Source organism: Arvicola amphibius, chromosome 12, assembly GCF_903992535.2.
Source record: "Arvicola amphibius chromosome 12, mArvAmp1.2, whole genome shotgun sequence".
Taxonomy (NCBI): domain Eukaryota; kingdom Metazoa; phylum Chordata; class Mammalia; order Rodentia; family Cricetidae; genus Arvicola; species Arvicola amphibius.
Window position 1 is genome coordinate 69,571,172 of NC_052058.2, and position 105,780 is coordinate 69,676,951.

Sequence of the window (105,780 nt, forward strand, 5' to 3'; positions counted from 1 at the left end):
AACACCACCACTGAGCTCTTTACAAACTTAGAAACCAAGAGGCAGGATTGCATTATCTGCTGCAGGGAACATCAAGAGGCAGGAATGCATTATTCACTGTAGGGAACATCAGGAGGCAGGAATGCATTATCCACTGCAGGAACATTCTGCTTGTGGCCTGTGGCCTACACACAGGACAGCTGTGAATGCAACCTAACACATCCATACAGTTGCCTATCATTATCATTTGCCTCTCTCTCTCTCTGCCTCTCTCTCGCTCTCTCCTCTCTCTCTTGCTCTCTCACTCTCTTGCTCTCTTGCTCTCTCTTGCTCTCTCTCGCTCTCCTCTGTGGCCCTCTTGTGTGAAACTAGTAGAGGACAGTCTGTGTCACAATGTCAAAAATTGGATGAAAGCCGGGCAGTGGTGGTGCACGCCTTTAATCCCAGTACTCAGGAGGCAGAGGCAGGCAGATCTCTGTGAGTTCGAGACCAGCCTGGTCTACCAGAGCTAGTTCCAGGACAGGCTCCAAAGCTATAGAGAAACCCTGTCTCGAAAAACCAAAAAAAAAGAAAAGTTGGATGACCCCTTCTTCCTCAGGTCCCACCCTACAGACATTTCATTGAAAACTGAAGACACCCTAACTGCCTAAATTCCAACCTAGTTCTTTCATGCATTGGGGGGAGAAGAATAAATAAATAAAAGCATTGAGTGTAGAAAAGGAACAGATAGCGTCTAAAAGGAGTGAATGTCTGCCCCTCCCAGGCCCTGATGCCAGTGTCTTCTCCTCCTTGTCTCTAAGATCATAATCCTCTCTGGGTCAGTACCTCACTTTTCTCATTTCCTGAGGCCCCACCAGCTCATCTCCTCCTCTGTCCCAAGCCATTTGTAACTGTCAGACTGTAAAGGATCTGTCCTGACGGAACAGTTAAATATTAATACCTAGATTGAAGAGTCTGTGTTCAAATCAATTAAAAATAGGACATGTGGGGGCTGAGGCACCTTTCATCTATTTTGTCTTTCTGTCAGAACAGCTCTTGCTTTTCTGGGGACAGGGACTGATTCTGGGGGGCACAGGGCCCAGCTCTTTGGCTGGTCACCATCCTTCTCAATGAAGACTGAGGCCATGTGCAGTGGCTGATGTGGCTGTTGTCCTACCAGGAGAATGGGAATGGACCCTGTGGGAGGAACTGCCACCACATTCTGGACAGTTTGCATCACGCATCTGTGATGGTTTTGCTTTTTTAAAATGTTTGCTGCATCACAGTGTGAGGGAACCCATTAAGGACAGGCTCTTTCTACACAGCTCTCGACCCTGTGCCCGGAATCTTCTGGGTATTTACCCGCTGACAAAGTTTGCCCTGGTGAATAGTGAAAACAGTACTCACAGGAATTGCAAGTGAACTGGAGATGGCATGGGAGAGAAAGCAAGCACTCGTGAGAAAGGTCTGTGGCAAACGGGAACGCACTCTTTGCCTGCCTTGTCTAGAAGCCAGGTGCAGCCTGTCCCAGCCCCTGGGATGAACTGGTGGCCTGTAGGAACCCACAGATGTGAGCCTGTCCCACCATGACTGCAGGTCAGAGAATCTGAGCTTATTTTTGCTCTCTCAAAGTTGTTGACAACAGATGTGGCTAACAAACAAGAGATTCTGACCGAGGGTGTGGTTAATTAGTATTTTGGGTAAAGAGGTGGGTTCGCTCCACCTGGACCAAAAGTCAGAGACTTCAAGTCCATTTCTTATATGTTAATGGAGTCTGTTGCATCCCCGCTCCCATTTTGGAGTGAAGTATAAGAGCGTGTGGAAGCCTGCCCAGCCAGCACTTTATCTGCTGAACCATCCCTGAAGCCCCAGGACAGGTTTTTTAATTGGACTTCCCACCCACACTCCTGCTCTTCCAGGTTACTCCTAGTGAGCGCCAGCCAGATGAAGAGAAACAGTGCCATTCACCCTCCCTGCTGTGCTTGTGAGCCACGGATGGGGATGGACGAACGACATAAACTGAGTACAAGAGGTGGGAATAACAACAGACAGAGCCTAGCGTCCAGTGGAGGAGAAATCGGGATACTGTTAAGAGCTTCCACAAAGCCGAGGACCAACGCTTCCAGGACCACGTGATGTATGGTACGGATTGCTATCTAGCAAGCAAGTCGCCGCCAACCCTTAGCAGTGTAGAATGATAATCATTCGCAATCATCGGCAAGCTTGACCAGGGCCGGGGGAATCCACACATCCGGCCACCAACAGTTTCTCACTGGCTGTCTGCAGAAGGCCTCGCCCCCAACACAAGCACGTCCCCTAGAGCCAGCGAGGGCCTTATAATGTGGCAGCTGGCCTCCCCACAGAGCATTGGAAAGAACGTTCCAGGAAGTCTCCATTCTTTGCTCTATGTTCTGTTTGCTGGAAGTGAATTGTTACATTCAGACCATCTTCCGGTCCAGAATTCAGCTCTCTCTCTTAAAGGAAAAGAAGCCAGAGGGTTTGTGGACATATTTTAAAGTCACCACAGCAGCTGGGATGGAGAAAGTGGCCTCCACGGCCACTTCCGTTTGGGAAGGGGCAGTCTTTATTGTTACCATCAAGAACATAATCCACTTCCGTTGAGACAGGATCTCTCATTGGCCTGGAGCGCACCAGTTAGGGGGACTGGCTAGCCAGGAGCGCCTCTCTGTCCCTGGGATCACGCTACTACAGATCCATCGTTTTTTCATGGATTCTGTGGATCTAGCTCAGGTCTCAGGCTCCCGAGGCAAGCACTTTATCTACCGTGCCGTCCTCCCAGCTCTACTTTGTGTTTAAAAGATCGAAAACCACTGAGCTGAAAGGAATTTGAGCAACCTTGTAGGCTAGGAGTTGCTTAGCTCTTCAGAATCTTAATGCATTTCAATAAAATGTTTGGAAACACCAGCTTAAAGGCCATTAAATGGATTTCTTGAGCACAGAATGCCCCCAGAGTCTTTATTATGCGAATACATCTTGGTTTCTTTTCTGATCTTTTTGGGCTATGGATCTCTTTTAGGGGATTATCAATCTCAGAACCATGCCCTTTTCACAGGTCATTGAGACTCCTCTGAAGAGCGCTGTGAATCTGTAGCTTAGCACCCCCATTAGCTACTGCAGCTATCCACTCAAGCCCAAAGAAACCTCAAAGTTTGACCCAAAGACATTTGAAACACCTGCCTAGAACTTGTCCCCATGGCCCTGTCTGGTCTTAATTCCATGGGGTAATGGCACATAGTTCCAGAAATAGAGCCAATCCTTTGATGTCTCTTTTCTTCTTTTGACCGACACTTTTAATGTCATTTCAGCTGAGCATTTGGGTTACAAAGGAAAATGGACAAACGGCTTGTCTGTGCCCGGTCTTCAATTTGGCCACTAGCGCTGCCTGAAAAGCTTCAGTTTGTTCAACCAAAGGGGCTGCTGCATAGAAGGGCAGACCGTTTGTTTATGGGAGGAGGAGAAACTCACTGGAGAGAGCTGAATTCTAAAACAGCAGTTCCCATGTAGACAGTCCCCCAACCACAGTTCTCTGCAAAAGAGGGATTTTCTTAAGCCATCCAAAGCGTCCGTCTTCCTTGCGGAATGTGTCTTTCTCACTGCTCATGCTGGTCGCTAGGAAGGCTGTCATTGTGGCCCCGACAACACATTCTTGTCTTCGACACATGATGAATAGATAATAGACATTAATGTCAGGAAAAATAACACTCTCCAAATTCCTCTACCCATTTGTTTACTTTCTTGTTCTTTACCCAAGGTGTGAGTCTCTCTGAGAAATGTATAGCTTAATAAAAAAATTGAAAAAAATCAAAAAAATTATACGTTACTTTAATTTTTTTAGCTTTTAAAGGCCGCCATACAGAATAAATATTGTAAAATTGTAAATTTTCAATTTTAAAAAATTGTATCTTGCCAGGCCTGGTGCTCATCTGTAATCCCAGCACTCAGGAGGCTGAGGCGAGAGGATCACAAGTCTGAGACTAGCCTGGGCTACATAGTGAGATCCTGTCTCTATGCAAATAAAAATAACAAAGGAATTGTCTCTTTCGATATAGCTGATATATGCTGAAGGGTCAGTACTGAATCTGCATGAAGCTTTCTAATGACTTTTCTAAAGAAAGAATGTTCCAGAATCTGACTTCCTCCAGAAAGTCATGCTCAGCAGTAGCCAGGATTCCTCAGAGTCGGTAGGACTGCTAGGAAGTGAAGTTATCCTTCCTGGGACAAGACGGTACAAAACCAAGGCCACGTGCATAGAGAGAGACTGCATTTCATTCTGTCTTGGTGAAAATGTCCAAGTATCGCATTTCGGAAATGTTCCAGCTGATTAAATTCCGCTCACATTTTTTTCTTTCAATTTAATGGAAATGTGGAGCATTGGCTCTGGGAGAAACCATATCCACTCTTCCCTTTCTTAAACCCAGAAGGCCGTAGAACCTGTTTGGGTGGGTTTGTACAAGCATCTCTAATAAGGAAAATCTTCATTTAGCTTTTCAGGGGTAGAGAGCACAGAATTGAGCCTCAAAAATGGCTGCACAGTTGTTCTGCTGGTCCGTCGCTGATTCATTTTCTCCTCATTGAATTCCATGCCCCATTTTCCAGCTCTCTTATCTTATGATAACAGAGTAACCCTTTGAAGATTACAAAGCATGCTTTGTTTGTTTATTTAAAACAGTTTTACTTAATTAGCATTAATTAGAAAAGAGTGCTGCTATGCATATTTTCACGTGCATAGCAATACACATATACATGTGAATATAAAATATAAGCTATGCACATGAGCATTGAATGTTATATGTGACAATGCGGAATTTATATGCTATACATGTAAATATGTAGGCATGTTAATATAATTAAGCCCAATACATATATACCCATGCATTCATCTTTTCTTAAACACATGTGTATGTATGTGTGTTCTGGGATTTATACTTTTTAAACTCTTTTTTAATGATTTATTTATCTTTACTCCATGTGTATTGGTGTTTTATCTGTGTGAGGGTGTTGGATCCCTTAAAACTGGGGTTACAAACAGATACGAGCTGCCATATGGGTGTTAGAATTGACCCCAGGTCCTCTTGAAGAGCTTAACCACTGGGCGAACTCTCCAGCCACTAAACTCTTTTTTATTTTAGATTTATATATATTTGTTTTATTTTATTTGACTGCATGTATGTCTTTGTCCTTGTATGTCTGATGCCCAGAAGAGGGCATCAGATCCCCTGGAAATGGAGTTACAAACAGTTGTGAGCCACTATGTGGGTGAGAGGAACCAAATCCAGGTCCTCTGCAAGAACAAGTGCTCTCAACTGCTAAGCCGACTTTCTGGGCCAATTTGTGTATATTTTCTAAGCAGTCTTTACAGCTCTGTGACTATGATAGTTCTCCATTTCTCAAGCAAGGAGCGCTCCAGCTCGAGGATGCGCCGCGATACCAAACTTGGTGTTCCGTCTCAGTGACGTCACCAAACTTGGTGTTCCGTCTCAGTGACGTCACCAAACTTGGTGTTTCGTCTCTGTGGCGTCACCAAACTTGGTGTTTCGTCTCTGTGGCATCACCAAGCTTGGTGTTTCGTCCCAGTGACGTCACCAAACTTGGTATTTCGTCTCAGTGATGTCTGACTCTGCAGTTTGTACCTTTCTTCTGGTGTATCATTTCGACTTTTCCCCAGGAACGATATAGAAGCATGGGTGCTAGAGCAGAAGGGAAACTCAGAGATCATCTACCTGACCCTCCCGTGTGGGAGGAACTGGAGCCGAGAACACCGAAATGACTGCTCAGAGTCACGTTGCTAGTTTAGTGACCATTACTTCTCGGCACCTCTTGACTTTAGCCCAGACCTTTTTTTAGCCCATGCAGAAAAGTCCTCAGTGTGAGGTTTTGTTGAGATTCCCCCCACAATGGAACTAGGTTTAGATTTGATGTATTTTGTCTATAAAAGAGCACATGATTTAAGAGACCAGCCTTCACTCCATCCACAGAAAGCTGTGAATAAGGAAATGCATGAAAGATAAATCTAAAACATTAGTGATGATTATTTCCAAGCAGTGGAACATCAGAGCGATGCATTTAATTTCCTATATTTCTTTGAATTTATTCCATGTATGCAAACATGACCTGAACACAAGATAGGTAGGAAATCAGCACCAGCCTCATACTTACCCTTTCTTGCATTCATGTACCCATTTAACAATATGCAACATATATACATGTGTTTCAGAGTTCTATCATATAAGTTATAATATATTCTATAGTATACCATGTTATATAACTGTGTATAAATCACGTATATTACTTATGTGATAAATTGTGTGATGTTATATATTATGTTATGTAAGTTATAATATGTTAAGGATATACATCCTCCCCCACTGCATCGGTTCCTTTTCTATTGCTATGAAGAGACACCATGATCAAGACAACTTGCAGAAGGAAGAGCTCATTCCAAGGATGAGTTCATGACCATCATGGCCAGAAGGGAGCATGGCAGGAGGTGGGCAGGCATGGCACTGGAGCAGGAGGTGAGAGCTTACATCCTGACCTACAAGCACAGGGCATGGGCTGGGGCAGGGGAGAGATGGAGATCTATTGGGAATGGTACAGGCTTTTGAAATCTGAAATCCCACCCATGGTGACGCCTCCTTCAACAAGACCCCACTTTCTCAAACAGTTCCACTGACAGAGGACCAAGCATACAAACACAGGGATGGAGCCTGTGGGAGTTATTCTCGTTCAAACCACCACACCCACGTTCTCTGGCATTTGTCTTTATCACTTAAAAACATACTGTAAATGAAATCTCTCAAGGAAACTGACAAAGCACTAGATAAAGATGGCATGATATTGTGATGAGAAATAAGAGGCCTTGATTTTGCTCCTTCCCCCTCCTACAGTTTTGTTTTGTTTCCTGTTGTTTGTCGTGAATAGCCTTGTGCTGGCGGCTGGCTTTATTCCTGCCCAGTGCACTCCTGAGTTAGTGGTGAGGCAAAGGATGCTAAGAGGTGCTGCCAGAAGCACGCTCAGAATGGTGGCGGCACTACGTCTCCACCCCTCTGCTATGAACCCCACCAGCAGTGTCTTCACTGGGTTTGCCAGCTCGGTGGGTAGGGTTCTCCTAACTTGCATTTTCCTGATTCATAGCTTCAATAAAATTTCTATCACGCTTTGCGATGCACCAGGCTTCTTCTGTGTGCAGGCTCCAGACAGCACACCTGACATATGTTGGCCTTCACCTTTTTGGCAGTCAAGGGTCCAGGTAGTATGATCATCTTCATCTAAGACCACGAAACCAAAGCTTGAGGACATTCCATAACTACCATGGTCACAGCACCAGTCTCTGTCTCTGCAGGGTAAATGGTCTACCCTTCTGTTTGTGGACGTTTGGGGATGGTTTCTATAAAGTACTTATTTGTTTATTTTACTCACACCTGTTTAGGATTGCCCTTTGAGTCTCAATTTGAAGACCTCTTTGATATGTAGATATTAACTGTAAAAATCCTTCGCCTAGGGCTGGAGAGGTGTCTCAGAGGTTAAGAGCATTGCCTGCTCTTCCAGAGGTCCTGAGTTCAATTCCCAGCAACCACATGGTGGCTCACAGCCATCTGTAGTGAGGTCTGGTGCCCTCTTCTGGCCTGCAGTCATACACACAGACAGAATATTGTATACATAATAAATAAATAAATATTTTTAAAAATCCTTCGCCTATATTTCTGTTGAAAATATGTTCTCAATTTATTATTTGTTTCTTTTGTTTGGTTGTTTTTTTTTTTTCAAGACAGGGTTTCTCTGTGTAACAGCCCTGGCTATCCTAGAACTCGCTTTGTAGACCAGGCTGGCCTCAAACTTTATTTGTTTCTTGTGGGATTTTTTTTTGAGATTTTAAAGAAAACTTTATGTGAATGAATGTTTTGCTTGTGTGTATGAATGTGTCCCACTTCATTCAATACTGAAGGAGGCCAGAAGATAGATAAACAGACAAACAGATGGACAGACAGATGATAGATAGATAGATGATAGATAGATAGATAGATATACATAGCTTCTGACTTTCCTGTATTAGTAAAAATGGTCTCTGCAATAAGACAATTGTCATTCATATGTATATATGTACGTGTGTATATACATGCATGTATCTAAGTATATATAATTATGTATATATCTATATATACAATTTTTTATAATTTTAAGGTTTTAATCAGTCAAAACTATCTTTACTATGATACAAGAGAGGGCTCAAACTCTTAATTTCTTCAGAAGGATTTCACATGGAGCCAGCATCATTTATTACAGTATAGAAATGGTCCTTTCTTATTAGATTTGATGTTGTTTTTCCTACAGTATATTACTATTGAGATTTATATTTAAGCTATCTATGCTGTTCTGGAAATTTTATGAAAAAAATGTAAAGCTCTCTACCACACTGTACTAAATATATTGCTATGACGCTAACGATTTATTTTCTGGTAGAAAGTCTTCCCCAATCTTCTTCATCATTGCAGGACTGTTCTTGGATATATAGCATTCCACATAGATCCTAGATCCTATGTCACATTTAGAGACTCTACTTAGATTCTAATTAGACTTCTGCTAATTGTACATATTATTGGGGAAATTGTGTGCTATGGCATGGAAGTTTATTTTCCAGTCTCCATGTTTTCACTGATTTTCTATTCTAGCCGTAGGTCCTTGGATAAAATAACATTCCATATGGCCCCTTGGCTATATTAATAATCCTAGAAAAGTTGTTTTCGTTCCAATATTGTTATATTTCTGGGATTCTCAAGGTATAAACATGCTTTGACCAAATTTCTAACGTGTCACATATTTCCCAATATGTGCAGACAATATTTCAATTCATTGTTTTCTTGCATTTAGTAGAACCTCTAAGTAAGCCTGGCAGTGGTGTCGCACGCCTTTAATCCCAGCACTTGGGAAGCAGAGGCAGGAGGATCTCAGAGTTCAAGGCCAACCTGGTCTACAGAACGAGTTCCAGGACAACCACATCTACACAGAGAAACCTTGTCTTGTAAAACAAAAAACAAAGCAAAACAAAAAAAGGACCTCTAAATAATATTAGTTTGTAAGGGTGATGGTAGGGGTGCTTTTTTCATTGTTGATTTTAATGGGAGTGACTTTCCCTGCCATCGCGTGCACTGATGCTTGCTGCTGCTACTCGTTCACGTGTACCACATACACATATGTTACTTACACTTTTATTTATACTCAAGGCTTTTAAAGAATAATAATGTGCTTTAATATACTAGTGTGATGAATTACAAAACCATTTTTACATGCCTAGAATAAAATCTCCCCAATCAAACATTTTTCTTATGATATAACTTTCTATTTGCTCATTTTAAATTCAATCTTTTCGCAACAGTATTTATTGGTCTGATTTAGACTATAGTTTTCTTCTGTTTTTAATTTGCAAGACTTTCTCACATAAACTAGTCTCAATTTATTCACTGGTTCATTTTTTCTCATTTTAAAAGTTATTTGTATCTCTGGCATCTGGTGGCTATAATTTGCTCCCTAATTTTTTTTTAATTGGCTGAGTAAAAGCTGGGGGTAAACAATGATTTCATCATTCGAAGGCACTATTTCTTGAAAAGATGGCAATTCAGACTCACTTCTGGTAGACTTCCCTTTTGTTCTGGGGGAACGTGAATAAGCCCTTTGTCCTCAAGAATTTCATTCAGAGAAAATCGTAAAAATCATCTCTAGTCCACAAAAGAATTATCTTGGCCTATGAAACAGTGGATGAGGCAGCGTGTGACAAACATCCCTTGTGTCAGCCTGTGCCAGAGGCTGATTCCTATAGGCTGGGTTAGGGTTCCTTTCTGCCTGGTATATATGTGGGAGCCTTTTGTTTTTGTTTTTTATGATGTGGAAGAAAAGAGAAAAAAGAAGAGACTGCTTCCCTTTTCTGAATGAGTCTGGAATGTGACAGACTGAAAAGGATTTCCTAAAGCGTTGTTTACAAGAATTAGAGAACAGGGAGGGAGAGGGGCGGGGGGGGGAACAAGTCTGGTGAAGTTAAAAAACAAAAACAAAAGAAGACCGACCCACAGCAGCTGAACCACGGTTGGCCAGTAAAGAGTGAACAGGCCAAAATCTTCTGAGAAACTGGAGGGAGATGGATGTCTCCCCCACGAGCGCCACCTTGTGCTGTAAAATGACATCTCTAGAAAAGAGTGATTATTCCACTTTGAATATCGCTGGCCAGGCTGCGCTCTTAGGACAAGAAACAAAGCCAGGGAAGGCCAGCCATGTGCTCTGCTGAGGCTGAGCCCTTTCTTCCATCCTAGCCTTGGGCAGTGGATGTGGAGTGAAGGAGTTGAGGAGATACGAGAGATGAGAAGGCCCAGGCCCACCTGTGGGAGCCGGGCCTGAAGCAAGACCTCTATGAGAGACCTCAGGGCCAAGTTCCTTCACCCTCGTTATTACGCGTTGTCAAGACCTCTATGAGAGACCTCAGGGCCAAGTTCCTTCACCCTCGTTATTACGCGTTATTACGCGTTGTTCGCCACGTTCTCCTTCCCTTTCGGTGTCCCAGCCCTTTAGAAAATTCTTCCTAAGAGCAGCAAAGTTGAAGGGAATTATTCGGAGGCGCTCCTTCCCGAAGGGGAAAAAAAGGAATACTGTGACCTCATTCCACCTCTTCCAAAGCAGCCAACTGTGGACACGCAGGTGGTTCTTCCAGGGCATTCCTCAGCGGCAGAGGGCCACTTTCCCTTCCTCAGCAAGCTCTCATGTGGAGACAAAGGGATGCTGATGCTGCTTCTAGAATCCTGGCCCAAGTGGCCTATGACACCTAAAAGGTAATACCACACACTCTGACTCCTCATCAGGTAGGTACCAACTCTTCTGAGACCTCATTGGAGTTCTTCACCCGCTTTCTTTCTTCGCCTGCCTTTCACAAGCATTTCTCTCCAGTAGCCCCCAGTCTTGCATTTGGAGTATCTGTCCTAACTGCAAGTACAGAGGGCACATTAGCGCAATAAGAAAGTGGGACCGGAAGAATGCGTAGCCTGGCCCTAGGCACCTAGAGCATGGAGAAACTCCAGAAGATGGAGTCAAGAGAAGGTAGACCTGAGGTCCTGTCCCTCTAATCCTGCCGCCACCTCTCTCGTTAGAGCACACTGGAAGAGACTCCTGTGTGTACAGCCATTGCTTCAAATCCTTCACTCAGCTTTCTCTCAATCAGAAATGACTCTCCAGCCCTGAACTTCCCATTCACTTACATCAATAGGGCCTCGTCAGACCAAGTAACAGGTGTGCCTGCCTCATGACGTCCCATCCTCTGATCTAAGTCTTTTTGCTTTAGGAGGCTCCCCAAACACCCAGGGCGTGACCTGTGGGTCTCCCAGAGCCCATGTTTTTCTATCCATGCTTTTAGTTACAGAGTGAGCCAGTAAGTCAAGACTTCAGCTCATCCGTGCACACCAGCTCAGGAAACTCTACTAATGCTGCTAGCTTTTGCAGGCTCCAGAGCTTTCTGAAGCAACACAAGCCTGTCTTTGGATCATTCCTTCCAGGGTGCCAGAAATCAACTCTCTGAAAAGTAAGAAAATAGGGGGAAAAATAGCTCTAATTGCGTAGCACCTGATGATGTCAAATTTCTTGGGTGTTAAGACTCCTAGCACGACAGTCTTCAAGCTGCAATAAACTTTGATACCATTTAGCAGCAAGCTTGCAAAGTTCCTGATTGTGGACTAATTAGCCCCTGGGCCTTAATAGGAGCTGGCTGCGGCACACAGCAGACAGAGCTGTCTTCCAAGTCTCCGTCAGCCAACATGCATCTTGTTCCCTCTTCATTGTCATTGTCTGCTACAGCTCCGCCATTCCTCATCATAGAAGACCCGCCCTGTCTTATAGACATGACACATATCCCATCTGATCCCCACAAAGCCAACTCTTCCTTCTTTGTTTTACGTGGCGTGACTCTTCCTGGACAGCCGTCTCCTACATAGCCTGAGCTGCACAGGAAACATTGTTAACCTGTCTACCCACTTGGCAAACAGGGTATCACGTTCTACGTTGTTTATGAGCATGGGTGCTTTGTCTGCACATATGTCTGCACATCTCTTGCATGTCTGCACATCTCTTGCATGTCTGGAGAGAGTACCAGATTTCCTGGAAGTGGAATTACAGTCAGTTGTGAACCACCGTTGGATGCTAGGATTCGAACCCCGGTCATCTGGAACAGCAGTCAGTACGCTTAACTACTGAGCCATCTCTCCAGCCCAGCAATGTAAAACTTTACAAATATCTTTTTAGCACAATGCAGTTCTTCTAGGCTTGATTTTTTTTTCATTCCAAAGGCAATAAACAACTTTGTAAAGAAAATTGGAAAGCAGCCATTCTTTCTGCATGTTTTAAGGCTATTTGCAGTCATGTTAGAATGATTATAATATACAGCTGGCTCTTGTTGGATTTCACATCCACAGATTCAATCAACCATGGATAGCAAATATTTTGTGTATGTGTATGTAGCATATGTGTATGTACAATTTTGTGTGCCTGGAAGCCTGAGGTCAACACCATTGTTGAGTCCATGGGGGTCATGCAAAGATGGGGACAGACCACTGAAGTCCAGTAAACCACAAGCAAACTTTATTCCAGGAAAAAAAATAAAAATTAAAAATATAAATCTCCATGGGGCACAAAAAGCTTATCAGCTAGCTGAGACCATAGTCAGAGATGGATTGGTAAGGCTGTGGCAAAGGCCGGGTTTTGAACCCCTCTTTTATAGCAAGCATTAGGCAATAACAAAAGAATTTTACAATCTCAAGGTAAAACTCAGATACAAATTACCCTTCTTTGCAGTTTCCATTAACCGAGTTTTTCAGTTAAACTAATGCTTGTATTTAGTCCATTGTTTTTCCTTGGCATTCCTTGATAGTGTTTACCAAGGTTCTGCACCTCCTCTGACACTGCCAGTTTTGCACAGGAGGGAAGGGTATGGGACAATGAAAAACCCAAAAAAGTCAAAAGTCATGTACATCCCACCATTTAAAAGTTAACTCAGCTCACATCAACTTGTGGTCCTGAGTGGCAGGGCGGGTATCTAAAAGCTGATCCTCAGTTTGCAGAGAGCCGCTTCAGCTTTGCAAATAGAGCTATGGGTTGTAAAGCGGAGTGACCCACTGCTAATAGTTGATCCTTAAACTGTTGAGAAAGCTGCTGACAGCCTGCTCTCATTCTCCTGCTTCCAACTTTGTATTTCTTTGATTTCTACATTCTTATTTCCGGAATCTACATTTTTATACTCTTATTCTTGGACTCTTCAATCATCAGATGTCTTTTTTATTTTGCCGATGTGTGAATGTGTGCCCTGTATGAGCCAGGTGCCCTCAGAGGTCAGAGGAAGGCATTGGATCCCCTGGAACTGGAGTTACAGACAGTTGTGAGCCACCATGTAGGTGCTGGGAAACAAACCCCAGTTTTCTGCACGAACATCCAGTACTCTTAACCACTGGGCCTTCTTCCCAGCTGCCTGGATGTCTTTCTTGTTTACTCTGTAGTTTATCCTGTAAGACTGCCTCTGTCACTGAATCCACCGATTGGCTAGACTGACTGGCTAGAGAATTCTAAGGGATTCACCTTTCTCTGTCCCATCCTAAGCTAGGGTTACAAATGCACACAAAAAGGCCTGACCTTTTCGTGTTGATGCTGAAGATTCAAACACAGGGCTTCATATTTTTTTTTTGTTTGTTTTTCGAGACAGGGTTTTCCTGTAGTTTCTAGAGCCTGTCCTGGAACTAGCTCTTATAGACCAGGCTGGCCTCGAACTCAGAGATTCGCCTGTCTCTGCCTCCCGAGTGCTGGGGCTTCATATTTTTTAAAGTGAAGGTACTTTACCCACCAAGCCATCTACCTAGCCCAGAAAATACTGTAAATATGTTTATTACATATATGTATTTATCCAGAGGTGCATGACATGACACAGCATGTATGGAAGTCAGAGGTCAACCTATGGGGTTGGTTGTCCCCTGTCATGTGGGTTCTGGGAATTTAACTCTGGTTATTGGGCTTTGTGCTAAGTCATCTCGCTAGCCCAGAAAGTACATTTAAAAAAAAAAAGTGTCTGTTTTAAAGATATATAGACTTTTAAAAGATATTTTTCATGCATTATTCACTGTGTAATATGGTACAATAGCTATTTATTTGCATTAAAATTGTACTGGGTATTAGAAGTAATCTAGAGACATTTTCAAGTATAAGTGAAGATGTGTGTATGTTGTATGCAAGTTTTCTAGAAAAGACTTAAATAGCCATACAGAGTGAAGTATTGCATTTTAAGGGCAGAACATGGGCTAGCAACCTACAGAGAAGAAGGCCAAGACTGCAAAATGGTAAATACACTAATGAATCACAGAAAGTAAATGGGGAAAAAAATCTAATAATACTTATCTCTGTACAGTGATAAATGGACATTTTTTTCCCAGTTCCTTTTTGACAGCGTCTTTATTTTTCACGGGTGATGCATCAATGTATATCACTGTTATACTAAGGAAACAGGTTTCATTTAGAAAGTATAAAATTGAAAACAAAACCCATACCCATTCAGATTCAACAGTCGTTACATTTTGGTTTTATGTATGTCTCTGAAGATTTAATTTAAAATAAATAGCAACTGTAGCATGGGCTCTGGACATCTCTTCCAGTCCTGGGTCACAACTACCCAAACACTCTGGGTGCCAAAGGCAGGGACGAGCGTCCCCACGCTTTTCTATGTACCGTTGTTGTGTACAGTACAGCCAGTCCTCACCAGAGTCCCTCCGCTGGCCCAGGACCGGCCCGGGTTTAGAGAGCTAAGAAGCTCATTGTAAGGACCAGTGGGGTCCACGCCCTAGGCATCTTTGCTTTTTTATCTAACGAATAAAACCTGGCCTTTCCTTAGAACCGAGAGGAGGGCCAAGGAGTGTGTCCAAAAGCAAGGAGTTGAACTAACTGTCCATTTCTTGCCAAATGAAGACGAATATTTTACAACATTTTCTTTAAAGGGTTGCTACAAGCGTTAAATGGCACAATAATGAAAAAAATCTTCGCATAATGCCGGGTACAAATCAACCATACTCAGGAACAGAGCTGAGACTTGAATATGAATTTGTTTGGATTCTCAAGTTCATGGGCTGCGCACAAATCTCCACTATGCCAGACTGCTCTGTGGGCTTTTCCAGAAGCCCTCTGCCTTCAGGTGTCCAGCACCTGTGCCTCATTTGGAGCACAGCGCCCCCATCTGGCAGGCTCCAGCATTCCCGAGGTGACCTGCTGGGCGTCAGCATCTTGTGTGGTAGGTCTGCCGGGCAGTTGACTGGAGAGTGAGCTCTGTTCCCGAGTCCCGGCCCTCTTCAAGAATCACGAGAGGCAGGGATTCAACTGAAGACTTTCCTGGGAATGGTCCCTGACAAACTTCTAGTCCCTGATTTTTCCTGTTGCCGCACAGGCCAGGTGGCTCACCCAGGATCCGGAAGATGCCGGCAGGCGGGCTGGAGACAATTGGCAGAAGCGCTCTTTGGAATGAGCCGCTCTGTGGTTACTCATGCCCGGGTCCGTGGGCTGGGGCACAGATAGACCCTGGAAGTGTGGGTGGCAGAGCCCCTGCTGTTCGCTCCAGCAAGACTGAACCTTATTTTGCAGTGGGGCTAGGAGGGTCCCGTTGTGCCTTTAGGGCACGGAGTTCTTCCTACACATTGCAGCTGGGCCACTAAATAGGCCCCCTACGGGAGGCAAGTGGCTCAGCTCGGTGCTGAAGCCTCTCCAGGCTCAGGGAGGACTGGTTTCTCTCCCCACTGTGTACCGTGTTTAGTAGCTTCATACTCTTAAGTAGTGGCCACCTGGAGTCCCCGAAGGATAAAGTTGGGGATGAAAATTTATGGAGGTAACCGGGCAGTGGTGGAGCACACCTTTAATCCTAGAACTGGGGAGGCAGAGGCAGGTGGATCTCTGTGAGTTCGAGGCCAGCCTAGTCTACAAGAGCTAGTTCCAGGACAGGCTCAAAAACTACGATAAACCCTGTCTCGAAAACATTAAAAAAAAAAAAAGAAAAGAAAAAAAAGAAAAAGAAAAAGGAAATTTATTCCATCTCCTTTGCTCATTCACCCAGTTGTAACCTCAGTTACCACACTTCTCAGTGACGGCTTCTTCGCCTGCACAGCAAGGGGAATAAAAATCTCTGCCTCATGAGGCTGAACAGAAATGAAATGTTCAATTTATGTAGTCTGCATTTATGGCGTCGCTGACTTCTAATGGAATGAAGAAAAATGGAGACACATAATGGCACTGTTTTATTTCTAAGGTTAACCAAAATGCCAGATGATGAATACGTCTCCATGGGCTCCCAGGTGTCAGGCACTGGGCTCGGTGTATTCTGGGTGTTAGCTTGGTTTATATGAGACTAGTCAGCCCAAAGGCGGGCAGCTCGCTGGCACATTAAAGCAAAAAGAAATGTTCAAGACTGGAACGCCTGCTGTGTGAAGACACCTAATTAGACAACAGCGTCACGGTGAATTAGTAAGGAAGCCTCCTGTTGCCCCGGAAGAGTGAAAATAAATGTGTCACCAGAGGAATCATGGGGCAAACAAAGCACGTTACCATCCCCACGTTGCAGCAGGCGGAATTCCGCCTGCCGGGAACTGGGCATGCGCTACACCTGCGTGCACTGCTCAAGAGTAAGCCTTCAAGTCGAACTTGCCAGATCAATGAGAGAATGCGTGGCTGTGTGAGACCTTCACTCTCTTGACTTGTCTACTTGTCATGAGGCAACACCCACCCAGCAAAGTGAAGCACTCTGACAACAACAAAATTTAGCAACTTTATTTTTTTCTAATTAAATTATTTAATTAATTACAACTGACAACGTTAATCAACAAAAAAGGTGAACATTCCTGCAAGAGGAGAAAGTTCTTTGGGGTGGGTGCCGTGAGACAAGATCCGACCATGTATATAATCCAGGCCAGTCTGGAATTTACAATCCTCCTGCCTCAGCTTCTCAAAAGCCTGTGTTATCCTGTGCAGCAAGAGAGGGTTCTTCTATAATCTCTTACGCAGCAGTTTCTTTAAACTTGTGAGAATTGTAGGCTAACATCAAGTTCCATTGAAGGGGACCTAGAAATCCGCTGTCGTGGAGATGGTCTGTGTTGATACCATGCATTCATCCCGTCTCCCACTTGTTGGGTGAGGAGAATGGCGATGTGAAATTCCAGATGAGAAATGAAGCATAGTTTGAGAGACAACATCTCCTAGGAGATAATCCAGTGGTAAAGACTGACCGTGATGGCCGTAACAACCCAGGTTTGGAGTAAAATGGTTTGTGAGTGGTAAGAAGTTTATCTTCTATTGTTAGGTGATGTTAGGGTTAACAAAAAATGTTGAGCCTCGGGGCAAGTCCAGGGGTGAGTGGTGTGTGTGATAGAGCAGAGACAAGATCACTAAGGGATGAGTGCAGGATCTTTTCATGGAGACTCTCGACTTCCCTTGTGATAGGGTAGAGAAAGAAGACCACTGAGGGTTGGGTGCAGGATCTTTCATGAAGACCCCCACTTCTCTCTCCACTTCACCATGCTCTTCCAGCCAGCCTTTCCCTTCGCATTTAGGCCGAAGTCATTCTTTCCTTTGCCACCAATGCATTAAAGGGGACGGAAACTCATTTTACCCTGTAAGACATCTCTAACCCACTTCTTTCTGAGACAATGTCTCACCATATTTGGCCTGGAACTTGCTATATAGACCAAGCTAGCCTGGAACTCACAGATAACCTCCTGCCTCTGCTCCCTCCACCCACATATGTGTTAGAATTAAAGGTGTTCTGCCGCTCCTGTCTGAAACACTGTCTCTAGTTTACCGCCACACCTAAGGCAGCTGTTCTGATTGGTCCATTGGCCAGTCAGTTATTGATGGTGGTACTGACACTCTTGCCTCCCCCACTTCTACTCTGAAATGCTCCCTGGGAAATGCCTTGTGTGTTTGTGAATTCCACAGCTAAAATCCCTCCTCTATAGCATATCCGTGGATAAACAGCACCTGAGCAGGACGACCATTGAGGGAGAGTTTTTATCACTACAGTCGCTGTCAGCAGTATGTTGTAATTATATCTTTGACATGAAGATGTGGAGACAGATAAATAAGTTCCCCTTTCCCTTAGTCGCATTACAGCGGTGTTGGGTGCTATTTGTGCCCACAATTGGATCAACCGGAGTGAGAGGTACAAAGACTGATTAATCTTCTCAGTGGCCTTTTGCTAAATGCGGTCTTGTAAATCACCCATATCTGGCCCATAAAGAGTTGGCTAGCTCTTCCATTTCGTACTCATCTCTATCAGTTAGTGTGAGATCTCCCTTTTGCTCGTGTCTGTTGGCCACCAGTCCGAGAGGACAGAGGGAGCAAGGGGTTGTGTGCTCGACTTTGTGAGTAAAATGGAAATAGCCTTCTGGAAGGTTGTTCCAATGTTACAGCTCAACATTTTCAGAGCAAGAGGAATATATAGGGAATATATAGGATGGGGACAATGGCTTGGGCATCACCTAATTGCATTTGGCAGCATGATCCTACTGCACAACCTAATTATCATACGGACAGCAAGGGTAGGGGGTATTTGCAGAGAACTATGTCAAAGGTCACACTTAAGGTAAGTCAGGTTTCCAGGCTCAGGGACAGCTTCCAAATAAGGTCAGGCATCCAGGTCTAGAGACACTATCCAAACAGGGTAGGAAAGGAGTCTTAGTCCTCCATATTACGCTGAGCTCAGAGAGCTGTCTGGACGTAGTGGGCTGCAGCCTTAAGCAGAGAGCCCTCCAAAAGTTAACTGTTAGAAATTGTGACTGGCATATTCTTCTCTGATAGGCTTTGGGTCACATTTTCACATAGTTTCATTTAAATCTCAAAAAGCCCAAGTCTCTAATAGAGATTCTCCCCTGAGGTGTGTCTGTAGTCTAATTGGTGGGGTCCAGTGTGGTATTTCAGCTTCAATCCATGGGGAAAGGCAGCGAGTGTGGGCCGCTTCTTTTGAACGACTGCCTGCTTCGTTTTACCAGACAAACTTACCTGCTCCCTTCTTGGTCAGGGCTGAAGTTTCCAGAGCTTCTCTGCCTGGGATCTCCAGTAGGAGTCCAGGCCCTACAGTGTCCCAGGGCCATTGATCCATTCATGCAGGAACCTATCAATGAGAGGCCAGATCACCTGTGTGTGTGCATGCTGCGCTTTCCCCAACGCCACATGGTGAGTATTGAAATGAATTTTGCATTCAGCTGCTTAGCCTCAATACCAGTCAATAAATGGGCAATGTAGCCAGCCAGCATCTGCCGCTAGCTTCGGAGTTGAAGTCAATTCTGTCGAGTTCTCTGAAACACACACATTTTCCCCCAGCGAGTAGCACCATCTGAGGGATGCCTCGCCCGACACTTAACACACACGCTAATGATTTCCAGCACTGTGGGGCGACCTTTGCAAAGGTCGCCTACTCAGGTCCACCCAACCCTTCCTGCTGTGAGAACAGAAAGGAGAGTGGGATCCCAAGCAAAGGGTCACACAGGTGAAAATCGGGGACCAAGAATGGAGCTTTGAGCTCTCTGCTGGCGGACACACTCACTTAGGACCAGTTACTGCTAGGTCAAAGTCATTTTTGATGGAGGTTCCTAAGGAGAATGTACGTGTTTATAACTAAGAGCATAGGTGAGCTCATTTCTTTCTGCGTCCTCTCATGGACAATTCCCACAGGAGGATTCAGGGAAACACACGTGTTTAATGTGAAGGGTGAGCGTTTAACACTTGTTCACTCTTATTCTCAGCTTTTCTTTACTGTATTTACTGGTGAGAAACAGGAAAACTTTTACGTGTAGGCCTAGTACATCACAAATTGAGAGTCGCTTTGGGAAAAAAACTATATCTTTTTCTTTTTTTCTTTTTTTTTTTTTTTTTTTTTGATTTTTCGAGACAGGGTTTCTCTGTGGCTTTGGAGCCTGTCCTCCTGGAACTAGCTCTTGTAGACCAGGCTGGCCTCGAACTCACAGAGATCCGCCTGCCTCTGCCTCCCGAGTGCTGGGATTAAAGGCGTGCGCCACCACCGCCCAGCTTGAAAAACTATATCTTGAGTTAGAATGCAGAGGCCACAAGAGAGAGCAGGCTTGCTCCTTTTCCAGCAACCCTCCAGGGTCTCATCTTTTAAAGAACCCACCACCTCCCAGAACTGCCACCCTACAGACCCAGCCTCAAACCACACAAAGTTTTAGGGAGGACACCACTAAATTCCATCCAAATCATAGCACCTCGTTACTTTTATGTCATGTTGAACCCCAGAACTTGTGTTTAGCTGCTTAGTTTGTATGTGATAATGCAAGCCTCATTCCTACTTGGTTGGTTTTTAGAATCACACATGCTTAGCTATTGGTGACAGACAACCTCCTGCTACAGAGCTCTGCTGTCCTAAAGGGACTGTAGAGCTAGCCTTCTGTCACTCACTCTTCTTCCCATTAGGGTCCCGGGTCCTATTGCTGCCTTCCAAACTTTTTAAAACAAAAGTCTTTTCTTCAAAGGGTGTTCAGCTTGGAAACAAAATACGTCAAAGAGGCTATTTGAAGCTACTCTATTTCTGTCGAAAATACAACAGAATGCTATTTCTTCTCCAGCTGTCTTCTTTTCTCCAGAACTCTGAGCAAACTCTGCTAAGTCTGCTGTGAAACCCACCACCCAATGATGGTGGGCATTTACACTGCAAATCGTTCTGCATCTCGGTCCCCTGCTTTGGTCTGACAACCCCAGGCTGAGTCGTCAGAAAGTTTGGTCCTCAAAATGATAATCTCTATTGTTTTGCTGTATATTTTTCAAGTGGGCTGCCTACCTTGCGCAGAGTGGACGGGTGACTCACACATCCTCATGTCTAGTAGGTCGCCACTCATGTCCCAGGTGACAGAAAGACAAGCAGGGTGCCACCATTGGATCTGTTGTTGTTGGCAGGTTTCTGAGTTTATTTTCTGCTGCGCATGAGCAGACCAGCCCACTTGCCAGTTCAGAAAACAACTAGACACGCAGGACAGGTCTCAGATGCGTGGGAAGAAGGCTGAGACACATTCTGCAGTGCGGGAAAGGCTGGCTAATCCAGTGTTGGGGCGGGGACAGGGTCTAAGTCAGACCTGCAGTGCAGTCTCATAGAAAGCATCACACACCACCTGTCCTGTGGTTTCCCTGCCTTCTTCCACCCACGCTGTTCCCTCCTTGTGGCTGGGAGAAGCTTCTGAGAACTGGAAAGTTTGAGCTGTTGTTGGTTTCAGCCAGCATAAACCCCCAACTCCTCCCCAACATCCAGAGGAAAGGATATAGCAAGACTTGTTTTTAGGAATACTCTCCTCTCCTTGGATCTAAAAGTGGCACATTTCTACAGAAGCAAATGCTGGAAGGCCATCTCATTTGCCATAACATAGGGTCTCGCAGGGGCTGCTGGTGAAATCATATATTGACTGATGCAACCATTTCAGAAAAATGATTTGAGACTATGAAGCATGATTAATTAAAAACTCAGAGAGAGAAATTGGGGTTTAGCCTGAAGGTCAGAAAGCAAAACAGCCAGACACTGGCTCTTACCTCTCCCTCAGTCCAAAATGGCAATCCTGCCTCCAGCAATCTCAGAATGAGACAGACTGAGAGCTGTCTCCTCCCATTTTACAATTCTCTCTAGTGCTGGGATTAAGGGTGTGCACCACTACTGCCTGGTTTCTATGGCAAGCTAGTGTGGCTACTGGGACTAAAGGTGTTTTCATTGTGGCTACTGGGACTAAAGTGTGTATCATTGCTGCCTGGCCTGTAAGGCTGGCCAGCGTGGCTGTTTTACTTTTCTGATCCTCAGGCAAGCTTTATTTATTAAAATACAAATGAGCCGGGCGGTGGTGGCGCATGCCTTTAATCCCAGCACTCGGGAGGCAGAGGTAGGTGGATCTCTGAGTTCGAGGCCAGCCTGGTCTACAAGAGCTAGTTCCAGGACAGGCTCTAGAAACTACAGGGAAACCCTGTCTCAAAAAAACCAAAAAAAAAAAAAAATACAAATGAAATACCACTACAACACTATCTTTTCAAGACATGTTAACTGATAAATTACAATTGTATACAGTTCTGGGGATACAATGTGATCTGTGTCATATCTGAATAAAAGGAAATTAAAATAAACAAATTAGCATACTCACAACTCAAATATTTATTTTTTATGGTAAGGATGGGTAAAATCTAATCCCTTAGCAATTCTGAAGTAGCAGCACATTGCTGTTCATTGTCACCAGCCCACTGTAATAGACCACAAAGACCTTACCCCTGCCTCACTGAAGCCTCCTCCACGCTACAATGTGTCCCTGTATCTCTGGAGCCCAGAGTCTGGTGGCTGCTGGTCTGCTCTTGGTCAGCTTCTACAGGTTGTTTTATTTTCCACAGGAGAGTGGGAACGGTCTGTATTTCTGAGTTACTTCCTTTAACACAATGTCCTCTCTGTTTACTTATGTTGTAACAAACAACAACTCCAAGCTGTTTTCCATAACGGCTGTACAAACTTACATTCCTATGAGCCCTTGTGATAATAGCCATCCTGACAGCAGAGTTAATACCGCACTCTGCTGTGAATTTTCAGTCTCGCTAGTGCTCGGTGATGCTGAGAGTCTCATGTGTTCGCTAGTGGGACTGCATCGAACCCATACACTTTTTACACCTGACAGAGAAAAGAGACAACCTATGGGTTGAAGAGATAGATTTGCAAGAGATAGATCTAGCACCGGCCATTATCAAAACCACACAAAGAATCTAAAATAACTTGATTTTAAGAACGCAAACAACCTAAATGAGAAATATGAAAAGGGTCTGAACAGATTGTGTGTGTGTGTGTGTGTATGTCTGTGTGTGTGTGTTGTGTGTGTGTTTGTGGTGTGTGCATATCCATATATATGTGTGTTGAGACCCAAGACTGACCGTTATGGTAACAAACCCCTTTCAGGTTGGATTTGAGACATACTCCATAGGCGCCCACTGCTGTGGGCCTGGGGGCTGACACTGTTGCTTTAAATATGTATGTTTGTACTCACACATCGACCCTGCCTTGTGAAGCATGATTAAATAAAAACTCAGAGAGAGAAATCGGGTTTCAACCTGAAGGTCAGAAAAGCAAAGCAGCCAGCCACTGGCTCTTACCTCTCCCTCAGTCTGAAGTGGTGATTCTGCCTCCAGGAATCTCAGAAGGAGACTGTGTCTGAGAGCTGTCTCCTCCCATCTGATATTCCTCTGTAGGACTGGGATTAAAAGCATGCATTGCCTGGTTTCTATGGCAACTAGTGTGGCACTGGGATTAAATATGTGTGTTGCCACTGCCTGGTCTGTAAGGCTGACCAGTAGGGCTGTTTTACTCTCTGATCTTCAGGCAAGTCTTGTTTATTAAAATACAGTTGGATGCCACTGCAGCCTTGGTCAGAGAAGGACTTTTTAAAGCACGAGACAGTTAATGCAGACACTCCCAACAAGCAGAGCTTTCTGTGACTCTGGGATATGGAAGGCCCACATGGCAGTGTTCCTCATCTGTCCAGCCTTGAAACTTAACCGTTTCAGTATTATCTCTTGGCTTTGAATGTGGAATAAGTGTTTACTATGGGTGTTATTCTTTGGGTTGTATTAATGTCAATAAAGTAAATTCCTATATCCAAAGTAGTACAAACAAGAAAGGAAATGTTTTAAATCATTAAATTCATATATAGGCTCATAAAATCTTTAAACATATTGAAGGTAGGAGCTACTGAAGAAATCAGGGAGTTAGTAAATAAACTGTAGAAGAATTTAACAAACACAGTATTTGTTCACTGAAAAAAAACTGCTAAGCCACTACTAGCTAAGAGCAATATTGCTAGTAATAAAAAAGAATCAATATTGAGAGAGAGGGAATACCACTATAAATTGTATTGGCAATAAGAGGAGTGTAAGGAATTAATTGTCAATAGTTTTACTGATATAAATTCTATAATTCAGTAACTGTGTCTATATAAATCCAACAATTCTACTTAATCCTATAAAAGTTTAACAATTCAAGTAAAAGCTATACACTATTTGAAAAGCACAACTTATCATCAAAGCCTAAAAAATGGGAAAATGGGAAATTTGAGTTAAGAGCTTATTTTTAGATTATTATATGTTTATTTTTTCTTTTTATATGTATGAAGGATTTGCTTACATGTATATATGTATACCATGTGCATGCCTGATGCCCACATAGGTTGAAAGAAGGCATCAGATCCTCTGAAACTAGAGCTACATTTGTGATCCACCAGCTGAGTGCTGGGAACTGAACGTGGGTCCTCCGGAAAAGCAACAAATACTCTCACCCACGAAGCCATTTCTCCAGCCCTGTGTCTACCTAGTTCTAATCTACTTTGTGATCAGCTCATCTCCATCACCAGAACAAAACAAAAACCACTCAGGTGATATGAACTTCACTTGCCAATTCTATCAAACATTTAAAAAAAGAAATGAGGCATGAAAAGGCCAATACTTCAGCCACTAGTTTGTGCCTACGGAGCCTAATTCCAGGTAATTCATATGACATAGCAGGTGTCTGGAATCCAGCCCCTAATGAACCACGGCCTCTTTCCACAAAAACAACTTGAACTTTGTAAAATTTGCTACTTTAAGGAGAGTGTGATACCTGCCTATCTCTCTGGGGTAGATGGACCCACATAAATGCTCCTTGAGAGAAGAGCAAATAATTCCCCTCTCATCTGGCAGAGCAGACCCCTCACTCCTCTAAGCTCCACAGACCTCTCTCCAGAAAACTGCCTGCCGGATCCTTGTATTGTGTCTTCATAAATTCTTTACTCTCTGTGTCCTGCTACATTCTTTTCCTGCCACATCAATGGCCTACTCTACTCTGTCTCACACAGAAGAAATAACACAATTTTTAAGTTCTTCCCCAAACTAGAAGAAAACATATTTCCCAGCTAATCTTGAGACCACCATAATTTTAATGACAAAGTTTGATAAAGATGCTAAAGAAATAAAATCAAACGTCTCTCCCTCATGAATACTAACACAAACTATTAATACAATTTGGTAACACATTTAAAAACAAATATGTCATTGTCAACCAAGATTGACCACAAAAATTCAAAGTTGATTTATTTGAATATCAACCAATGTAATTCATTGTATCAATGCTATAAAGAAGAAAATGTACACAATTTATGTTGTAGGTTCACTGTATAAAGTATTTTAGTAAATTCAATAGTCATTTATAAAACCTTCTCATTAAAGTAGGAATAGAGGGAAGTGATCCAACCTGGAAAGGGGCATTTCTGAAAAGCATACAGCAAACAACATATATAATAATTAATATTTGTAACAGGTCCTGAGAAACCATATCTGCTAAAACCCTCTGACTCCTCACCTGGTACCGCCACACGGTAACTCAAGGAGGAGGAATGGCGCATGCTTATAGTTCCAGCACTGGAGAGGAGGAAGTAAGCAGATCCCTGAGTTCAAGGCCAGCCTGGTCTGCAGAGTGGGAGGAAGTCAGGCATCCTTGTGTGTAGTCGTCCCCTTTAAGGATGCACGTGTTAGAACCTGGCCACATCTGACCTGTCAAATCCCTTTAAAGCTGAAGGCACACAGGCACACAGGCAGGCTGAGGCGTCTGTGCCTCTGTCAGTTTTCATGGTACCTTGTTCCAGACACTCTAAAAGACACTGGAGAATCTTCAGTCATTGTCCTGAGCCTGTAGTCACCTTGGATTCCAGGAATAGCAGACCCACAGAGACAGATGTCAAAATCTGTCACACCAAGTAGGAGTGATGATCTCACAGGAACCAGACTGTCCCCACCCAGCAAGCCATAATGACTTCCAGAGGTCTCCCTGAGAATCGAGTTGAAGTCATAACTAATCAGGTCACAGTTTGACCAAGACTGCATAAGACTGTATTTTTCTCTCACACACATGCCCAATTCCTCCTCTGAACCGAAAACTTGCGATCGTTTGAACGAAATGATTAGTTTCCATCTTCTCAAAGTAGCCCTTTTTATTAGAGCCCTTTGCCTTCCTTTTTATCATTACTCCTGCCTGCTTCTTCTAGGCAAGGACCTAACCTGACTGTCAGCGCTCCTGGAGAAGGGCTCCTGGCTGAGGGTGGCAGTTTTGTGTCACGTGGTTTCAGGGATAAGGCATGGATACCGAGGCTCATCTCCTTTGCGCTCTGCTGTACTAGTTTGCCAAGTCAGTTTTCAAAGGCCAAAAAGTGAAATAGTAACATCAATAAATATGGACAGAAAAGGTAAAATAGTCTGGGCTCTCTTCACAAGATAGCTTTGCTATGTACAAAGGAAACCACTGCACCCCAAGTCCCCTTGTTACCTTCACTGGGATTCTCCAAGAAACTTTGCTCTTTCTATGACCAGCCAGAGGGCTATGTCTCCTAACAAGCAAAGATCGTATGGCGTGTGTTAGTTCCAAATCTCTGCTCTGAGGATGATTTCATAAGCACATGGAGAAATATGTCTGGTTTTGAAAAGAATTGTGCATTTAAAGGTTATCCTACATGTAATGTTACTAAGACTCATTTTCTTTTACAGATGTTCCTATAGGGCTGGGGAGATTGCTCACCTGGTAAAGTGTTTGCTATACAAATACAGACCTGAATTTGCTTCTTAGAAACCATGCACAAGCCATGCACAATGGCACACACATTTGTGATCTCAGAGACAGGAGGATCCCTGCAGCTGGCTGGTGAGCCAGTCTAGCCAAATCAGTCAGCTTCCAGGTTCCGTGATAGATCCAATTTCACAGACCCCATGCCCGAGAGTAGCTGGCCACCACAAAACAAACTCAGTGGGATTCTTGTGAACTTTTTGTTTTATTTTTTCTTTGTTTTGACAACTTTTTGACTTATCGGTCTTTTGCTTCTTTCTTTTTTTGCTCTTTCTTTCTTCCTTTGTCTGTGTGTGTGTGTGTGTGTGTGTGTGTGTGTATGTGAGAGAGAGAGAGAGAGAGAGAGAGAGAGAGGGAGGGAGAGAGAGAGGGAGAGAGAGAGGAGAGTGAAAGAGAGAGAACATCAAGTTTGGTGAGTAGGGAGGTGGGGAGAATCTGAGAGGAATTGGAGGAGGGGAAACCATGATCAAAATATATTGTGTAAAAATTTTTTTTCAATAAAAAGATACAGAGGAGAAAAAAGAAACCAAACTCAGGTGGAGTAGTTCGCATAATCCCAGATATTAGTCTTCTATTTTTCTCATTGGCAAAATGAGAATAACAAAGGTATGTATCTTGTACTCACCCTATAAATGAGCATCATTATTACAAGAGATTATGGAGCTTCACAGAGATTTGTACATTGGGAGACTGGGATGCAGAGATGCAGGTCACTGAGTACAAGGAGCTGTATTCTACCTCCAATACACACACACACACACACACACACACACACACATACACACAAGCACACACACGCGCGCGTGCACAGGGCAGGGCCGTTATTACTATTCTTTCCTGCATCTGCTTTCTATGTTATCCATGGTTTCAGATTTAGAAATGCCACATTCAGTGATTTGAATCTAAAGAGAACTAGTTCTGCCATCACCACAAAGTCCCTGAATTTGAGATCCACCCAGCTAAGAATCTGAACCTCGCTCTTTCCTCTGAACTCTGCCCACGCCTGAGTTAACTGGGATGAATGACAGCACAAAAAAAAGCACAGAATGTATTCTTTCATGAATGGATTTATTCGTCAGGAAAAGAACAGATACTTCCAGTGAGGAGAGCCAGTTTCTAAGGAATTAAATGACATTTTTGTTCAAATGTGCTGCACGTTTAAATAGTGAGCAACGCTATCTACGTCGGTAGATGTTACAGCAAGGCGGTAGAGCCCGGCCTGGAAGGGCATCTCGGGCCAGCTTTGAAGTTGGTAATGATCTCACTAGCTGGATGGTAACTTGCGAAGGAGGGATGAGCAAGCAGTCTGCCAAGAGCAGCCATGACCCCAAGGCACATGCGCAGAGCCTTCTTGCACAGGAAGCTTAGAAGGGGTGGGTTCCAGATGGGTGTGTCGCTTCCCACATCTGGCCTTTGTTTTCAGCCAGTTGAAGGGATTGGATGATATGACATTCTCAAGAACCTTTTGGCTCTGACATCCTAAGGCTCCCATGTGAGCTATGTTCTCTTCCAAGTAAAAAACCCAAAGCTTCTTCAGTATTGTCTTGACACAAAGTTGTTGCGTCATTTCTTTGACATTTCCCAGGGATTTCAAACCCTGGCTCATTCAGGATAAATGTCTGGGGAGGTGTTGATTACTCCCACATTCCAGGCTAGGTACTCCCTTCAGCTCACCCAAAGCTAGTTAGTATCGCCCCTCCTGACTTCCCCAGACTGGCCCAGACCAGATGGAAGCCAATTGGTCACCTCTCCTTCGCCTCCACGGCTCCCAGTCTAGGGGCAAGTCGGCGAAACTGCCTGCCAGCAGGATTTGTTTATATTTTAAAGACGTCTCTTAGGTCTGGCGGTGTGGACTGCAGATGATGAAAGAGCCAAAGATCAGTGAGACTGGCAGTTTCCTTGGAAACAAGGAGAGCCAGCTCACTTGTTTACCATCTGAAGGATCTGATAGACATCCCCTGGCTGAGAAACCAGCGGCCCAAGTCTATGAGCAGTCTCTTTTCCATTCCCACCCCTTCAGTATAACTAGAACCTCCAGTTCCCAGGCTTCCCAGTGGCTGACTGGTTGGCCTTAGAGGTGCTTGTGAGCATTGCTGTAAACTACAGTTACAGTTACAGTTTGCCAAGCTACCACGTGAATAAAGAATCACACCTTCATGCTCAAACACCATGCAAAAACCTCAGCCCTTGGAGGATGCCGTCGGTGTACACAGTTGATCTTGAGCTGAAGGAGGGGGGTGGTCCTCTAACAACAATGAAGGGGAGGCTGTTCCACCCAAATGTGGAGTAACGAACGCTCTGACCAGCTACAGGCTGCAGACTGGAAACCTTTTCCCTCACACATATTGTTTGGTTTGAACACTGTTACAGTTTCTCTCCTATTATAGTTTGGATCGAAAATGCCCCTGCCCTAAAGGTTCGTGTGCTGAAGGCTAGGACCCCATTGTAGCAATGTGACTGAGCTGCAAGGGCTCTGGCTTCATGAATGGGCTGGTGAATTTGTAACTCGAGGCCATTGTTGAGAGGTGATGAAAACCACTGGGAAGCCGGACCTGACTGGAGGAAAGAGGTCCCTAGAGTTTACCATGGAAGAATGTACCTGTTCCAGGCTCCTTGCTTCCCCCACACTGCTCTGCTTTCCTGCCACCCTGAGGTGAGCAGCAGCATCCGTCATGTGGCCTGCTAGGATGATGCTCTACCTCACCTCTGCCATAGCAACGGAGTAAGACAACTAAGTACTGAAGCCCTGAACACTGAACCCAAATAAACCATTCTTCCCTTTGTTTCTCTTGGGTGTTTGCCACTTTGAAAACGTCTAACACCTTAAATGCCACCCAGGGGCCTATATGCCACTGTCTAGGTGACTAGCCTGTAACACTATGCCGTGAGGGGGCCAGGAGAACCTTTAGGAAATGGGACCCAGTGGAGGAAGTTTCTGTCACTAGGCATGTGTCTTGAAGGAGATATTAGGAGCAGGCCTTCCTCCTTTCTTTCTCAGCTCCTTGGTTAACACAGCAGTTTTGTTGCCTGCACAGTACCATGATGCTCTGCTTCACTCAGGTCCAAGAACTGCAGAGCCAAACATGCATGGACCGAAAGCCCTCAAGCTGAGCCAGAAGCAATACGCTTTTCTCTTAGGTTGCTTAGCTCAGGAATTTTGTCTCAGCTAATTTAAACAGTGTTTTAAAATGAGAAGATTTCACCTGGGTTTCTGACTTTTCTCAAAGGGTAGCTAGTGTATCCACTCTGTATCTGCTACCCGCCTGGCAGTCAGTTACTTAGTTCCTGTATCCACTATTGGATGAATTGGCACTGTGGAACAGTGCTTGTGTTTAAGGGAGCCTGACAGAGCAGCATGACGTCATATTCCAGTACCAGCTTCATCTCCACCTCAGCATCACCCCACATCTCCTGACGTCATACTCCAGTACCAGCTTCATCTCCACCTCAGCATCACCCCACATCTCCTGACGTCATACTCCAGTACCAGCTTCGTCTCCACCTCAGCATCACCCCACATCTCCTGATGTCATACTCCAGTACCAGCTTCGTCTCCACCTCAGCATCACCCCACATCTCCTGACGTCATACTCCAGTACCAGCTTCATCTCCACCTCAGCATCACTTCCCATCCCACACATCATCACAAGAAAGGCGTGTGCAGTGCAGTATTTTGAGAGACAGAGAGGAAGACTATACTCACACAGCCTTTATCATAATACAACCAGAAGTGCTGTTATTCTTTTATTATGATTGGCTTAGAAATTAAACCTTATCCTAAGATACCTATGAATGGGGAAAAAAGCACAGTTTATGTAAGGTTAATATTCGTTGATGTTTCAGGCATCACTGGGAATACTGGGAAACACTCCTCATGAATAATGGGAGACTGCTACATACAATAAGAAAAGAGCAATTGCCTATTATCCAGAGATAACCACAGATATTTTAATATGTTGATATCTGTCTTTTAAAATAGAATCTCAGCCCATGTTAATTTCCACTATTCTCTATGCACTTAACATATTTTCCCCCAAACTCATTTGTTTATTTAATTATTTGTTCATTTATTTTTCTTCTACAGCTTTCGATCCATTGATGTTCTCTCAGGTTTTGAATGTCCTGACACACAGGAAATACTGTGTTTGTTAAATAAATGAGTTAAGATCATGACTATATGTGCGTTTGTGAGTGTTTGTATTTAAATATTCATCAGAGACAAGTTCACATGACAGATAATTCTAGGTTTTTCAATACTTATATTGAAAAATAATGTTTTATTATGCATATATAATATATACATAATATATTATAAACATATACAATATACACATAACATAAATTACTGTTATTCTGTTTGTTATAATTATACTATATATAATATATGTATACTTATTTTTTATCAAATGGTATTTTTTAATTGATTCTTCATGGATTTTACATTTTGCATTCCAATCCCACTCATTTCCCTGTCCCCTCACTTCTGCCCTCTGCCCTTGCAACCTCACCCCAAAAAACAAAACATAATTTAAAAGTAAAAACAAAAACAAAAACCAAACAAAACAAAGCTGTAGTAGTGTGGCCCATTGAGTCTCACAGTACACCCTTTGTCCATCTATCTTTACTTGTACGTGTTCATTGTAAAGAGTCATCGGTCTGATCCAGGGCCGCTGGCTTCTTCTACTACACTCTCGATGCTGGGCCCTCATTAGGACTCCTTTTGTATATCCTCTTGTTGCTCTGTGTCACGGAGATCCTGTAGTTTTGAATCTGCAGGTTTCTAGCAGATCACAGATGAGGTGGATGTTGGGGTAGTTCTGGGTCTGGGTGGTAGCTGGGTTGGTCAGCCTGCCAGCTTTCCCTCACTGATACTACCAGGGTGAGCTCTCCTGCACTGCCCAGGCTAATTCATCCAACACAGCCTGCAGCAGGGAATGGGGCTGGTTTGCCCGCTCTCGGGCCCACAGGTCCAGCTCATCCACCCTCACACCACCAGGGCAAGCTCTACTGTGTTGCCTGGATGAGGCGCAGGGTCAGTTCTCCCTAGTTTCAGTCAGTGAGGGGTGGGTCCAAGTCTGCGCAGCCCTATCCTCATTGCTTCTGGACAGGAGCCGTGGACATCAACAGACTTCCATGACTGAGTCACAGACCCAGACATGGCCCTTAGCAGCAGCCCAGGACTGGACATCACCGTGGGCCCTGTGGCAAGCAGACCATCTACATCAGCCCGTTCCTCACTGACCGTGCCTCTTCGGATCCGCCTCTCTCCCCAGCAGGGCACGGGAATTGATCTTCCTCTCACCCCCTCTGCTATCCCCCCACCCCCACCCCTGCACTCTGGTGCCTGAGTGCACTTCTATTCCCGCAAGCCACTGATTTATATAAAACCCGTTAGTGCTTTCTCACTACCCTTAGAACAAAATTCCAAATCCTTAGCATAGATCAAAACCCTCCAGCCTTTGGGAAAATGTACAGTCCTAATCTCTGGAGCTGGGGCATCTCAGAAACCTTAGTCTCTACCTCAGCACAGCTTCAGGTCTTGCTCCCCACTGGGCTAAATCCTGTCATACATTCCCATAGTATCTAGATGGGTCCATTTTCAAAACCCTCATCACTTTGGTAATTCTTGTTTAATTCCTACTGGACTTGACGATAAAGTCTTTCTAAAAACAAGATCTGGAATGGTCTTGAGTAACAATTCGGGATTCCCAGAGCACAGATGGAGCACAAGGGCAAGAGGCTGTCGTTGCATTAATCAGCACTGAAAAGCGCGTCCTCAACATCCCTTATGCACATTTTAACAAATGCACATCACTCTTTATTGCAGAGCATGTAGCATCACGGTCGCTGGAATCATGATGACTTAAAGTAAGAGGAATCAAATGGTACTCTAGCCCAGTCAGGCCAGAGGATGGGGCGGCCAAGAACCAGAGAGGGGCACACAGAAGTGAATGCAAGTAAGATGACCCTGCCCCTGCCCAGAGGCTTCCACAGCCAACCTCTTTGCTGAGACCCCTTCCTCCCTCAAAGTTGCCTAGGGCACCAAAATGTGGGTGTGTGGAGTGCCCTGGGCCTTTTGCCTTCCTAGACCTGCTCCACCTCAGAAAACCTTTCCCCAGATTTCCGTCTGTGTTGAAGGCAAAGAACCCTTTCAAAGGTGGGTAAGGAGGGATCTGGCCCTGGAGCTGTCTCTCCCTGTGGCACTAGCAAAGACAGGCTAGAATTGAATTAGTTTAATAGTTCTAAGGCAGGGCAGGAGCGTGACTGCATGGCTTAGTGTTTCTAGTATCAGCTGTCCGGGTCCATGTGTAAGGAAAGTGGAGGAAGGCAGCTAGCTGGTGATGTCAGAGCGACTCCTGTGGAAACAGCCCTCCCCCCAGACTGAAGTTCCTCTAACTTTGGTCTATTTATTCTTTGGTTCTCTGATCAACCATGTGAGGAACCCTGGACTCTGGGAAGTCACATGCTAGGTAGTCTAAACCCTAACATGGCCTCAACATCACCTGCTGCAGTCTGTAAGATGGAGCTGGTAGCATAGGTACCTGCCCTACAGAATACGACAGGATTTCTAAACAAATCCTCCCACTTTAACCTAGGCTAGCTAAAGTGCATTTGCTTACAGATCAGGAAGCAAGAGGCCCACCGGTGGCATTCCCTTTACAGAGAGTGGATAGTAATTATAGGCCAACATGAGAGCAAAGCTAGCAAGTTAGGCCTGGTAAGCCCCCATGCCTTATTAGCAAGTAGGTGCTGATGTCTGCTCTTCTTCATTGACCTTTAAAGGACTAACTCCCTCTTAGTAGACAGACCTGCTAAGTTTGCTTTTGTAGCCTCATTGTCTAGCAGTAATGCATTCATTGTTCTCAAAGGTGGGGGACACAGGCTGGACTAACTGCCCAGAAAACTCAGCAACAGATGCTGTCACGTCTAACCCTCAATCTCAGAGGGGAGACATCCCAAGCAGGAAGAGGGTGTGACTGGTCAAAAGGCAAGCAGGAACTGGAGGGAGAAGCAGGGATGAGGAAGCTAGGAAGAGGGTGACCCACTGGGCCGATCTCAGACTGGCCTCTGGAACTGAACCAGTGCTCTCGGCCACTGCCCAGTCACTAAATTTGGCACTGTCAGATGCTTGGAACTTGTTCCAGTCTTACAAATGATAACGGCCCTTACGCAGCTTTTAACGCATCTGCTCAGACGGCAGGACAGCGGGGCGGGGCCACGGCAGTGACACTGGAAGGAAAAGGGCTCCTGGGGAACAGAAAAGCATGGCTGCTGCAGTTGTTTTAATGAGATGTGCCACCACCCGCCACCACCCCCCAGCCACCACCCCCTCCAGCCACCACCCGCCACCACCCCCTCTAGCCACCATAGGCTCTGACATCTGAATACTTGTTCCTCAGTTGGTGACACTGTTTGGGGAGGTTTAGGGGGTGCGGCCTTAGTACCCCAGTTTGCCATTTCCTGCTTGCAGTTCTGGATGGGTGCTCTCGGCTGTTAAGTCACTATGGCTGCCGGCTGCTACTCCCTACCATGATGACGGCCTCCCATCCCTCGGAAACCAGAGTTGCTTCTAGTCATAGTCTTCAATACAGCAACAGAAAAATAACTAATAAAGCTACTTTGATAATAATATTAAAAGAGAACAAGTAATTTTATTAAATATAAGTAAATTTAAGACATAAATGTTACCAATATTGACGCAGAATTATTAGTATTTAGTTTGAATTCTAGTTTGACTAGGCACTATGAGTTTTAGAACTGATGTTTGCCTGGGTTTCTATATTCCAAAATGCCCCCAAATTCACTGCCCTGTGGTAAAGAGAAACAAAAAGAAAACAGATACCAAATTCTAGATATTTGCACAATAATTTTAAAAATTCAAAATTTAAAACTAGACCAGCATATTTACATGTTTTATTAAATTTACAATCAGTAATATAATCAAATACACAATTATATACAAGGATTATATACATTTGCCCAGACTTTTACATCACAGTACATAGTTTCCATTAGAAATATTGTATACATTTATCACCAAACAATAAAACCCAACAACAGCAGTGTTACAGCACCTGTTAGTACAGACAGCTTTTCATAAATTACATCATAAGAAAATATACGGCTGTAAATTGGGCTTTTAAAAATGTCTTTTATAAAATCTGAACATACAATGTTTCATTCACAGAATGTTTTTTTTTCTATGTTCTGACTGTAGCGTTGTGCATAAAACGACCAGTTGGAATATTTACTAAATGCTACCCACCCCTCTAAAATTATAAGCACTATTTCAATTACTTAGGCTGAGCTTTCTTTATGATGAATCTGGCATGGGGTTTGGTGAGAGAACAAATGCTGGCTTTGCTAGAAAGCTTTATATGATGGTAATTTAAAACTAAAAGAATTCCGAGAAAATTATTACATTAGTGAAATTAAAGTCAGAGAGCACATAATTTTTCATTTTAAAATATCTAGCACTGTAAAGAAAAAGGAAAAGTAAAATTACAAAATAATTTGTTCTGAAACAATTATACTCTTTTTGGAAGCTTATTACATAGGTTAAAAGGAAAAAAAAAGAAAACCTAACAAAATATCCCACCCCAAACATATCTAGTAAACTACAGTTCTTTCACACTTAGGTTTTATAGGGAAAGCATTGTAAATTAGGGAATATAATTTCAATGGACTTTTTATGTGAGGGTAAAAAAAAAAAAACCAACTATACCTAATTTTACTAGGTAAACAAGTTTTAAAACTTGAAAATACCTGAATTAAATACTTGCTCTAACAGGTAACTTTCAACTTTCAGGTAAGATCCGTCCGTACTTGATTCCAGGTTTGTAAACATTATATAAATCTTTCTTAGTCAAACAAGTTTATGGCTGTGGTGATCATTTCAGCTCTAGTTCTAAGCAGTCAACATTTAACTGAGGTAGACCAGATGTTTCTAAACTCAGGGTCTCAGAAGTCCCCGAATCTTCAGCAAGTAAATAAAATATCTATGAAAAGTTTTTTTTTTAACAAACAACAACAAAAAATTAAAAAAGGAATCTATGCTGTTAAAATTTTCTAATGAACTCAAAGATTACTTTATGGCAGTATGTTAAATGAGAAAGTAAATGGGGAATCAGTTAGAATGCTGTGTTCTGAAGCTGAACATATATCTCCTTTCTTAGGTAGGGACAAAATGAGTATTATTCCTTCTAGATAGTAAGCAAAATGTCTTAAATGTATTCCTTTAAAGGATTTGATTTTCAAAACAAAGCAATAGGCTCATCTAAACCTTAATGAAGGGCAACAGTGCCTCCTAGTGGCCACAAAAAACAGCAAGTGGCAGTAAGCTGGCCTTTTCTAGTATGGATTCTTCATGCCATTAAGTTCTTGAGGGGAAAAAAATACGCTGCTTTGATAACTTAAAAGAGTTAGATTTAAACAACAATGGCTTTGAGCTACAAATACAAAATCAATACATATAAGGCTTCTGTAATCAAAGTGTCAGAGGAACATCTGTTCCTTTTCTCCAAGCCCCAGTCCCATAAATCAAGTAGTTAAGCTTCAGCTATTTTGGCAGCTTTGCAATTAAGATAAACAAAGCACATCTACCCTTCTGTATATGCTATGTATTATGGTTCTACCTTCTTGCACCAAACTTCACATGCAGAGAGACTAAAAATACCCATTTTGGTGTCAGGTTTAACTAAGAGCCAATAAAGAACTTGTTATACTACCCCATGACCCAGAGAATTCCTTAAGATTTATTACTCACTGACCCAATTAGGTTGAGCTGGAATTTTTGAAAGCAGGTATTTATCCCCTTATAAAAGGGCACATTTCCCTGGGACCTAAGACATACTGTACATGAATATACATAACTATACAGCTCTGCTGTCTTTAACAGCTCCATATACAGTCTAAGTTATGCAGTTCCTCAAAACCATGGCTTAGAGAAAGGTTATTGTGTAATGCCATGGTAAAAAGGAATTAAGTCTCTCAAACATTCCTTTAGAAGTATTAAAGTAAGCTTAAAATAAATAAAATGAATAAAACCATGATTTCAATGTAGAACTATCAATAAGCAAAACCAAAAATAATTAAATGTGGCCAGCCCAAACTGCCACAGAAAAAAAAAAGAAAAATCTCTTTCTTTTACTTATATGGCTATTTAGTTTTTTTTACACAGGTCACCAGAGGCTAATTTTCAAATCCACATCAGAAGGAGTATTTGTTAAAACAAAATTAAACAAGCCTAAATCCATGATTCAACAGAAAATGTGACAGACTCCTTAGGTGTGATGCCAGAAATCAGCTTCAAAGGAGAAAGATGGTGGTCACCCCGAGACTACAGACCACTACCATGGCTTATCAGGGCTCCCCATAAGATAGGAAAATGGACCAGGGCTTGGGATGGGCCTTCTGGCTCACACTGGATACTACACATGGGATGGGGTAAGGCTGATGGCTAGAGTAACCACCTTAAGAGAAATGAACTGGAAAGACATATAATCCACCCCCAAGGAGCTAATGCTGCTTCCCATTCAGAGTGGCCATAGCTTCCCCTACGGCCCAATGGGAAGTTGATATTGCAACATTATAGTTTCTCCTTCTCTCTGCTTACTCCAAGGATCAAGCAACCAGCTTTCACTGTATCTCTGTGTCCTTCTTCCTGGCCCCACAGTAGGTCTTTATAGGAAAACTCACTGGAAAAAGGACACTAGCTTCACCTTTGGCTTAAATGCGAGGACATTGTGGGGAGAAAAGAAGAAAGAAATCAAGTCATCTTGACCAACTGTCACTGAATGAAGCAGGTGAAATCAATGAGCAGAAACAGCTGTTACCCTGAATGTATCTGCTTCAAAGGCCGTGGGTCACTGAGAGCATTCCTGTGATGGCAGCAAGGCCAGAACACCACAACACTCGATCAAATCTTCTCAGAAGGGCTTCCCACCCCAAACCCACGGCAGTGAAGCTCCCTTCAGTTAGGAAGCTGCACTGACTGCTGTTCCCACTTCCTATCAGCTGAATTTGTCTTGTCTACCCAGGAGTGGCCAGTCATCTTTCCCTGGCCTGGGAGCTGAGGGTACGCAGTGGCGTCATTTGAGAGGTGTGAGTTTCCTCTTTGGATAGGACAGTTTCGGTGAGGTCAGCTCTAACACAGCATGCTCCAGGTTGCTACGGGAACTACTTACCCAGTCAGAACGTGCCTGAGCACTGCTCAGAGCCTCCCAGGAGCGCCTGCTTGGATAGGATGTAGAAAACCACAATTTACTTCTTAAATATCTACCACCAGAGTCTTTACAGAGAGTCAGAGTTCATCCTTCTCCATCATTTCAAATGCTTCTATATCTTCATTCCAGTCTGCTAATATGGAGTCTATAGGCTGGACCTTTTTACCCCAGCTAACATTAGGATTGGAATCTTCCTCAGTTTCTGATTGTTCTTTAGGCTGGTTATCTAAATCTGTACATTCACCATCAAGACTTGTAGTCTCAAGGCTTTCTGTGGAACTGGGTATCTGTTCAGAAGGGGCTAAGCCAGCAGTTTCTTCAGTGTCTGTTGGAGATGATGGCTCTGATTGAGAATCTAGAGGGTTTCCGGGGGTCTCCTGATCAACCAAGTCAACTGTTTGAGAAAGGGACAGCATCTGTTCCGTGCTCTGACTCTGAGAATCGTTTTCAGAAGATGGCTGGTCTTCACTTTCCATTTCAGGGTCTGTATGGGAAGGAAACAAGGCATCACTCTCTCTCTTGAGAAGCGCACCACACTCACCACTTTGCAACAACATTAGGAGATGCAGCCATCATATCAAGGGAGAACAGTCAACACTGGCACTGAAGTAAAGTCTTACAATCAAATTTCTGCGTAGTTACAGGCAGAATATACGGCAGTGAAAAGGCCACTCCGAACGGAAAGGAATAACAATAACTAACAGCATAATGCTAACTTGGGTGAGTATCAGTGACAAAAGCACTAAACAAAATGCTAAAATGCACAAAAATTTCAACATATGACTACAACTTATTAAGCATCATGGCTAGAGATGGTTCAGTGTGCTTGCTGCACAATCATTAGGACAAGAGTTTGGAACCAACGCCCATGTAACCAGCTGGTGTCTCATAGCTCCCTCTAACTCCATTTCCAAAGGGTCCTACAGTCTCCATGTGCATGCACACGCATGAGCACATGTACACACAATCAGGCACACACACGCACGCACAATTTATTAATACCTAAGTCAAAGAAAGCTTGCACACAGGAACATTCTAAATGGAATACATTTTAATATTTTAATATATCACTGCAAAATTTTGAAATCATATTTGTTGGGAGCAGTGAGACCCCAGATCCTGAATTTCTTGTAATCCCCTGATCTGAGTGCTTCCAGCTGCTCTGAGCACGAGCCCTTCAGGAGTTCCTGATGGCAGGAGAGTGGTTTCTGGTGGGTTTGGCTGGGGCGTGGCTATCTCTATATGTTCTGCCCCTGAACACAATAAAGGGGGCATTCTTGGGGAATTCATGGATGACCCGTGTCGCTGTCTTTCTGTGTCTGTCTGTGTGTATTTTAACCTCCTGCCCCTTGCCCGAAGCTTGGTAACTGGGTGCCAGCGCACCGAACGCAGACACGGGGGCGCAGTGCATGGAACATATTTCTTAAAAAGAGTGAAATTACCACTCAGTGATCCATTTAGATTCAAACAAAAAAAATGGTTATAGGTATTAATATGACACATCAAATAAAATATTGTCATAAAGACAAGAACTAAGATTATTAATAAAACTATTACTGTATCTACAAACTTTAAACATTTATTCTAAAATATACTAGGAGCCTGAGTAGGTAAAGTTTTTGTAATTTATATTTTATATTATAAAAGCCCTGGAAACACTTTCCTTAGTTCCTACATTAAAGTACTTAGGCAGCCTGTCACCCATAGGCCGCACCCGGCTCAGCCTGTTCCTGCAGTACAACCGGAACTCTCGGGCATCCGCTGTGCCTGGTGCAGAGAGAAAGTGAGTGAAAACTAACACGTGCCTGTCTTTAAGATCTTACGGGCCGACGAGAAAACGGAATTCACGAATACTGGGTATTTGTACAGTAAGTGAAAACTCCACATTTTATAGGGGAGATAGGTGTGTAGGAAAGCTTGCAGTAATACCATCTGAGGGCTCCTTCGGAAAGGAAGCAGAGACCTACTATGAAACCAACTAACCTTGACGGAAAGAAACCTACAGGCGAGCATATATAGTCACCCTCTCTACTAGGGAAGTTTCTGTGCACACACACGCCCGTACATGCTTATTCTCTCAAGTTCATATACTTAGTTTTGGGGTGGGGTGATGGTAACTGTCACCCTCTGGCTTGAGTATTGGCACTTGGCCCCAGGTGCCCACACTGGTGAGATCTGGGGAGGCTTAGGAAGTGAGGTCTCCCCGAAGGAAGCGCCTCACTGGGGATGAACTCTGAGACTTTTGTAGCCTAGTCCAGCTTCATTGTCTTTGTTTTCTGGTTAGGGTTTAAGATGTGGTCTCTCAGCTTTCTACTCCAGCTGCCTGCTGCCATCATGGACTCAAACCCTGTGGAATGGGACCCAAATCCAACTCTGCTTTGTGTCGCCTTTGCCGTGGCCTTTCACCACAGCGACAGGAAGGTAACCAGCACAATTCTGGTTTTTGTTTCGGAGTCAGAAGTGTTACCACTGCACTACGAGCCCAGCTTTGTGTGTGTGTGTGTGTGTGTGTGTGTGTGTGTGTATGTGTGTGTGTCTGTCTGTCTTTTGTTTTGGCAAGGGAGATAAAAGTCTTTTTTCTTTCTTCTTTTTTAATGCAATGCCTTATTTTCTTTCTTACTATGTTACCATCTCAGTTTTCTGAACTGTGAAAGAGGCACAATTAAGTAAAGTTAGGGGCCATGGGGTGAGATAAGAAAGGGAACTCAGAACTTACTATACTAGTCAACTGAAGTTGAGAAGACTACCAAAGTCTTCGAGTTTCTTTTTTAATCATACTATTCTAGTCTAAAAGGATGGCCCAGGTCAGGGTTGCCCTGTCTAAGTAACAAAGACTACTTGTGCCCAAACCCCTTTAGAGGTTATATGTGAAACATTATTATTCTGGATATCTAGCTAATGCCATAAAAATCACAGAATAACCAGGGTGGATACAAAAAGAAATATAATTCCCCCATATGTTTATACTGTGACTATGTATTAAATATAATTCCCCCATATGTTTATACTGTGACTGTGTATTAAATATAATTCCCCCATATGTTTATACTGTGACTGTGTATTAAAAGTGAAGTGCGATGCTCTGAGTGAAAAGGCCCCCAAATGCTCACAGGAAGGAGTGGCACGATTGGGAGGTGTGGCTTTGTTGGAGGAAGTGTGTCACTATGGGTGGACTTTGAGGCTTCAGATGCTCAAACCAGGCCCAGTGTCTCACTCTCTTCCTGCTGCCTAAAGATGACTGCCTGCACGCTGCCATGCCCAGCCATGACAGTAGTGGACTGAACCTCTGAACTGCAAGCCAGCCCCAGTTAAATGTTTTCCTTTAGAAGAGTTGCTGTGGTCATGGTGTCTCTTCACAGCAACAGAAACCCTAACTAAGCAACTCTAATTTTAAGAAATACTACCAAGGTTAACAATAATAACAATAATAAACTGGTAAAGAAAACTAAAGTAACTGCAAGTACCAGTAGCTCCTCAATAGAAGTGTCAACAATTAAAGGTGAAATCATATATTTTTCATAATATAAATAAAAACTACAAAAATAAATTATGACAGGTATAAGGCTCATATTGCTTAATACTATATAATTATAAGAAGAAAAAACTAAAAGCTGATTAAATGTATAGGTATGATCCAAAACAGAAAGCTGTCACATTTAACAGTTTTACACTCTATTAAAAAGATATATGAATATAGGATTCCAAAATAAATACATTTCTACTTCTTTTAGTTTTTTAACTACATGAAACTGAAGTTCAATAAGGGAAGAGCTCCCATATGAAATATATTCCAAACAAAGCTTCTAAATTCCATAGCATAGGAATAAACAAATGCTGAGAAGAACAGAGGTGCAAGCGCTGCCTACTCGGCTTGTTGAAGCTCGTGAACCCAAGGAATAAGAAACAGAGGCGGCGGCAGCCAAGTCAGCCTGGGCTTGGAGAGGAACAAAGACTCAAAGGAGCTGAGCTAGCCAAGCTGCTATGTCTGCATTCGCAGGCTCCCGCTGCCAGTGACTCAGAAGTGGCCTATCAGAAACACCAGGAGCACAAGCCCAACCAACATCAGGGTTCTTACTACTAAAAGGGAAGATAATGCTGGTTGAAGATTTGAGTTTGAATGTTAAATCGTCATTCATTGGCCAGCACTTTCTACGTTGACTGAAAGAAAAGTTCACAGAGGTAAGAAGAGCTATATAATAAACAAATGTGCAATAGAATCACTGAACTAGACTGAAGAAGAAAAACTAACATTCTGCCAAGAATGAGGAAAAAATGTCATACCGACGGGGCATCTGAACTGGGTATAGAATGGCTGAACTTGCCATAGGGATGTGAAAAACAGGTAAGGTAAGCCACACAGAAGCATGGCCTGTTCAGAGAAGGGAGGCCAGGCAAGCTTCCTGCCCACAACAGCAGGCTGGGCCTCTCCAGGCAGGCAGCCATCTGCCCTGGCATCAGACCTTTCCCAAAGTCTTCCGCAGTCCAGCCTGCTTTAAATGGGGTTATCTGGGGACTGATACCGCTTGGCTTAAATTCAGGGCACTTTACAAGATGATATTCTTTCTCATTTTAATCTCCCCTCCATTTTCTGCCAGCTCTTTTACCAGGCAAACACCAATACAGCAGGAGCCTTGAAAGCATTCATCTCCGGCCTTTGGAGCACACAGCCCTGTTCTGTAGGCTGGAAGCATGGCAATGCACCGCACTTTAAAATGCTGCCGCTTTCCTCCATAATAGTAAGGAGCAGAGGAAACTGACTTGCAAACTGTTTCAATTTAAAGGTCTCCCACACCTTGTTGTTTGGGAGACGGGGTTGGAATTATTAAATATCTTTAAAAACTCAAAATTTGCAGCAATGAGACACTAAGAGACACAGTGTTAAAGGTTTTGTTCAAGAACAGGGTGTGGACAATGTAACTTCTAGGGTGTCAATGGTCACCTTGAGGAAGCAGCATCTCTACTTATGAACTTCTAGAGCCTCAGCTTCTGAAGAATGTGTAATATCTGAACACTGTTGCTACCAGAGAGCAGGGCAGTATCAGATACATAGATCCTAATAGTCACATTTATCAGACCAAAGGTGGGTACTGTCTGGGGCTTCTAGCTCCTGTAAGTGCAAAGGACTCTGAAGACATTCCGCTGCCTGGATTAGGTCTTATTACGGGAGGGTACTTATATAATTCTAATTCCCCAAACTAGGAGACACAACGATCTTCCGAGTCCCCTCCCTCGTCTCTCAGAGTGCAGGTAAAGAAGTGCTGCGCTACAGTCGCCTGGGGTGTGTCTACACGTGGGATTCTGACTGACTGGCCCAGCACAGGGCGTCAGCCGATACTGTCACAGGTGTAGTCACGATATGGTGATGGTATGGGACAAATTAATGATGACCACTGCAGACTTTAACTTCTTAAGAGTAGTATCCTAAGTGGAGAAAGCGGTTGACCTGAATGAGCTGTTATCACTGATTTCTCTTACAGTGATTACAGTGATTACAGATATTCATCATAACCTGTTGTCTGGCTAACAGTTGTGCGTTCTCAGAGTGCTATTACATACACAAACCTTAGCCCTTCTACTACTAAAGGTGTACTCTAAGACTAACAGCTCCACAAGTGACGGACTGTCAAAGTGCTTCACAGCATCATTTATGTAATGTCTTTTTACTGCAGTTTTTATGGGAATACTATTCCTTAGCAACTCTTTTCTAGTAGAATTGACTGCTCTTCCTACCCTTCTCCTGGTGTGGTGAGCATGTTCTTTATCATAATTACAGTCTTAACTCCTGTTTGCCCCTCACCTCCACAGGTGCTTATAAAACAAGCCAATATTTTAAATATTTACTTTTATATAAATAAAATGATCCAAAGTAATTAATTTCTTATGCACCGATGTTGCTATCAGAGTGACTCTTGCATGGGCATGGACTAGTGAATTCACCTAGAGTATGGAATATATAATTAATGTAATTAGTTATAGCAGGATCGATAAAGACTTATTATGGGACAACTGACTGAATATGGAACTTATTAATTGCATTAAGCCATATATTACCATGATATTCAGTGAAACAAAATTATATATGCGTGTGTGGACATCACACACGCATATATAATTGGTTTATTAATGCAAGATACTTACTACTGTTAATAATGTAGCTTGGAATCATTTTACCTTTTAATATTGCTGCTGAAATTCCAATGGTAGCAGAAAACAGGGGGAAAGCAAAGGCATTAAAGTGTTATACAGATTAGAATTAATTTGCCTGTGTTTGCTGCACAGCAGAGGAGGAACGATGAGGATTTTGAAAAGGGCCCGGAAAAAAGAACTCAAGAACATAGGCGGGTTTAAGAAGATCGGGACCTATTTGTATTCTGTTCCGACTACACATCCTTACACACCCAACTCATTCATTCCACGGCTCTTAAGTAACTGGCAGTTCAAAGACTCTCAAAGACCAAAGCAATACAAGAAGACAAAACACTGACTGGAGCAGCACTGTACTGTTGGCCTTTTCAAAAGATGTCTCATTGGGCAGTCACGCTGAATTCAGTTAGTTTTTGAGTATCTGTTAAATACCCTATGGGCTATAACAACCCCTTACAGATTATACATGCCATTCATTTAAGGGGGGTGGGAGACACAGTTCCAAATCCTCAGGTGTGAAAACTCTGCAGCCTTTACACAGTGACTTTCAAGTTACTAACAACCCTTTAGCCTAAGGAAGATTCTATATTCTTATGAGTTAAGGTATCTTGCTGGTCAGGCAAAGCCATTTGTACCTCCTGTAGTATAAAATCTATGTGATAAACGTATATAGCAGCAGGAAGACGTGCCTGTATTTCTAATGCCTCCGTCAACAGTGGCCTCAGAGTACAGGTTGCTGGTGAGACTACTATCATATTGTACACACGTAAAAAACGTAATTCTAAAAGCATTCTAATTCAGTCATCAAAGCAAATGCTTTATGATTTATAATAAATTACTATTAATATTTTGTGATATTAATAGCAAATTATAATAGTTTATTATTTAATATTACATATAAATTAATGATACAGTAAAAATAAATGCTAATAATATTAATAAAATAAATATAATAAATTACTATTATTTCCAAGAGTTTCTAAATAACTTTCTAAAATTTTTACTTGTTTTACCAGCAAACTAAAAATAAAAAAGAAAGCCTGTGCCACTTTTGTGAGGACCTTTGCTTCCGGGCTAACAGGACGAGCGCAGCAGCGCAGGCTGTTACCTCGGTCTCTTGCTTTGTCAGAAAGGAGGACCTCCACCTCCTCGTGCTCCCGGATGGCATCCAGGATAATGTTTCCTTCTTTGCTGAACAGGAAGAGCATGGGGATCTTGATGTCGTCCGTGTCCTTCCCATCACCTGCCATCTGGAACAGAGGGGCAGTGTCACTGCTGCTCCCCTCGTTGTCATCTGGCCAGAAAACAAACAGAGCAGTCAGGGACACGCTGCTGCTGCTGCTGCTGCTGCTGCTGCTGCTGCTGCTTTTCCTACTGACAGAAAGGACTTTTATGCTCCAGGAAAATGAATGTAATCTTCAGATCAACTAACTTTATGATTTAGCCTAAGAAAATAACTGAAAGCAGTAAAAACTCTAAACTCAAAAAAATCTACTGGAGTGCACAATTATAAATGGCTCTCAATAAATTATAACGTATTACTTGACACAAACTGGAATATTTTCACATGTTTTAATTGAAAGGTTTTAGTGACCTGGATCACACAGGCAGAACTATGAAAACTCAGATTTCATCTAATGGATGTTACAGTTTGAGCACTCCTGACTCAAAACCTTAAAATGCTCTGAAATCACAAACGTTTAGACCACGGATTACTTAACTAGGAATAAGGTGAATTACACAATACTGCTATTTCACACTGGTTACGCAGCAGTTAAATTCTCTGACAGTGTAAGTGCCAATCACATCCACTCCCAGCATGACACAACCGTCTCCTGAGGAAAATGGCAGTGCCGTCTCACACACCACTTGCTTCACAGGCCCAAATAAGTGGCCAACACAATGTGTTCTCTTAGTAATTGATCAAAAGATGGCTGTCTGACCTCCAGTCCCTCTAGGATCTACAACTGCCACCCAGAAAGACTGCTTCTGCTAGTGGTGGGCGCAGTCCGTGTAAGGGACTCAGCCTGAGGGCTTGGCTGCCGCGTGAGAGCTGCAAACAGAGGGAGCAGGTGTGGAGGGCTGGAGAGGAGGCGCAGCTGCCAGAGAGCCCAAGACCAGACAGCGCTGGATGGAGAGAGACGAGAGGTGTCAGCTGTGACAACTCTGTTCACGTGTGCCGTGTCAACTCCAGCTGTGTGTCTGACTCTTCGGCTGTAAGAAGAGCACCCCTTTCCACGTAGTAAACAACCTTCTTTCTTAAAATAACAAGTAAATTATTACCCCCCGCAGGCAAATAAGTCCTAAGGTAAGTTGTATTTCTAGTATTTTTAGTCCTTGTATTAAAAAAAATGAAACTCAAATTTATACAAAGGAAAAAATATTTTGTCAGAAAGAAAATCTTAGGAGAAAGAAGTCTCACACACTCATGTTAAATTTCTTTTTAAAATTAAAATTTGTGAGAAGAAAAAACATGATCTCCTTGTTGTTCCACAGACCCCAGTGTAGAATTGTACATCAACAGCTACTAAAGAAAACGTCTGACCTGACAGTCTTTATAAGTCACAGAGCACCACGAAGACTCTGCCCAGAAACTGGGAAAAGGTACTTTTTAAGATTGATGTACACATCCCACACTGTTTTACACTTCAGATCTCTGTTTTTAATTCTTGGTAAAGTAAGAAATGCTCAAAATTATAGTGACAAAAATCTATTAAATTCTTCAGTGAGAGTGTTTCAATGTGAGAACAGCCAGCGATGGACAGGATGACTCAAGGTGGCTGGGAAATGGCTCACTTGGCACAGTGCCCACCACACCAGCAGAAGGACCCAAATTTGGATCCCTAGTGATCAAATAAAAGCTGGCATGGTGATGTTCATCTGTAACCCTAGCACTGGGGAACAGGTAACCCCCATAGTTCACTGGCCAGGCAATCTAGTCAATTCATGAGTTCTGGGCTCAATGAAAGACTGCTTCAAAAATAAAGTGGAAGAGTTGCTTAGACACTAATGCTGACCTGTGGCCTCCACACATATATACACATGAATATGTATATACAAACAAATTTGTACACATACACACTTAGAAAGATTTAAGTCAGGAGTCAGCAAAATGTCCTGTAACTGGCCACAACACAAATGCTAAACAGCCCGCATTCTCTGCCAACTACCCGTTGCTGTGACTCAAAGCACTCAGAGACAATATCCATATGACTCCACGTGGCTATGTCTCAGCAACACCGAAACTGAGGTACGAGGTGAAGGAGGTCCACACTTCTAGCTTGCTAAATGTGGGTTTAAATTGTTAAACACAATTTCTCCTAAAACGTTTTAACTATTGAAATTTATTCACTTAAATCAACATTTTAGTTCCCATATAGAATAAACAAAGGGAACAGTAAATAGTTTTTGCTGAAACAGATCCTAATACTTAAGTGGTCACATCTTCTGTCTTTCACGATGCTAGAATCAACAGCAGGGCCACTGAGCTACAACCCCAACCCATTAAATGTCTTATGTACATTCAGTGTAGACATGAATTCTAATTAAGGAAAGGAAAATGGAAAGTGGACTTTCCTGGTCAGTTCTCAACTGATCTGTCTTATAGTTCTTTCTAAATACAAATGCCTTTTTACCTTAAACACACAAAATATATATTCCTGCTGCTAATCGTAGCTTGTTAAAGAGAAAAAAAGGGGGGAGTGTTGGGGAATAGCAAAACTCATAGGTTGAAATACAGGGGTAAAGCTGGCAATTTGTAGTTTCAGTGGAAGAACATCCACTGGGATAAGAAGTCCTAACGACTGGTGCTCATGTGTTATCCAGTATTTGTAGCTTAAAAAAAAATCTTTCTTCAGTGGGAAGAGATGTTCACCAACCCCACATCAGACAGAGGGCTGATCTCCAAAATGTACAAAGAACTCAAGAAACTCAAAGAACACATAATCTAATAAAAAAAATGGAGTACAGACCTAAACAGAGAACTCTCAACAGAGGAATCTAAAATGGTTGAAAGACACTTAAGGAAATGCTCAACATCCTTAGTCATCAGAGAAATGCAAATCAAAACAACTCTGAGATTCAATCTTATATCTGTAAGAATGGCCAAGATCAAAAACACTGATAACAACTTATGCTGGAGAGGTTGCTGGTGGGAATGCAAGCTGGTACAACCTCTTTGGATATCACTGTGGAGATTTCTCAGAAAATTAGGAAACAATCTTCCTCAAGACCCAGTAATACCACTTTTGAGTATATATCCAAAGGATGTTCAATTGTGCCACAAGGACATGTGCTCAACTATGTTCACAGCAGCTTTGTTTTTCATAGCCAGAACCTGGAAATAACCTAAATGCCCTTTGACTGAAGAATGGATAAGGAAAATGTGGCACATTTACACAATGGAGTACTACACAGCAGAAAAAAAACCAACATCTTGAATTTTGCAGGAAAATGGATGGAGCTAGAAAACATCATTTTGAGTGAGGTAACCCAGACCCAGTGATGGAGGACTTTCATTGGTTAATTAATAAAGAAACTGCTTGGCCCAATAGGTCAGAACATAGGTGGGTGGAGTAAACAGAACAGGATGCTGGGAGTGAGGCAGACGCTTCAGGCAGTCGCCATAAGCAGTCGCCATGCTTCTCCTCTCCAAGACAGACGTAGGTTAAGATCTCTCCTGGTAAGCAACCATGTTATGGTGCTACACACATTACTAAACATGGGTTAAAGCAAGATATGAGAATTAACTAATAAGAGGCTGAAACTAATGGGCCAGGCAGTGTTTAAATGAATACAGTTTCCGTGTAATTATTTCGGGTATAAAGCTAGCCGGGTGGCAGGACGCAGCCCTGCCGCTCGATCTACAGACCCAGAAAGACAATTATCATATGTACTCACTCATAGGTGGTTTTAAAACATAAAGCAAAGAAAATCAGCCTACAAACCACAATCCCAGAGAACTTAGACAATATGGACACTAAGAGAGACATACATGGATCTAATCTACATGGAAGTAGAAAAAGACAAGATCTCCTGAGTAAATTGGGAGCATGGGGACCATGGGAAAGGTTTTAAAGGGAGAGGAAGGGAAGCAGAGAAAAATGCATAGCTCAATAAAATCATTTTTTAAAAAAGCAAAAAAAAAAAAATCTTTCTTCAGAAAGAAAAGATAACAAACAAGCGGAGCTGGGCCAAGGCTGCACTGCCGTTCTGTGGCAGAGCCACTATCTGTGGCTCCAAAGCCTGCCACGCCGTGTGAGAAGGGAAGTCTCTAAAGGCTGTACACTGGACTTTAGATCTCAAGGGTGTGGCACATTTTCCCAGCACTCCAACTCCACCCTCATACCTTAGCCCAAATATTTCCACTGATATTAATAGACAGAAGCCAGTATCTGGGTTTTCAAGAAAAATAAATAGAAACTGTCAATTATCAGGTCATTGAATCATCTATCCTTTATGGTGTCAAAATAAAAATAACCTGATAAACCCTTTGATAAGATTTTAGAAAATATAAAGGAAAATCGCCCAGATTGCCTCTTTGTGATCAATACGCTGATACAGAGGTGCACTCACCAATAACGATGCCGCCAATGGCTCCAGCATTCTGGATGTTGCGGGCCTTTTCTGCAAACATGCACTGTCCTCTTTGTATCAAGGCAATTTTCCCCATCACTGCCTCAGGGTTAGTGAGCTCTGAACAACCGTTATAGGGTTTACTGCTTGCAACAAATCCTCTTGTCTGTTGGGAAAAAAAGTTACCTAAATCTTTTATCTTCTTCAATTACAATCTACTCATTTAAGTTCAGTATTGTGAGTTTTAAGGAAACTGGAATTCTCTTTCTGTGTGTGTGTGTGTGTGTGTGTGTGTGTGTATGTGTGCGCGCGCGCGCGTGTGTGTACATGCAGAAACTACAGATCAATCAGCAATCTCATCTATCATTCATCAAGAGCCATTCACCTCACCTTTTGAGACTAGGTCTCTCATTGGATTTTGGGGATCACAGATTAGCCTTGGCCTTTTGAGACTAGGTCTCTCATTGGATTTTGGGGATCACAGAATAGCCTTGGCTGGCTGGCCAGGGATCCTCCAGGGATCTTCCTGTCTCTACCCTCTCCTTGCTGGGGTTAAGAGGGCATTAACATGCTTGTGGGGTAGTTGTAAAGCAGGCCTTTAATCCCAGCACTCGGGAGGCAGAGGCAGGCAGATCTCAGTGAGTTTGAGGCCACCCTGGTCTACAAAGTGAGTTCTAGGACAGCCAGGACTGTCAGCAAAAAAACCCTGTCTCGAAAACAAAACAGTAAGAGGGCACATTAACATGCCTGGCTTTTATGTGAGTTCTGGGGCTGAACTCAGGTCCTCATGTGTGCACAGCAAGCATTAATGACTGAGAGATCTCCCCAGTAGCTGTACACCAATTTAAGACCACTTTAATTTAAATGTAGGAGGCTGAATGCTACAGTAATGTTTTGGTTTTTTGTGGGGACTACAACCAGGGTCTGAGCCGAGTGTGTGTTTCTGCCACTGAAATGTGTACTCAGACCTCCAACTTCTAAACAAGAAGCTACTAAACAAAGTAATCAAATACTTTCGATTTTAATATCAGTATACATACTGGAGTGCACATACCTCTTTATGTTTAGACAGATCCAGCCCAAACTGAGCTGGTCCAGCAGTTAAGACTACCCTGCCAAAAAATGGGTGGGAAATAATTTGTACAGCTCGTGGAGGTAGCTGCTGCTCTTTCTGCTGCTGACTTGACAGTTCAATCATCTCCTGCATGAACCGCAGCCCATCTTCAGCGTCAATGGAACTGGCAGCCTAGGAAAGAAACACACTCAGTTCAGCTCAGCTTTCCTTCCTGAAAATTTCCCCACCTGTTTGACTTCCTAAATTACAGACTTCTGCGTGGAATTTTCCCATTTAGCTTTGGTCCCCACTAAATATTTTTATCTACCTTGCCCTCAATGCACTACCTTTTAGGAATTAAATTTTCTCAACAGCATCATCTGTCGCTTTGATCAGTGTCTCTTCCCCACCACGGAAACACTTTGATGGAGATTTGAAACTGTGCTTCTATCAAAGCTCAAGCACCCTTTTGCTCTTTATCTCTATTGGCTTCCCCTTTAAGGGAAAAAGTTTCTTGCCTGACCCCCATCTTTCCTCTTTGAAACTCCAAATTAGCAAGCAGATTCAATAAGGCTCCAAACATGTAGTAAGAACCTATTCTGTCCCCACAGTAAGCTGAAGCACTGGGGAGATGGTCTGTAAGTTTGTGTCTAGTGGAGAAAGACATGCAAAAGTTAACTATGTTTTAAAAGTCTAAGATGAAAAGGCCCAAGGGAGTAATTGGTTCTGCTTGTGTATAACTGAGAACTAGGTCTCAACCATGGAGGAGTTGATGTCCATCACAGGAAAAAGTTGCAAGGGAAAAAAATAGGCTTTGATGTAGGGAGTCGGAGGGCAGAGAGACACTGAGAGTTCAAGCTCACTCTGAAATTTCTAACCCTGGGAAGAGCTCAGAGAATGATGAGCATTTACTGAATGGAAAACAGAGAAGAGAGCTGAGGTAAGGAAAGGAGAGCGACAGAGAAAGAAAATACGACTCAAATTAGAGCAGATGGGGGCTGGGATGTACAAATACACAGCAGATGTACGGAATCTGCGTTCAGGATTGAAGTTCAGAATGACTGCTATATGCATATGTCTAAGAGTCATCTGTTCAAAGCCAGTGGCAGAAACAGAAGACTGTTGAAGAAAAGCATAGAGAGAAAAGAATATCGTCTAGAGTCGTAGACCGCCCTACACTGAGAGGGAGTGCCCGGGAAGTCGAGCTACGCTGATTCTATAAGGCTCACAGTGAGAACTGAACAGGAATTGTGTTGCTACAACACCCTGGGAGCCAAAAAGAAGGGAATGTTTTAAGAGGAGGAAAATGAAGAGTTAAGAGAAAAGTTAAACTGATTAAAGATTAAGAGGCCACGAGGTCCACTACTTCATTGGTAGCCTAAATGAAGGCACTGGGTCCATGCTCACAATTTGGGACATAAGGACACTGGGCACTTTTAAAGGGAAGATGGAGAGAGCAAGAAAATGGATAAAATTTGAGGGACAAGTGAGGCTGTGGGAAAGCTGAGCAAAGGTTGTCTGGGTGTGCTTACAGCTTATAATTATTCGGGGTATTACACTCTTCAAAATCAATGTGCTAATAAGGTAAATAAATTAAAGGTTTTATGTTATAAAAACTTTAAAGTAAAAAACAATAAAAAGTTATCTAAAAGGTATGTTATCTTTTACAGGTACAAATATATTCAAAGCTTGATTTCTATGATGAACGAAATACCTAGGTTCACTACTTTTTGGAAACTAGTGTGGGATACTGTTATATAAATATTAAAAATCAATCATTGACTCAAAATAAAATAGTGGAAAGACAATACACTGAGATAAAAAATTTAAGTTTAAATCCTATTTTTGACTGTATTAAACAAATTTCCCAAATGGTTATGCAGAGTTAGGAATGTTCCCAACTCTAAAGTTGACAAGAGCCAAATGCCATCACCTATGAAGCTAAAGAGCAAAGATAGCGCCTAGCCCACACAGCAATGTCTTACTTGGATTGCATGTTGGACCAGCTGGACTCGCCCATCTTTGAGGTGAATCAAACTCACCCCCATCTTCTTCAGGATTTCTAAATGCTCAGGGTTAGTGGCCATAAAATCTCTGGCTCTCAGAGGAGGCTTAGCTCCACTTCTGAAACTCTCCTCTCTGCAGAAAGGAATCAGAAGCAAGGTTTACAACTGTGCATTACAAGCAGTGAAATATAAAACCCAAAGAAAAATCTTAGTCGATATTTGCAGAATTGAAATTTCAGAACTGGTGAAGTTAGGGTAATTTATTTTTCTATGCATAATCTGATTACTAACAAACTGTCACTTTCGTGTGTGTGTGTGTGTGTGCACGTACTCCAATAAAATAGATCATGTATGCGGTCTTTCTCTAAAAACATGTTTTTCTCACATTTTTTTCAGTTTTAATTTTTTAAAATTGTATGTCTATTGTTGCTTTGTCTACTTGTACATCTGTTCACCATGTGCATGCAGTACCCATGGAAGTCAGAAGAGGCACCAATACCCTGGGCTGGAGTTACAGACAGTCATGAACTGCCCTCTGGGCACAGGTCTTCTAGTAGGGCAGCCGATGCTATTAACCGCTGAACTACCTCTCCAGCCCTCACAAAATTTAAAAGCAAAACAATATTTTCATCAGTGGATAAAAATGCCCACTTCATTTTTTTAGCCCCCTTGTTGTCAATGGCCTTTCTAATAACTATCTCTATAGGAGAAAATAAGCTCATTATGTGCCTGCCAAAAGTTTGGTTAACAATCAAGAAGCAAGTATAAAAACAATAAGACCAAACCAAAGCTTCTTTGTACTGTGCAGAAACTACAGGCGTACGGAGGAAAGCGTTTCTTGTACATACAAGACATAACGAAATAGTTGATAAATCTTTTGTGTCTAAAATGAGCTAAAGAAATTTTAAAATGTTATATACTGTCTACTATTAAACAAAAATAGATAAAAGTTCACATAATTTCTATTCAATAAAAACTACATGTCTCAGTGTCTGATCTAGGGAAGTCTTTTTGACTATTGCTACAGCTCCTTGAGCGCTCAGTTATCTACTGTGAATTAACTTAGTATTAGCAAATATAAAATAAAATATCTTACACTCTGATGATGCCTCTTGGACAGCTCTTATCCACCACATTTTTCAAGGGTTCACGGATGCTCTGAGCATACAATGGATCATTAGGAAAAAGAATCTGAGTGTTTGGGCAAGTCCAATCAAAATTACTATCATCCAGTTCTGTGTATTCTGAGGTCTGAAACATAAAAATTATGTAACTAATAATAACAGTGCTATTTAATATTATGAGTATTATGCATACATAATATATTATATTTAATAATATGAGTAAAAAGGAACTATTTTTTATTAAACAAGAGTGATACCCTAAAAGACAACGAGATAATATTACAAGCACGTCCCTCCTACCGACCGTGCATTTATTAACTGAACTAATTAGGGCTGCTCCTTACTTAGAACAGTACAGTGCATATGTAGAAGTGAAAGGCCGAGTAAGGCGTTAATTTAAACTCACGGTGTTCTTCTTAGAGACGCTGCGATTTGTGGTTGAGAGCCAAAGGGGTAACAGATGAGCTTCTGTTGTAAAGATGTAATCTTCTATGTCAAAAATAATGTCTTCCTTATCAGCAAATAACAGATAGAGATATTTAAACATCTCGGCCAAGAAAAACGAATCCATTCTAAATTGAAAAGTCACAAATAAGTATTTTAAAATCCAAATATCAATCATAGAGTCAATACTATTCAAACGGTCAAAGAATTACAGTGCCTCGATCCTCAACTCTCAGAATAACCTAGACTCAAGTATATTGCAATGGCATAAAATACCAGAGGAGCTGCCTACCTCACAGGTACATTAATCTCATCAAAACTTCACAGCAGGCTTTTAACAGGCTTTCTACTACACCGCCGCCTGCTCACTGACTGCAAAGCCTTGGAGGACCAGGAGTGGGTCTCATCTATCAACCCTGACACTTACGTGCAGTGCCGGGCATAGAGCGGGCGCATTAACTATGATTCACGCTGCTGTAACATGGTGCTAGCCTCATCAGAGGTCTTCGCCTCTCTAAGCTCTTCCCCTTGGGTTCTTCATCTTTAAAATGAGGATTGTGGTGGAATTATACTCCCAAGAGTTGCGAGATCACATGAGTTAAACATAAAAGGGGCTCAGAAGAGCACCCGGCAAGCAGGGAAGTGTTAGTCTGTCTTTGCTTTCCTTTTCTGCTATTTATATGCCCACTTCCCCAAACTTAGCCATTCCTCATCAGCTACAGGCAGGGAAGGGAGTCCCAAGCCTAGGAACTATTTCTGAAACACCCTGAGAGAGGGACTAAGGGCCAGCCTTGTGAGGCTATGAGTACTGTGTCCCTCATGTCTACAGTGACTTTGCCTAAATCCATTTTTCTCTTCTAACTCCTGCTCATCTATCAGGACTCAGGATTCTCCAGAAACATTCCAGTCAAGATCACACAGCAGCTTGCATGATCTGCAGCACATCTGAAAGTCTGTTATACATGCTTGTCTTCACTAATGCAGTAGCTCAAAGGGCATGACTTTGTCTAATCTTTAAAACTAGTATAATGACAGTTCATAACGGGCCTCACGAATAGTTAAAAATAGAAGTTGGCTAGCCAAGTACAAATCAAGCTTTTGGCCATTCAGAGATATGAAGTCTAATTAAATAGCAGGAATGTGACAACCACACTGATCAATATGTGTGCCCTTTATCACGTGAGTACTTCATGGCACATCTACCTAGTATCCAGTGTAGTATTCTAGTATTCAGAAGCCACCACTGGGCTCCCCACTAGGGACAGATCAGAACACACACTGACCATGACTATGCTGTTGAAGAATTCCTGACTGAATACAAACCATAACCCAGCTCTTTTATTATTTTGATAAGTTCTTTTACATACTATTTAAAAAACATTACAGCACAGGAGACAATGTTTCTATGTCCCTAATAATAGGTTCTGATAATCTTCATGTATCTGCTTAATAACATCAGAGTTCCTACTACACCCCAAGCACTGTGACAAACACACACACACACACACACACACACACACACACACACACACACACCACTTCAATTTAAAATGAGTGGATCCAAGAGTTTTTGAAAAACAAGCACAATGAACTAAGGTTCGCAATCTCAAGGACTCTCCACTGTCTCTGAGCCCTCATAAGCAGCTGTACTTTGTGCCATATCCATCATTGATGAAAGGGAGTAAGTGCTTGTTTACCTGTCCTCGTGACTCCCAGTGCGAACATCCTTCATGGCAGCAAATCCACAAGGCACTCGAGCATATTTATTCAAATTTTCAATAAGTGTTTTTCCTACTTCAAGGTAGTAAGGGTCTCCTGTAGCCTATTGAAAAGGAGAATACAGACATAGCATATATGCTGCCATATACCCATTTATTCATCCAGTAATTACCGAGAGCCCACTAGATGCCAGCCAGGCCTTGTGTCAGGCACTAGAATACACGTTACACAGGACACAGATTTAAAAATACACGATGGATTTGATTTACAGAATTCCTTAAACAATTGAAGCCATAAGCTTCAGTCTTTAAGTTACATTTCTAAATGCTCAAAAGAGCTCCCCAACTGAAGTGGGGAGGTTGCCTTAGGACACAGATCCATAAATAAAATTTTCTTTTGAAAGAAATCTTTGCAAGTGGTTTTTTTATTTTCATTTTTTTTCCAGTTTTCATTTTTGTTCATCATCCTCTTCTTTACAGCAGAGATGTTCACAGTGTTCAGGAGGGGCTTAATTATAAACAAGTTGGGATCTTAATTCCCCGAGTCTGGGGTTTGGGGCTGTAGCCTCTATCCCGGTCTTCAGAAGGACTCTTGAAAAGGCATCACATTTACAACATATCTTACATCTTCCTACAATTTGATAGCTAAATGAATGGAAATAATAAATCCAACCATTATAACACTAAATACTTATTGTTATTGTAAAAGAGCAAGAAAGAAAGGGAAAGCCAAGAATAATAAGTTATCTTACTTTATATAAGAAGTAGGTACTTTCTGCAAACTCTGGCCTTAAAGGATGCTGAGCCCAATGGACCCTGAAATCTGTAGTAAATGCCTGTACAGAATAACATATAAGCATAAAAATGTGACTGAAAATTAAACAAGCAGTTCTATAATACAAACCAATATGTATAAGAGGTAAAAATAATTAATATACAAGTCATGGTAAACTTTCATCCATAACATACTATTGTTGCTAAAATACATTTTAGAACCAAGCCTTTGAGTTATTTTTATTGTGTGATCATGTTCATGTATGTGTGTGTTCACATATGTAAGTATGGAGGTCAATCATATGTGTTGCCTCTTGAGACAGAGGGTCTGGCTGGCCAGTGAGTCCCAGAAATCCATTATCCTGTCTGGAGTTACAGGTGTGCACTCCATGGCTCTGGGGATTGAACTCAGGTCTCCATCCTTGCACTGCAAGCACTTTGCCAACCCTACCTCACCTTTAGATAACCAACTGGACCAACAAGGAACTCAGAAAAACCCAGTAATGGCACTTAGAAATGCCAATAAATACAACCTACAATGTCTAATAACTGAGTTTTCCATTTATTTCTTTCCTTTTCTCTCTGAATTAGTACTTTTCTGGTGTTCTAACTTCCTTTTAATTTCTTTAATTGACAAAACTGTGTTTATGATGTACAACATACTGTTTTCATATACCTACAGAGACTGAAATGTTAAATCAAGTAATTATGTTTTAACTAACACACTATTTTTGAGGGATGCTTAACACTTATTCTCTTGTGTATTTCCTATTGTATTTTCAGCTATGTATTTTCTACTCTAGGCAGTTTCAAGTATGTATATTTTATTGTAGCCTGTTTCATTTTATAATAATGTCAAATCCTCAGTAAAATAAATCAAGGAATTACTTAAAATTAAAATTGGTCTATATGAAATTTAATCAATAACAGTCAACAGTGTTTGCTGTGGGACAATGGTCTTGTACCTGTAAAGTTTTGTCAGTTGTACTGGTTTAATAAAATGCTGACTGGCTAGTAGCCAGGCAGGAAATATAAGCGGGACAAACAGAACAGAATTCTGTAAAGAAGAAAGGCTCAGTCTGCAGTTGTCACCCAGACACAGAGGAAGCAAGATGGGAATGCCTCCTCAATAAAAGGTACCAAGCCATTTGGCTAACACAGACAAAAATTATGGGCTAATTTAAGATGTAAGAGTTAATAAGAAGCCTGAGCTAATAGGCCAACCAGTTTATAATTAATGTAGACCTCTATGTGTTTTTTGGGACTGAACGGCTGCAGGACCGGGTAGGACAGAAACCTCTGTCAACAAGTGTTTTTAGCTTTTTATTTTCTGTGTATGAGTGTTTTGCCTGTGTGTATGTGTGTGCTGATTCTCTGGCACTGGAGTTAAAGGTTGTTATGAATGGCCATGTGATGGTGAGAAGGAAACCTGGGTCCTCAGGAAAAGCAGCCAGTGCCTTAAGCACTGAGTCATTTCTTCAGTCCCAACAGTTTTTTTTTCTTTTTAAGTAATAAGAAAAGAATGTAAGTGATCAGTGTATTTAGTTGAAACCTCATGTGATTCATCAAAAATATGAGCTTTTTGTAATACAAAGCCTTGCACTTGAAGGTTAATAAAACTATACCTTCCAGAGCTAATGCCTTAGGAAACACCTATGTTAGTGGAAAGTTTATATATTTCACAGAGAACAGAAAGAACAAGGCAACACGTCACAAAATGTGTAAAGGTGCATTTCTGGAAAGCCAAAAAACATGCTTTCAGTAAGTATCTCTTTACATCAGTGTAGCAAAGACAACTATCATGGATGCAAGGTTGTTAAGAAGAAGAGCAATTTCCAGTCAGCATGAAGACATTCTCAACATTTTTTTCCCTTGGGTTTTTTGAGACAGGATTTCTCTGTGGCTTTGGAGCCTGTCCTGGAGCTAGCTCTTGTGGACCAGGCTGGCCTTGAACTCACAGAGATCCACCTGCCTCTGCCTCCCGAGTGCTGGGATTAAAGGTGTGTACCACCACCGCCTGGCTTATTCTCAACATTTTTAGGATGAGTTATGATAACCAAAATTATACCTAATGTATATAACTTTCATCAAACAAGCTTCAGAATATAAATGGTAGTAAGATCTACCAGCTAGTATGCTAGAATGGGGCCAGCAAGATGGCTCAGCGTGTCAGGAGGCTTGCTGTGCAAGCCTGACATGAATTCAATCCCTGGAAACACATAAAAGGAGAAAAGTGACTACACAAATGTCGTCCTCTGACCGCCACATGGGCACTGTGGTGTACATACACTGCCCCACAGTCACCGGCTGTGCACACGCACATTCGCACATGATAACAATAAAGTTAAAAAAATTTTTTTCAAAGTAAGAATGAGACAGTATTAGGGCTGGGAATACACGCCAGTGGTAGAGCACTTTCCTAGTGTGCACAAGGACCTAGGTTTGTTCCCCATCAATGCACAAATGTTTAACAGAAACCAAACAAGAGGTGGTGGTTAATAGTACATCGGCATGAGTTAAAACAGGTTGAGAAACAGTACGCTTGGACTTTTATAGCAGTATCATCATTATCCTAAATTAGACCTTGCAACACACAGAAAAAAGCAAATATATATATTGTAAGGATACTTTCTATCTTTAAATTTAGAAATTATATCTAGATATAGATACATAGATAAAGATATATATATATATATATATATAGATATATAGATATATAGATATAGGTCTGTGTGTGTGTGTGTGTGTGTGTGTGTGTGTGAAGGAGAATTTCAAATATTATTTGCTTACCTCTGGTAAAAAATTGTGTTTTTTAATCACCTGGTATAACATTTCATGAGTTTCAATAGCAGGTCTAATATCACCCTTTAAAACCTAGAAGTCAACAACAAAATCACTTAGTATAAAGCAAGAGCTAATTTTATCTATAACCATCACACTACAAGATTAGTACAACCTTGAAATAATAACTTTATCATTCAATTTTAGAGATCACAAATGTATTTAATTAAAATAATTTCATCCTAATATTTAAAAAATGGTTTCTTTACCTGCAAACCCGGAAAAAAGGCAAGCAGAGAATCCATCCAGGTCCGAGCATTCAGCATCGGTTTATGAATGTGCACATCAAGTAGGAGAGGCGGCTGGCTAATATACCTCATAATGGCATCATAGTGCTGAAAGAACACACACAACAAGATGCTCAGGGAAGTAGACGGAAACAACACTATACGGCACAGTGAAGGAATTAATCCTGAATAGATAGATAGATAAAATCCCTATATGTCAATCGATTATGTAAATATTTAGAGGCAAAGAAACGATTACTTTGCTATAGATTTTCTCAGTCTGATGCAGAAGTGTGAGTATAATTCAGTGGAAGAACGTTTGTCTTAACACACCCAAGGCTTCAAACCTAGGGCATGGACACACACCCTACACGGGCAGGTGCACACTCACGCACAGAGATCACAATTTATACAAATATCTACTAAGATGCTGAAATGATTTAAAAGAAAACAAGGCTAAATATACTGATTTGTGCCCATAACACTAGAACTGGGAGGCTGAGGTAGGAGAAAAGAGTTCAAAGGTATCCTAGGCTATATACAAGATCCTTTATCTTTAGAAGACAGAACATTAAAGACAACAATAAGAGGTCTTCCGGGGCTGGGAGGATCCATCACTCACTACAGCGCTCACTCAAAGTATAAGGAATGTGAGTTCAGATACCCAGGATCCACAGGAAAAAGCCAGGGACAGCATCATTCTCCAATCCCAGTGTTCAGGAGGTAAAGACAGAAGATCCCTAAGGCTGGATGGCTCAGCCAGTCTAGGTAATGGGCAGCTCTAGGTTTGGTAAAGAGCTTCTGCGTCAATAAAGTAAGTCATAAGGCATCTGAAGACAACATTCAAAATCAACTTCTGGCCTCCACACACACGCACACACACTTGTGCATATATGAACACATATACACAGCAAAAGTGGGGGTAGGGTTTTCTGAGAGAAACCAATTTAAACATCTCTATCTAATATGTAATTAGCTCATAGATGGTTATGATGCCTGTGTGGACCAGTGATATCCTCTGGTCCCACTGGAACAAAATCACAGCTTCCCTCTTACAGAGTTTAGATTTTTTTTCCTCCTTTATCTAGGAAATGTGGTCCCTTCTCCGCTAACATAAGATTTTGGTACTCACTACTACCAAAATGAATGTACACAATCACTATTACCACGCTCATGGTCTGCTAGCTCTGCCTTTTCTGTTCTTGGAATCTCCTTTCCTCTTCTTCTGTTTCTCTTATATATGTCTCAGCTTTGAAAATATGACAAGAAATATTAATGAGCCAACAAAAAGTTACCTGTCCTTACTCATCTCTAAAAAGAAAAAGAAAAAATCTCACTATCAGCAAATAACATATGTAGAGGGTTTTTTTTAGTATTCAAAAATTTACTAAGACTTAAAATTTATCTATTTTTATTTTATGTATATGTGCGAGTACCTGCATGAGTATTTGTGTACCACATGCATGACCAATGCCTGGAAAGGCCAGATGACATTGGCTCACCTGGAACTGAAGTTTAAGGGGGCTGTGAGCTGCTATGTGGGTGCTAGGAACTGAACCCAGGTCCTCTGCAAAAGCAGCAAGTGCTGTTAACCACTAAGGCAGCTCTCTTGCTCCAATTTAATAGGACTTTAAGGAAGCTGTTTTGCTAGCTCAATTACTATTATTGACAATTTGTCATATGTTTAGTTACTCTGTACATAAAAACTCTTGTAGTCTCCCCAAACACCTGGAGAAAAAAGTTCCAGTATTCCCATTTTGTAGATGACCAATAAAGGCAACCAGAGAGGCTCACCCACCCCAAATCACACCACCAGTATGCTGCCCAAACAGGATATAAGCTAAGATCTCTCTCCTATTTTGAACTACAATGTCAAAACATACCACATATGTGATGCAAGTGAACCGATGGGTGGGCAAAAATAGAAAGGGAAATCCTGTTGAAATGAACATAGTGACAGAGCTGACGGGTTTGCTATGTTAGCCTCAGCTGCTTCAGGTACAAAAGCCACTAGGATGAGGCCAACCCTCTCCTTTCCCAAAGCTTCTCTTTCTGGTTCTTGTGGTTCTTGTCTGGGGTGATCAAGACTGAGCCAAACTGTCAACATTTCAAACAGAACTGGAACCCAGATGTGAGTTAGCTATACCTCATTCCAGTAACTGTCCGCTATGTTCAGAATAAGATTAGGTCAAACCCAAGCGTACCGGAATCTCACACGGCGCCAGAGCTACACATTTCCTGACAGAGGATGGAAAGGGAACTTCCCTGGAGTGTGTCACTCACACATTGCCCTGTCCAACACCAGAGAGGGCTAGGAAGCTCGAGAACACATTAAAGACAAACTTTTAAGAAGGTCATTGAGGTTGTTAAGTTTTCATCAATCTTGGACTCAAATGGAATTAGCTAGAAAATTAATAGAAAAAATAAATCAACTTACTGTATTAAATCTTTCCAGAAAACTGTCATCTCCAAGCAAGACATAGGCTTTCAACAGATACTCATAATATGAATCAATCCCTGCTCCAACTCCACTGTCTACAAGAAACACATATAAATGTAGACCTTTATTAAGTATGTCTGAAAATGCATAGGTACAAATGAGGACACTAGTAAAGCAGACTGAAAACCGTGTGCCACCATGAAGCTTCAACATAAAAGTGCACGCCCGCAGAACTCTAACCCTGCCTGCTACACAAATAACAGCCCCCTTGTTGCAAATACCTTGTTTTTCAAAGTTGCTATATGAAATTGATTACAATTTTTTCTTATTTAGAAAATCTATATCAGCATGTCTAAGCTATATGGAGGACAAGTTAACATTGATTTAACCAACACAAATCGAAAAATTAGTCTCTATAAAAAAAATAGAAATTAAAAGCAAACATTTTTAAAGGCCCAAAAACTGCTGAAAGGAAAAAAGAAACTTGTACTTAAAATTATAACAACAGTTTTGTAAGTTTTTCTTTCTCTTTGATATTTATAGTCTTCCAGAAAGAAAGAACAGATCACATATTAGGACACAGAAATAAAAACAATATCACATTTTTTATTTTTCGAGACAGGGTTTCTCTGTAGCTTTGGAGCCTGTCTTGGAACTTGCTCTTGTAGACCAGGCTGGCCTCAAACTCAAAGAGATCTGCCTCTGCCTCCCAAGTACTGGGATTAAAGGCACGCACCACCATTACCCAGCTCAATCTATATGTTTTAAGTTATATGCAAAATACACATAACTAAAATAATGCTGTGGGATGTCTTTCTATATGCTGTGAATATGAATATGTGTTGCTCTTGTTGGCTGATTAATAAAGTTGCTTTGGCCTATGACAAGACAAGAATGGATCCAGGTGGGAAATCCAAGCAGAGACAGAGAAAAAGAATGTAGTCTGAGAGAAGCCAGCAGCAGCCCAAGGAGCAATGTGCCAGAGCATCCCTGGTAACACCATGGCTATGTGGCAATACATAGATTAATAGAAAAGGGTTAAGTTTATGATGTAAGAGCTAGTTAGTAATAAGCCTGGGGCATCAGCCAAACATTTATAATTAATATTAAGCCTCTGAGTGGTTATTCAGGAACTGGTGAGCAGGAGAGAAACCTTGTTACAAATACCTCAATGAAGTTTGCTATTTAAATAGTGAGGGAGGAAACAAAAGAGGGGAGAGGTGGAGAAAGAGAACAAAAAGCCTGAGGGAGTCAGTCAGAATGAAATATTGATGTAGTGGCCGGGCGGTGGTGGCGCACGCCTTTAATCCCAGCACTCGGGAGGCAGAGGCAGGCGGATCTCTGAATTCGAGGCCAGCCTGGTCTACAAGAACTAGTTCCAGGACAGGCTCTAGAAACTACAGGGAAACCCTGTCTCGAACCCCCCCCCCCCCAAAAAAGAGAAATATTGATGTAGTATTGATAGAGCAGAAAAGGATTGGGGAGGGGAAACAAAGGGATAGAGAACACACTCAGCTTGTATTTAGAGAAGTATATATCAATCAAAAACAAAAGGATGGTAAAAAACAAAAAAGATGCAACATACTAAAATAAATGAGCCCACATGTATCAAAAGACTAACAGATTAAAATATGAAAAGCAATACAATCCATCTAGATGTGTGCAAATTGTACAAATGACACATTCACAGCCCAGGAAGTGAAAGCAGGAGGATGGGGAAAGGTGTATCTGGCAGACAGCAAGGCTGACAGAGGACCTGATGGAGCGGATCACCACACAAAGAGTCAGCTAAGAAGAGACAGCAGGAAGACGAATGCACCCACCATACCAGATGGAATATATATAAAGCAAAAATAGAATGATAGAAAAATCAATTATTATTATTATTAGAAATTATCTACTTTAATTCTTGACAGGTTAAGCAAACAGGAAATCAGTAAGGTCTCTACATTGTTGATAACTGAGTGGAAATGTAAATTAGCCCAGCCACTATGAAACTCGGTATGGATTTTAAAATTTTCAATTCTGCCGGGCGGTGGTGGCTCACGCCTTTAATCCCAGCACTCGGGAGGCAGAGGCAGGCGGATCTCTGAGTTCGAGGTCAGCCTGGTCTACAAGAGCTAGCTCCAGGACAGGCTCTAGAAACTACAGGGAAACCCTGTCTCGAAAAACCAAAAAAAAAAAAAAATAAAAAAAAAAAAAATAAATAAAATTTTCAATTCTATTCTTCTGACCAGAAGAAAATACCTTTCCCTTAATAGGCCCCCAATACCACTGTAACATTCCCCTCTCTGAAAAGGCAACCCTAAAATCATTCAGTAGACAGCTGAAATTAGGGACTAAAGCCCACTTTCACCATGAAAACTGTTCACAGAAGGGATGAGTGTCTGGACTGGAGTTTTACTCCTGCTCTTGTGTGTAGTCTACAAGACAGAGCTCCCTTCTGACATTTCCTGGCCAGAAAAACAAGGGTGCATCTGGGAATGCTCCTTTTGGGTTTCTGTCCTGAGCTGCTTGTCCCTGCCCTGAAGAGTTAATCCAGTTGGTTGATCAATCACCAAGTGAAGGCACCGCCCTTATGAAGGCTGATTTGCCTTAAGCCATGCGAAAGAGATGGGAGGAATAATTACCCCTTTAATGAGATGATATACCCTTCCCAGAATGTCTGCCTTCTGTACACACCACAGCCATGGAGGTTTTCCTGTGTTCCTTTTGTTCTCTTTTAAAATATGTTTTCCCTAACACTTTGGGCTTCATTCTTTCTCTAAAGCTCCCCTCCCCACCATGTGGCTGACCTCCATATTGGCTTAACTTAAAAAGCACAGCTTTTTCTCTTTCATTTCAAAAATCTTCCTCCTCCAGGCAGCTGCTAAGATTTACAACTTGTCTGCCCTTGGGTTTTTCTTTTAAACTCTAATTAAATTGTCCTCAAGCAAAAAGAAGAGAGAGAGAGGGGGGAGGGAGGAAAGAAGAGGGAGGGGGAGAGAGAGAGAGAGAGAGAGAGAGAGAGAGAGAGAGAGAGAGAGAGAGAGAGAGAGAGAGAACCTTAGAAATCGGACTACCATATGATCCTGCTATCTCTCAACTGGGTGTATATCTGAAGGAATCAGTTGGCACAGAATAGAGATAGCTACATATTTACTGCAGCACTATAGCCAAGCTATCGTGTCCAAAAATGAAGTTGAATAAAATGTGTCTGTGCACATGCATGCACTCAATCACAAAGAATTGAATTATGCTGAGTGGTGGTTTGAAGAATGACTGGTCCCCAGAGGTTCATATATTTGAATGCTTAATCAGGGTGTGACACTATTTGAGAAAGATTAGGAAGCTGTGGCCTTGTTTGAGTAAGTATGGTCTTCTTGGAGTAAGTGGTCACTGGGGGTGGGCTTTAATGTTTCAAAAGCCCTTGCCAGACCCAGGGTCTCTCTCTTCCTGTTGCCTGGGGATCAGGATATATTATCAATAAATACATGATGAATATCTTCAGAAACAAATTCTCTGTGGCTTGCACTATTTCCTCAGGCTAGATTCTAGAAGTAAAGTCATTAGTCAGGAGGACTAATGCCATATCAGTGACATCCTGGTGTAGGAGGTCTTTCTGTCTATGTGTTGCTTTCATTGGTTAATAAAGGAACAGCTTTGGGCCTATAGCAGAGCTATAGGGGAACAGAGCTAGGCGGAGCAAACTAAACGGAATGCTGGGAGGAAGAAGGTAAAGTCAGGGAGACACCAAGGATCTGCAGCCAGAGGTATACTGAAACTTTGATGCTGAAACTTTGCTGGTAGTCCACGACCTTGTGGTGATGCACAGATTAATAGAAATGAGTTAAATTAAGATGTAGAAGTTAGCCAATAAGAAGCTAGAGCTCATAAGCCAAGCAGTGATTTAAATAATATGAATTCTGTGTGATTATTTCGGTGCTGGGTGGCTGGGACAAACAAGCGGCCCTCTCCCCCAACAACATTTTATAGTACATAGCCTGCAAATAGCCAGGACTGTCCTCAGGATGCCACACTAACCCACGGAACCTGCACAGTAACTCTGAAGTGGTACTAATACCCCATCTTACAGACATGATACAGAGGCAAACACAAGTGACATAATTTGCTTAAATTCCAAGAACAGGACTCCAGAGTCTATGCTCCACTCTCCAGAGGCAGAACACATACACACACAGACACGGGGGGGGGCGGGGGGGGACGGGGGACGGGACTATGACATCACTAAACTGTGACATGAGACAAAGTGTTCTGACCCCTTTATCCTCAAAGAAACCAATGCCTTGTCTCTCCCCGCACCTGCAAATGCTATATGACTAAAGTATGAAACAATGTTATCCTGATCATCTTCACAAAGGAAAATACTGTATTTACGACCATCCCAAGGATGTGAAGGTCTGATTTTAAGCCCACTTGCATACCTTTGCGAACCCAGTCTCCAGTGTGAATATTGATAGTCACGCCTACTAAATTGCTACTTCGTTGTCTTTTTTCCCAGAGAAAATCAAGAGCTTTTCTTGCATATTCCTATAATTAAAAAACAAAAGCATACTTGAAGAACTTTGTCTCTGCCAAAGAGGGGGGAAACTATAAATCAAAGACCATAGAATCTTTTAAGAACTAAGCAAAATTAAATAATCACTTATAAATTTCCTTAAAATTTTGCCTTGACTATTTTTCAGCCACTTTGTATAAAGAGATTTCACTTGAAGAATTTCCATGGCCATTTACTCGTGTAGCATGGTTCACATTCATACAGGGATCATTATATTAAACTGATATAATTAAATATACTTGTTAAAACGATTATTACCACCTAAGTGCAAAGTGGAAATCTCATAAGGTAGTCTTATTAGCAAATTTGAAAAGAATTCACAGCTAATATTCTATCTTTGAAAGTCATTTCAGATAATTTTTAAGTGAGGCATAATTTTATTAGTGGAAAATTAGCAAATCAACTAGGCTGAGAACTTATTTGTATATTTATGTATATATAAAATTATAACTTTATAACCTCTTTTTTCTTTTACTTTTACCCACTAAGTATTAAACTATTTCTTACAAAATTCTTAACTTTGGATAGAAAGATGTTATACATGGAATAGCAAATGATATCTACTGGTAAAATTCTAAATTAATTTTAGAACATGAACTAATTTAGTACTGCAAGCAAAAATATCATTAAACTTAATTTGCTACTTTGTAGATTTGGCAATGGAGTAAAAATCATTTACATTCTTGATAGCAAATGAGCATGGTGATGATATTTCAACAAAGTAGACCACGACTATCATTAAAGGGTGAATTTTCAAATCTGGAAAGTCTGATACTGGTTATATTTCCCCATTTCATTTTATAGCTTAAAAAACACACAATAAAATTAGAGATTTAACTAAAGCTTAAAATTGAATTATAGGACATTAATACAAAAACTCTGATTTTTTTTTTTTTTTTGTATATTGGTCTCCATATATTAGGGTCAGCAAAGTTTTTCTGACAGGGCAGACAGCAGACAGAAAATGGTGCCGGCACTGTGAGTCGTCCTGCCACTGACCACGACCTCTCCGCAGAGAGACAGACAGAAGTCACTGAGCACAGCTGTGCCTTCACACTGACTTGAAGAAGCCAGCCCACAGCTGAGCCCTGCGGCAGCAAACTTCTGTCAAAGGCTTTTAGGAGGTTTTTAAAATCATGATTTTCAGAAAAACAAAATAGGCCAATGGAAAGAGTAAAGACCTGGACTCTACACCCAACTGCATTCACCCACGGACTGAGATTTATCTACTGAGACTCATTTTCACCTATACACGCACCAATATTTCAGAATATTAAAAATTTAATATTTAATTAAATTTAGTATTATATTAAAACACTTAATATTTAATTAAAATTATATTAAAATGTATGTATAAGTACCTGTTCTGTTTAGTGAGGGAAACTACTAGACGATAGGCATATTTTAAATTTAAGTTTAAAACATTAACCAATCACACCTGATAAATCTGTCCTCAAGGCACATGAATGTATAAGCATTCATTTATACCAGACAAGTACAGGGCACAAGACCTTGCTGACTTAATTCACATCCTTATCCACTATCTGTAATGGTGCTTTGTGTTCCCTACTTGTCTCTGTCCATATGACCATCTTATGACTTAAAAAAAAATCATCTAAGTCAAGGGTCTAAGAAAGTAGGCACTTAAGTAACTCTGGCATTCTGATGATAATTACATTAAAATAAATAGTTACATTAGATTTTTTAATGTAAGACAGAGACAGACCCCAATAAAATATGTGGGACAATATAATTCTTGAATAATGAATAACTTTTCCCTTGGAGTAAACAAATTTACACATTAGAGTCTTGATCAAGACTTATGTACAAAAGTTTCACTATGGGTTTAAATGATTTGTGAAGGTTTGAGAAATACAACCAACCATTTGGAAGTCTAACAAATAAAACACAGATACCTAGACATCTATGCTACAAAGGAATCATCAAATTTACATAATGTAGTTAAAACAGTCTTCTAAGATGAAAGCTAAACTTTACTTTACGGTCTGTGAACAAAAAGCGAACTTATATTTAATACAGTTGCTTCACGATGACTTCCACACCTGTAACACTAAGATTTGATTAAAAATACATTAAATAAACAGTAATCCTACAATGGCGAGTCCTAATCCTTAGCCAAACGAAACAAACAGAAAGTTAGCTCCTCCTGAACCCCAGAGGAAAAGCCATGAGAGCAAACCTCAAATATTGTCGCTCCTGTGAATCGACTCAATGCAGCAAACTCAAGAATCAAGGTCCCTGCACAGGCTGTACAGGTGTCTGTCTCAGTTCCCGTCCGGGCCTCTGGCTTTCTGATGCCAAACTTTAAATTAATCTAAATACAATGAGAATGTTACCATGAGCAACTACCAAGAGACAGATAAGTTTCCAACCAGTCACTGTCAAACATCTAGGAAAATATATTCTGAGCATACAGAATTTATAGGGTAAATAAGTTCTCATTTATTTTTTTTCTTAATGATATAATAATGCAACATCATTATAATAACATAACCATTAAAAGGGTAGATCAGTCTTAGAAGAAATTACATTTGAGAATTTATGAATCTAGTATAATGTTAAACAGTTCATAAAGAAAACTTTGATTGTTATGGTATATATTTAAAAGACATTAAGATTTGTTTTATAAGTTTTTATAAATTAATTTATTTTTTGACAATTTCATACATGTATACAATACATCCTGATTACTCGTTACTCCACCCTGGTGTTCCTTCCCCCCACTAAGTCCCCTTCCCACTATTATTCTTTCATTACATTCATTATTTATTGGCTGTGGAGGCACATGCATGCCACATCATGCATGATGCAGTCACAAGACAACTTGGGGGAGTCAGATCTCTCCTTCTACCAAGTGGACCCTGGGGATCAAACTCAGATTGTCAGGCTTAATGGCAAGAGCCTTTATGTGCACTGGATCATCTCACCAGTCTCCATCATGACTTTTTTTGTTCTAAGATTCACTGAGGTTAACCAGGGCTGCCCACATGAGTATGGAGCTATCCAGTGGAGCATGGGGAATTCCACAGTGGCTACACCACTGAGGACATTGACTCCCACTCAATATTTATCCCCTGATCAATATTTATTATCTACTGTATAGTAGATAATACAATAAGACACAAAGAAATTGATCTTTGCCTTCAAGGAGCTTAAAAGCCAGACAGAATAAATAGGATGGGCATGAAAATAGAGAAGAATAATAATGGAAAAATCGCAAATAAGTGCAAAAAATCGAGGAACTGATAAAAAATAATGTGAGAAACAAGTAGATAAAATATCACTGGTTTGGGCATAGTTGCAAATTAAGAAAGATGGCTGATCAGATCATGGACCCTAAAGGAGAATCTATGACTGTCATTGTCCTAAACCAGTATAATTCCCAACTACATTCTAAATATTTACCCCAATTCCCACAGACAAGCATAGCTCCCTCACATCAAAGAAGCTTCTTCATCAGGCAGTGGTGGCTCAAGCCTTTAATCCTAGCACTTGGGAGGCAGAGGCAGGTGGATCTCTGTAAGTTCAAGACCAGCCTGCTCTACAAAGCAAATTCCATGACAGGTTCCAAAGCTACAGAGAAACCCTTTCTCGAAAAAACAAAAACAAAAACAAGAAAAAAAAAAGCTTCTTCTGCAGCAGGTGGAGACCATTACAGCAAGCACAACTGGTCAAAATGCAGAAAACAACTGACCATGGAGTGCCCAGGCCCAATCAATACATTTAGAACACAACTCCTGCACCTACGGTTCAGGGAACATCATGGAAGAAGGGGTGGAAAAACTAAGAGCCAGAAGACAAGGAAGGGAGTCTAGTATGAGACAGTGCCCTATATACGACAAGGAAGCTACCCCTGAAATCTCAAGAATACAATTGCCTAAACAAGATCCACACATCTTCTGACATTCCAGCATAGATGGAAAAAAAATCTCCCAAGGATATGCCTAGAGGAGGAACTAGAGAAAAGTAACAGCTGTTAAGTTAAAAAATGAAAATAAAACAAAAACTAAAAGTAAATTCAATATATTACATATTGCTTTAAATAGTTTTGCATCTAAGTTTAGTAAATTAAGGGAAAATGACCAGTTAACAATGCAATTATACTAGTAAACAAAGAAATTCTCAATTTAAAATGACTATATAGCGTTGATGGCACACGCTTCCTAAAGCAGTCTGGTAATACTCAAAGTCTTAAAAGGCATTTCATACTTCTTTTCTCTAGGAATTCATGCAAAAGGAAAAAATAAAAAACATACAAAAAAGAAGTATGTAATATTGTTTACAAGAGAGCTGTTTAAAATACTAAACCTGGGGCCCTGGAAAGGGCAGTCAGTGTGGCAGCACAGGCACAAGGACCTTATTTGGGGTGACAGCATGCTCCTATAACCCCTATATTTGTATAGGCTCATACTAGCCTAGGCACACTAATGAGCTCTAGGATCAGCGAGATCCTGTCTCCAAAAAAATAAAGACTGAAGAAAGACAGCCAACCTCTACCTCAGGTCTCTGTGCCCAACCTGCCTTTCACACACACACACACACACACACACACATGCACCAACTCGTATGTATATAAGCATGTGCTCACACTAACATACATACAATGTGCACATACAGAAGAAAAAAGGAAAAATATCCAAACTAGAAATTTAAATTAAAAGGGGTTTAATTCTAGTCTTTCATTAAAGAAACGTGTAGGCACAATTACTCACGTGGTGGGAAATCAATGGATATGACGACCTCTGGGTTGAGAAGCACATACCTGTGTCATCTGCCCAAGCACTCAGTCAACCATGAGCTCCTAACTACAGAAAATGAGCCTGGCTGGACTTACACTCTCAGAGAAGCTACTGGCAGGCAGTAGAGAGGGTAGGCCTAAAAGAATGCAATAAACAAGTCCCTGGGGGTTGAGAGAGCACCAGGTATTGTTCTGAGTGGAAAGTAGTTTCACTGAGGTACAGGAACAGGCTGGTTGGAATGAGAATAGCCCCACAGGCTCACATTTGAATACTTGGTTCCCAGCTGGAGGCACTATCTGGGAAGAATTAGGAGGTGTGGTCTTGTTGGAGGAGGCCCGTCACAGAACTGAGCCTGCCACCTTCCCTGTGTGCCCTCTGCTGCCCACCTGATGTGTGGGACGTGAGCTGTCAGCTGTTCCTGCTCCCATGCCTGAAGACTCAGGTACGATGGACTCTAACCCTCTGAAACCATAGACCTAACTAAACCCTTCTAGTTCTATGGTGTGTATTTGTCACAGCAATACAAAAGTAACTAGGGCCTATCAGAGAACACCAGTCAGTCAGTCTACTGCCAAGCTATAAAGATTTCTCAATGTTAAGGGACACTCAATGGAGCAGGGAGAATGCAAAAGTTTTGAAAGCAATTTAATAAAAAAGTTTTAGTAATACTATTTTCCCAAGTGCTCTGTATAATAAGCCTGAGAATAACCACATTAAGATACTGCAGAGCAAGTGGCCCAGACTGCAGCCCCCTTCCCTTAGTCTGCCCACCACAAGCTGTAAGGGTCACACCCAGACACACCCCTCCTTCTGGAGCTTTTCTTATGCTTTCTCACAATTCCCGCTGCATGGTGCCTGTTCCTGAATGTCTTCCTCCACACCTCCCGCTCCCGGGAGAGCAGCACCTTCCTACTCTCTCAGCAGCAACTCTGGCCCACACTGCAGTCTGCCTCCTCCTGCTGCAGCAGATCTACAGACACACTGAGGCCAAGGAAAGCTTCTGCTAATCTAATCTTCATGTCGCTCAAACGGAAGTTAGCCAATACATCAATATAACTTTGCTGCCAGCTTTGCTGCATCTTTTTCCAGTTTCATGCGGGAGAGGAACACCTCTGATAACAGGAATTCATCCTGTAAACGACACAGAAGTGTCAAGAGAGTCGCACTTGTTCACAGTGACTTACTCGGGGATAAGGAAGGCCACTGGTAGTGTTGAAAGCTGGTAAGAGTCTGTAGCCCAGCTGCTTTGCCATTTGGAGAAGCTCATCATTATACCACTGCATGTATTCACCTTTTTCTTTCAGCATGATCGCCAGGGAATGTCCACCTAAAAGACCCCTAGGATCACAGAGACAAAATATTCCCTGTAATTTAATCACACATTTCTTTATAAGCTATACCCAAGAGGGTGTGAGCCTTTGTCCCCCACAAAATGAAAACAAAACACAAGAAAGGCTACAGAATAATTTAATTCTTTTTTTTTTTTTTTACTGGCTACTCATTTTATGACAAACTATTATCATCACATAGCCAACACATTAAAAACAACAACAGAAACATTAGGGGCTGGAAAGAAGGCTCAGTGGGTAAGAGCACTTGCTACCAAGGCTGCAGATCAGACTATGAACTACAAAACACACTTAGTACAAGTAGAGAACTGACTCCTTCCTACAAGTTGACCAGCATGCTCCTCCCCACAATACAACAAATAAATAAATGCAAAAATATACAAACTAATATAAAGTACTTAACATTCTTAAGTATCTTAAATTTTTTAAACCAGAAAACATCCTAGATATCACATGTATTTTAACAAATGAGCCAAATATTTTTAAAAATAAATTTAAAGTTTAATTCTATCACCATGAAATCTTTGACTCTTACTATAAAATTTAAAAATTAAAAACACATTTATCGTCATTAAGGATTAATAATCTCTAAGGAGCAAGGACTTCTTACATTTAGTTGGAGAACAGCTCACTTTGACAAGGAGATAGGACAGAGATTTACAAAAGCTACCAAACATAAGCTTACCTAATGGTGGGATGAAATGATTTTATAATCTCACACTTTAGCCCTCAAGGGCATTTCCGACTGTCTGAGGAGCAAGACTGTTAACTGAGTCTCATCTGGTTTCTCTGCGAGGCTCTTGGCTAATGCTGGCCGGCCAGCTGTGGAGGCTCCTGGAAACCTCACCAGTGGTCTGGGTCTCTCCAAAGATGTGTGTGCTACAGCACAAACAAGGTTATCCCCATGGCTGTGTCACAACACCCCAGGTGTTATCTTCTTTGCAAGGGAAAGTGTTGAGAGGCCTCACTCTGACTCAGGCTGGTAAGGACTAACTGTGTGGTCAGGCTGCTCTGAAGACTTCTTACTCCGCCACAGCTTTCAAAGCACCAGGATCATAAGCCTGAGTCACCATGACTGGATTTCAAATTTTTTATCTTTGTATTTATTTATTTATTTATTTATTAAAACTTTATGTTTTGGGGTGTTTCAGCGGCATGAATGTCTGTTCACCATGTGCATGCAGTGTCCTTGGAGGCCAGAAGAAGGCATCAGATTCCTCTGGGACTGTCACAGGTAGTGAGGGGCCATGTGGGAGCTGAGACCTGCACCTGGGTCTTCTGCAAGCGCAGCTAGTGCTCTTACTGTTGAGCCATCTCTCTAGCCCCCCTCCCCCACAATTTTATCTTTTAAGCATAAGAAACTTCTTTACTACCTTCAGAAATAATCAGCTGAAGCTTCTCTACACTAGCACAATAGCTTTGGTGCTGCACTTACCCAAGGACTCTGATGTTTGTTTCAAAGACTGATACAACTACATCATTGTCTAAATTAACATCTCTTAAGACTTTCCTCACGGCATCTTCAAATTCCTTCGTTTTGTTTAATACCTAGGAAAAGAAAAGAATGAAATAAAAGGTTTTTCTACCAAATCAAGAAAAAATTATATTCAGAATGAGACACTAAGTTAATGTTATCATGCTTGAAGACTCAGAAAAATGATGCAACAAAATAATATACCCTTAAGTATATTATAAAAATGTGATAATGTGTAAAACTGAAAACAATGGAGCATCTTTACACAGTGATGGACTTCCAGGGCTCTAAAGGACCTATCACAGGAATTCAGAGTGGACTCAATACAGGCTAGACATCTCTAAGCCCAAAATCTGAAATTCAAAATGCATCAATCTAAAATTTTTAGGTTCTGAATATTTTGTTGGTACCACTCAAAACATTATAGATTGCAAGCATTTTAAGTATTCAAGCATTTGGGGCTGTTGGATTAGGAATGTGCAGCCTGCAAAGACTATGACATATTATAAAATATAAACTTGTAGAACCAAGTGAGTCAGATAAAAAGATTCTTTTTCATACTTAGATGACAGTCGGGGACATATAGAGAAGTCTTTTCCTACTTCTAGTTCTTCTTCCTTAAACATTGTACACACTTGTACACATGCACATATTGTCCATGACCTACAGCTAGAGCCACAGGAGAGGTCCCTTGCTGGGATCTGACTTCTAAGTCAGACCAAAGTGCACATCTTCCTGCTCATAAAGCATCACCTTAGCAACTATGCTCTTTTGGGCTGAGGTGGCTCAGTGGGTATAGATAGCCACTCGCTGCCAATCCTGAATACCTGAACTTAATCCCTGAGAAACAACCCCTGCAAAGTTGCACTACACAGTGTGGTACTTGCACCCACATACATATACACACAGAATAAACAAATACACATAAATATATATGTAAAATAAGAAATTGCGAACTCCAGAAGTACTATCTTCACCTGACTAAGTCTAAACCTTCACCCTATGCCACCCTTACCCCTTGGGTATCCCACTGGCAAAAGAAACAGTATAATGTTATGGTAAAGAACAGGTTCTGGTGTGAGTTCCGGTTCTTTGACCTCAGTGACTTGTGATTCAAGTCAAGTCACTTCCAACTCTGACATATTCCTTCATCTGTGAAGGAAGGAGGACCTACTTCATAGAGCCATCTTCTTAAACGTGGTCATGTGTACAGTACTTTAGCCAGAGTGTCTGATGCAAGCACTGACTTTCACTGTTTAATATCATCACTGTTTAATATCACTGTTTATTATAATCACGCAGTCTAGACTCGTGACTCAACTGAAACCTCTGTGAGTTCTTGGAATGAGCTCCATGAAAAGGGGTCATTGTCACTACAAAGGCGGCTTTCATTTTTCCATCTAGGAACATGATTGAATGCTATTTAGAGACTAGATGCAGTAAAAGAAGCTTGCCTTTTGTTTAATCTTTTTGTTTGACAATACTTTGCAGTACTTTTTGAAATTTGATCTGATCCTAACTAAGTATGAGAGATTCCCTGAGAGTATGTATCTAAAATTCAAGTAAAATTTAGGACAGCCTGAAATCAAAGTCAATGGGAACCTGGTTCTGAGCTGACCAGTTCCTCTTCCCAGTCTCACAAGGCACGTAAGCCCCACAGCAGCAAATGCGGAGTATACACCCTCCACCACTCAGGAACGAGAAACACCTGCTCTCTCCCATGGCCACTTCTTCTTCTTACTACCTGGTTAATCTCCGTGGTCTCCTTCTTGAGAACTGTTCTAATACAGCCACACTTCCCTCCCGAGGAGCCCAGGAGCTTCCTCAACACGCACCACAGGAGCACCAATGCCAAACTTCCAAAGAGGCTATCGTTGCCCATCATCAGCTACAGAATTCATTCTAACAGACTCACCATCTCATCTGTCTCTTTATCTCCTACCAAGTAACAATAGGTGAGTCTGGGCCTCTGCCTTCCTTCCACTGCTTCTAACCTATTTCGGTAACTGCTGCCTTTTCAGGTTTCACAGTAATCAGACTTAACAGTGCAATGTTTTAGTGCCTGATTCTATGACAACAGGGTGAAACTAGTATTTTGATCATTTTAAATTTAAAATTCCAACTATGGCAAGAGAAACTGACTTAACATATACATACACAAAATAAAAATGGCTGGGTTCTGTACACTAATCACCACAAGTGCTATTAGTATTTTCAAATTGTTAAATCACAAAATTTAAAAATAATCACCATTTAAAAGGCAAATTTAATTAGAAATACTAATACTTGCATTGATAAAAGCATGCAAGATAATACCCTCACTCTAAGTACAAGAAAACCTTTGAAAGTACCCTACTTTTCTCCAATTCTGCTTAAAATCAAAAGAAAATACTTAAGAAAATGATTAAAGATTCAAAATAATTTGTTCATTTTCAATTCTATAATGATCTGTAGTTGCTTTGGTTATTCCCACTTGAAAAGACTGAAATAAAATATTTTATAAAGTAGTATTTCATTTATTGTGCATGCCTGTTTGTGTGTATATGTGTCAGAGGGCAATGTGGATAAATCAGTTCTCCCCTTCTGCCATGTGGGTCCTGTTGGCCAGGCTGTTGGCCTGGTGGTAAACGCACCTCCTGAGCCATCTCACCAGCCCTCAATTTGTACTTCTAATTATATCCCAAATATTGCTGTTATTACTAGTCCAGAGCTAGTAATAACATTAACAGTTATAGTAATAAAATTAATAGTATTACTTGAGAACTAACTCTTTAAAAATATTACCTTCATAATAATTTGTGGTTACCCAATAAGAGAAGTTGACAGATTTCTAAATGTAGGAATGTTATGCAGTCTAGAGCCACCTTATCTGCTTTACGCCTGAGAATATTTTATAAAACAATAATAACTGAAGTCCATAGTAATGAAAATAAATTAAGACATTAAGAGAGAAACGAGAGGGCATCTTCTATCTGAAGGAATGAGCCAGAAGGAGGAAGAAGTGTTGGCATTCTCCAGTGTCGTCCCTCACTGCTCCTGCTCCTCACCGCCCACCCCGAGCCCTGGGCCTCACTCAGCTAGTGGCACATAGCACATCCTCCAGTGACAGCTGGAGCTTCCCAGGGACTGCACAGCTCCAGAACACATGCTTATGTCTGCTGGGGTAGTCTGTGTATCTTCTCTCTTTTCCCTATGATACGCAAAAAACCAGGGACCACTAAATCAGAAATATGACATCTAACAGTATCTTTGCATTTTTTATTCATCTTTGCTAAGTGAAGTTGTGGCTTTCAAAACTCTAGTGCAGCGGAAAGGTCTAAGCAATCCACTTTCACCATGGCTATAGTAACGTCAGAGGGAAGCAGGACTAACCCTCGCCAGAACAATCAAAGAGCAGTAACCTGAGTGGGTTATTTGTCGCTTTGAATGTCAGAGGCCTCTCTAAGCTGCTAACAGGTGAGGTCTCTGTTTCAAAATTAAGAATGTGTAGCGGGGAAAATACAGGAAAACTATCAGGAAGTAAAAACTTCCTGCCACTTGAAAGATGCCTTATCTTGTTTTGTTCTTGGTTTTAATCAGCACTTGGAATGTTAACGTAAAGTGCACGTTTAGCCCTTAAAGAGAACCATGAATCAAGCCACATTCCACAATGCTCTTAACGGTCCAATGATAAAACGCTGGAAAGACAGTATTTCAGCATCATGGTGTCTGAATCACAGTCTCGCCCCTCTACCACAAACAACTCCAAAACTAATACCATTAACACTATTTCTATAGTACATGGGTTGGAAAAGAGAGCCAAAATCCAGCTGGAAAAAAAAAAGGTTTGCTTGTAAGCACAGCATAAACTTCAGCATCATGTGGCATATATGACACAAAAACAAAGTATTTTTCCAAATTACCTTCTTTCAAAAGGTTCAACCTCCTTACCCAAAGGCAGGGGAGACGTGAGTTGATACCCTGATAAATTACTTAAGTATCTCCACTATGCTACATGATTGTATTTGACAATAATTTGAATTAACTCAGCAATGTTATATATTACATAAAGTTCAAGCTTTATTGAGAAGTAAAGATTTGAACATCTTAAATTCTTATGGCTTCTATTCCATACATAGTATGCTGGTTACATTCATATTACTTGAGTGTGGATATCATGAAACTTATAAAATAAGCAAGTCCAAGAAAAATGGAACTTACCACCAGAGTATCCAAAGAATCGATCAATGTTAGGGAAAACCTAAGAAACAAGTGTAACAAGATACATATAACACTAGAACTTGAAATGCTTCATCCATGTATGTGTAAGTAGAATTAGCTACATCCTACTATAGTTTCTAGTAAGCAGCTAGCTCCTCCGTGTATCTACAGTGCAACGTGATCTATAAAACAACCCAACAATCTGAAACATCCTATGTATCTTTGGGGATGTATTGAAACTGCATCGACTCCTTTTAAAATAAACAAAACACAGAAGCTCAATGCTAGGGGCCCAATCCCAGCATCACAAATAAATTAGTAATTATCAATTAAAACATATCACATAGATGCATATGTAGTGGCCCCTTAGAACATGATGATGCCCGCATGTACATTTTACAGACATCAAAGTTACATAGCTCTTTTAACATTACACCCACTTTAATAAGCTACCATTTTTCAGATATTAAGAAATAAGTTGTTTTTTTTAAAAAAAGGAAAGAATAAAAGATCTTAATAAAACATTTACAGAAGATTTTCTTTTCCCTTCGTTTTTAAGGCATTCTTTAAAACCTGGTCAACTGTGCTAGTGAGAGGACTCAGTAGGTAAAGTACTTCAGTCCCCAGGATCCACGTGGTCAGTGGAGAGAACGGACTCTCCATCGTCCTGTGACCTCCGCTACGGCACACGTGTCAACAAGGACACACGGTACACAAACAAGTGAAGAACAGAATTTAAAGTTGGCAAAGCCCCAGAAATGTGGCTGTCAATTTTCTCTCCAGGTGGGACCTGGCTACTCTGACATGCCATGCTAACCCTTATGCTCATACTCACTTTCCCAAGGCATCATCTACATCACCCCGGCTCGGCTCCTGGCCTCGGACGCGGCCTCTACAGGTTAAAGGCATGAGTTCATCGGCTGGGTAAGCATGTTCCTGCAGAAAAACCGTAATAAGTCACTAAAGAATGGGAGAGAAAGCAGACACTGCTTAGAGGAATGGACTTAAAAGGTGTACTATCTACACAATTTGTGGACAACTGAAAATGTAATGCATGCTTGGAAAAAAGCATATTAAAATTTCTTTTAAAAACTGCTAATGTGATTTCCCTCCTGGAATCTTACTCTCTAGAAGTTACTACCATTAAGACCAGCCTTCAGTCCTATAGATTTATTCATGTATTAATACACTCAAATACATGCACATGTATTATTTAAAACATTTCTTTTGGAGACAGGGTCTCACTATGTAGCCTACGTTGACCTGTTACCCATAATTCTCCTACCTTAACCTTCTGAGAACTGGTATTACAGGTACATACTGCCATGCCCAGATAAGAGCTGAGACTTACTTTATTTTTAACGTTTAACAGAACACAGATCAGTTTAATGGCTCTTATGGAACACAGTCCTTTCTCCTGGTAACGAATAGTAGTAGGGATATCCCGGTTTCTCCTATTTATATGTACGTGTACTGTTTGTGTGCCAACCCAGCGCCTGAGGCATATGAGACAAGCAAGTACTCTGCGGTTACTGACCTACATCCAGAAACTGCATTCACAAACAGGTACTTACTGCCATCTATATCACTGGTCTCAAGTTTGTTTTATATTTTACTCAAAACACAAGGTACACCTGGGGTTGTTTGAATGAGAAATATATTGGCTTATATATTTGAATGTTTGGTCCCCAGTTAGTGAAACTGTTTGGGAAAAATTAGGAGGTGTGTCCTTGTTGGAGGAGGTGTGTCACTGGGGTGTGCTTTGTGTCCCAAAACACACATCAGGCTTGGTCTGTCTATTTCTCTCTGTAGGCAACTTCCAGATGAGATGTAAACTCTCAGCTACTACTCAAGCCCCACGCCTGTCTGCCTGCCACCATACTCCCGTGATAATAACCCTCTGAAACTGTAAGCAAGCCCCAATTAAATGCTTCCTTCTATAAGTTGCCTTGGCCATGGTGTTTCAACAATGGCAATCCAACAATAACTAAGACAACCCCACCACCCTAGCATGTTGGAATGTTTCAGAAATACTTTAATAACAAAGTGAAACTGTAACTCATATTTATAGAGTAATTATTTTCTACCCTCTATCTATACATCAAAGAGTTTAGTTATTTCACCAATCCTCTGAAGGAGATTCAACTGTCTTCATTTCACAGGGAAAGCCAGGACCCAGGAAATCATGTAAGCCTAAGTCGAGCAGCTGACATGATGAATTCAGAATCTGAAGCTTGGTCACCTGACTCAGGAGCCCATACCGTTACACCCAGAACCAGCTCCTCAGAAGGTTGCATAGTACAGATACATTTATTTACTCCCGTATGTATGACATGAAGAATGATTGGAAAACATCTATAGACACAGTCACCTTTCATACATGTGTGATTTCTGTGGCTCACTTAGAAATAGATGAGTCAAGGAGATACTGAATTTTTGATAGTTATTACCAACCAGGATATCAATTTACAATTTACTCTTAACATCTGAGATGATTGATGCTCTGTAGTTTGCCAATCTCCTGGGTTAAAAAAAAAGTCTCAAGTTCAGCATTAATAAGGATACACACATTCTTATATTAGCCACTCTGAAACAAAAGCCTATTTATACGCTACTAATGGCTACCTCTATTGCCAAAAGAGACTCAATAAATATGGTCTGTTATATACAAGTAAATATCTTTTATCCTTTCTTTGTTTAGTTTTTAATTTCTGTTTGAAGTGTTTTCACTATAAGCTTTAAGTATGTAGGTAAATCTATTCGTTTCTTTCTTCATGGTTTCTGGTGTTCAGGAATGCTGTGCCAGGCTGCTCTGGGCCCTAGAAACATAATACACACACATACACACATTTCATTACATACATACATATACACACACATATATTTTGTTATATATACCTATACACACATACATTGTGTTATATATACATACATACACACACGTATATATTTCATTATATACATACATATACACACATATTTTGTTATATATACCTATACACATATATACACACATACATCATTTTATATATATACATATTTATACATATACACACACATATATATGCATACACACACACTACAATTAAGTATTTTCTCTAACTGGAATTTATTTTATTTTTAATGTTTAATGCTATTTGTTCCTCAAAGGCCAATTTTCTAAAGTCTACTTTTTAAAGAATTCATTCTTTCCCAATTGTATGAAGTATCAGGCAAATCACTGATGTAAAGAAACTGGCTGTGACACAAGGGCCAAGGGTGTCACAGAGAAAGTAATCCTGCAAAGGAAATCCTAGACATATTCCATGATACTAATGGAGCAAAGTATCAGATGCCTGCTGGTCATCCAGAATTAGAAAGGAACGCAACGCCTCCCCATGCCTGGGAAGGTGCTTGTCCTGTATTTTAAAAAAGCAAGCACTGCCTATACCTCCAGGAAGCTCTTCATACAAACAGCAAAGGCCTTAGTTTCCAGTTTTTAATACTTTAAATATTAAAAATATTAAGTTTACTATTTTTCATTTTTATCCATAACCAGCAGAAAATTTTGATAAAGACTGTGTGCTTGGTGTCCTGGGTCTCTACTTTTCTACACACAGTGAGTCTGGAGTCTGGGTAACAGAGATGTAGAAGAGGCATATAGAGATTCAGACACGCAACTGGGAACACTTCTGTGAACTTTAAGAATTAAGAAGTATACAGGTGCCAGATAGAGATGATGCATGCCTTTAATCCCAGCACTTGGGAGAAAGAGGTAGACAGATCTCTGTGAGTTTGAGGCCAGCCTGGTCTACAGAGCTAGTTCCGGGACAGCTGGGCTATTACACACAGAAACCCTGTCTTGAAACAAAAACAAAACAAAAAAGAACTCCATGGGCAATTGAGTATTAAACAAGCCACACGGCACACACAGCACACACGGCACACACGGCACACTACTCCTGGAGACTTTCCACAGAACTACCAGCGAGTGCGAGCAGACTGCAGCACCGTGTCTTCAGGCCTCTGAAGGAAAGAAAGCATAAAGCATGGCTGTCCTAAGCATGCAGGCTGTTCAGATGTTCTCCAAGTAAGGGAGTAGTAAACCTGGCAGAGAAATAGAATGCCTCTGGGCTTTCAAATCCAGAAAACTTCCTGAGGAAATCAGGCAACCAAGATGAGACTCAAAAGTCAAAACTAAAGAATGAAGAAACTGAGGGGGGAAAAAATCAAAACTAGGAGAGACAGAAAATCTTGTGGCTTGACTCCCCTTGAGTAGATCTAACACACTAGGAATTGTTCCCAGACCACAAGGCAAGTGTTAGGAACCGCCAATGCTCTGTCAAGGGTCTCAGCTTTGGCAGACGGAGAGATGGATCGGCAGTTAGACAGCACTTGCTGTCTGTCCTGGCTAGTTCTGTCAACACAACACGAGCTGGAGTCTTTTGGTACAGGGAATTCTCAGCTGAGTCAATGTCTCCAGAAGATCTGCCTGGGGCAAGTCTGTAGTGCATTTTCTTGATTACTGGCTGGTATGAGTGGGCCCAGCGCACTAGGGACAGTGTCACCTGTGGGCAGGTGGCCCTGGATGGTGTAAGAAAACTGGCTGAGAAAGCCATGGCAGACAAGCCAGTAAGCAGCACTTCTCTGTGGCCTCTGCATTGGTTCCGACCTCCAGCTAATGCCCTGACTGCCCTGGATGACAGACTACTCTGTTAGGATTAAATAAAACCTTTCCTCTACAAATTGATCTTGTTCATAGTTGTTTTTTGGTTGGTTGGTTGTTGGCTGGTTTTTCCAGACAGGGTTTCTCTGTGTAGTCCTGGCTGTCCTGGAACTCGCTCTTTAGACTAGGCTGGCCTCAAACTTATGAAGACCCACTACCTCTGCCTCCCAGTTGGTAGTACTTTTCTGAACCTCCAGCTTTCTCATGTGCAAAATGGAAATAAAAATACCTCTTCATTGGCTTGTTGAAGTGACTAGATGAAAAAATACATCAATATATGTCAGATAAAAGAAGCGGTGGGAGGGAGCTCAGCCTGCTGGGATTAAAAGAGTGCACCACCACCTCCTGGCTTAGTCATAGTGTTTTATCACAGCAATAGAACTGGACTAAATGCTGCTCTTCCAGAGGACCTAGGTTCAGTTCTTAGTATTAAGAAGGTGGCTCACCACTACCTATAAGTCCAGTTCCAGGGATCTGACACCCTCTCTGGCCTCCAAGGACACTTTATATACACAGTACACTTAGATACATGCAGGAAAAACACACCACTTCTATGCATAAAAATAAATAAACCTTTTTAAAAATGCTCAATTTTTCTGTATACTTGACTGTGTGGTTACAGTCAACAAGACTGTTCTATTTCTTAGCCTACTTTTTAGAAAAATTGAATGTTCCATAATGATTCATCCTGAGGTGATTCTAGGCAACAAATTTTTGACATAATTAGAATTCATATTCAATCATCACATTCTAAATTTCAAACTATATTTTTAAATTTTTAATAATACACAATTTCAGTATAAATTCCTAATTATTTTTGTGTAATCAGTACAACTGATTCCCCAGAGTGTTTATAATTTTCTTGCTTTGTTTTATATTTAATACATGTAAGTTAAAAAGTAAAAAGCTCAAAGTTGTTTTTTTAATATTTTAAAGTTATTTTGCAAAAAGACAACATGTTAATTTTATGGTAAAAAGTTCCTTACTATTTTAAACTATTGTTTTGAAACCTGGTCTCCAAATTAAATATAAAAACTGAAACCCTGAACTTATGTAGATAACAAAAATATCCACAGCAAATACAAAGCAGAATAACTTTGACCCAAGGTGTAAAAATACTTCATGCTCTTTGTCTCAAGATTAAACATGAAAATAAAGCCAGTGTCTTCTTTCGGGCTAACCACAAGGCACACTGCCGTCTGCAGAAGGCCAGAGCAAGGCGCACGTGGCAATACACAGCTGCAGCGGCTTCAGACGGCTGCCTGTGAGCACAGCAACTTCTCTTCTTCACAACATGTTGCCAGAAAAGGGGAAACAGTCATGTTGATACAACCAAAAGTCACGAAAAACATAATAATTATGACTCAGAAATGAAACTCAGGTGACAAGAGTCCTGCAGAAACTAAGTAGAGAATGCTCCTGACTAGAAGCAAAGGAGAAAAACTAAGCTAAATATTAGACTCTCAATTTACTACAGCTTCGAGGTAACAATTCAGTTATAGAGTCAAGTCAAAACACCAGCCCAGAGTTTTTAGTACCACTTGTAATTAGATAAAGGGAAGACATTTTATTCTACTAAAAACAACTAAAGTCAGTATTCATATGTTTGAGTCTAAGTAAGTGCTGAGGGGAACAGTATTCATGGATTAAAGATTTAATATTAAGAAATCAGTTCTCAGCTGGGCAGAGGATGTGCATGCCTCCCAGCACTCAGAAGGCAGAGGCAGGCGGATCTCTGTGAGTAGACAAGAGCGAGTTCCAGGACAGGCCCCACAGCTACAGAGAAACCCCGTCTCAGAAACCCCCCCAAAAAAAGGAAAGGAAAGAGGAAAGGAAAGGAAAGGAAAGGAAAGGAAAGGAAAGGAAAGGAAAGGAAAGGAAAGGAAAGAGAAAAATTAGTTTTCTACCAAAGCCTGGTATGAGGACACACACCTGACACCCGACACATGACACCTGACACCCAGCACTTGGATGACAGAAGGAGGAGGATCAGAAATTCAAGGTGGTCTTTGGCTACACAAGTTTAACACCTGTCTCAGAAAAAAAAAAAAAAGAAATTCTCTCCAAACTGATCTACTGATTCAACATAACACTAAACAAAACCTGGTGGTTGTTTAAATACAGCTGGCAATATAGTTTTGAATTTTACATAAAAACACAAAAAACCCTAAAATAGATTTTTAAAAAAATCCTAGATTTTTAAAAAAAAAGAAAAAACAAAGCTAGCAGATCATACTGCTGAGCTGAGAACTTAGCACAAAGTTACAAAAATTGGGCCAATGTGGTATCGGTCTAAAGCAATGACAAACAACACAAATCCTAGAGAGACCCCATCTCCCCACCTACCTACCTACCTACCTGGTCAAAGCATTTCCTTACACACACAGGCGTCAAACTAAGTGAGCAGGGACAAGCATTCATCGCAACAATGGTGCCACATAACTAGATACTCACACCTTTATCTCATCTATGCAAAATTAACTCAAAATGAGTCTTAAGTCTCAGTGAATAAACTAAAGTTATAAAAACATCTAGAAACAAAAAAAGAAAAGTTTGTGAACATGGACTAGGAAAGTATTTTTAGGAAACTATAAAAGTATAAATCTTTTTTAAAGTAAAAGATTAAATCATAATTGGTCACATTTTAAATTATTTTTAACATCAATGTTAGAAAAATTGAAATTCAAAAGAAAGAAAAATTAAAATTCAAAGTACAGACTGTAAAAATATCCATAAAACATGATAAAAGTGCCCCATCTAGGTTATAAAATAATTTTTACGACTCAGCAATAACAGGACAAAAGACTTGATTTTAAAATGAAAAGGAAAACTGTAACAGATGCTTCACCCAAAAAGATACACGAACATAAAACAAATGCATGGGAAGCTTTCCAACAGCATTAGTCACAGAGAAACACTACCGCACACCCACTGGAACGGCTAAGATGAAGACTGGAGAACACCCGTCTTTGAGAGGATGTGTAGTAACCGAGCGCATACATTGCTGGTGGGAAATGCAAATGAAAAGTCTAGCAGTTTGCTCTAAACTCAAACTCACACTTACCAGATGACCTAGCACCCTTCTGAAAACATTTTTGTTTCTAGATTACTCCTTTTAATGAATAAACAATTAAAAAGAAAAATCTCGTGTAGTTTCAGGTAGGAAAGATGATATTCTAGTGACAAATGCCACAGAACTGCGTTCCTAAAAATGACTAAAGTGGTAAATTGGTGCTGTGAAATCAACTTTTAAGGGGGGGGGGGAATACTAAGTAGATGGACATAAATCTGGAGATCCAGAGGGACTGCATTTTAAAATAGCAAACTAGTCGGCTGGGTGTGATGGTGCCAGCTGCAATCCCAGCACTTGAGAGGCTGATGCAGGAGGATCACAAGTCTGAGGTCAACCTGTGCTACATAGTGAGCTCAAGGTCATTCTGTACCACATATGGAGACTGTCTCAAAGCAAACAAACAAAAAGATTATATTAATTTCAGGATCAAACTGAAAGTGATTATAGTATTAGGAGGATTTTACTGTTGAAGGAAATGATACTTTCCAATTCTTTCCAATTTTATCTGTAATACTTAGGGGGTCTAGAAAAAGTACACTTTTTGCTAACAACAATTTGATTGCTCAGAGAAGCCAGAATAAACACTGGGAGACAAATATCATAATCATAACCATCATCACCATCACCATCCTCCCCAGGTTCTCAAGGGTGGCCCTGATACATATCATTGTATCATCTGCATTAATTTAGAAACTCAAAACTGAGCACAGATATGCAAAACCTGTTTCTAGAAGCCACAGAGTGACTATAGTCTAGGGTTAAATAAGATTATGCAACAATTGCCAAAATAAACATCAAATTCCATGTGATTTAGGGAAAAGAGAAAGCCATCTGTGCAACTAATTCACTGAGAATAAACCACAGTCTGATGGGAACTAAGATTTGTCAAATGATCATTATACTATCAATAGCTATTCCAATAACAGAATCAGGAAGTCTCTCAGGGTAACTCCAAGGATTGCAGAGATGTAATAATCTACCTGGAGCTGGCAAGACATTCTATCAAGAAATAATACACAGAGAATCTTGTATTTCATTAGCAGATAGAAAAGTAAGCTTGAAGAGTACATGCCCAGACAACGAAGGACGTGTGAGCTCTCAGAAGTTCTCTGTTCAACCTAGAAACACAGATGGCATTCAAATCTACATGAACTTTTAGGAGAGAAATTTCTCCCTTTCTGGTTTATGTTTTGTTTTGTTTTTTTGAAACAGGGTCTTAGTCCTGGTTGGCCTAAAACTTGATATATACACCAGGCTGCCCTGGAACTTGTTGTAATCCTCCTGCCTCTGCCTTTCAAGTCCTGAGACTAGAGGTATGTGATACTACATTCAATTTACAAGAGAAATTTCCATCTCTGACAATAAATGATAATATCAGTAGCAGTCATACACAGGGCTTTCTACTTGCCAGACACTAGTTCTAACTAGGCCGTCTGTACAGAATGACCACAGTCATGCCTGCCCAACACTGTACGGCAGGTAAAGGGCTGATTGGTTCAGAGATCAGGTTAGCCCTCCCTCCTTCCAGGCTGGTAAGTGACAGAACCTCCTCAGGGTATCCTCTTCTGGGTCCCAAGTCTGTGGTCATAACTACACTACAATGTCCATTTTTGTAAAATGCCATTTCCTTCCCGTGGGAGCCAAGGTCCAAGAAAGTGCTGTAGCTGCAGAGCAGGGTGAGGAAGAGCATTGCCAACAATGGTGAGAAGCGAGGACACGCTCTCTACATTATTAAAGCTTATCGGGGAGCATGCGCTTCACATTGAGCACAGGTGACCAATACAAGGAAGTTCACAGATCCTAAAATCCTCCAGAACCTTCAATTTTAAAAGTTTATTAATATTTTCTTTAGTTTAAAAGGCAAGATGTATTAAATAATCAAATGCAAAAACCATTTGATTTCATTTGCACAAGAATTCAATTTCATTCTTTAAAAAATATTTAATAAGCACTTAGGTGTTTAAGTACTATGCTAAGCATAAGACATATAAAAGCTGACTATGAAAAATTAAAAATAAAGGGTCTCTGTTTTAATTTAAAAGAAATCTATAGTCTACAATAATCCTTTGCAACTGTCCTCATTTACAAGACCTGACTCAAGGGAGTGAACTGATCAGTTAAGGATTTAAGTAAACAAATGCCAACACAGAATTTGACATCTACGTCATCCAACCCTAAAGCCTACATACTTGAAATTCCTCTCATATATATATATATATATATATATATATATATATATATATATATATATATATATATAGTTACTAATAGCAATATTACCCAGTTAGGTCATATTAGTAATAAGGTCAGAAAGCTTGTGAGGGCTGCCCTCAGTAACCACTCTGCCACAAACCCCATTGAGTATGTATTGATATAACTTTCTGCTATTTACCTAAAAGGGGTAAACTATTAAAGATACCATACTTTATAAAGAGATGTACCTAAGTACCTCAGTAGAGTGCCCCACAAGCATAAAGAGATAAGTTCAGATTCCCCAGAACCCACACAAAAGCCAGACATGGCCATTCATGCCTATCTCAGCACTGGAGAAGCAGAGACAGGAGGACCCCTTGAGTTGCCAATCTAGCCAAACTGTGAGCTTCAGGATCAGTGGGAAGACCCTGTCTCAACACTGTAAGGTGCACAGTGACTGAGGAAGATATCCAGTGCCAATCTCTGTCCTCATGCGTACACAGGAGCACATACACACAAATATACACACACAGTCAATACAGAGGGCTTTAAAATGTGGAAATCCATCTAGCTGCTTACCATTTGTTCAGCTCTGGAATCCAAAGTTTACTTGTATGACCTGGCTACAACTTGAGAGTCCTGTAGGGGCTCATCTGATTATCTCTATACCACTAGCCTAGACTTGCTAAATTAAAAAAACTAACAAGTAGTAACAGATTTTGAAAGAAACACTAAAGGAATAGCTACAGTCACAATGAGTAGTAAGTTTAAAATCGTGTTTTCAAAGTTTACATCCAACACTTCATAACCATCATAGTCTAGAAACACTGAAAAGTCAAACTTGACTCTAAGCAAGCACTAATAAAAGAGAGCAAAGGCTATCAAATAGGAGCCGTGTTTAAACCACAGTCGAGTGCTTACGAGCACGTCTGCTCTTCCAGAAGACCTGGTTCTTCTTCCTAGTACCCAGTGTGATGTCTCACAACCTCCTGTTTCTCACTCCTGCTCCTAGGGTTTGATACCTTCTTCTGGACTCTGCAAATACCCACACATGGCATATACTCACACAGACATATAAATATAAAATACAAAAATATATAAAGAGGGGAATAATGATATAGATATATAATGTATCTTCCTTATATAAATGAACATGGATTCACTGAATCAGGTGAAAAGTATCTTAAAAAATAATTAAGTTAGCTCTCTGCCAAGTTTTGCTAAGTATATTTAGTCTATAATCATAAAAGAAGATCTCCTGGCATGTTTTAAATGTAAAAACAAGGAGATGAGGAGAAACTGATTAAAATATTTACAAAATTACAAAAATTTATATGCAAAATTTTAACTCTTAAAATTTGCTTCATATTTTCTCTTCCCTAGAACCTTTCGCCCTTTGCAGTGGAAGCTGCTACTTCATCTTTCAGCACCTCTGAAATACTCTGAGACAATGGATCAGCAGAAAGGTAGATACACTCAATTCAGAATCCACATAGTACCATTTGGACAGAAGCTGGGTGAGAGGATCTCTTGTATAATGGTTTGTTTCATAGGTTTGTAAAGCAATGTAGTTTTTCTTAAAGGACATCCCTTAAAGCCAGAGACAACATCTTTTCCCTGTTCACGTACACACATTTTCAATTGCTGCCAACACCAAAGTAAACTGCTTAAATACAAAGTTTTATGATCTGGTTTCAATTTCTTACCTGTTGAATAAATTGATTCCCTAAGAATCACCACCAGGAATACTCTGCTATCTTACATTTGTCCTGCTTTTTAAAAACTTTCTTTAAAAACATGCATTGGTAATTGAGGTTTCAAACCTCCCGGCTGTGTACAGGCAGCTCCTACAGATGGTATGAACAGACGAGCTTCGTACTCACCATATAGTTGCCGTAAGCGTGATCAAACATTTCCAGGACTTGATTTCTAATTGTGAAAAAACAGAGAGGGAGAAAAGTTACGTATATTCTATCAACTGGACTTCAGGAACACAATTTTCCTTCATAAAGCACACTAATAAAAAAATAAAACTTTAATTAGAAGGAAACCACAGAGTGAGAAGTCTTTATTACCTCAGCACAAGGGGTGGGGCCAGACCTTTACTACCCCTAGTCCTAGTAATTTATAGAAAATTGCCGGGCTTCTTTTCTAAGAAAACTATTGAATGACCCATGTCATAATGGCAGAGAAGAAAAGCTGGTTTTGAAAAGAACATTACAGATATTTAATGCGATTGTGTAGCCTATTGTTGGAGAGAGATGTTTCTAGACAACTCCTCAAAGCAACAACTATTAGTACCATTTATTGTTTTATATACTTTGCTAAGGGGGTGGAGTGTGTTATACTAATATGAACGCATATTTTCTCAAGCCTGTGCCTTTCCCATTAAACTGAGTAAAACCACGAATGCCCAGTTTAAGTACATACTACGCTTCATTTCCAAAAGATAGACGTTCTAGAGTACTCTGTTCTCTTAAAAACACTCTCAAAAAGTAGAATTCACTTCAAAAATAAAAACTTGAATGCTCAAAGGGAGACTCCTAGCTTTCAGGAAGCTAGGGCTACAGGATCACAAGTTTAAGATCAGCCTGGGCAGAGGGAGGTAGCAGAGAAGGAAGAGAAAAAAAAGAAGAGAAGAGACTCTGTTTCTCTAAACTCCAATACAGCTGTTTAAAGTGGAGGATTCAGGCACCCGAACCGGGTTCACTCCGGCAGACCCCACGAGTCTCACGATGATGCATTCTCATGACCAGGACCCGAGTGCTGTTATAAGAGCTAATGTTGAGCCAGCCAGGGCCGAATCCCATCATCAGCAGAGGAAAACAGTGAGACGAGGGGTTCCCAGCTCTTCTCTTCCCAACGTTCCACTTACTAAAATCAGGACTAGAAAAAGAAGTGAAGAAAATGACTGGCTATACTTGTTTTCCTTCCTATTATACTATCTTGTCATTTTCAGAACAGTTCAGAAATTATGAAATGCTGGTAATAGTAAAGCCAGCAGGCAGAAAAGTTCTAGTACCCGACCCTGGTTATCAGGACCAGCAAAGTTAAGTACACTTCATTTTGCGCCCTAAATCTAAATGGTCCTGACAACGTTTTATAACTATTTTAAAACACCTACTCTATTAAAAACAAGACCTTGGCTGGCAAGAGACTTCAGTGGGCAAAGGCGCTTGCCACAGAGCCTGACAACCTCAGTTTGATCCCAAGAACCCACTTGGTGGAAGGAGAGGATTGAGTCCTGTGTGTTGTTCAGACTCCAAATGCCATGGCACACACACAAATGTAATAAAATAAAAAGATCTCCCTACTGCTGTGTTAGAACATTCTAAGTTTACACAGATCCAGGGAATTTCAGAAAATTAAGGAGTATCTTATGGAATCCCTCTAGACACTCATCCTGCAAATGATAACGATCTCTTCAACAGCAGCAAGGCAGGGCCCCACAGAACCTGTGAACACTAACCTAAAAGTGGGATATGCAAACTCTCTCTTCCCTGAAGTATGATAATCGGTTCCTATCAAGAAGGGAAATTTCCTGTCACTGGGAATGCTAGAGACTAGAAGTGCATGGCAGGTGGAAAACTCTAACTTGCTAACTCAACTTTGAGAGCTATGAATTTTCCAGATTATGGGCAAATGAAGACACACTTGCACCGTTGCAACATGCAATCAGCAAGCTCCATGACATAAACTTCAAAGTGGGCATAACTATAGAATGGCACAATGACTATATTAAACAGCTGAAAAGCTTTTACAGTTTTCTATCTATTTAACACTGTATAAAGTGTATTGAAAATCTGACCCCCATTTAAAATTGTTTTTCATTCTTAAATAATTTCTATCAATCAATTCTTTGCTAAAGTCACACTGCCTCCCAATACCAGTAGTGACTGCATCATTGATCTATACCAGCTGAGAATCAAAAATATTAGCAAAATCTCCTGTCCTGAAAAACTTCCATGAAAGATAAGACGACATATCCGGCATATAACTGCAAACAACTGTTCCCAACAATTCCAGTATATGTGACATGCACATGCGCGTGCACGCACGCACACACATACACACACACTCTATACCTTACTTTTTGAGACAGGATCTCTCACTAAACCTGGCGCTCACTGATTTTTCTAGACTGACTGTCCAATGACTCATAAAATTTCTAATAAAGAAGTCAAATACAGTATTTGCAGCCATACTAGAATTAATACCCCCATATCTTAAGGAAGTACAGCACTGTGCATACAATGTACTATGAGGTCAGACATAGGTAAATATAAAAACACTACAAAAATCTGACTCCACCCATCACCAGCTTCGAGACTCTGAACAAGGTAACCTTGGATCTCAATTTCTTCATTTGCACAATGGAGATAGCATCCACCTTGTGACATGATAACAGTAATAACAGTTTTAGAGGCGACTGAGTGCCAACAGAGTGGGGAAGTCATTAAAATGTCACCAGACAATACATTAAACTTACGAAGAAAAAAAGCAAGAACTAGAACTCTTTGGTAATTTTGTCTAGATAGCTGACACTTCATCCTCTTTTCCTCTGATTTTTATTGCTCTTTTATTAAAAATTAATACAGTTCTTTTGCAATGCTCAAAATAAATAAGCATATATACCAGAACCTAATGGCTCCACTTCTGTTTCATCCTAACATTATGGGATAAGTTACCCTTTATTTTTTCTAAATTTGGGTAATTTTTTTCTTATAAAATGGTATGGCTACTATTTATATATTATCCTACAATTTGCGTTAGGGTTTTTTTAAACTATTATCTTGGGAATAGATCCTAGCCTTCTAATTACAGAACTCTTTCTAAATATATGAACATTATTCCATAATATAGAACAAAACAGCGTATTTTTTCAACCATATCCCTCCCAGGAACCGGTCTGTTCTTTCCAAATGGACCCCTTTCTACACTTATCTCTAACAGTGCTTTTATTTCTGTAGGGTAGATCCCCAGAGAAATAAATGAGTCAAAGGACAAGCACGAATTAAAATTCAGGAGTTGGTGTCAAAAAAAAAAAAAAAAAAAAAAAACCACACGAATTTACATTCCTGTCAAGTGTTTTCACATCTTCGCTGACCGGGGCTGCATCCTGGTGTTTTGTGCTTGCTAACCAGACAAGCAAAACCCATCCAGCTCACTGTTTTAATATGCACCTCTCACAACTCTTTGCGCTACTGACCCGCACGCACTTCCTCTTCTCTCACTTAACTGTTCACGGTGTTGCCAATTTCTACAGATTCTCCACTTAGTTCTTATTCATCTGTGCCACTTGGGATGTATTAGAATTACTGAATTAAATGCTATAAATAGAGTTTTGTAACACTTTTAAGATTCACGAAACTACTCTAAGGGGGTACACGCAATCGAGGCCTTTGAATAACATCAAATGGCCAGCTTCCTGCACAAACGCCTTGTAGGAAAGAAAAAACAGCAAGGGGATAGCGAACTCGGAAAAGTGCAAGTTCCAGTGAACGCCCCTTTTCCTTTAACAGGTGCAAACAGCGCAACATTTTCCCGCTGGGAGCTCAGTGGGGCGAGAACTCTAACCCTCCTCCGGCAAAAGGCGCCCCAGAACTCCGCAACCCAGGTGATAGCCCCTCCACCAGCCCCTGCCATGGCAGTGGCGCTGACACAACACGGCCTAAGTCTCGGGCGACCCAGGAGACACCCGACAGCCCCCGAGGTCACGTCGTGGGGATCGGCTCCCATCCTCCTGGACCCTGTCCACCGCACCGAGGTCCTCCGGCCTCAGCAGCTGTTCCAGTCACCACAGGAAAAGTCCACCGCGCGCCGGGGGCGCAATGACAGGCACCTCGACTGCTGGCAGCCGCGCCAGGAAACCCACCAGGACAGCCACGCACCCTTACCCAAGCTTCTGCTTCTCTTCCCTACTCATGGGCGCGGCCCTCGCCGTGCACACGGACGTGGCCAACACCAGGCAGAGAGAGGCCGTCGCTGCCACCAGGCTCCATGGCGCTCGCTGGGGGACCCGGCACCCACAGCCCCGACCGCCGCCGGCTTCGCTCATGGCCCCGCGGTTCCGCGCACGCGCAGCTGCTACACCCGCACGGTGGGCCACATCGCGGTCTGCCGGCGGCGAGGAGGCTGCGAGCCGTGTCGAGGGCGGGCTGCGGAGTAAGGCAGGCGGCCGCCGGCGCCAAACTGTTTGCCGAAGCCACCGAGCCGGTCCCCAGCGCCAGCGCTGCCACCACCCTCCGCCCTCCACCGCCCAGAGCGCCGCCCCCAGCTTTCCGGTGTCGTAGTCTAGGAAACCGCCTCCCCAAGGCTACTTCCGGGTAGAGCAGCAGCGGGATGGCCTCAGGACCAATGGAAACAACCTCCGAGAGGGGCCGGTCACAGCTGCAGGACGGGGCATTGGCCAGGAGAAGCGGGACGTGGCCAAAAGGCGGGACTGGGCACGGAGCTGTCCCTTCGACCCACCTCCGACCCCAGGAGTTGTCACCTGGGGACTACTAGTCCCAAAGTGCATCGCTTCCATCGCCTTGCCTACAGCCCCAGGCGCAGGCGCCTTGCTAAATGTCTGCCTAGTGGCGCGCTGCGTTCTGGGACTTGTAGTCCGGTCGTGTAGAGGCCACGCAGGTTTCAGGAGTTCCGAGCTCCGCTGTCCCTTTGAGCAGCCGTCATAGGTGGGCTGTACAGTCCCTGGAGTCGTCAGTGATTTGCCCTTCTCTTCTTGAAGACATTTTCTTGAGCGCTGACAGAATGAGACTTGTTCCCAGGTCGGTACCCTATTCCTTGAGGAACAGTAAGAATAGTCTTCTGCCCTCGTGGAAATAAACACAAAAACATCATCATCATCATCATCAACAACAACAACAACAAAATGGAACCTTTGAGACAGAACCATGTGAGGGTTTTACTTTTTTATTAGCGCACTCTTTTCGACTCTAATATGTAGATATCACCGTTCGCCTTTTGCACACGTGGAAACCCTAGGTTTGAGGAAGTTAGCAAACACTAATCTCACTCCTGGGTTACAGTCCAGCCTGCCTCTGATTCAGAAGTCCCAGCAACTAAGCCGGACCACAAAAATGAAGGAGGGCAAGCAAAGCTAAGGACATGATTAATCATAGTTTTGTAAAAAGCCCGGGGAAGGAAAGAAGTTTAGGATGCAAGTGATTTTTTTTTTTAAGTTTAGTGAAGACTGGATGGATGTTGTAATGAGTTGCAATAACTGGTTCGCAGGCTAACCGTTGGTAAAAATGACAAGTGGGTTTCTCTTGCGAAAGACCATTTCTTTCTTTTGTGATAATTCAGCAGGTTGCTTCAGAATCGAGGAGCTTTGGTATGGCTTCTGTGGCCACAGCAAATTTCGTATTTGGTCATACACAGTATTCAGCTGTCCGGAAACCTCTTGGTTTTACTGCCTTACCAATTCTGTCTTATCTCTCTGACCATTCAGGTGACAAAATACCCTTTCTTCCTTCACTCCTCCTCCTCTACTTTCAAAAGTGCAGGTGTTTCCTGAAGGTTTCCTTTTACCCCTCTGCTCTTTGTACTCTTGGTTATTCTTCAGTGACTTCTGGCACAGATTCAGCCACCTTATCTCTCTAGTTGATTTCTAGATTTACATCTGACCTGAGGTTCAGACCTACATTCTCATTCAGTTTTCCTTAGATCTAGTCCAAGAGAAACTCAAGTGTAAAATTACTTACTATTTCGGAACCGTGGTTACTCATCTTCTTTTGTAGTTGGTGTCCAACCAGTTGCCAAATTACATAGATTCATATTTTTGCTATCTTTTAGATCATTGCCTTTATTCCACTCTTGCTCCACTCTAGATCTCATTATCTCTTTGCTGAGCCATTGCAGCAGCCTAAGTGATAACCCTACTGAAAAGGTCTGCACCCCAATAAGCCTCTCCACGTATGCAGCAATCCAGATCAGACCAAATCAAACCGAATTAGAAAAAGCCCAGGTTTAATGGGGAAACTGCTCCCTGATGATTTTCCACGCTCCAGAGAGGAGACAGGAAGAGAGATCGAAAAAAAACTGTCTGCTTTGAGGGGAGGTGCGGGGATGTTTAAATACCCTGTGGGAGTGGTCTTGAGCATCTCTTGGGGAGGAACCATGTTTGGTAGACTTTCTGAGATGGGGCAGGGTTTGGGGAGAGAGATAGGGGAGCGGGATGGAGTTGGAGCTTCCACCAGAACATTCCAGACTCTTTGGGTAAATGGATGCCAGCGGTTGGGTGGAGCTTCCACTGGAACACCTACCACCCTGTTCTCTTCTATACTGCCACCGAGTAAGCAAACATGCACATGTGCAAACATTCTGAATTCTTCCTCTCTGCATTCTATCTGCCCCTGCCCTCAAGTTCCATGCAACAACTAAATAAATTCTCACACCATGTCCTTTCTTTATCTTTGCTCTTGTATCTCCTCTGTTACCCTACAATCTTTGTCCAACACCCATGGCCTATTAAGACTTGGCTTAGATTCCATTCCCACAAAACCATGCTAAACCTTCCAGAGAGTTCATCACCCTCTATCCTATATACCAGGCTTTCTTTTTTGGGGCCACTACCCAGCTCCCAAATCATGATACAGAGACTTATTAGTTATGAATGCTCAGCCTTATTTTAGCTCTTATTTTAATCTGTTTCTCTTTATCTACAGTTGCTCCAGGACTTTTTACCTTTCCTTCTTTCTGTATGCCCTGCTTTCACTGCTTCTCATGGCTGACAGACTGGCGGCTTCTGACTTCTGGCCCTGGACATCTCCCTCTCTCCCCTGTTCTCTTCTTCTTTCTCTTTTGCCTAGATTTCTTCTCCTACTTATTCTCTCTGCCTGCCAGCCACACCTACCCCTCTTCTGCCTAGCTATTGGCCATTCAGCTTTTTATTAGACCAATGAGGTGCCTTAGGCAGGCAAGGTGAAACAAATGCAACACATCTTTACATAATTAAGCAAATGCAACATAGACAAATGTAACACACCTTTACACAGTTTAATGTTCCTCAACAATCCTGTTCTTCCACTGTACTGTGTCTTGAACAGTGCAATTTCATGTGCACTGGAATGTAATCATTTGAACGGTGTTAACCAGCTTGTTTCTAAATACCCATTTTAGTGAGTTGGTGGTGGCGCACACATTTAATCTCAGCACTCAGAAGGCAGAAGCAGGCGGATCTCTGTGAATTCAAGGTCAGTCTGGTCTACAGAGTGAGTTCCAGGACAGCCAGGACTGTTATATATAGAGAAAACTTGGATTGCCTGAGGTACCTCATTGGTCCAATAAAAAGCTCAACAGCCAGTAGCTAGGCAGAAGAGGGATAGGTAGAACTGGCAGGCAGAGAGACTAAATAGGGGGAGAAATCTAGGCAAAAGAGAGAGAAGAGAACAAGGAAGAAAAAGAGGGAGATGCCAGAGGCCAGAAGCCAGAGGTCTTTGGATTGTCTTGGAAAAACCAGAAACCAAAAGACAGCAACAACCAAAAACAAAAAACAAAAAAGAAAAACAACAGTTTATTCTGAAATTCCCAGTGCTGTGTCTCCCCTATTATAGCTGTTCAGGAATTATGCTGGAGACCCGCTTTGGCAAGGGAGTTCAAGTCCAAAAGGGGATGTGTGGAGTGGGTAGAGGCGGGAAGAGAAGGAGGAGACAGACACAACTGGAGGGTGAATCCGGTTGGCTGCCAGCAATATTTTATTGAGAAAAGATTACACCTTTTGTACTCAATAGTTGCACATAGAATTAAACTGGAGACAAGGGCCGTGTGGGCTGGGGCGTGGCTTGAGTCAGGAGTTGAGGAAGCTGGGCTTGACCTTGACAATAGGCACCAGTCAACCGTTAACGAAGAGGCTGTTGGGAATATTATTTTCAAGTGTGTGACTTTTGTCCACGCTGCACTTGTTCAACTCTGTGAAGCTGTGTTACTGTGCCTGTCTATAACACCTGATGGTCCTAATACAGAGGTGCCAATAGCCAGGCAGGAGCAAGGATAGGCGGGGCTGGCAGGCAGAGAGGATATATAGAAGGAGATCCGAGGAAGAAAGAGGAGCAAGAGAACAAAGAGAGGAGGAGCTCAAGGGCCAGCCACCCAGCCACCAGCTGTCACAGAGTAAGAAGAAAAGAAAGGTATACAGATATAGAGAAAGATAAAAAGCCCAGAGCCAAAAGGTAGTTGGGATAATTTAAGCTAAGAAAAGTTGTCCAGAAACAAGTCAAGCTAAGACTGGGCATTCAAAAGTTATAATAAGCCTCTGTGTGATTTATTTGGGAGCTGGGTGGCAGCCCCCCCTCAAAGCCTAACGAGTAAAACATCACAAAACAAAGGACCATAATTGCTTTTTCAAGCAGGAACTTTCCTCAAGCTTCCAAGGGAATGGAGACCCTTATCCAAATGCCTGACCTTGGGAAAGAACTTCTTCTGGGGAGTTGGCATTTATATTAAAGTTTCTTAGTCTTACTATATGGGTCTGTTTCCCTCAAAATGCTCCCAAAATGCTCTTTTCCCATTATACCATGATTTCCCTGTATTTATTAACTGAACTCTTACCCATTAATGGCCTCGGGCTCTGGATCTGAATCCTAGGCATTTCATCCTTGGGATCAGGTTAGGAGAGTACATTGGAATTCCTGGTTCCACAGTGGTGGGGATTTTCTATCCAAAGAATTATTTTGTACATTTTGTACAACTAACCTTGTACACATTTTCATTCTCTACCAAAGCCCATACAAAGTTGCCCAAAGGGAAAGGGATTGAAACTGAAAGTGAACAGGTGCTGGGGAAGGGTGGCCTGCAGTGTCGAAACGCTGGAGCCTCGTTAAGCAGCGACAGCCACCGTGCGGTCCACGTCACCATTGGATGTATTTGTTTTCGCAGTCCTTCATTGCTCGCTATAAAGTGGAAATAATCCTTTCATGTGCTCATATGGGTGCGGTAAAAACACATGAGCTCATTTCTGGATGGTGTTTATCCCTTTTACAAACCTGCAATCCTGCATTGCTGCCATCCCAGATCCTCTTTGGCAGCCTTAATGAAGTTAGCTAAGCAAATACCCCAGAGTTGGTCTCGGCCGTGGCATAGAGAGCAAGACAAGCCAAAGGTCAGCACCAGTCCTCTAGCATTTGACAGCTAAAAACAAAGACAGCGTAAAAATGCTCAGTGACTTTTAGATATATTTTCAAGTCTGCCTGACTTTGGAGTGGCTTCTTGACAGTAACCCAGTTTTTGTTGTTACTATTATTATTATTTTGTCTTCCTAATGCTCTAATCCTAAAGACTTCCAAGCCTTTGCCTCTCGATAAGACATTAGCGATCTTGCTAAGAGACAGCATGCTGGAGAGGAAGTACTGGCCTCGGTGTTTATCATTTTCTGCATTTTTGCTTGTCTCCGAGCTAACGCTGCATTTTTAAAGTGTGTAATGAGCAGCCAGAAACATTCTTTGTTGACTCACTGAATAATAAGCATCTTTTTCTCCCTACTGTGACTCAATTTCTAGCCAATAGTTGAGTCCATTTTTCACTAACCTCTGCAGAATCATAAATAGAAAAATCTGGTGTGACCTAAAAAGTATTAAAAGTTAACATCTCCAAGCTGGAGCCCATTATCATGATGGAAATATACTCACAAAGTGCATTTCAAAATAGGTCTTATTTTAACCCATTCATGGAATTAGTAATTATTAGCTAATTGGCAACTTATGGGCTCTGGAGAAAATTTACATTCATTAGTATAAATCTTATACATTAATAATTTTTTAATTTTTTTAATCTGGAAGTTAATTCAGAGAGCTTGGAGTTGTACATAAAAAATATTTGTGGAAAGTACCCAAGGAGAATAAGAGAGAAGGATTTTTTTTTCTTTTTCTTTTTTGGTTTTTCGAGACAGAGTTTCTCTGCAGCTTTTTTAGAGCCTGTTCTGGAACTAGCTCTTGTAGACCAGGCTGGCCTCGAACTCACAGAGATCCGCCTGCCTCTGCCTCCCGAGTGCTGGGATTAAAGGCGTGCGCCACCACCGCCCGGCTGAGAAGGATTTTTTTAAAAAAATATAAAACAGATTTTTAGATGCATAGAGCCCATTAAAAATAATAACAAGGGCAATTTATACCGTGGTGCCCTTTAACCAGGTAAGAGTTTGTGTACACAGCCTCGTATCTTATGAAAATATATATGTTTACATTCCTGCCTGGATGTGCCAGAGGTTAGGCAGGAGAATGTGGAGAAACCATATAGACGGAAGGGAGAGGCTTCGCTTCAGCTAGTAGGGCTCAGGGAGAGCCCTGGGAGGCCGAGGCAGCTGTTGAAGACTGGTCACAGAACAGCAGTTGCCCCTAAATTCTTTAATGCTGCAGGATTCCCATGTGTTGATAATGTGGCATTTACGGGCCACTTTTCTTCTTGTGACCCCAAGCCTATGTCCTTTAAGTCACGGCAACATTTTTTTCTACACTTACGCTCTGGGAATCTATGGCTCCAAAAGGGGTCTGTCGTGAAAAGTACTCAATAAATATTGTGGAATGCCTCCCCAAATGACTGACTGCCTGGCTTATCCAAAAGCCAGAAATGGAACGAGGAATTCCAATGATTTCTTCTCAGTCATGATTTTAGAGCTTCAGAATTTCAGGTTGGGGGCCGGAGAGATGACTCAGCCATTCGGAGCACTGGCTGCTCTTCCGGTGCTCCTGAGTTCAATCCCCAGCAACCACATGGTAACTCACAACCATCTGTCATGGGCTGTGATGTCCTCCTCTGTTGCACAGACATACGTGCAGACAGGACGGTCATATACAGAACAGGTCTCTCCTGCCTCCTTGTCAGCAGTGCCAGCTCTGGTGTCACGACGATGTAAACACTGGCTCTGACGGTCTTCATCGGAGGCAAAGCCCAGTTATTATTGCTCTCCCCTGGCATTTTCTCCCATCAGCATAGTTCTCCCTTAGTCCCAGTTTAAGTCCGTACTGCTCAGCAGCTCCCCACCCACACAGGTGTCCTGGAGGCCCAGGACAGTGGTTCAGGCAAGCTCTGCACCTTTTAGTCACGTTTACTTGTGCTAAGTGTTAACATCCTTTGCGTCTTAGTGTCTCTATCTGTAAGATAAGGCTGTCTTCATGGCACTTTCAGGAAGGGTTAAAGGACTTGGTATTGGTACCTTTCTTCTAGGGCCTTTGTGAAGATAACAACACAATGTGTGAGCACAATATGTAGAAAGTTTCAGAACAGCTCAATAAGTAGTAGTTATTGATACTTATCATTATTATGGACTAGAAAGGAAAAGTTGCCATCGTGAGAGTAGGAATCAGGGTGGATGTGTCCATAGCCCTGGTTCCATGCCTCCTCAGGATTCAAATTCGGTTCCCAGCAACCACAGCAGGTTCTCACAAACTCCTGTAACCCCAGAACCCGAGGGACACACACATACACACACACACACACTAAAAATAAGTAAATAAGAACAAGTCCTGATATTTGTCAAATGTTTGAAGCTTAATATTTTTTATTAATATTTCTCTTTCATCTTAAAGTTATATTAAAATACTACTCTTTCTATTTATTTTCCAAATATATTATTGAAAAGTTAGGTCATTTTTGTCAGAGTTTTTTAAAATATATAACATATAAGCAAAGCTTTTAGTGTTTTAAGTGATATCCAGATACGGAAGATTTGTTATGATTTAAAAAAAATAAACTGCCTCAGGTGTAGTGGCTCACATCTGCAATACCAGTGCTTGGAATGCTGAGACAGGAGAATTGCCATGAATTCAAGCCCAGCCTGGGCTGGCTACATAGTGAATTCCAGGATAGCATGGGTATTGTATTCATGTTTGCTGGGGAGATATGAACAAAGAGCTCTTCACCCCCATTAGAGGACCAGTAACATGCAAAAGAAATGATCCTACCCAAATCCAGCTTAGAGTGTTTATTGGGCTTCCTTCCAAGTCCAGGAGTAACCCCCAAACAGCTGTAATACTTGAAGTATTACAGCCCAGCATGGGCGATGACCTCCAAAACCCCCCATAGAGAGAGGCCCTCCTTTAGCCAGCTAGAGTTAACCTTTCACCAGCTCCTCCCGAGACCACGCGCAGCTGGGGAGGTATGCAGGCCAGAGGGAGCAGCTCAGATCACAGGGGAGGGTCTAATGACCCTCCCCAACGTTCCTACGAGGGACTCCCAGTCTTGGAAAGATTGCTTATGGGTACTCACACTTGCTTTAAATAGGATGGTCACGGCTGTGATGGTGTCAGGACAGCACTCCACAATACTGAGCTACTTAAAGAGGCCCTGCCTAAGAAAACAAAAACAAAACAGAAGCTCAGACATGGTGTTCAGTCTCTCTGCAGGTTCATCTCCTTGTAAAATCAGCATACCCCTGCAATACAGGGTGGTACTTAAGACTTGGAGAGGCATGGTTTCAGACATCACTGCCCTTTTAAAGTTCATTAGGTTTTTCTTTGCATAAGGTGTGAGCTAAGTACTGCCGTGCGGAAAGATATGACTATTGGCTCACCGCTAAAGACTGGGGGATTTTATCGAATATCTGTGCAACTAACTGATAAGCAAATTTTACCTTCGTGAGCCTTCCTAGCCCTTATGTGGAGGCTTGCACTAGTCTTGGTGCCAACGGTTCCTGTTTATGCTGTGCCTTTTGAGATCATTTCCAGTTTGTGTGGCGTGCTTGTTCATACACCTGTACACTGTGCCTACTCCAAAGTATTGAATTTTGGGCAGCGATCGAGATGTATATATTATAAGTCTGAGACCTAGGTATGGCCCTTGTGTAGAAAAGAGTTTCTCAAAAGATTCAGTTTTAAGTTGTATTTTTCTCAATGTAAAGGAACAAATGAAGTGAGCAGAAGTTCCGGATGTGAATCTGATTAGCTTAAAAGCAGGAAATAACTGTTGCACCAGTTTGTGCTGGCTAGTTTTCTATGAACTTGACATAAACTAGAGTCATCTGAGAGGAGGGAGCCTCAGCCGAGAAAATGCCCTGACCAGACTGGCCCATAGGCAAGCATGTAGAGCATTTTCTTCATTAGTGACTGAGGGTCCAGCCCACTGTGGTGGTGTTGTCCTTGGGATGGCGGTCCTGGGTTCTATAAGAAAGCAGGCTGAGCAAGCCATGAAGAGCAAGCCAGTAAGCAGCACTCTTCCATAGTCTCTGTTATCATCTCCTGCCTCCAAATTCCTACCTTGGCTTTCTTCCCTGACTTTCCTGGGTGATGGACCACAAGCTGTAAAATGAAATTGAACCTTTCCTCCCCACGTTGCTTTTGGTCTTGTTGTTTTTATCATAGTAATAGGAACCCTGACTAGAACACAGTAATTATACAAAACTACTAGCTTGCTTTCAGCAAATAATTATAGTGGTCAAATTACAGGAGTCAGGAGAAAATTAACTATTACCTGACCACCTCATAACCAGTTAACAAGACAAATCTCAGGCTGATTTCTCTTGACAAGCAATGATAACCTATTTGAGTTTGGTTAGATCCCGGGTTCTGTATTTTTAGGGTCTGCAATTGTGACCTGCATGAATCAGTCACTTGAGGCAGGTAGAACACACAGCAGCCTGTAATTCCAGCTTCAGGGTTCCTCCAGCACCCTCTCCTGATTTCTTCGGGTACCTGTGCTCACATGTACATACCCCCCACATAAATTAAATATAAATTAAATATAAATCTTTAAACTGGACAGTGATAGCACACGTCTTTAATCCCAGCACTGAGGAGGCAGAGAGAGGCAGTTCTCTGAGTTCAAGGCCAGCCTAGTCTACAAAGTGAGTTCCAGGACAGCTAGAGTTACAAAGAGAAACCCTGTCTTGAAAACCCAAAATAATAGATAGATAGATAGATAGATAGATGATAGATAGATAGATAGATAGATAGATAGATAGATAGATAGATAGATAGAATACTAAAAATATAGAGCACAATATCATGTGGAATGTATGCCTATTTGACTCTAAATCACAAGGCTCCATAGTAAAATCCTTTTCAAGGACCAAGAAGTAACAACATTTTCTAGTAAAATAACTTTCTACACTTTAATGAACAATGTGGAAAGATAGCAATTCTCTTGTCTACCCAGGTCAAAACAGTCCCGTGACTACCCCTTGGTTCACGACACCACAGACACCCAGTGGGTGTCTTCACCATGTAAGTTAACCTCATTTTATTAATATGTTTATTTATGGTTTTCTGATACAAGATCTCAGAATTAGTTTATTATCCATTTCAAAGAATCAGAGCGCATAACGCATCATTAAAAATAAAAATTTGTGCAAAACGGTTACTTTACGGCAGACTCTACCATGTAAATAATTGTGAAAAAGCAACTTATTGTTATTTTTTCTAGAACAATATTCAGTATACATAAATCATTTAATAAATATTTACTAAGCCAGGCATGATATATAGCGTAGACCTATAATCTCAGCACTCAGAAGGCAGAGACGGGAGGATCACCACAAGCTAGAGGCCAGGCTGGTCCACATAGAAGTGAGTTCTAAGCCAGCCAGGGCTACATAGCAAGATCCTGTCTCAGAAAACCATCAGTAAATAAATATTAACTTACATGGTGAAAACACCCACTGGGTGTTGGTGGTGTCGTGAACCAAGGGGTAAACATGGGAGTGTTTTGACCTGGGCAGACAGGAGAATTATCTTTCCACATTTTCCATTCTTTCCTCAAGCATCACACCCCCTTACCGTCTGTTCTCATGTTTTCTTCCTGTAGCATCATTAGAAAGTAATGGTTTCTGTTTAATGAACTTTAAAATGATCCTGCATGGTGTGCTTTGTTTCCATCCTCTAACTGTATCTTGGTAAGTACTGTTATGTGTCTCATTTCTGAAAGAAAAAAAGTAAGGTACCAAGAAGCCTTACTCTCCTATAGTAGAACTAGGTCTCAAACCCATGCAGTTGAGCCTTGAAGCAGTGATCAGTCGCCCAGTACCTGGCCTCATCAATACTTCTTGTGATGAGTTAGTGTATCCCCTACTGCCTTATCAACTAAAGCAAAACTCTAAAGTTTATTTAAATATTGAGCTTGCTGCTGAAGATGTCATTATCATTGGTTGAGGGCATTTGTTCTTGCAGAGGACTGGGGTTTAATTCCCAGCAACAATATGGTGCCTCACAGCCATCTGTAATTCTAGTCCCAAAGGATCCAACATCTTTTTCTGCCCTATGAGGATGCTGTATACATGTGATGCACAAAATATATGCAGATGAAACACCCACACACATGAAATATTGAAATCAATACAAACTTTAT

The 105,780-nt window shown here is 41.6% G+C and overlaps 1 protein-coding gene across 2 annotated transcripts; it reads right to left on the reverse strand.

The window, feature by feature from the left end:
• Positions 1–34,526: 34,526 nt before the first annotated feature.
• Edem3 (ER degradation enhancing alpha-mannosidase like protein 3) lies at positions 34,527–94,771 on the reverse strand. Of its 2 annotated transcripts, none has more exons than XM_038349267.2 (20): positions 94,407–94,771; positions 90,393–90,438; positions 79,374–79,474; positions 78,539–78,578; positions 74,300–74,412; positions 72,700–72,853; positions 68,956–69,090; positions 66,622–66,727; positions 62,195–62,292; positions 59,740–59,865; positions 59,480–59,563; positions 56,668–56,751; positions 55,895–56,019; positions 54,160–54,325; positions 53,726–53,880; positions 52,666–52,762; positions 50,624–50,815; positions 49,570–49,735; positions 45,104–45,289; positions 34,527–38,335 (listed from the first exon to the last, which is right to left on the reverse strand). In XM_038349267.2, exons 1-20 carry the CDS (start codon positions 94,565–94,567, stop codon positions 37,929–37,931), a joined length of 2,742 nt encoding a protein of 913 aa, XP_038205195.1. In that variant the 5' UTR covers positions 94,568–94,771; the 3' UTR covers positions 34,527–37,928. The 2 variants fall into 2 exon arrangements, with proteins under 2 accessions (XP_038205195.1, XP_038205194.1); XM_038349266.2 differs by having other exon boundaries at positions 52,609–52,762.
• Between the last annotated feature and the right edge of the window lie 11,009 nt (positions 94,772–105,780).

Bases quoted from the DNA above. Each gene is read 5' to 3' on its own strand.
- Edem3 (XM_038349266.2), bottom strand. From the start codon at position 94,567: ATGAGCGAAGCCGGCGGCGGTCGGGGCTGTGGGTGCCGGGTCCCCCAG. The intron at 59,866-62,194 runs GTAAGTTGATTT...GTGTTCTTTCAG, and splicing joins TTCTGGAAAGATTTAATACA to CACTATGATGCCATTATGAG. The intron at 56,020-56,667 runs GTAAGATAACTT...CCTTTTCAATAG, and splicing joins GTACCTACTTCTTATATAAA to GCTACAGGAGACCCTTACTA.